This window comes from Neolamprologus brichardi, chromosome 9, assembly GCF_056152115.1.
Source record: "Neolamprologus brichardi isolate AB-2024 chromosome 9, ASM5615211v1, whole genome shotgun sequence".
Taxonomy (NCBI): Eukaryota; Metazoa; Chordata; class Actinopteri; order Cichliformes; family Cichlidae; genus Neolamprologus; species Neolamprologus brichardi.
The window spans coordinates 27,318,810-27,427,830 of NC_142112.1; the positions used below are offsets into that span (position 1 = coordinate 27,318,810).

The 109,021-nt window shown below is 41.3% G+C and overlaps 3 protein-coding genes across 6 annotated transcripts; 2 read left to right on the top strand and 1 right to left on the bottom strand.

The window, feature by feature from the left end:
- The first annotated feature begins 2,792 nt into the window (after nt 1-2,792).
- On the top strand, nt 2,793-4,928 carry eef1a1l3 (eukaryotic translation elongation factor 1 alpha 1, like 3). Its single transcript, XM_006794999.3, has 7 exons — nt 2,793-3,040; nt 3,119-3,298; nt 3,371-3,667; nt 3,748-3,898; nt 4,046-4,302; nt 4,374-4,608; nt 4,694-4,928. The coding sequence occupies exons 1-7, from the start codon at nt 2,897-2,899 to the stop codon at nt 4,798-4,800; spliced, it is 1,371 nt and encodes a 456-aa protein (XP_006795062.1). The 5' UTR covers nt 2,793-2,896; the 3' UTR covers nt 4,801-4,928.
- A 922-nt stretch (nt 4,929-5,850) lies between these two features.
- Nucleotides 5,851-89,286, bottom strand: asap1b (ArfGAP with SH3 domain, ankyrin repeat and PH domain 1b). 4 transcript variants are annotated; one of them, XM_087846226.1, is made up of 29 exons: nt 88,545-89,286; nt 59,764-59,836; nt 53,052-53,197; nt 49,438-49,512; nt 48,939-48,988; nt 48,608-48,737; nt 40,752-40,837; nt 39,414-39,489; nt 38,152-38,238; nt 36,461-36,561; nt 36,270-36,339; nt 30,663-30,750; nt 30,365-30,413; nt 27,497-27,663; nt 24,945-25,078; nt 24,657-24,748; nt 24,395-24,581; nt 22,087-22,172; nt 21,266-21,381; nt 21,111-21,178; nt 18,601-18,708; nt 15,562-15,790; nt 13,048-13,116; nt 12,369-12,530; nt 10,197-10,275; nt 10,031-10,095; nt 9,384-9,943; nt 7,909-8,031; nt 5,851-7,820 (listed from the first exon to the last, which is right to left on the bottom strand). In XM_087846226.1, exons 1-29 carry the CDS (start codon nt 88,668-88,670, stop codon nt 7,746-7,748), a joined length of 3,477 nt encoding a protein of 1,158 aa, XP_087702352.1. In that variant the 5' UTR covers nt 88,671-89,286; the 3' UTR covers nt 5,851-7,745. The 4 variants fall into 4 exon arrangements, with proteins under 4 accessions (XP_087702352.1, XP_087702349.1, XP_087702350.1 ...); XM_087846223.1 differs by lacking the exon at nt 13,048-13,116; XM_087846224.1 differs by lacking the exon at nt 12,369-12,530.
- A 1,882-nt stretch (nt 89,287-91,168) lies between these two features.
- On the top strand, nt 91,169-106,884 carry nfx1 (nuclear transcription factor, X-box binding 1). Its single transcript, XM_006794998.3, has 23 exons — nt 91,169-91,412; nt 92,248-93,093; nt 93,695-93,856; nt 94,302-94,379; nt 94,566-94,671; nt 95,369-95,440; nt 95,536-95,675; nt 95,766-95,865; nt 95,956-96,173; nt 96,634-96,731; nt 96,833-96,863; nt 96,942-97,024; nt 98,475-98,583; nt 98,718-98,837; nt 99,057-99,136; nt 99,225-99,455; nt 99,928-100,001; nt 100,366-100,467; nt 100,757-100,894; nt 101,011-101,077; nt 106,054-106,199; nt 106,311-106,415; nt 106,590-106,884. Exons 1-23 carry the CDS (start codon nt 91,394-91,396, stop codon nt 106,663-106,665), a joined length of 3,201 nt encoding a protein of 1,066 aa, XP_006795061.2. The 5' UTR covers nt 91,169-91,393; the 3' UTR covers nt 106,666-106,884.
- Nucleotides 106,885-109,021: the final 2,137 nt, after the last annotated feature.

A 109,021-nucleotide genomic window follows, 5' to 3' on the forward strand; every position in this document is an offset into this window, starting at 1 on the left:
ACTACTTCAATTCACAAAATATGGTGAAATTATTCATTCATTTGTTTATGCCACTGGCACTGCCTCCATCTCACTCTCCTCTTTTAATGTCCCTCTTCATTACATCCATGAATATTGTCTGTGGTCTTTTCCTCCTGTCTGGCAGGTTCGTCTTCAACATCCTTTCCCCGGTATATAAACCGTTCCTCCTCTGCACGTCTCTCTAACTTTGTCTCCAAGCTCAGCCTGAGCTGTCCCTCTGACAGGGGCGCCTCCAGATTTTGTTTTATAGGGGTGGCCATATGCTGGCCACTAAGAATATTGGGGTGGCACACCAAAAACAGATTTTCCAGTTTTATTATGCTGTTGCCAAATATAGGTTACTTAACAAAATAAAGTTTATATCACTGAAAATGGGTACATATGAAAACCAAATAAGATTTTCAAATCTATAATAATCTGTTTTAAGTAGGAATAAACAAGTTAATGTTTCAACTCATTGTAGGGTGTCTTCTTCTCTCTTATGGTCCCGTTTATTAGTATTATTACCAACACAGGACAGTCCTGAAGATGCTAAGTGAAAATCATCTTCAGTTCTTCCTTCTGCCACTCTCTCCAAACCATACAGCACAGGAAGTCTGCTATCCTTCTCTCCTAAACCACTCTGATAACTCATCTCCATCCACTGAAAATGCAAATCATTAAAAAGGCTATACATACACAGATCAGGCGTAACAGTACGACCACAAAAAAACAGCCCTGACCCATCAAGGCGTGAACTCCACTAGACCCTTTAAGGCAGGGGTGTCGAACTCCAGGCCTTGCGGGCCGGTGTCCTGCAGGTTTTAGATCTCACCCTGGGTCAACACACCTGAATCAAATGATTAGTTCATTAGCAGGCCTCTGGAGAACTTCAAAACATGTTGAGGAGGTGAGTTAGCCATTTAAATGAGCTGTGTTGGATCAAGGACACATCTAAAACCTCCAGGACACCGGCCCTCGAGGCCTGGAGTTCGACACCTGTGCTTTAAGGTGTGCTGTGGTATCTGGTGCCAAGATCTTAGCAACAGATCCTTTACGTCTTGTAACTTGTCTTGTAAGCGTCCCACAAATGCTTGATTGGATTGAGATATGGGGAAAGTCAAAATCTCAAACCATTACTGAACCATTTCTTTGCTTTGTGCATTATCCTGGTGAAAAACCCGACTGGTCTGCAGTAGGTCATCTGTTGGATTGAACCACTTCACTCCCCACATGGATCAGAGAAGGCTCTCTGATCCATGTGGGGAGTGAACCTGTTGTTGGTTCACCACTGTTCCTTCCTTGGACCGCTTTTGATCGATACTGACCACTGCAAACCAGTAACACCCCACAAGAGCTGCAGTACAGCTGCAGTAATTTGGTATATACTATTGGTATAGTTTTTTCCATAATCACAGTAACATATATTATTTTGATTTTTATTCCCTGTCATCATTCACCTGCTGAATTCTTACTGGGTTGTGTTGACATTTAAATGGTCCGTTGACCCACTTTCAGGCATTTTTTTTTCTCATTGTGGAAGGAAAATGGCCTGAAAGTGGGTTGACACGCATTTATGCAAAAATAGATATCTGAAAGGTATTTAGTATGTGAAGTTAAAATGAACAGAAATCGTTAAATTCTGTACCCTCAAACTTTGGACCATAAAATGTTTTTTATGGAAATTGAATCTGGTTGATTGATTATAGATGATGAACTCGGGTCTTGAAAATTAAAACAAAATGCACATATTAACAAAAAATATTTTCTGATTTATAATTAGAGTACCATCTGTAAATTGACTTTCTGCTGATATTTTTGTTTCATATTTGCTCAACCTAGCATGAAAGTTGAATTTTTCGGACTAAGAAATTCTTATTAAAAAGGCTTCCGCGTGCTTTATTTTGTAGTGTTGTGAAATTCATCTATATATCATTTAGAAATTGTCACTAATTATCTTTTATAATTTGACGTTTTTATTAGTGTGTGCTCAAATATAGGACTTTGCTGGAGTGCTGGAACTTCTTTTTCATATTTTAACTAGCCAATACTCAGATAAATCTTAATGTATTTGTCCCAAATTACAGATGCTGATTTATTTGGATGATAATAAAGTCCAGTGAAAAGTTCATGTTTTTATTTCTAGTAGTTTTTAATATATTCACATTCAAACATTGGAGCAGCTTTCACTGAGCAAAAAAACATTAGTTTGATTTGAAATTAAGTGAGCGTCCTGCCAAAATGTTTAATGATTTATAGTTATTAAAACAGCTACAAACATGGCTTATGAATGGTTGGATCAGCATTATCCCTCATTGTGATTAAACTCCATACATTCAAAACATCAGCTGTGCTGAGACTCTCAGTATGATGGATTTGATCCTTTTTGTCATTATATTTTTGACACAGATACTAAACGTGCCCGTTATGTGTTCGGTTCACTCTTCAGCAATCAGTAAGAGTGAGACAGGTGTTGAGAGAGCTCCAGCTCCAGAGAAAGACTCACCTGGCTGTAATTTGAGCTCATCAGAGGATCCATGATGAGGCCCTAAGAGAGAAGTGAGTGTAACGGTCTGTTTCTGCACGCTGATCAAAAGATTGCGCTGAAACATTGGGACTTTAAACAAAAATACAGATTACAGTCACAAAGCAGATCAATATATTCTTTAAACTTCAAGCTTCAAAGCCACTTTGCCTTTAAGCAGCATTTATTTGTCATCAAAGTGTGACTGATCCCAATTAAGCTTGATTAAGCAGCACACCTGTCTTCAGTTATGCATCCTCTGGGGGCTATAAAGGCTCTCCAAAGAGGATGGCCAGATCCATTTGCTAGAAAACAACAGTTTCTGAAGCTCTGCAGCTCTTTTGATTAAGTTTTGCAACGCCGCCTCCAACCATGGGAAAAGAGAAGACTCATGTTAACGTGGTGATTATCGGCCACGTTGACAGTGGGAAATCCACCACCACTGGACACCTGGTCTATAAGTGTGGAGGAATTGATCAAAGGAGGCTGGAGAAATTTGAGAAGGCTGCAAATGAAGTGAGTAAAAACAAAAAAAACAATTTCTGCAAAACTTCCAACTTTTCAAGTGTTAAACTCATTCCGCTTGACTTCCAGATGGGGAAGAGCTCCTTTAAGTTTGCCTGGGTGCTGGACAAGCTGAAAGCTGAGCGGGAGCGAGGAATCACCATCGATATCACGCTGCTGAAGTTCAACACCCAGAAATACATCATGACTGTAATTGATGCTCCGGGCCACCGTGACTTCATCAAGAACATGATAACTGGGACGTCACAGGTAGGAAGTACATGCATGCTTGAATATCTGTTGCTATGAATGCTGCCTTTTTAAAAGCTCATATCATTTCAGGCTGACGTTGCCCTCCTGGTGGTCTCTGCAGCCAAAGGAGAGTATGAGGCCGGCGTGTCTCGGAGTGGTCAGACCAGAGAACATGCCTTGCTGGCTTATACTCTAGGTGTGAAACAAATCATAGTCTGTGTGAACAAGATGGACCTGACCGAGCCACCTTACAGCCAGAGCCGCTTCGAGGAAGTGATGCGAGGGGTGAGCGGCTTCCTCAGGAAGATTGGCTACGACACCACGGCTGTGCCCTTCGTTCCAGTTTCGGGCTGGACTGGGGAGAACATGATCACCGCATCTCAAAGGGTAAAGATGTTTTCAGGCTTTTTTCGCCTTTAAAACCCCAGAAGTTGGCTTGCAATGCTGTAAAAGTGACGTCTGCACAGATGCCGTGGTTTCAAGGCTGGAAGGTGAGACGAAGGGAAGGGAATAAAAATGGGAGGACGCTGCTTGAAGTCCTGGACTCGATTCAACCACCTGTGCGCACAGTCAACAAGCCACTACGATTACCTCTGCAGGATGTCTACAAAATTGGAGGTGATGTCAATCGCTGCTTGATTTCTTGGTCTGAGCTCAATTACAGCTTCATTTATGAAAAATGCAGTAGAGGAAGTACAGTATTGTTTTTAAGAGTAGAAAATATCTGTAAACATGCTGAAATTGAAGTGTTTCTTACTCCTCCAGGAGTTGGGACGGTGCCAGTGGGTAAAATTGAAACTGGTGTCCTGAAGCCTGGCATGATGCTGACGTTCTCCCCTGCCAAGCTCACTGCAGAGGTCAAGTCTATTGAGATGCACCACCAGGGGCTGGAGACGGCTCTGCCCGGCCACAATGTTGGCTTTAACATCAAGAACGTGTCCGTGAAGAACCTGCGGCGTGGGGACGTGGCTGGAAACGCTCAGCAGGATCCTCCTTCAGATGTTAAAAGCTTTGACGCTCAGGTTGGTTCACTGCAGGAAGAAATTGCCTCACTTTTTTGGTTTGTTTCCGCTAAACCTTGCTTTTGTCTTAGGTGATAATCCTGAACCATCCAGGGAAGATCAAAGCGGGCTACTCCCCAGTTCTGGACTGCCACACAGCCCACGTCACCTGCCGTTTCGCTGAGCTGAAGGAGAAGCTCGACCGCCGCACGGGCAAGAAGCTGGAGGACCACCCGCAGATCCTCATGTCTGGAGATGCAGCCACAGTCAAACTGGTCCCCATCAAGCCCATGTGTGTGGAGAGCTTCTTCACATACCCGCCTTTAGGTAAGCACAGATCTCTTCATGCACACAACTCTACGTGTATGAATCCTCCTGGTTGTGCCCTCGTTTGACTGGCTCTTCTTCACAGGTCGCTTTGCGGCGAGAGACCTGAAGCAGACGGTCGCTGTAGGAGTCATCAAGTCAGTGGAAAAGAACCACGGCTCAAAACTTCACAAAGCTCAAGTTTGTAAATAAGTTTTTGGTTTACCAGAGGTCTGGTAATGCTGCTTCATGGGAAGAGTTTTATTTGATGAAATGTATTTGTGTTGTGACACAAAAAGCTTATGTTGTCTTTAAAGTGTATAGTATTCCTGTGTTGATAAACCCAGAAGTAGAGTAGTTTTTTTTTTTTTTGGTTTAAAGTTGAATGTCTCAAAATAAAATGGTGTGGAGAAGAACTGGTTTAAGTGTCTTTACTGTTGAACAGTCAACGGCATCTTAATGTACATCTGAAAGAGCTTCAACTAAACTCTCCTCAGGGATAGTTTTAAATATTGCTTAAATCTGAATGGGGAAGAAGCCTAAGCATCTCATGGTGCACAACATCTCTAGTTTGTAATAAAGTCCTGCTTTTAAATTGTAAAGCACCAAATGCAGAGTTTATTGGTTCTAATGAGTATGGTCTGGATTTTTAAGTTTACAACAGCTGGCATCTGAAATCTAAACTCTATGTTTTGAGTGGCACATGGAGTCACTTTAGTGTCCTGTACTGGTAGTTTGTGCCTTGCTTCGGCAAAAGAATGCTAGTGTGAAACTTGAATGTGCTAAATGGGGGTGTAAAGTTTTCAGTGTTTCTCTCCCTACAACTTGAGCCTCTACTCTAGATTTAAGGCTACTTAAAATGTTTTTGGTTTGGTGTGAATTTTGAACAGAAAACCTCGTAAGTGGTTTAAGCCTGAATCAAATATACACCACTGTATTGCAACTGTGCTTTATGCTGCATGTTGAAATACACTTTGAGAACTCCAATCAGTTCTATGCTAGTAAAACACCAGCTTCTAAGCAACAGCATATTTATGGAAATTTAACATTAGCAGTGAAAGTTTTTAATATAGAAATGATGGTAAGATGGAGTTTACACAAGTTGCAAATTTTTATCTGAGTAACCCCAAAATTAAAATTCCAGAGAAGTCCCAAAAATTTCTCGGGCTTAACATCAACAGCAACTTTAGAAATAAATGCTTGGCTTAAAGCAATAAAAACCTCAAAACTACATGGCGACCAAATAAAAGACCAGGCTCAAGGTTTAAATACAGCACTTTTAATGATACAATGGGTTGATGGGTTTGTTCCTTAACATGGGAAGAACTGCAGGTTGGTGCGGACCAGGTGAAAATACATCGGCTCTCTAAAGTCCACCTCGTCTAAAAAGACATCTCTGGTTCACAGGTAAACCTGGAAATGTACTAAATCCAAGGGGCAACTGCTGGAGCTGAAACGAAGCCAGCAGGGAAACTGCAGTTCCTCTGGTGGCCACTTGAGGCTGGCTCCAGAAGGGAGTAGACTCCCATGTTAAAATAACTTGACAGCATTAAGAAGCATGTTTACAGCCTGGTAGAAAAACACAAACATTTTTGGTCTCAGGGGTAGTTTCTTCCCCCCCTTCATAACTTTTTTAAAAACTCATCCATCTAGGTATATAAGTTAGGGGTGTGACCACATGGATCGAAAGGCATCCCAATTGTTGTCTGCTAGGCCTCGTCCACTTGTGCTGTTGGTGCCTTTCAGAGCATTTTTAATAGATCTCAACTAATATCACAGTTTGCTGTGTGGTAGAGACCATCCAAGAAGCTTCTCCTTCAATTTTGCAGAGTTAAATTCTAGTATTATTATCGTTAGTGTGTTACTCAGCACACCCATACATAATATGAACGCAGTGTGCCATATAAGGTAACTTCTGGCTTTGAAAAGCCAACATGGCACTGACTAAAACAGCGCCGAAGCTTCAAAAATACAGAGTCCCAAACCGGCGGCCATCTCCGTCCGTCTTTTATACTGCCTACGACTGAATCCAGTAACAGAGAATGATATCACATGACTCAAACTAAAAAGAAAAAAAATTCAAGCTCATGAGGTTTTTACAAGACACTGAACTGTGAACACAGGTTGTTGTGAGACTTCTAGCCTGTCAGAAAAATCAAGTTATTGCTAAGATGTCCTCTGGAGTTTCCCGTACTTGTCATTAATAGTGGCTTTTAACAACAGGATACCTTTTGCGCAGTCCTGCTTTATATTAATAGTGGCTCTTCAAACCCTGAGGTGAGCGTCGTCGAACGCAGCACTCCACTCATTTCCAGTCATTGTTACACCATGCACAGAAAAAAGGTCAAAGGACTGTGGAGATGGCGTTGAGTTCACACACAGAGCATACATACAGTGAACAGTGTAACAAGGAGTAAATTAGTGACCTACAGTGAACCACAGGCGTTGATATTCCACCACACAGTAGCAGCAGGTTTCTATACTGTAAAACAACCATAATACGAGTACACACAAAGCAAGCAAGAACAAGGAGTACATTAAATGACTTTTTTTTTTTCTCTTTCTTCCATCTCGGGAAGAGTCAGTGGGAGACTTCCTGCCTCTTCAGTCAATTGTGGTGGTAAACAGGGATGCAAGACACAAACAATGACATGACCTATTTCACATTCCATTTCATATTTGTCCTTTTCCCAGAAATATGAGCAGATAGTTATTTGAGGGCCGGTAAAATCAATACAGATAAAATTCAAACTCTACCACCCTGATGCTTAATCTGACAGGCAGAGAGCAATGGTACATGTTTTGTACAATAAAACATGTATGTACACTCACACACAAATATATATATTTACATACATATATACACAGTAACAGCATAAACATAGACTTTAAGGTAAGTGCTAGGGTTTTGAGAGTGGCTTCGTCACAGCCGTGCTATAGGGTTAAGATAATACTGGTAGAGGAAGAATACACACATTCTTTGTACAGCATGGATGAGGCATCCATGGCTAGATGAGCCTTCGTGGGGTTTCTTCTTGGTGTGTTGTTGGTTTTTTTTTTTCTTTAGGACACTTGTCTTGTGACAAGAGGTGTTATGAGAGCTATTTACAGGACCTCCCAATTTAGGGACAGAGGTGTAGTGCAAGTCTTTCTCGCTGTCAGTCACTCAGGATGTGCACAAAAGACATGGGGAATACTCCTTTTCTTTCCGGATCTCCTTCAATGTGCCCGATCTGGAGGCAAAGGAAAGGAATATTGTATGATTTTGTTTTTTTTCTATTAGTTTAAACTGCGAGATAGATACGCTTAGGCCACACTCACCCACCACTCCTGGTCCTCTTCCCCTGTTACTATAATCACCTCTCCTTCAACAAATGTCAGTTCGTCATCGTTGTCAGCCTGGCAGTCGTAGATCGTCTTCACCCGCCGGGCTTTGTTCTTCCCCTGGACAGAAACAAACAGCAAAACCAGTTCAGTCCGACCACTCTGGCTTTGTGTGATTCATAACGGCACCATTACGCATTTAGAGTTTGCATCTAGGCTTCGACATCATCACTCCCCACAAATATGTTACACCGAAAAAATGGGGAGTGATGATGTAATAAAAAGTCTGTCTCCGAAGTTCGTATCTGGGATGCTATATTTAAATTTACTTTAACTTTAATGGTGTCGGGGACAGCGCCGACCCAAGGTGACCACTCTCCACATATTGGGATGGCGTCTCTGGAATATGACAAGTAGTAGTGAGGCGTGTTAATTAACTAGCCTGCAGGATTTAGTCAATTTATTAATAATAACGGAGATGTATTTAAATTTAGTATAACACAATGTGTCCAGACACATTTAACACAATAAAACAGATATTTTTTAAGAGTAACCATGTTTTTGTTGTAAGACTGAAATGTCCCTGAGCATCTGGTGAGATCTGAACAAACCTTTGAAGACAGGAACAGTTTACAAAAACATGTCGCATAGGTGTCAAGTGGTGGTTCTTTTATATCCGATCGTCATGTACTGGCATAGTGCAATCCAGATGATTTAGTGGAAAATACGCCACAGCTGTACATTTTATCTCATGTTCATGCAAACTCTAATAGTTATCTTTGGATATGTAAATGCAGGCGTTGTAAATTAAGTCCATGCCATATCTGGCACATTGTATCAAACGCCTACACGCCTAACCTCAAATATGCTGTTTATCGAACAAATCTCGCACCAAAAAAGAGGAAGTGACAGAGCAAATGTATATTCTGGGGTTTTACCAACAGATAAAAAGATCTGTAGGAGTGTTTTCACTGAGTTTATTAAATAAAAGCAGCTTCACTCAGAGGCAGAGTCAATGAGAGTCTCCACTGGGAACGAATTCAACCCATTTATACTCTAAAACTACAAATTATCTCAGACACAGAGGACAAAACACCCAGGCTCTTAAGGTAGATTTGTAACTTTTGTACTTTTCAATCTGAAAAAAAGACATAAGGTCCAGTCTGGATTATACGGTGACAAAAACAATGGCAAGTTTACCTGATATACTGTAAAGTGGCAGGCATTTAGGAATGCAGGAGTTTGTAGTGTGTCGATGTTAACATTATTTGCATTGTGTTAACATTGTTTGCATTAAGAAAGTCTATGCTGGAGGGGCTTTTGCAATGATTAACATCTATATACGCGATAGCTGAAATATTATATATGAGGAAATATACAAAGACGTAAAAATGTGCATGTTTACACTGTTATTTCTTTTTTAAAAAGTACTGTATTTGAGGAACCCTTAGAAAGAATATGCGAGTCCATACCGTTGTGATCTTCCTTGGGAGGGGCACAGGTGTCTCTTGGGTCCCTGCAGGGGTCCCGTTGGTGTCTTCAGCAGACTGTTGAGATGGGGTCCCTATATTTGCCTGCTGATTAGGTGACGGCGAGTCTTGAGGCTGTGGGTGCGGTTGAGGTTGTGGTTGAGGATGAGTTTGAGGCGGAGGTGGAGGCTGCATTTGAGGCCTTGGCGTTGGCTCTCCGTGGGGCGGTCTGGGAGCAGACTCGACTGACCCAGGTTTTGGGGGGATGTCTGCAAGATGAGGCTTGGGAGGGAGGTCTTTGAGCTGGGGTTTAGGTGGTAGGTCACCCAGCTGAGGTTTGGGAGGGAGGTCAGAGAGCTGCGGCTTCGGAGGAAGGTCTCCGGGTTTAGGGGGGAGTTCCGACACCTGCGGTTTTGGAGGAAGGTCTCCCGGCTGAGGCCTCTCCACCAGAGGAACCTTCTGCGGGGTTTCAGCTGGCGGCGGAGACTTCTGGAAGACCTCTGGAGGAAGGCTAGGCTTATCCACAGACGGATGGTGTATGGTGTCAATCTTACGCAATGCCACTGGAGAGGTAACCACATAGTGGCTCATTAATACCTTTTTAATTCAACTCCTTGCACTAAAAACATAAAATATCCAAACGTCTGTACCTTTTTGAGGTAGTTTGGGAAGAACCCTTGGACCAAGTGTAGACTTTGTGTTGCTTGAAGTAGAGCTAGAAAAAAAATTCGGTGAAGTGAAATAACTATATTTGAAAAAAACAAAACTATTTCACAAAGAAGAGGCTTCAACATCCACACAGTTTCTGTCTGATACCTTTGCTGTTGAGGAATGCCTTCAAATTTGTTGGAAACAGGAGACATCTTAGTCACCGGAGGAGGGGTGGAGTCGCTTCCTAGAAATTAACATCGATGATGGCAATACGAGATTATTTAACACCATATTGGAGCGCTGGCCAAGAGATTAATTTAATATAAATATGGAAATAAATCAACATGCTGTGATGGTTAAAAACAACAAAAAAAAAAAACAATGAGGGAGGCGTCATCTGGCTGAGCTTTCCATGAGCCCCTTGTTATTTGGAAACAGGGGTTGTTGTGCAACTAAATACCATCCTTTTATTAGTGGTTGGGTTTAGAGTGTGCGTGTGTGAGAGACATGGGAACGTAGCCCCAATAACAGTAAAAATTTCCCTAAAGATATGACCACATGTTAAATGTGATTGTTTTTTAAATCAAATCCACAGTTGTATAAGCATATTTGTCTCAATATGCACTTTAAAGCTATTCTGAATGGTGATTTGAGGATGTATTTCACAAAGTCGTGAATTATATGGCTCATAATGCAACCATATGGAAGTTCTCTGTATATATTTAAACATACAGACTGTAGTTAAAAGAACAGATTTTTGGTACCATTTGTAGTCAATTTGTAGTCCAAATGCTGTTGGCCAATCAGTAACTAGCGATCTTTGGTTGAACATATTTGCTGGAATACAATTTCAGAATCATCGATTAAACTCCACCAAAACCTGTCTTTTGTTAGCTTTTTAAAATTTATCTGCTACTGTAAACAACAGCTCGGCCCGGGTAACATCTGGCTAAACCAGAAAACTGAAAAACTTCCCGCCAGAGGATAAAGACACGATTATACTTTGATGTGGACTCAAACAGCTGGAGACATCGAGTCTAAATAGTCTAAGTCAGCGGTCCCCAACCCCCGGGCCTCGGACCGGTACCGGTCCATGAGTTGTTTGGTACCGGGCCGCGAGACTTGAGGCTCGGGTGTGAAATGTATAGTTTTCAGGGTTTTTATCAGTTTTCAGCGTTATTTTGTTATCGTTTTTATCGTTTACTCGGTTTTCCTGGGTCTTTTCATGTGTGTTATGAATAAATTTTCTTTTTTTCGGTACCGGTACTAGTTTTATTTTGTTGTATTTATCCGCGACACCTTAAAGGCCGGTCCTTGAAAATATTGTCGGGCATAAACCGGTCCGTGGCGCAAAAAAGGTTGGGGACCGCTGGTCTAAGTGGTTGAAGCATCGTTGCTACACTATAATGCTAAGTTTTTGTGGATTAATGCTTTCAGTGACAAAAAATTGGTTCTCCCATCTCCCCCAGCCTGTTGGGGCAGATGGACTCTCTGAGGCTGTTTCTGCTGGAGGTTTCTTCCTGTTAAAAGGGAGTTTTTCCTCCCCACTATCGCCAAGTGTTTGCTTAAAGGGGGTTATCGGATTATGGAGTTATAATGGAATATTATGCTATAATATTTATACTATGAAGAGCCTTGACGTCACTGCTGTTGTGATTTAGTGCTATAAAATAAAACTTACTTGAATTATTTTATTTCTATTATTTTCATGTTTTACTGGTTTTTACTTTCCTTTAAAAAACAAAAACAAAAACAACAAACAAACAAGTATTTTATATTCTATTGGTGTCTTTTAAATTGAAAGCACTATGTTGTTTTTTTTAAAAGTGCTTACTAAATAAAGTTGGATTGGACTGGACATCCAGTAGATATTAACTACAAATTATTCGACAAATGCAGCTCTACACAAATGTATAGGATGTAGAGGGACTGTTTATGACTCTTCAGACTGCATAAGAGACAAAAATGGAAGAAACAGTTTGTGGAACTTAATAAACAAAAGTCAAAATACTAAAAAAAAAATCAGCTAAAATAAAAAAAAAAATCTAAACTTTGTCCACTTATTAGCTTTAAAAACACATTTTAAGGTGGTAATTATGCAATGGAGTCTACCTCCGGTGGGATACATGACCTATGAATCTCTGGGTAAGAGCGTATGAACTCTCTGGAAAAACCTAGAAGTGGACGCAGAGTTAACATTTGGTTTTTCACCCTCTCCTAAGTGAAATTAACTTAAAGAATGAACAAAACTTCTCTGTGATCTTCCATCTTCAGACTGGAACCACACGCCTGAGTGAAACCAGCCCTACTGTTACAGAACGTGTGCTTGCATCTCACCCCCGGTTACGCCCCCTTTACTGTGTGGACTGTGAGAGAGTGGGCTGGGTGGGTCGGACAGGGTGCGTTTGTGTCCAGGAGGGGGGGGCGGCGGTCTCTTCTTGGACAGGGTGGAGCTGCCTCCTGGTGTGAGTGAAGAGGGAGGGCCGGATGGGGGAGGAGCTGGAGGAGCGATACATAAGACACATGAGGTGATGAAGCCCACCGAAAAGATAAACAAATAAAAAAAAAAAAAACAGGTAAAGGAGAGGATTATGAGGAGGAGACAAGTTAATGCAAGTAAAACAATCTTGTTTGAACATATAAATACACACAGGAGTGTCTGGACGGGGACTTTTATTTTTTAAATACGCCTGCCTTTTTCTACTGGGACTCCAAAGCAGTCACTGGTCACCAGTACAGAGAAGAGTAGAGTGAAAGCAGCTAATAGAGAGCTCAGCCAGAGAGGAATCAGCTGTGGTTAGGAGTTTACAGCCCATGGATGGTGGGAAAATATAATTTAAAAAAATCACATAGGCAATAAATAATTAAAAGCTTGCCTATGTGGTGCCGTTATTCACTTAAATAAATGCCACCACCCCGTAAAAGTGAGCTGTAAAAGGAAGAAACAACTGAGGGATAACTGTATGTGGGGCACACAGCCGAGTAAGGAGGGAGAACATAAAACCAGGATATTCACTGATGTATGGTCGAGTGCCAGCCAGTGTGGCGTAGTGCGAATGAGAGCCAAGGAATGCCAAGTGTGGAGCTGAAAGAATAGAGAAACAAAAAAGAGAAAGAAAACAGAGCGAGATGAGGAGTGTGGGAGAGAATCTACAGTATGTCAGTCTTATAAAAGAGCTGCTCCCACACGCTGTAAAATAACAAGATGAAATCTTATCAGTGGCAAGCAAAGCAAAAAAAAGAAGAAGAAAAAAAAGAGGAGAAACGGTGTGAAGCCGGCCCCCGGGGAGCCAACTCTTCAGCACCCACTGAGAGAGAGGGAGAAAGAGAGAGCGCCGCCAATGAAGGGTTAGCGTGATATTCTCAATGCATCTATGACGTTTTCCCTCTTAATCTTATTTTTGCATAAAATGACTTGTTTCCAGTGCCGTTTTGGTTATTTACAGGTAGCTGAACCTGTGATAAATATTAATGCTCATTCTTCAGGGACATTTAGTAGGACAGGAACTAAAAAGATCAATGCACAGTTCACATGAGAAGACGTCTCTGACACAGCCGCTGGTGTTGTCCCTTAAGCAACATAAACACTGGACCGACTGACCAATCATATTGTGACGATCAAGGATAAAAATACTACAACGTGGCTGAAGCGGTAAAGGCGAATTATAGATAAGGTTATGGTGGACTTTCACCCGTGACACTGGGATTTGTGACCAACAGGAAACCAAAAGTAAATGTGGAATTATTAATCTTCTGTTTTTTAGACATAATGGACACAGTTCAGCTGGGTTTAAGCAAAGATTATGGTTTCAAAAACAACATTTCCCCGTGCGCAGGAACTTTTTCTCAGGCGTAACGCTCTGACATTACAAAAGCACGACCGTTCAGTTCTGATTATGATGTTTTGGGGACAACACTGACAGAAATATCAGATCGCAGAGGGGAAGAGGAAGAGAGGAAGATACTTGGTACCTACGAGCATTTGTCATCGCTTTTCCAAAGATAAAAATGTGAGAAAAAAAATGCTAAAATGAATACGAATGGAAAAATTGTGTTTGTATAGCTTAGTACGCTCATCTGTACTCTCAAGCAAAGGGAGCAAACATACCTAATATAAAGCTGCATTAGCTATTAGCTACTAAACCAATAACAAGCACTGCTTGAACTCCCTAAAATATTTAGATCTGTGATATGCTCATAGTTATGTATAACAGCCAAAGACTGTGGCTGCTGTACGGGAGAGAGGCGTTACATCACATCCTCTAACTGAGCTGTGTGGGTGAATGACTTTTGAGTACTTCAAAAAGTCATATTGTGAAAATGAGAGAGAACTCTAGTTTCCATCTCTGCTGTCAGAGATCAGACGTCCAAACATTTTAGGGAATTCATCCTTCACACTGTGTTAACGTGAGCTTTTTTTTTTGAGCCACCGTAGAGATATCTAAAAAAAAATAAAATAATAAAATTAAGGTCTTAGTTCAAGTAGTCTTCCAGATGATGGGGTTTTAAAATTGCCCTTTAAAAACTGATGCTAGAAGATAAAACTCCGTTTTCCTTTAATTTATTTCATTTTAAAGAAACTAATGAGTTCAGGGGCCTGAAAATTTGCATAATTCCTGTTAAGATGTGTTGGCTGGAGAAGCAAGGCCTACTGTAATCTACTTCTGTGTGAAATTTAGTATCCATAGTATTAAAAAGAATTCACAGTTTGATTCAACGTCTCACATTTTTATGTAATAATTTCTCTCCTTTTTACACACTGGGTGCTTGTTGTGCTACTGTGGAAAGCAGGCTTAGCCAAGGGTCACCAGAAACAGGTTAATTTGAGCTGGAAACAAGTGAAATTTCACACCCCTCTGCTTTAGGAAAAATAAGATTTGAATGCTATGCGATGGATTAAATGACTGTTAAGATGGATGCTGGCAGAGTTAAGCTTATGCAGTGTTTTCAGAGAAAGCTAGTACAGGTCCACAGGGGGAGGAGTGTTATTTTTAATTCCAATATTGCAGAGACAGCACGCCCACAGTATACTCTGTGGATACTTTGCCCAGGCTAACGATTAAGTAAGTGCGTATCCTCCTTTGCCACCTTGCCCTCTGCTACAGCCGTGTTTTCCTGAACGTTTACAGTGTAAGCAATCTTAATGACACCCGCTTCCCGCCCTCTGATCTGTGTGCTGACAAATTGCATACCACTGCAGGGTGTGGAAACTGACTGACAGCACAAAGAAGGAACTTTCCATTAAAGTAATTTACAAAGCATTCCCACAAACCTTATCCTGACTGCAAATAATCAAACATTAACAGACATAATAAAGTCATTTCCACAGGCCATCTTTCCTCCACAGTTATCAGCCACAGCAGAGCATGCATACAACCTTTAGACCATTTGCATCACAGGCTGACATTTGCAAAAGGAGATATTAGCAGAATGTGACCTCCTGAATTTATTGGAGCTAGAGCCTGATAAAACTGAATGCGGTCGGAAAACCGATGCAGGCTCAAAGCCGCTCGGAGCAGCTAGGTCTGACCTTTGCCCTGGTTCCTGGGTGGCAGCGGCGGCCCGTCGGCCACCGGGGAGGAGCTGAGGTCGGTGGAGGCGCTGTACATCTGGTTAGTAAAGGCGCTGTAGGAGAGACGCTGCTGCTTGTCCCTCTGGCTGATGAAGCCCGGCAGGGAGAGCTTGTCGTGGGGTGAGAGGCTGGAGGAGTGGCAGAAGCTCTGAGGCCTTGGGGAGCGGTCCTTCTTGATGGGACTGGGCTGCAGAAGGACACATGACAGATGAGACCGAGCTGACATCAGTCACTGTAACCTGAGCATAGACATGATAAAAGATCGATGCAGCTTTCAGCCAATGCAGAAATGCCCCAAACCTGCATTCTTTACCGTGGCCAAGCAGGTGGAGACTCCTCTGTTTACAAGCAGACGTCTAGATTTTTGGTAAAAAGCCCCTCAGCTCATTTGCAAACATTTCCATGATGATTTTATGAGCTCACCTGCTAGTTTCAGGTTATAATTATTAAAATATGTTTTTTGTAAACTGTAAATAATTCTAAGAGTCATAAAGGAGGATTATACAGAATATACTCACTGGCTAACCACTTACCAATCACAAAATTCCTCTGTAATACTACAGAACTGATGCTGCGACAAAAAAATTACACATTTGTGCTTTAAGATGACTAAAATATACATGGCATCAGTAATACTGAACCTCTAGTATTATTCTTGGCAATGTTCAAGGGAGCTTTTACACTTTATTTTGAAATGCTTTTAAGACAGAGATGACAAATAACTATTGCTTTGAGAAGGTTTTTAGTCACTATGAACTACTTCAGTCACTTTTCTATGCAGGCTTGCAAACGGAAGTGTTAAAATAATGCCTCAAGTCTACAACATTTGGTATCCTTTGCAGAGCCTGACAGATGATGTTGCTCAGCCAGAACTATGAGCTGATATCAGCTTATCACCGACGCAAACGTAGCTTTTATGTAGAGCATAGGGCTGTGCGATATGACCAAAATCTCATATCCCGATATAAGAATTGTATCGTCTGATAACGATATAAATCACAAAAATGTAACATTTTCTGTAAATTCTGTGAATCTCGGGCAGTTCGATTTGCGGGAAGTGTTTCCAGCTGCACGTCATGTAGCTGGAGGCGAGTGTTTTAACCCATGTATGAAACTATACATTTTTAGACATAAGTTGTAACGGCCGCCGTTTTCTTTGTGAGTATTTATTACATGGCGTGCTGCGGGGAAAAGCCTGTTCTAACGTTTGAGTCTAAGGTTTATTTTTTTAGCACCTGGCGGCTCTTTTTTAATTCTCATCCGTAAACAATCTGCTCTTTCACATGATTCAGTTTATTTTGAAAAGCCTCAACAGGATCTTGAGCTTTATTGTGAAAGGTTTATGTGTAACATAAACAAGCGGACACGCGATGCTGTTACCGTCGTTGTTGCTAACCACAACGCATAAAAACAGGCGGTAGTGTGGTTATATTAAATATAAGAGAAAGAGAGAACTTGAGAGAACAGTGACCATCAAAACGATGAAAAAATATTGCCGTAAACAGTTTATTTCGCGACACCACGAAACAAACGATAGCGTAAAATGAAACGATAGACATTTTTATATCATCATCCGATATATATCGTTATATCGAACAGCCCTAGTAGAGTAGTTTGATGAGTATGGTTCTGGAGTAGTTTGCAGCTTACATCTAACCTGCTGTTGCTTAAAGCGTAAAAGCCTGTCGAAGAAAGCCCGACATCTGCTTGTTCTGACCTACAAATGACACAGCATTACTACACTCCGTCTCATTTCCTTAAGCTCGTCTTATTTCCCTATTTTTATAGTCTTACAAATCTTCAGTTATCTTTTTTTTTTCTACAACATTAAACCGTTTTCCTGACTCATGCCGCATTACGCCACGGTGCATTTAACCTACTCTAAAGACGCATCTGCATCCACCGTTAACTTCAGCCTCTACATCAGGGTGTCAAACAGATTTATTCTAATAGTGTATTTTCTAAGTAGTTTTTATTGCGTGGAAATTATTAGTTTTAGTTTTGTTTGAATGAGTTTCTGTGCTCAGCACAACAAAAACGCAGAACCTTTTCAAATCTTGTTGACAGTCTCAACCACGTCTATCAAACCTCATCAGGCAAATTATATTACAGTTTTTTAACAAAACTAACAAATAATAAAAATTTTGTTTTCCCGGTTTCACAAAACCATTTCGTTTAGCTTTTATTTTTTCTAAAATTCTGCTTTTTATTTTTATTAAGTTAGCTAAACTGTTTTTTCCACATCTATTTGTAGTTTTTTGTTTAGTTTTAGCTAATTATATTAACCTTGTGTCAAACATAGGGCCTGGGGACCAGAACCGGGTCATTAAAGAGTCTGATCTGAACTGGTGAATGCTTTTTCAAACTACACAAAGATAAATACTAGAAACCATCAAAAACACACAGATTTAGGTGGGTTTTCAACATAAATTAATCAGTGGACAATTTCATATTTTATTCAACAGGAAAAATAGAACATTTTCTTCGAATTAAGAGAAAATTGCAGTTTTTTTATATTAGGAAAGTTTACAGATTAATTTCTTAGGCTGAACGGTACCCAGCCATGCTGATTTACTAGAATGACATATCTGTGTAATGACCTTAGGTTGGCCAAATATTGAAACATTAGTCATCCTTAATTAGTTTGTTTTTTCTTTCAGTTTTTGAAATCCAGAAATGTGGACATTTTCAGAACGTACTTAGACTTCTTAACCCTAAAAAAATGTTTTCTTCATAGATTATCATCAGTCTGGCTCATTTAAGGCCAAATTTATCTGCATGTGACCACGTATGTGCTAAAATGAGCTTCACAGCTGTGCTCTACACATATGAATCTATGGGGAAGTTCTTTTTTTGGTGATGTGGAGGCGACAACAACAACAATAAAGCACAAAGCCAAACAGCCAGTGGGCTGCAGAGGAAATCTGAACAGTCATATCTGACCTTCAGCCTCACTCATAACCAGATTCCTTGTTAAATTCGGCGTCGTGCTCAGACCTTATCGTCGAGGTCGTCGTCGCTCTCGTCCATCTCCTCCAGTCGGAGGCTCCACTCGTACTCCACATGGATGTGCGGGTTGAACTTCCCCTCTGCGGCCTGCACGAGCTGACACACAGAAACAAATCCGTTAACGCAAACCGCAGCTCTACGCAAACAGATCATTACGGCTACGAGACAGAGAAGGTGGATCAAAACTGGCTGCTAATTAAAGCCCCAAAAAAAACTATGAATGGGAAGAAGAAGCAGCGCAATAAGAAATAATGAGGCAGCATAAAGAGACTAATGTCACAGGTTAGACTGAGTCAGAGCCACAGTGAGTGCTAAGCATCAGTCATCATTCTTTTCTAGACAGCAGAAATTATCCAGTTTGTGAACGCAACACAAACAACAACAGCAGTTTTTAAAAAGTGTATTATTATTATTATTATTTCTTTTTCTTCTCAAACAGTAAGATTTTAAAGATTTTAATTTTTTTATTTACTTTTCTCACTGTCTTCCCAACACGTGTACCTTCAATAATCATCCACAGCTTTGCCCACCTAGTCAATAACATCCATTATCCTAACAGTCACTGATTTGGCTTTATTATTTACTTCTCATGTCTCGTTTCCCCTCCGTTCATTACACAGTCGAGAAAAAAAACAAACTGGCACATCGTTAAACTAAAAACAAACCCTGAGACTTGGGAGATTTAACTGCTCTCTGCAGCCACTGATGATGCACAGGACACAAACATGAACATCTGGAGGTTGTATAGAGATGGAGATATTACAGATATACGGTATTAACTCAGGGGGAGAAGGTATGTTAAAAAAGGAGGGGGCAGGAAAAATATTGAAGTGAATTTATTTGTAAAAGGGGTAAATGTGAGGAATAGATATGATGAGGGATTTTGAAAATTGTTTAAATGTAAAATAAGGCACAGAAATATGAAACTGCAACACAACTGCTAAACAAATTTATCAAACTGAGGAAAAAAACGTAGCTAAAGTAACACTTCAACATTATTTTTTTTAGATAATAGTTTCTATTTTTTTAATTTTTATTTATTTTTCAGTCTTTCATTTATTTTTACAAATAACTGGAATAAAAATTATCTTCTTTGTTGAGGCACCAGACCTGAAATAACACAGAAAATCTCTGTTTGCTTGTAAATTCCTGCTACATGATTGGGAGCAACTAAAACTGGCACACAGATATATCTTAGACCCCTGCAGGTTCTCATGATGTCATCATTTTGCCTAGCAACCACCTAGCAACAGGCAAAAATGACCCATTTGTAATGTTTAAGCACCTGCAACACCTCATAAAAGCATCGCATCAGATTAATTTCACAACAAAACATTTTATTTAGAGAAAAAATATAATTTTTCATATCTGCAAACTGTGACATCTACACTATCAATACTCAGCCTATGAAGTGAAGTTCACTGTATTTACAAGTTTAATGTCAAATCAACAGCTGACTATAAATGTGCTGTGAAGGTGTGGAGATGAGAGTTCAAATCAGCTTTTTTCCAGGATGTTACAGACTTGTGAAAATGTGCAAGCACATTTGTAAAGAAAGCTAACGTACGAAATCTCTTTCTACTGCATGGGTGCATATTCAGACAAAGTGTTGCATGCCAGTTTGTCATTATATACTTCATATGGCGGTGGGCAGTGTCTGGATGATAAGTGGTCATGGTCCCTTAATCATACACAGAGGTAAATACACTTTGTTGTGTATGATCACACAGCGAGTCCAATATTTATGTTTATTCATATAAACAACATAACTCCATACTTCTTTTTTTTTTTACTTTTCTCAATGTGATTAAAAATATCAGCTTACCAAATCCACAAATAGACCAAATAACACTGCAGCATGGGCACACACTAGTAAAATACACACATGCTGCACACTATCTGGCTCTAAATTAATGATTTGATGTCAGTACAGAGGATGATTTCACCTTTTATACTGTCTACCTGTCGGGAAAGGTGCGGGTGAAATAGACTGAAGTCCCCTTGGCTTACCACTAATTACATCTGAGGACAAAAGGACTTATGTGTGACACAAAGTGCAATAACTTAGATAGTCTATATGTGCTCGAGCTAATAGCCAATAATCTTAATCACAGATATAATTTAAGCACAAATCTAGTTAATATGTAAAATAAAATGTTGTTATAGGCACATTTTCCTGTAACAATAAAAGATTTGTCCAACTGTGTTTATTTTTCAGAGATTCCAAACAGCATTTAAAGTGTTTTTCTGTCTTCTTTGCTCATATGACTGTTAATAACAAACATATATCAACCATTACTTCCACTCTGCTGCTGCTACCGCCCGCGGCTGGAGAGACCTCTGACTGCCATCTAGTGTTCTCACTAAACTGCCCGGTAACTGATGAACACCCTTTATGTGGCTGTGTGTATGTTTGGGGGGAGGACGGGGGGTTTGTGTAATGTTTCTGGGCCTTTAATGATCTACTAAGATGTCCAGCTGGTCGGTCCTATACTTACTGCCTCCTCACACTGAGTGTTCCTCAGTCGCCTGGCAACATCCAGCGCCGTCTCTCCGTTCTGATTGGCTGAAAGGGCGAGGATGGACAATCAACAGTTAGGAGTCTAATAGGTGATGACATTAACTGGAGGACGAAGCTCGGCGTGTGACTCACTGATGTCGGTGGCAGGCTTGCCCCTCAGGAGTAACTTGAGGCACTCTGGCTTTTCGTACATGCAGCAGTAATGCAGGGCGGTGTTCCCCCACTCCGTCTGCTTATCCAGGTTACCGCTGAGTTAGGAAAAAAACAAAAAAAACAAGACTCGCGCAGTGAGGTCACATGCCTGAGGGTGTTTTCCACAGTCCTGCAGCTTTAGGTTAATATGTTATTGCTCAGGATTTTGAGGTTTAGCATGAAAGAAGAGGATTGGAAACAGCACATTAGACGTCTTGAGAAGAGGTGAGACATTAAATCATTCAAGAAAAACTACAAACTACAGCTAATGGCGCAGTAGCAATCTTTAGATCTCCTGCAATTCCCATGAAGGCAACAAAAAAAATATTAAAAGACAAGGCCTAGACATGGGTTTAATTAATGAGGGGGTCTCAGTTCAGCAGTGGAGACTATGTGCAGTTGGAGCAGTGGTGGGTAAACAATTGAAAGGAGAGGAATAAATTAAGGCAGAGAACAAGTGCTTGACCCATTTCTGTTTGCCTTGTGGGAATCTGAGCTGAGCTGTGCCGCGTGAAGCTTTTCCTCTGCACTGCTTTATTAGACCAGAGCACAGAAAGTGACTCGCAGCAGACAGACGGATCAAATTTAATACAGAGTGTTTACACCAAGCTGTGCTGTTTTATACACAATTTTACTCCAAAGTACTCGCGTGTGTTTTTATGAAAGTTGAACAGCTCTTTGCACACCTCCTGAGCCAAGCTGAATGCACGCAGCTGCATTTTCTAAAAGGTTTAGCAGCTCTTTAAAAAAACAAAATGTACCTGTTCTGCACGAGGAAGTCCACCAAGTGCAGGGAGGTCTGGTCAGCAGTCCGTACAGAGTAATGCAGTGCAGTCTCTCCAGCTTCCTGCAGGGGGCCATCAAACACAGCAAAGACTCAGTGGGGCGATCTTGGGCAGCATCCATTCTGTATTCTCTCTCTGTCTGCGACTCTTTCAGCATTTAAACAAGCTGCAGTAAACAAAATGGCTCCTAAAAATAATACTTCTGCAGGCCTGATGCCGGCTTTTGTCTATTTCTGGGAGTCTCTTGCTTTTATTTCATCTGCCTTGCAGCATCAAAGCTGGATCTAGGTGGTGGTGTTTTAGATTCAGCATTAAAGATGGAGGTAAAGGCGAAACATATGGAGCTAACGCTTACATTTAGTGGATCTGTTGGCATCTGAGAGGGGGTCAGATTTAATCACGCACTGCTGTCACGCTGTCTGTGTTTTGAGTTGGGGGTGGGAAGTCACGGTGCAGCCCCTTCGGATGCACTGACAGCAGCAGATCAGATATCGGTGAGTCAGACTTCACAGCGCGTTCAGCAGCACCACCCCCCACTCTCCGTCACCAGACGATATCCTCTTTTATTCCTCTGCAGCCTTGTGCACTTAATTTTTCATTAGGGAACGACCGTGTTCGGGTTATAAAACCTTGACCCATTTACGTCAGATTAAGTCTTATCACGCATGTTGTTCACGGTACTGTATCCTCACCAGACACTGCTTGTTATTCAACTTTCATTTTTGCCTAAAAACAGCAAAAAGGCAGAGAACAAAAGCGAGAGGGGGAAAAAACCAAAACAAGCCGAACCACAAAATAAAAAACAGACGCATGAACTGAGCCGCTACAGATGTCGCCATCTAAATATATGTGGACTCAAAACACATGATGCCCTGCAATGTGGTGGAGGTTTGCTGGCTATCACCACCTGCTGGAGAAGTTAACCAGGATGACTCAGAATTTTCCAACTGTTACACCCATTTCTAACTGCCAAATAATTCACCAGCTGGCAGGAACGTGTCAGCAGCGGCGGTGTTGCTGGGAAGAAACCTCACATGAGGATGAAACCACTGCAGGAACACGCACAGAGCACTGACCGGGCGGCTTCTGAGCGTCGCAGTCTGCACGTGTTATGATGCAGCCCGGATTCCAGGCATGTTTTTCCATATTTTCTTCTAAGTCCTGTCAGGAGAAGCGACAGCTCTGGCTTCAAGTGTTCATGTTTGAATTCATTTGAGCTCCTCAAGCCATTTAATGGTTTAATTACTGCCCATTTCCATATAGGGTTCATTCATGTGCTTTTTTTCTTGATTATTTGTGATTTCGCTGTATGACCCTCTACTGGCCTTTTAAACTTTTAACCCTGTGGCTGATTTTGGCTTAGAGTTACCTGACAGTGTGATCTGTAGCTGGCTACAGAGAAGCGAGGTGTCGTCAGAGTTGGATATAATGTTTTGCTTTATTGGCATAAATAGTCCCCATCTGTAAAGATGCACTTTTTAAGGCACAATTTTATGATCTTCGGCAAATTGTTTTAGGCGTGCAATTTTATGTGTAGTGCTATTACAAAGCAGATGTGGTGTTTTACTCTCTCATAATCACAAGATTACGCTTCTCCATTTTATTTCCGCATTGCATCACTTTGGGGAGATGTCCTAGGCAGCAAGTTGAAGGGAAATGAAATGAAAATTATTCCATTTTGCCTACAAGAGTGAAAATGGTGCATTTCTTCCATAACATATAGTTAATAAAGCCTGGACTTCATTGTTGATCCATTTTCTGGGCTATGTTCCACTTTTAGAGCCTTTTCTTTAACACTACGTTGTGTACACCAGAGCTACAACAATCCAGACTTGGACCAATCACTGTACATTTTTGCCAATAAAAAGTTTCTCTTCTGCCCTTTAGGACCTATAAAAAGTCCTATAATTTAGGTTTCTGCAAGCTTTGATAGTCTACAGTTCCTAAGCTGTGGACACACAATAAAAGAGAGATTTCCTTCAAGTTAAACAAATAACTAAAAAGTTTCGACAGTGGAAACATCTCTCTTAAAAAACATGAGTTATTATAGAATTTCCCAGAGGAACCTACCCAAGGGATTAATAAAGTTCTATCTATCTATAAGACTAAGAAAACTGTTGGACAAATCTAACACTGTCAGTCTTTAAAAGCACTAATGTTTATTTTTTGATTCACCTCTACTGACATTGATTTCGACACCATAAAAAAAATGTTTGAAACAAAATTATCTTATCGTGTTTTTAACTTTGGATAAATCAGACCTTTAGATGTCTCTTTGACTCACCGGTCCTGCCTCTGGAAGCGGCTCCATAAGCTCCACCCCCTCCGCATAGACCTGAATAAGTGCCAGCAGGTCCCTGGACTGAACTGCCTCAAACAACTCGATCATTTTAGCTGCCGCAGACGTGCACGTCTTCCTCGCGTACTTGTGGTCCACATACTTGGCGTTGATGAACTCCTTCCTCACTGTCCTGTGGACAAAATGTCAAACAAAAAGTTAGAGAGTTGAGTTGAGAGATAAAGATTTGTTTATATATAAAACTTACATGTCACTGGAGGGAGTGGGCTTTGGTGATGGGGAGGGGAGGTTTCCCTCCATGATCTCATTGAAGCTACTGTTCCCTACATTCTTGGCCAGCTGTGGGAGAAAGAAAGGAAACATCAGCAACCAAAGAAAGACACATGATGTATCCCTGCAGCTTTACAGATTAAAATTGGCTCCATCCTGTCTTCACAATACTCTTTCATGATTCCTCATATTTCAGGTGAAAACAGTGACGGGTGTGCCTCGAAAATAAGATCAGTTCCCTCGACAGGCCGTTCGTCTGACTCACCAAGAGTTCTGAGGTTCCTAACTTGTCGAGCTCCATGGACTGGATGCGGGAAATGTGGACTCCCATCTCTCGGTGGATGCCAGAGCACTCGATGCAGGTGAGGATCCCCAGGTTGGTGGACAGCCACTTTGGGTCTACAGACAACAGTGTAATACAAGTTATTACGGCTACAGGAGGCTGATATATAAACAGGTGGTGATTTGACCTCCTACAGTAAGGATGTCAAACTCATTTTACATTGTGGGCCACATATACAGCCCGCTTTGATCTTAAGTTGGCCGAACCAAAGAAACTCGCCTTTCTTCCAGTCTAAATTTTAACTATGTATTTATTTCCTGAGACATTTTAATACAAAAAGAGCAATTTTAACAATAAATCTCAGTTTTTCTAAATGATAAAGAAATGCTGCTTTAAAAACAATGTTTTCACTGTCCACATACTGTAAAAACACCCAAACAAACAGAAACTTTTAGATGACTTTTATTTATTACTTAATTACTTCTGTATAGTATGAATAGCAATGAGGTAGGTCTTCAGCCATCAGTAAAAATTTTGTAAAATGTATGAAAATACAGTTTGATACGGAAGAGGATTAGCGCCACTGGAAAAAAAATCTGAGAAAAAAGTCAGAATTCTGACTTTTTTCTCAGAATTCAGGAAAAGAAGAAAAAAAAAAGACGTGCCCACTTTTTTTCCCCCCAGTGGCCCTAATCTTCTTCTGTAGTTTGAAGTCCAAACTTTATGCGCTCATTCACATTTTCCAGTACCATCTAGTGGTTTGGATTAGAGTCTTTGCCGGAACAATTCTGGGCCCCGGGCCTTATGTTTGATAACCCTATCCGAAAGCATCGAGGGCTCAGCTGATAAACCTCCCCACATGCAGCAAATCTTACATGCAGCATGCAGTTTTATTTCCTTTTTAAGTTGCTGCTGCCCTGCAATCTGCTTTGCAACCCACCTCTGCTATAGATGCCTCTTTTCAAGCTCTTCCTGACTTCTTATATAACTGATGCCTGTTCTGTATTGCGTTATGCTTGCCGCACTAGTCACTGGCCGCAAGCACTGTGACTTTAAAACCACCACAAAAGCATTTATAGTGATGCTTGAGGCGTGCTTGACTCTGATGACACAAAAGAAGAAGTTGAAACAGGAAGCAAAGCGATTGCTTAGGTTTTTCTCTTCCTCCACAGAATGTCTCATCTTTTCTAACTGATGCAACACTCTCTCCCTCTGTTTTCTGGAAATATCTGTGGTCCTGCATTAACACTGAAATGCATGTAAAGCCGGACCATTCGTAAGGGTAACAGCACTAAGCATAAACTGCCAGTTAGGCTTTGCATGTCCACATGTACCATATCCTCAAATCACTGCAACAGAAAACAACCATCTTGTGAATAAACTAGCCCTGATTCAGATGCTAAACCACAGCTTATTTTTCCACTATATTCACTGATTTTATTTATTAATGCACCACCACTGCAAAGCACAAAGGCGCACGCGCACAGAGATGTGGCAGATCCTCGAAACCTCCAGAGACCGAGCGACTTTGCTGACTGATGTTCTGATGCAATCCGGGGGAATTAAGGAAGCTTTAAACTGTGACCTCAGTGATGCTGATGCTGTGAGGCGAGGGGTGCTGCTCTGTCTGAAGCTGACAAGTTAACACCAGAGGAGGCTGGTGGAAACGATAGAGACAGCCCAAAAACTCGGTGAGTCATGCACGCAAACACAGACAGCAGGAAGGCACGTGCACACATTTACACAACACAATTAACAGATGCATTGTGAATTCATGGGACCTCTATAGCTGATTAATGCTATCTTACAGATGAATTTCCAGTCAGAGCATCGAATGAGCAGCAGAGGGAACAACGAGGTGACCTTTGAAAGTCATAAAAAGGTCCTTTAACCACTAAATTAATTTTATGCGTTGAGGAAAGTGAAGCACGGACGTCACCTTCTCGGTCAGATAACAACAGGAATCAGATGCTTAAATCCACATCTGGAACATGTGTTATGCCAAAGCCATGTATATGAACGGATGCAGCAACAAGAGAGCAGACATGACAAATTACCTCCGCTCTCTGAGGACCGCAGGGGTCGACGAAGCGTGTGTGACTTATGTAACATCGTGATGTAATGATGTTGTTTCTCAAAGCCCAGAAATGTTTTTTTTTCTCCCCCAAGAGATAAAGTCCACCGCCCCAGTACTCTGCAAGCTGCTGTGTGTGTTTATACAGACAGAGTGGCGTGTGTGGATGCAAGCCTGTGTGTGCTGAGAGTCAGAGGGTCTGAGTGTCCACGGCACTCCTGAGTGCTGACTCTTTGCTTTCTAATGTGAGGGGGAGTATCGGGATAGAGCTGCGTCCTGAATGCTAACAACACCAGCATGCGCGCACACACACTGCAGTGTAGCTCGCTCAGCAACCATCTAACTGAAGGACACGGAGTTCAAGGCAGTAGTGACATTGTAAAGCTACCGAGACAGGAGAGCGGCTTTAAATAAAACACGGTCCACATTTAAATGCACTCACGCAGCCCCACAAACACACCTGCAGCTCCACAGTCGCAGCAGACTTCATTGCCCGGCATGCGCAGCACGTCTTCTATGATGGCTTTGGTGAGGTCCTCTAATCCGTCCTCCCCTCCGCTGCTCTGCTCGCCACGAAACGCCATGTTTAACGCCTCCTCCTTGCTGTTGGTCAGCACCGAGATCCAACTGCAAGAGGGAACATTGTTAGAGACATTACAAACAATAAAATAAAGTTTTACTTTATTGAGATAAAAACAGCTAGGGGTAAAGTTAAGGATAGCATCATTTTGTGACAAAATGTCAGGAAAGCGCCCATCACAGGTTCTTAAAGCCTTCGGTGACCTTTTATCTTGTCTAAATGCATCAAAATCACAAAAATACACAGAAAAGCAGCAACAGGGAAGCTAAAAGGAGGGATTATGTTGCATTTTTGCTTTACAAAGATGCTATGACACACAAATATTTGCCCATTCTTTGGTTTCTTCGAAAAGGTTAAAGAGGAACCAACGCACCCACGCAGGCCTGTGGCCATTACAGGAGGCGGGCGTACAAACACGACCTCCTGCAATTCACTACGCAAAACACAATCTGCACACACGCAGCCGATCGCAGCCCTTCCTCTGTCACTGCCACTCAATCCCCTCTGAGTGAGAGCAGACAGACAGTGGGCACACAAACCAATGCATTCGATTGTCTGTTTATCTCCATGTGTGGAAAAACAAGATATTTTAATCCACTAATGCGTAGGTGTGCAGATGCCAAGCCAAAAGTGTTTGCGTGTTTGCTTACAATATGCATTATAATATGCTGCCGGCCTAATTGAGGAAGAGCGTGATTAAGTGAAGCGAGCGCCCTATGAAACACTAAATATTTGAAGGGAACTACAAAGAAGACGACGCCATCGCCGACACCACTCCAGTTGGAATTGCGTGACGGAAGGAGCAGAGCAGAGCGAGTGGCATCCCAAAGGAGTACAAGCAACACGAAGTCTTCAAGCAGCACTGAGCGAAGAGGCAAAGCCACAGCGAGGCTGGAAGAAAGTTTCCACCATCAGAGGAAGAACAGCCACAGCATCACAGAGTGGCAGATCGACAGTATTCAGACTCGGGTTTGTTTTCACTCCTCTGTGTTTATGAGTGATTCGGCTCCGGGGGAATCACATCTTATGTCCAACAACGTCATCACAACACTGCATTCAACTGTTTTTGTTTATCTGTAGGCAACTGATCTTATCCCAGCTCCTGTTTGTTGGGCAAGCTATTAAAAAGCCTGTAAACCATGAAAACAAAAATCACCAAAATATAATTTTTTAAAAATGGAGTTTTAATTGAACCCTGTGACAATTTTTTTTAAAAAAAGAATTAAATATTAAACAAATATCTGGCTTTTAAAAAAAATACTTTATTGCTTAAACGTGTATTATATTAACAGGGTTAATAGTTTCATTAAAAATCACATTAGAGCCGATACGTATGTTGACAATCGATTAATCCCAGTTTCTCAGTTCTATTCTTTCATTGTTACTTGTGTTTTATTTTATTATTTTAGTGTTGTGGCCTTTGTTTTAAGTGAAAGTGAGGTCGCTTTGAGCTTCGAGAAGCGAAGGCCTTTAAACACTGGTCGTGTAAAATCTGGGTGAATTTTTCATGCTTTAAAAATATTTTTCTGACTCATTCTTAAGTCAGCCGCTCACAATGACCGCGTACTTTCACTGGATAAATCTGTGATATTTATTCTTTCAGTAGACGCTCGGTCTTTCAGATTTTCACATGTGAATAAACAGATCTGACCAATCAGACCAGCGCATTTGGCAAAGAGGGCACTTGTAGTTCAAAACACATACCAGTACTTTTCTAAACATATTTATCTACTTAAATCAAAATCTGATCCATAATCCATCAAGCAAACAGGAAAACTCATGCATTCATCATCCTGTGACTTATTCTCACAAACTAACAAAGATAGTTTCACTTGAAATTTCTGGAAAATTGAGGCGGCCGGTTTCCACAACACGATGACAAATAAGCGACGTTACATGGTTACTGCAGACACCAAAAAACGACTGTTGCACAGTTTAACGTGCCTGCAGCTGCTTTACTCTGACCAACCAGCCTTAATTTACAAATGTAACTTTCTGTTCGTCCTCCCACATGGTAAAAGCAAAGCCGTGTCTTTGTGACATATTAATTATTCAAATTTCACATGAATGCAGACGGCATACTCTGCACTGCAGAACGTACAGGCTTTTATATAGTTCCCAAAAATTATTAATGCTTGTTTTTTAGCCACAATGACGACTAAATTTGTCCTCATGGAGTCTGACTATACAGACAACTCGCCAATTAACAATATGACTTCTTGTGTCATAAATACGATTCGACTTCAACAGAAACGGCAAAAGTGAACAACGCTAAGACACTTTTTTATATCACAACTCATTATTTTTCATGTGCGGTCACTATAACACGGCTGTAAAACTAAGGATCTTTTAAACAGGTAGCACAACCGTGGTTATTCCTGTGTATGTGTGTCTGCTCGTGCGTGAGGGTATGGGGAAGCAACAGTATGAAGTTACAGCGACCTGAATTACTCCAGACCACCAATCCCACTGCCATCCTCGCTGCCACAGAGTCGCAGCCTCACTGCTCTCTACAAATTGAAAAACACTTCCTGTGTTCAAGAGTGACAATGAAGCGACACACCAGCGACTAACCGGCATCCCATTAATGAAAAACCTTTAGCTGATGGCTAAAGACACCTTTAGCGAGATCACACATAGAAGAATAAATGGGTGTGTAGACTGAGGCGAAGTGGTGTCAGACTGCTTCAAACAGCGATAACAAGCAGAACGAGGATCATGTGTCTGTCGTTAAACTGAAGTACTCACATGACAAACTCCTGCTCATCCTCGGCCTGGAAATGATACGTCCGGTTATCTGCAAACAATAAACGGTGGAGTTAAAAAATGCAAATGTCTACTTTTGCATTTATGATAGCCAGCATGCAGCAAACGATTCAAACGCTTATCTGTGTTCTTAATACACTGTTATACAAAGAAAACTGCATGTGGAGTTTCCACAGGTCCTTTTACAAGAGACAACTCTCATCATACTACAAGTGTTTGTCACCGAGCCATTCAGGCATGCGTTAAAGTGTGTGTGTGTGTGTGTGGGTGTGGAACTTACGAGAAATGAGATCAAAGCATTTCCGGTCCTCAGTACTTGGTTTCACCTGGCAGGTGAGCAGGTTGAGTTTGACTGGCTGCCTGTTGGACTGTAAGAACGAGCACAAAGATCACACACTGGACCACAGTGGAAATATTACACACAAGCACAACACCGTCCTCACATCAGACACATAAATATTTCGGTGCTTTGGGGATTTAAGTTCAGTCAAACATCTCAAAATGAGAAGCAGTCGACACGTGTATGCATGTAAGCTGGTGTTCCTCGGATGAACTGCAGTGACTGTGTGGATCACTTTTCATCGTTCAGTGACATCATCGTCGTATTACCCACAAAAACAGTAATATCTGGTGTCGCTACAGCTCACCTGGATGAGCTGGCGACCTGTCAGCCTCTCCTACCTCATTGAATAATTCACTGCCGTTAATAACTGGATGTCTTCAAATTCCCTTCATCTTAATCCCGGCAAAACTGAGGCTCTAATTTTCAGTCCTTACGATCCCCACCAGGAATTTTGCTATCAATATTATTCACCTGCATTTGAATTTTGAATCTAAGAATCATTACAAAAGTCAAACCTCTACTGCCACCCAATAATTTAGAACTTTTAGCAGTCGCCTTAATTTTCTCCCGTCCGATTCCCTCTTTCTCTTCAGCCAGTCTTTAACTGGTCCAGAACGCAGCAGCTAGGCTAAGCCTCCTGGCAGTAGCGTCTTAAGGTGGCACAAATTGCCTGGAAGTGCAAGTTCAAGAACACCCACCTGCCAGGTCACCACTGAAACGCCTACATCACCAAATTCAGCCTTAATGTATGCATGCTCTCTTAATCACAACGTATTCGTACCGGCATTGTCATGACACCAGTGATTATACATCATAGTCTGTTATTTTGGTCAAAGGTCTATTTGAACACTTGGGTTCACAAGAACTCGTGCAGGATGTTTCATAGATGCATCTATGGTTTCATTCAAACAGTTGGGTGTCCACGCCGCCCACCCGCTCGGCCCCTAAGCCTTCAGTCTGAGTGGTAACTAGCCACAGCTCACATATCACTCCTGTTCTTGCTTCCCTTCGCTGGCATCCAGTGAAACTCAGAATCCATTTAAAAAAGAAAACTATTGAGAACACATGAAACCCTACAGGGCCAAGCTTCAGCAGATGCAGCAGCCCTTAAACTGTTCCACACTTTTTAGGGCTGTAACTCCTAATGTTTGGAACAAACTTCCTCGGCCCATCAGGTCGGCCGAATCTCTGGTTTGTTTTAAACGAAGCTGCTGAAGAGTCATTGCTATAAGTTAGCGTCTCTGGAAGTGTGTATGCGGGAATGAATGCAAGGCCATATGTTTGTGCATCTGTGTCCTGGAACGTGTAGTCTTATCTTTAATATGATGCTGTCGTCAAACTGTGAACCACTTAGTGCCATACAAATAAATGGATTATTCTCTGCATCATACGGTCAAATAAAGGTTAAACTTCATCACCCTTAGCTGTAGTGCTGATTAATTACAACAATCGTGAACACAGCTAAGCATCAGCATTTAACACTGTCATTATGAGCATGTTAGCATTCAGCTAATACAGCAAGCACAGCCTCACAGAGGCCTCAACAAGTGATCAAGGCTCCTCCTCAAGCTGAATTCAAAGTGTGCAAACATTTTCACACACAATCCACCCGATTGTTGACGCTGTACATGCAGAAATATGGCGGGTGAAAGTAAAAGTTTGGTTGAAGGGAAGAAACACTTTTAAAAAATTCATTTCAAGTCTATTTCCTGTCCACGTAGAGTGACCCAGATGTGTTTTTACAGGTGTAACAGTGATAACAGAAATGCACAGAAACCTCCTTTGATGTTTGGCAGTAGAGCCCACCTTGTTTCCAGATCCGATGTTCTGACAAACCATCCTACTTTGGCAAAACGTCCTACCTTAAGTAGTTTATGCACATTTCTGCTGTCACAGAGTAATTCCAGCACAAATTTAAGTAGGTATGATGGTTTGCCACTTAACTTTGCCCATCAGAGTAAGCTTGTAACTCATATTCATAAAGCCAGGATGGTTTGCCACTTCATTTTACCCATTAAAGTATGCTTGTAGGTAACAGTCACAAAGGTAGGATGGTTTGGCACTTAATTTTACCCGCAGAGTATTTTTCTAGCTAATATTTATAAAGGTAGGACGCTTCGCCACTTAATTTCATGTTGTGCGCATGCGCAGAAACAACGGCTAGGATGGTTTGCCAGGTAGGATGGATTCCCAGAACACCGGACATTCACGCATAAACACAACAAAGTAGGAAATAAAATATGAGTAACATATGCACAATTCGTTTTGCTGACTTGGGTTTCCCACAAACTGAGGGGTCTTCACGTTGTTCATTTTGTCAGGAACAAGAAAAATAATTATATAGAAAAGGAGAAAAAATGTTCATGTTTGAGTAGCTGGAGCCACCAGATGGTGGGTATATTTTCATTTTAAAAGGATTTGCATAATTCTCGTAGATAATTGTATCAACTCATGTTTTTATTATTCAACAAAGCTTCTGCGGTCCGAACTACAAGCTGAACTCAAGGTGCCCCCATTAAGACAGTGGACTGAGCTGGCTGGGCTGTGTACTGTAATAATTGGGTCCAGTTGGCACGTACATACTGAGCATTGTCTCCTGCCAGTGCCCGGGCAGAGGGGGGACGAGGGCACGTGCTAATGAAATGCTAACAGGCTGTTATGAGCCTTGGAGTTGGTGTTAGCCTGCTGGCAAGATGCCACATCCAACTAAAGCCACCTAAAGTTCATCTGCACTGAGGCCTGAAGAAAAGGGAAAAACCTGAAGAAAAGGGAAAAACCTGAAGCGGTGGTAAACTGCTCTCGGACAGAGAAAAACGATTACAAGCTCAGTATGATAACCGCTCAGTGGGCTAAATTAGAAACTGAGGTCAAAGATTCAGTTCCTCCATCACAAAATGCAATAAGAGAAAACATTTTCCTCTCACATCACAGGCGACCACTTCCTCAGAGCGTCTTTGCAGCAGCAGCATGAAAGTTCAAAACAACAAAGCTCACGTTCACGTCAGTCGCGATCATCCTGATCCTCCCCGCTGTGTTACAGCTGGAGCAACTGCTGTGTCTGCTGGGAAATAAGCCGCCAGAGTGCCAACTCCACCAAGCTCATCCCACACGCCCGACTCGCTGCCAATCCTCACCGGTTAGATGTAAATAAGGCTAAATTCAAACATTTGCATGTATGCTTAAAGCCGTCAGGGATGATTTATCTGATTTAATCCACAGGCTGTTACTACACAGACATGCTTGCGGATTTGTAAGGCTGTGCTAACACCGGCACGTTCACAAAGACAATATGCTAGTGTTTAGCAGATATGGTGTTGACCATTAGCCATCATCTGCTACTTAGCTCTAAACACAAAGTACAGCTGAGGCTGAAGGGAGCGCCATTAGTTTATTTGTTGAGGTATTTCACTCTGACCGCAGCGATGACTGACCCAGAGTCCCCGGAGTCAAGTTGTTAGCATAACGACAAATAAAACACATCTAAGGTTTCCTGGTGATGTAAACACTTTATGAGAGAATAACATCTGCTCTGTTCGGTATTACAGCTACAAACAACAGAATATATGTATAAACTCTGCTTCTCACCCCCGTGTGTGGTTTGTGGTAAGTGTGTCTTCCTCAAGCTCAATTCTGGAAGTTTGGGGGTTTCTGCAGCATCTAAGCAGTCCTACTTTTAATCTGCATGCACAAACCACACAGTTAACTTGCAAATTGGAACCAGTCCCAATCAGTGGGTTGATATAATCTGCCAGTACAAAGATGCATTTGTGTTATTGGCTATTTTCTTTCTGCTGTGCACAGTTAGGGAAGGTACTGTCTGTCCGGCAAAGAAGCTCTGATTTCCTACCAGCAGACGAGTGTCACAACTAACAGCTTGTCGCCAACTAGTTTGTGAAAACTGGACAATAAAAACAAAAACGTAGGAACCTTATCATGTATACGTTCGACGTTTTATCTCTGCACTACAGCTGTTATAGTATTTGTATTTTGTTTCTATTTTTACTAAAAACCAGTATAGTTTACATGTCAGTGTAAGAGCAATATTGCTTCCTTCTGTGCTATACTGAGGGGGGTCTGAGTCTAAGAATTTCACTGTCAGTAGTGATGTGCCATTGTTACCTCTCTTACAAAAAAATCCCACAAAATCAAAATCTACAGTTCTCAGGGGCTCACCAAAGCACCAAAACAGAAGTCTGGACTGCTGTGAGATACTGATGGTTCGCTGCGCTGTACAGTGGAACAAGAGATTCATATCATGGATGCGCAGCCAACAAATCTGCAGCAAGATTGTGAAGCTGCAACGTCAATATGAACCAAACTCTCTGAGGAATGTTTCCAGCGCCTTGTTGAATCTATGCCATGAAAATTCTGAAGGAAAAAACTGAACTAAACTGAACTGAATACAGGTATGGGGATATTGGTAAAGACATATATCCAGTACCTGCTGTGCTCTATAACAAAAGGCAAGGCTGAAAGAATTTAATTAAAAATAATCAAAGTGCATATATTAAAATGAGCCACAGCTGGTAGCTCTGCAGATTTGATTTGGCAGATTTCTGTGCAGGATGCCCTTCTCGACACCCCAACCTTCCCCCAAAGGATTAATAAAACAACATTACAACAGTTGTCTCGCGCCGACTTGTCAAAGCTGTCTGAATTAATAAATCACATAGAAATGATACTAATTGCTAAATCTATTCTCCTGGATGCATTTAAATAATATTAAAAGTCAAGTTAATGTTGAAGCTCAGTTTATTTGTTGGTTATGTTATCAGGTTGTTTGTTTGTTTTGGAGGGGGGGGGGGGGGGGTCACTTTAATCTGAATTGTATTTATAAGCTGTAAGAGGAATTTCAATCAGAAAGTCTTGCTTTTAATATTGACAAGGTTCAAATGTTTTTGATGACCAAACTGATGTAAGTAAGATTCAAGAAAAAAACCTTTAGGAGCTTTCAGCAAACACTAAAAGCACCAAAAACATAATAAATTCCTGAACAATGCATCGTTTCCTGTTAACAGATGGACTGTCCGAGCGTGATGAGACACCTGCCACTGCTCTGCCACAATTAGCTAAGAGCTACTGATTGCCCTAAGCCCCCCCGACAGTCCAGCTGGTCCCGTGGGAGTTTCGAGGCTCTGTAGGTTACACCTCAGTGGCTGGCGGTTGACAGAATTAACGCAGATATACGAGCCCCGCGTTAGATTCCCGAGGTCCGGAGCGGGAAAGAAAACATCACACTGAAACGTGCCTGCTGCACAAGAGCGGCAGCGGTGGCAGTACCCTCACACTCGCTCTGAGATGAGTCACCGAGGCGCAGCAGACAGCAAGGGGGGGTAAGAGGGTGAGGCAAGGTTGCCATGACAACCCATTTATGTCAATTCCACTGTGCCAGCCTCCAGATTGTGACGAGAGAGAGAGAGAAAAAACCACAACCTCCCCACATGATGTTCTCCTTTTGATCCGCACAGTCAGTGCTGAGGGTCACGGGGGTCATATGAGCAGCTGTGCCTGTGTGTGTGTGTGTGTGTGTGTGTGTGTACTCACTGTGGCATGAGAGATGGTGAGGATGCCCCCCTTCACTGAGCACTGCCTCCTCTGCCACACCTTCCTCAGCCTGTGAGAGGCGAAGGGGCGGGGTCAATCATTAGAGATATTTCCTGCCTGCTTTACATTTTAATGCGTCGTGAACGCACACTACAGCGTTTTTTTAATTATTCGCTGTGTTAGCAGCTTACCCATCACTCTTCTTCAGCAGGTAGCCTTTCTTCTCACTCCCAAACTCCTTGTTTCCCTGCAGCTGGTGCATGCTGTAGCCACCCTGCTTGCTCTGCGAGTCCTGCGCAAACCCACACGATAACACAAAATAAACACTTTGTGTGAACAGAACAGAGAGGCTTAATAAAGACATGCAACACATAGACAACACACACACAAAAAGGATTCTCTGACATCAAAGTGCTTCTGAAAAACAAACCAAGAGTGAAGACTTAAAAATAAAAGGAGGTAAAAGGCATGCTCTGCAACATCTCTACAGGGATAAAGCACTCTACTGTCAAGCTGAAGAACACAGACGCCAGCATGCTCAACATGCACCAACACTTACTCTTCTAGACTTGATTCCAGACAAGCAGAAGGCAGAGAGGAGGGGGAGATAGAGGGGAGAGGCGTGAAAGATCCGGCTCAGGTGCGAGAAAGTGTGCTACCTGCTCGTGTGTTAACCAAACCTACAATCCTCTGTGCTTATTGTCTAAAAGTGGTGCTACAGGCAGAATAAGTGAAATGTGAAAAACTGTATATATTGTTTCATGCAGACAGGCACACCGAGAGTGTGAACGTGTGAACCGAGAGGGTGTGAGCTAACGCACAGCCGAAGCAGCCTGTGCTGATAAGTAAAACGAGCCGGCAGTGCTGGCATACATGCCAACCCTCCTGATTTTTCCGGGAGAATCACAAATTTCAGTGCCCCTCCCGAAAATCTCCCGGAGCCACCATTCTCCCGAATTTCTCCCGAGTTTCCACCCGGACAACAAAATTGAAAAACCATATCACAGAATTCATAGCGCGGCCCAGCCAATTCCAGTTTCCAACAATGGCGGCAGCTACTTAGTTTTAATATTACTCTTATTTCTCTTTCTGGGTCACAAAAAAACTTTTAACATGTTTTCAGGTGAGACTGTAGCTGTGTAAACTTCAAATATCTGAGCCGGCGAGAACATCAAACTCCTGACACATCGTTTTCAAACCCCCGCGGTCTTTCGCTACTCGGGTTAAACGTGATATATAAGTCACTTTGATAACTTAAAAAAGTTATTGTTTGGCTTTTTCAGTGTTTTATTTGTTCGTGACTAAATCGGTTTGGCTGAGATTAAAGTTATTAGATTAGATTAGATTAATTTAACTTTATTAATCCCTCAGGAGGGTTCCTCCGGGGTTTTCACACAGCCTCTGAATTTGGACACCCCCGCTGTTTCCGGCCAGCCAATAATAACGGTGACATTTAACGTATTTTATCTGATAAATGAACACTGTAAAATGTATTTATCACCCCCCCAACAGCCCTTTTCAATGTCTCCCTAATTCTGAGGTCTCAAGGTTGGCAAGTATGAGTGCTGGAAAGTGTGTGAGAGTCGGGCAGCGAGTGGCTCTCCACTGAGCAGCCAGTGAGGCACAACGCTGGTCACCAGCAAAGCCTACCACACACTGGCTACCAGCATGGTACAGCACTGGGCACTCGCTCTGTGCTGCTGGAGACAAGCTCCAAAAGTTGGTGGTGGCCAGAGTGAGAGGACATAAAAAAAAGGAGGTTTCAGAATGACTGGGATGACTGAGTCAGGCCTGTTTTCAGCCCAGTACAGCTGAGTTTGTGCTGGGCTGGCAAGTTGTGGGTTTAAATTTGGCTTTGTGTGGTAGGGTGTGACCTGCTTACCTCCTTCTGGTCCAACTGGAGGGAGGACTTGATCAGATCTCGCAGGGCAGTCAGCTGCTTCTTCTCCTCATCCTGAGTTTGTTTGATCTGCAGATAGTGAAGCAAAGATATAAGAGGAAAGCAAAGAGGGCTAATAATGCACTTTTAGTTTAGTTTCCCTTCTTTATTATTTATGCAATGTTCATTTAACCAGGAAAGTGTGACTCTTGAGATTAAAAATCTCTTTTACAAGAGTGTCCTGGCCAAGAAAGACAGCAGTATAATTAGCTGATAAAAATAAAAAACAAAAAGTATGTATAAACTTTAAAGGCAATAAATGAAACATCAATAAAAGACAGTGTTTTATACCAGAAACAAGGGCAGTAAAATTCAAGCAAAAAATCTACAGCCCAAATGATCCAATCACTTAAATCGCAGAGTTTACTTTTGATTTGTGAAGATACACTTAGGCGCAGTGAATGTACCAAACTATTAACTGCACTGCTCTCACGTCAGCACAATCAAACATCGTACTAAGGAGCTTAAAGACTGAATGATGTCTGCTCCAAACATGGCCCAAGTCAGGAAAATTTCAGGGCTTGAAAACAACAGTTTACAGGTGTTGAGAAAAAAGTTATAGTGAATGGACTGGTTCTGTCATAGCTCCACTTTCTTCTTTACTTAAGCACTCAAAGCACTTTATACTACCTGTCTCGTTCACCCATCCATATATCCATCTTACATTTACACTCCGCTGAACGCATTAGGAGGATCTCGGGGTTCACTGTCTTGCCCGAGGATACTTTGGTTTACAGACTGATGTGGTCAGGGATTGGCAGATTGGTAGACTAGTAGATGACCAGCCTATACCTCCTGAGCCCAACAAGTTATGTGAGGTCTAGTATTTTCCTGAATCATGACAGTGGGTGCAGGATGGCCCAACTTTTCTTGCTTTAAAAAGTGCAAGAGCATGATATTCTGTGAAAACTGCTGCTTCAGGAGAAAGCACAGCAGTGCTGTAAATAAGAAGTGGTGGTCAGCATTTGAGGAAGGATTATCCTCGCCTGTGTCAGAAAGCTACATTTGCTTTATATATATATAGATATGTAATGTGTAATTAAAGTGAAGTGAAAATAACTTGGTTTGCTCATTGTAAAGATACTTCTTAGTTTTGTCCAGGAAAGCAGGTGACAGACTCTTGGGATAGCTCAGAAGTTGTTTTCTATGAGAAATGAAACCCTATAATGAGCAGGAGATGAAACCAGAGCGAAGAGGAGTTTTACATTGTAGAGATCAGCTGCCAGCTTCTCGATGTACTGCTTCAGCTTATCTGCTGTCTTCAAGCCATCTTGGAAGAAACTGGGGGGGGGGAACAGAGATAACACGTGAACTTCACTGGCATTAAAAGTCATCCAGATGCGTGACATGTGATCAAATGTCATGTGTTACAGTGAGCTTGGTTTGGCCTTTACGAAGGTCACAGAAAGAAAGAGAGAGGGATAGGACGATGGAGGCAGTTTAATGTATAGCCGGGCTCGTTCTGGCACAGGAGTGCTGGGCAGATTTGCAGAGGTGCTTAGCACATCCTGAAATCCATTACAGATGTGTCAGCGGTACACACCTCGATGCAGCTCCACGGCCGCAAATCACCACTAATGACCTCCATCTCCATCGCCATCCCTCTCTCTCCGTCTATGCTTTTTTCTTCTCGAAACATACATCTCCCTTCCTCTTTTCATTATTTTCGCTGCCACCTCTTTCCCTCTGCTTGTTTTCTTTCAGCCTCTGCACCGACGAGCCCACATCTCTCCTCCCACTCCAGCGTGCTCTCCGTGTCAAGTACTGTTGACTTTGCAGAGTGTCAGAATGCACAGTTTAAGTGTTTATACTGCAGTTTTAGAAAAGGATTCACCTCCCTTGACTTGACCTCCCCTTGGCACATTTTGCTGCGCTGCATAGTTAGTGATGGATTCATTTTACTTGCCGTTTTTTGGGTAATTTAATAGCTGACACCCATTACGACTACAGTTTCTGACAACCTTTTATTTGCCACTTTTAGTGCAGAATTGAGGGAAACATTAATCTAACACTGCAGTAGTGTTAGATTGTAACTTTCTTAATTTTAGAAGTCGAATTAAAGCTGAAGTGAACACAAAATTGCCTCCTGCACTTTCCTCAGCTTGCCATCCGGCGTCCTTATGCCTCTAATCCATCACCACTGCAGTTTTTTTTCTCCATCAAGGCCCAGGTTGGACAGATTAAAGGGGAAGTGTATTGTTTTCTCCCGGTATTATGACAGGATCTAGAACGCTGAGAGATGATCTGTCATTCTGTCACGGGCCACGGTTCTGGCGTGGAGAGCACCCAATTTATTTACCCGCCAAACCCTGGAGCTGTCAGAACGCATCTTTGTGAGGACCTGTGCATATTTATGAGAGCTATATATGTGTTCCTGTGCACCCTGCAGAGCTGTGATTCATGCAGGAGCAAGAAAATTGACATCAAGAGCTGCACGGCAAGACAGAGAGTGAGGCAGCAACCTACTTCTTTTGAAAGAGTTTCGTTGGTGGGTGTGATGGACATGCCAGGAGAGCGTTACAGGGGATTAAGGTGGTACTTACTTGCACTGTGCGTGGTAATACTTAATTAGATTCTGAAGGAGGTCCACTCCTTTCTTGGTCTTGATCTCGTTTACTTTGATCAGGTACTGCAAGAAGGGGAGAAGCAGAGTTCAGCCATGAGTTAAAATGTAGGGTACGTTTAAAGGATTTCTGGGTTTAATGAGGTATAACATGCCAGCACTGTTACACAGACAGTAAAAGCTTCTGCTTTTGCCTTAGATACTTATAACATGAGCACTTTGCATTATGATAATCTCATCCGAGTGCACATATGTTCATGAGACCTTTGATGTGCGAGCCAAGCCTGCCTCAACACTGTGGGAGCCGAGACCAGACAAACACTGTGAAATTCCCTTGTAGAGCAGGAGAATACCATCCGTCTGCCTTGATCTAAATAAAGTTTCAAAGGGTTGATGGGAAATATTTAACATTAGCATTATTAAAAAAAAAAAAAAAAAAAGGAACAGCCTCTAGAGAAAGTGCTTTGTAGGCTGTGTGCTCAGTCTGGGTGCCTTCAGATGACGCTCCGACCAAACAAATAAAAGAGGATCTTAATCTGAAACTAATCCTTCAGTGTGCCAATCCACAGAGATTTACAAAGAGTCACAGCTAAAGACCACTTTTAGTTCTACGGGAAATTTTACTCTATTACACAATAGCGCTCTGAAGCCTGTGACGCCAACATACAGTTTCAATTTGCTCCTAGTATTGTGTTCGGATGCTTGGGTGCATTAGCACACGCCTGAGCGCGTGTGGATGCGTGCATATGCGTGTGCATGCACGCACGCACGCATGTGCCGCCCCCCAACCCCCGCTTTGTCTGCCTCACACAGCCTGTTGGACGGGAGATTATCCACATTTTGTGCCAGGCTTGTACAGGTTCAGTGTTTCGCAGCGAGCTGCCGAATGTGCGAGTTTGGACTCTTTTGTGTGAATGAGCAGCGACGTTCGCACTGCTGCCGCGTCTGGGCAGAGCAGAGCACAGCCTGCTGAGCCCGGCCTTTCCGCACTCGTCCACCGGCAACGTGGGATGAAAAGGGTGAGAGAGTGACAGCGTCCTGTAATCTGGTGATTGAGTAACGGCGAGAGAGCGAGCGCACGAGCGAGTGTGACAGAAATGAGGTTAAGTGGGATGAACAGATTGTACCACTGACTGCAGCAAACGCCCTGCACACAACAGCAGCACCACTGATATCTCCAGCCTCTGTGGCTGTTGATTAAGAGATTTTTGATCCGAATGATTACTGTAGCTCAACATAGACAACATTTTTTTAAATTACAGAACAGCATCATCTAACTCCCATCAGTAGAATTTAAGTCTAATCTATGTATTATTTTAGCTGCAAATCCGAACTTTTATAACACCGATGCATGTTATAACTCAGAGACACCAGCCATTGTATACATTAGGTAACGTCCCTGAACGCAGCTCATCTCATCTTACAGCAAATCTGCACGACCATGTGAAACGATGATAAAGACATAAACATCCACGGCCCTGCCAGCTCATGCTCATACATTATCTGAAGTGGTTTGACATCTCTGAATATAAATATTAATGAGTCCACAGGCACACCAGCGCCTGGTGGGTCATGGAGTTTTTAAAACTCAGTGTTCAGCCTCTACACTGAGCTATATTTGTCCCGAATACACAGAACCAAGCAGTTATGTTCTCATTATAGTGCGTTAACATGTTCTTTTTTTAAGATAAATATATTCTTGAAACCACAAAGTCATCAAACTGGCGTTTTCAGTGAGGCCGGTTTAAAAAAACAAAAACAAAAAACACAAGTGTTCAAAACCACAAAGATGTTTTTATCCTGAGGACTCCTGTCGGTCTGGGAGGACAAAGCAAATCAGCACGGATGTGCAACGCTCTCAAGAATTTTAAAATCAAATCTGGGGCCGAGGAAGCCAGAGAAAGAGGAAGTAGGAGCTAATGTAATGTAGGAGCTACAACTCGTCTTTGGCATTCAGCATCAGCTGGAGGCGGACTGCTAAATTGGATAATGTGATGGTCTTCTGGAATCATGCGAAGATAAATCTCCCTCAAGTGCCGGTTCAAACATTTCTGCAGCAGCGTATGAAACACAACGTGAAAGGAGGCGCCGTGTTGAGCCTGCAGATGATCATCATAAACAATATGAAGCTTCTCTGTACGCTGAAATGAATGAAAGGCTTCTCCTCTTTCTTACGGTGCTTTAGAGTGATTAGCTGTAAAACCACTTTCCTGTTTGTTGTTTTAAATACTTGATATTTTAAAAGGATAAAAAGGGAAAAAAGGGGGAAAAACATCATTTATATATAAAAACAAACATGCCATCCGAAGGGGGGCGGGATAGGATAGGAGTACATTATATGTATCCAAATACATCCACATGTTTTTACATGCCACCTTACAAGAAAGAAAAAGGATATTTATAATTTCCAGCCATATCTCAATAGCTCAAACGCTTCCTCCTTAATTTTGGGGACATTCTTCCTGTAAACTTAACTTTCTGTATCATATTTTTCTATTTAATTAATTCAGGAGGTTTTAATGTTTTGCCATCCTTCTGCTTCAGTGCCATCCTTCTAATAAATACATCTCATCTTGATTTTGGGAGATTTGACAGTGCGCAACAAATTTAAATGATCAAAACGGGAAAACACAAATATTTTATAAATATGCCAAAAGTTTATTTATAACTAAAAATTATGTTGTTAAATATTCACATTTTTAGACCCAAATTTGAGCCGGACTTCTCTACAAGTCAGTAATTAATCAAGCAACAACGTTCAACCACTAAAACCACTTTTATCTTCAGGAGTAACTCGAATCAATAACCAAAGAATTAAAGGCAGCATTTCATGTGTTTGGCTGACAATCTGAACTGTAGCTGTAATTATTTATCTTACAAGCTGTTTTACTTCTGCAAAATATTCTTGAACACAATTCGAGCACTAATTATTTTCCATTCATTTCCATTTTGGATTTACTTTTTTCACTCGTCCACATCATTAAATATTTTCTAGTTACTAAAATCTGCAAATCTGATGTTTTAAGAATTTGACTTTTTCACATTTTTTACTCATGTTTTTCTTCTTTTACTGTTTCACTTCATTTTTCAGCACTTTTGTAGCAGCATTTGCAGATCAAACTGTCTGCAGCTCTTAACAGTGGCTGCTCAGCAGGAAACGGTTGTGACTAGCTGATAAACATAGTGTGAAGTCAGAAGAGACTAAAAGCAGAACAAAAAGAAATAAGTACATAAAGTGACCTTTGTATTTAAGTGGCCATAAACAACTTCAAATTCACGATAATGAAGCTCTTTAAATACTAAACGTGTGAGTACTACGCTTGGTAAAAACTTAAAGAGTGAGGGAATCTCACATAGACACTTATAGCTAAAGATTAGGAGCTCCATAGTTTCCTCAAAGTCCCAGAATGTATTTATTTTAAAACTTCTGTGCCCAATATAATTTATTATGAATTCAAATGAGTCTCAAACAACTTCAGATGCACAAAGCCGCTGCATAATAATGACAGCTCAGCTAATCAAGGTTTATTTTTACCTTGGCTTGTCTTACAGAAGTTCTGCTGCATGCAAACATCATTTGCTTTGCAAAGGCGTAAATGATTCCCGCTGATAACAATCCCATGTCTTTCTGTAAGAGCAGCACGATTTTAATTGTAAGACATTCAGAGGCGAAAATAAACTTGATTAGCTGAGCTCACTCCATTAAGCCCTAAGTATGTGCATCAGGGACACAAGATTAAAAAAAATACCATCTTAATAAACCTTAAGTGGACCTATAAAAGTTGAGATTCAAATAAAGTTTCTATGATACCAGAAAAAAAATGCAAGTAAGGGTCAAGTGAAAGTGAGCTAAAATGCACACTAGCATCTCCAAACACTGAACAGAGCAGCCAAGCGGATTAGCAGCTGGTATTACAACATTAAAAGCCGTTACTAGGAGAGCTAAAACTATTATGAGATAAGGGCTTTGGTTTTAGAGCCACAAACCTATAACACCGCTAACATAACATATGCTGGCATCCTGACAGAGTTGGTGAGAATACCTGTCAGAAGGTTAGCATATTAGCATCTACAGTAGTGCAAAAAAAGTACACCTTCTTCACTTTTACATAACAGGACATAATGAAACATAATTTGGTACCTTACCAGATTACCAAAATAATAATAAAAAAAACCCTCAGATGATCAACAACATGACAGATTACACTATTTCATTATTTATTCAACAAAAACTCAAACAAAGTCCAGAAGCAGTGAAAAACTAAGTACACCCTGTGACTAAACATCTTGTAGAACCACGTTTAGCAGCAATAACTGGAAGTAATCATTTTCTGTATGGCTTTATCGGTCTCTCACATTGTTTTGAAGGAGTTAATGGCCGACAGCAAGGTGTTCAGGTCTTGTGGATGCAAAATCCCAGTCGACACTTCTCCACCACCGGGTTTAACAGTTGGTATGAGGCATTTGTGCTGATATGCTGTGCATTAGAGATTTGAGAGGTAGGTAATACTTTCAAACAAGCTATACTTGTTATGTCTTTTTCTAAATGTACTCTCATGAACTTTAACTTTTAACATGCTAACTGAGGCCTGTAGAGTCGAGATGTGGCTAATCCTTCTAAGCATGGCAACAGTACAAGAGCTTAAATGGTTTCCACTTGTAAATACTCTTTCTCACTGTACAGTGACGGACTTCAAATTGTTTGGTAATGATTTTAAAACCCTTCTCAGATTGATGGGCAGCAGCAATCTTTGCAGGTATCAGTCCTCCTCTGCAGGGTGTGAACACATCTTAATGCTTCAGACCATCAAACTGCCAAAATCTCACTTTTATGGAGGTGCTCTACTTGCTGATAATCAGCCAATCAAGTGCATTTGAATTGGAAGCTCCTGGCTGCTACTCATCCTTTTAATTCCTGTATATGTAATCAGAGTGTTTTTTTTACACACTACTTCTAGATTTTTTCCTAATTTTTCTAAATTAAAACAGTGGAATATATCAAGTGTTGCTATTCATCTGACGTTTTATTTATCTAATTTTAAAACCTGCCAAGGACCAGATTGTTTTTCATTATGTCCTGATACATAAAACCTAAGAACTGATAGAGGGTGTACTTTCCTTTTCTAATGTGAAGCTGAGCTGTTAGCGATTAGCTCAGAGATTCTTAATATTCTCATGTTGGCTCATGTTTAGCTTTAGAAGTCGTTGGAAAACATCAGCGGTAATCAAGTATGACTTGATCAGCCATTCAGTACGTGCTCTGTAACAGAGTAAGGAGAAGTTGGAAGACAGGTGGAAAATGTGGCCAAGGAAATACTTGAGAACCACAGTGAGAAGGGGGCAGATCAGCATGGCAGGGCACAAAAGAAGTGCAGTGAGTTTTGTAGTGAATAATTCACACAGCCAACAGCAGTGCAGCAGCCATTGGTCCATTATGTAAAAAATCCTACCAGGATAAAACAGTGAACGAGGCGTAGGCGTCACCACCCACCACTAGAGACGTTTTTGGCAGAGCAGAGTGAGCTCTAACAGTTTGTTCTGATTCTCATGGGCGCATAAGGAGCTCGCAATTGTTTTACACTTAATTCTCGCTGTCAGATTTCTTTAAGTTTGCTCCTTGTGCGCTAATATCAAACAGAGTTACAACATGTTTAACAGCAAACACGTTCACGGCACCAGATGAACGTTTGATTGTTTAGTAAGAGCTCAAATATCCAACTTATGTCATCGACTCTTTTTCTTCTTAATCTTATCCTCTGACATGCAATCACTGCAACAACCAGTTCAGCTCCAGTGCTGACAAACAAAGACTGAAAATACACACCTTTCTCTTGCATTACTGTAGCAGAGCTGTATGTTGAAACCCTACACGTGGTGCTGCACATTACAGTTTTGACAAATCACTAATTTAACCAAAAGAAATGACCAATTCATATTTTGCTAAACTACAACATTAATGAGAAGAAACTCGTGGATCCTCACTGTCATGTATTCTTGAGCCACCCCTCATTTCTTTATATATTTACAGGAAAATGGGAAATAGGTGGAGAAATTTTGTGAATATATACATAGACATATAGTATAAAAGGCAAAAAGAGAGTTTGTCATTATTTGGACGACCACCTTTGTTTTTCAACACAGTCTGAACTCTCTTAGGCCGGTCCATGACATAGACTACGTTGCAGGCGAAAGCGCATCAAATCCGACTTTTTTGACCCTATGCGACCCATATCCGATCATGGTATGACAGTGTGAATGGCACAAATCCGATATTTTCAAATCCAACCTTCGTATGTGGTACTGAATCTGATACATATCTGATGTTTTAGAAAGCGACTGCTGTTTGAACGGTCAAGTCGCATTAAATCTGTCTTTTACATCACTGACACAAGACAGACGCCAATTATCAGCGCCGGAGAAGACATCGTGAACGCTTCCTGGCCATCCCGTGTAGATGTTAGTGAAACTGTTGGGAAGACAACGTTGGAGAAACTTGAACATTTTATTTGTATAATCTGCAGATTCTGACAGAAATCTGCAACTATCCTTTGAAGCACCGCTCCTCTCTAAAACAGCAATAAGGATAATTATTAGGCCATATGTAAAGAACAAAATAACCTTATAACTTCAAGCAAAATTGGGAAACGTAAAGTCCGAAGCAGTCAAACAGTACTGTTTGGTCTGGGTCTAAACAGAGCGCGTTGTGTGTGACATCTTGTTTTGCGCATGCGGGCCGCTTTGAGCGTTCACACTAGAGCGCGTTTGCTGTCGCATTTTATTTGTAGTGTGAACGAGCAGACAAAAAAATTGGATTTGATCAAAAAAATTGGAATTGAGCATTAAGACCTGCAGTGTGAACGTAGCCTTAGTGTTACATTGCGTTTGGGAGCATTGTCATGCTAAAAGGTGAAACCATTACCAATCAGACACGTTCCAGCTGGTGTTGGATGAAGGATCAAAATCTGATCGCACTTTTCTGTGTTGATACTTTCATCAAATTTGACAACACCAACACCTCTGACTGAAAAAGAGCCCAAACCATGACAGTTGTACCTGTGTGTGTGTGTGTGTGTGTGTGTGTGTGTGTGTGTGTGTGTGTGTGTGTGTGTGTGTGTGTGTGTGTAGTGGTGGTTTTGTCTTAATATTTCAAGCTAACAGGAAGCAAGAGACATTAGGTGACGGTATCAGTATCAAAAACATATTTATATCTTACTGAATTTCCTGCATTTCATTTCAGTCTTTGCCTGAATCACCTTTTCTTTTTTTGTATGACAAACTTTTGAGCCTCGATATTCTGAAATATATCGGAGTTTTAATAGAAAAGAGTCAAAGAGAAAGGCCATGCAGTGATTATATACTTGAAAATCCTGAAATAAAAATATTTGAGGAAAAAAATGCTTTATGCTACGTCACGAAAGCCAATCAGCTGGGATTCTCCCCCACAGGCTGTGGATTCGCCTGACGCCACTGATGTTCAGAAATAGAGAACAGGCTTACCACCTGTGGTTACATTTTGCTTTTACAGAGTCGGAGGAAAAAAATGAAAGGCATCATGGTCAAGTTTTGAAAATCTGTTTCTGTAACTTGATTTCAGCTCTCTTGGTCGTGCTCCTCTTGCCCCGTTGGCTGCTGGAGCGACTTTTTGTGGGTTTGATGAAAACACACCAACTGTGGACAGCTACCCTGACAGGATGTTGAGGACCAGGGGAAAAATATGAACTGAATTAAATTAAGTGAGTGATCTTTTTTTGTTTTTCTCTAAACTGAATCTTAATCATTGACTCTTAAGCGAGCCTCCTGCAAATATAGAGCTGTTAGACGTAAACAAAGGCCTACCTCGCACATCTGGAGCTGGAAGAGACGCCGTTCCTTCTCCATCTCCTCTGCGATTTCGGCCCCGGTGATCTCGGTGCGGATCATCCCATGCTGCTTGGCGTGCTCTCGCTTCTCCTTCTCTATCTTTGTACTGACAAAAAAACCCCATGCCTAATCATTACAAGGGCTACATTTCTAAATGTGACCTTTATTTGTCTTTCACATTAGGTTTGTGTGCTGTAAATTCTGTGATACTCTTTAAGGGGCCCTGCAGAACTGCTGTAATGTCGATTGCTTGACTCATAATGACAAACAGCGCAGATACAACAGCACACTTAAGTTATCCACTTACAACTTGGCTTCGTAGTCCTTCCACGCTTTGTCAAAGGGCTTCTTTATGTCCTGCAGAAACACAGAAGAACAAGAATCAGCAAACTACAAAGGAGGTCACAGGAGGGACGGAGTTATTTGAAGAGTTGGATCGCTGCTTGAGGCCCAGCAAATGCTTCACTACACTCTCGATTTATGGCCTCAATGCCCAACGAGCACCCACGCCCCTCCTTGTACCTCAAACATCAAGAGTTCATGGCCCAGTTATTCGCCTTAAACAACACAAAAGCAGTGTTTACTTCAGCGAGATTTACAGTGTGATCTTTAGTTTCTTCTCTAAACTCCCCCATCTATCCTCCAAGTCTCTTAATCACAGGCACGCAACTTGAAATTGATAGAGAGATGGGCTGACCGGCCATCTATCCCCCTGCCCCACTGAGATGTACTATTAGGGGCCCTGGAAGAGTCGAGAGAGAGAAAAGGAGGAGGAAGAAGAGAAATAGTTTTATAGTAAATCTTACCCCTTTCACGCCTTTCAGATCACCCTTCAGCAGCGAGTCTAGGGTGAAGATCACATTGTGGCTGAGGCTTTGGAGCTAAAAGAGACAAGAGGAGGAGGAGGGAGAGGATTTATAATGAGGAGAGAAAACATAGTTCGTATATCAAACCATAGCGTCAGAGGCAGACGTTAAAGGGACTGCCAAGTAAAACCACAAAAAGAACCAACAATGAAATTCTATTACAAACAAGTATTGTCTGTGCAGCCAGAGTTCGATATAACTCACTCCGCTGTGCCACAGATCTGTCCAAAAGTATTAAAACACCGGGTTAAATGTTCCTTACTTATGAGCATAGCAAGTCTAACCATAAATACACTGTAGGTTACAATCCTGCTACTAAACCTTCAGCCATCAGAGGACCAAATGTTTATTTACTGCAATCCACAGCTGAAAACAGACCCTGCTAAATTCTTGGGTAACTATAAAACTGCAGCCCCCAGGTACATTTAGGACGACTCATACTATTACACCACAACTCATGCATTGTAATTTTATCCCATTGCCAGGTTATTGCTAGGCAACGTGATGACGTCATAATATAGTTAAGGACTTTCAGGGTCCTAAGATGTACCTGTGTGCCAAGTTGGGCTGTTGAACACGTGATTGAGTAGGGCGAGTTGCAAACAAAGACAAAGTAACACACATATGATAGAAAAATATTGCAACAGACATGTCGGTATTAGCTAATATGATGTCCAACAAGTGCCGACAGCATACTCAACGTTACACACAGGAAGAAACTTGGGGTAAACGCCGCTGAATGGTGTCAGCACATTGTTGACAAGCAGAGCAGTTTCATTGTTTCAAATACTCTCGGCAGAATAGAATCACAGCTGTGCAGATACATTAAAAAATGGGATCAGCATCCGTCGCCCTTAAAAAAACAACGCAGTAATAGTCTGGCTGTACACATCACACAACACCAACAGTAAGGCTTAGACACATTTCAGGCTGCCTGGTGAGTGTTACTGTGTCTACAGGATCTCTCACTTCTGTGTTTCTCGTTCATTGTCTACTGCCTGTGCAACGCATCCAGAGATGGTACATCTGCATAAACTTATTTTATGCAAATGCAATGCATCTGACAGGATCCAATGCCTCTAGAACAGGAATGTGAAACTCATTTTAAGTCGTGCATAGACGGTCCTGGAATTCCAAATTTAGCATATAAAGTTCTCATTTATTAGAACTAGTTTTCATTAATTGACAGTAAATGTTTAGCATTTGAAAAACTGTCAGTGGGCCAGATCAGAGTCAATTCTGGGCCTTATGTTTGGCACTCCTGCTCTAGGACCTCATGACAAACTCTGAATCTATTCGTAGTCAGGCTCTAAAAAATAACCAACATCTGCGTGACTTCTTCATCACCTCAAACGAACTCAGAAACAAGTTTCACTGAAAGTTTGCAAGCAGTCTGTGATGTTGGTTTCAGTATGGAATCCAGAAGTAGAGATCCTGCAAGAGGTGATCGTCTAATCAGTTTTAGCTCAGTGTTTGCACGAGGCTGCAGACGTGAGAGCACCTGTCCAACATCTATCATGACTGTCTAGTGTAATATTTACTCTCAGCAGTAGGAGTTCATAAAGATAACATGAAATTATAGCAGCCCACCACAACACTGCCAGTTTCTCCTGTTGGGAAAGGAGCTCTCCCATCGAATGTCTAGTGCCGGGAAGTCGAGTCATCTCTTGTGTGCCCCACTTTTGGTTTCCACTATTCCAGTTAGCACTGTGTGGTTTAATTGCTAAAGGCTGTGGCAGCAAATCACCAGCTTTGTCTGCTACTGGGTCATGGAGTGTTGAATACAACTTTTACTGAGGGCTAGACTATAATGGGAATTGGCAACCAGCTCCGATTTGTTCAATAAATCAGAATTAGTAACATCAAACATGTCGGTGGAGTTTTTGCACAGCTGATTCACATACAAGCTTTCAACATTATGTTAAAAAAAAAGCTAAACACATAAGTAGGCCCATTTTTTAACTAACAAAGACTGGAGAAAAAAAAATCAGGGATCAATAAGAAAACTGAAACAATGAATCTTGAGTCAGATTAAAGTAATGAGCATGAATCAAAACCAAAGGGGGGAATGCCTTGAGGCGACTTTTGTTGTGATTTGGCGCTATATAAATAAAATTGAACTGAATTGAATGTGAAACTAAAACAATGAGCTGAAAAATGCTAAAACGGTCCGCAGATAAGTAATAAGAAACCATTCCTTCCACTTTACACACAGGCCTTTGATCCCATTAAAATGAAATGAAAAAGCACGGTTTTAAAGCAGTGCATCTTCAGTGCATCTTTGGATTTGAGAGAAAAACAAAACAGCACCAGCCTTGTTTTTTTAACCTTCACTGCACTTTATCAACACATTCCTGCTGCAGCTGACTGAAGCAACGAGCAAATGCCACAGGAAAATGGCGCACATGCAAGTGAGTCCGTCAAAGAACGATGTCTGCAGCAGCTCGGGTTGCCGCAGCTAGGCTCAGCAGCTCTAACCATTAGGATCAGCAAGGTCACTCACAACACCACTAAGCATTTAAGTCCCGGTTGTTGCTGTTAGCCAAGTCCACAGCGCCTCACTGCAGCGTTCGAGGAAGTAAACAATGCTTAATGGGCGCTAATGTGCTTCTTAAGTGCCTGTCTTGCATATGTTATTGTCAGAATCAATCTTTCATTGGCCGGCTGCCGATGTGCTCTAACAGCCATCCTGGAAACTGTCACTGTCTTCTCAGAAGGAAAACAGAGAAGAAGACACAGAAAAGCTGCTTCTATCTGATTGCGAAATCCTTAAATTTCAGCTGATGACACATGTAGGACATCTAGGGCAAGCGCCGCTCATCGATACTCATTTGTAGTACACGCACACACCAGCTGCCCTCAGGGCGCCGTTATTGAAGTCTGAAAAATGCACTCGATGAAATACTCAAAATGAAAAAGTCAAGAGATGTTTGTTTCAATATGCAGGCAGCTCAGACAGGTGAGTGATTTAAGGTGGTTTCCACACGGACACGCATGCACACAAACACGCATGCAGTTGTTCCTGGTGCTGCCAAGTTTATTTATGGAGTCTAATCTCCCCGTGAGCCACACAGGATGAGAGAGAGAGCAAAAGAAAGAGAAAGAGAGAGCGCGTGGTCTGACTCTTCAAACAACAATTATTCACAGAGGATTCAAATAGGACACATTATTCAACAGAAACGTCGGGGAAATCCACAGCAGGCAGATAAGAGCCCGTCTGGTAAGGAAAAAGGTGGATAAAGTCAGCTATACTGTCCAGTCGCCATGATGTTTTGACTGCGTAGGCGAGAGCAGAGATTGATGAACATGTATTATTCAGCTGGGACCTGTACAAACGCATAACTCAGGTGTTAGCTGCTTCATCCAACCTTCCAATCTTCACCTTTAAACTAAAGTAATCCTAATCTATCCCACTGATCCAAGTGAAGACAGCAAACGTAAGCTGTGTATGGAAAGGATTCCTCTTTCTATCCTTGCATACACCAGGCCAGCAGTAAAGGCTCTCCAAGCCATTTATTTTAATGACACTTTGAGTGCTGACACGCTGGACTCACCAGGTTCTTCAAGAGTGCCGACAGTTCCTTGGTGAGGGAAGAGAACTTGACGAAGGCAGTTCCCAGGTCGGGGTTGTCCCGGCTGATGAAGTTGCTGCCAAACTTATCCAGAGCCTGGGCGTAATTTTCTTCATTCTGGACGTGGTCTGTGTAAAGAAGGGGATGAGGCAGTGGTCAGTTTAAATGCTATAAGTTTTTTTTTTGTTTTTTTTTGACACTGTAATTTTTATTGATAGTTTTGTCACAGTTTAAACACAGACATGTATTGCATTACAGGAAAAATAACCATGCAAGCACACAGTCAAAACAAACGGAACTAAAGCGAACAAAAGGTGTGGGTGCCAATTCTAATCAACTACCGTATGCATACCTGCCTTTACTCCGCAGCATACATACTCCAGCTTATATACGTACTTTTATACGGGCAAGCATCAATAGATATACAGAGTTATAGACCTTAGATGTTTTGTTCGTTCATTAATTTTCCTTGGTGCCATATAATCTCCACTTCTCCCACTTAGCAACGAAAATATCTTCCTTTAATCTGAGAATGTAAGTCATTTTTTCCATTGCATAGATTTCTCCAACAATATTTAACCAGTCTTTTGAAGAAGGCGGATCCAGTTTGCACCAGTTTCTTGTTATAGCTTTCTTTGCAGCTATCAACAGGATTTTTGTCAAATACAAGTCGTCGTACATAACATACTCTCTAATATTCCCAAAATATACAGTTTTAAAATTGTGTGGTAATTGATAGCCCAAGATATTGCCTATTACAAGAGTCACGTTCTTCCAAAAATTATGCAGTTTCAGGCACTCCCAAAACACGTGCGTATGGTGTGCTTCCATGTTACCACATCTTCTCCAGCATGGCAAACTGTCTTGAGTCTGTTTACTTTTTGGTGTAATAGAGAATCGAGTAAGATGTTTCCATCCAAATTCTCTCCAGCATCTTGAGTTAGTCGTTGTGTTCTGGGTTTCACACATATCTAACCATTCCTCAGTTGAGATATCAGTTTTTATTTCCTGCTCCCATTTCTTTTTTATGTATTCAGTTGATGTTGCCGTGTTCTCTCTTAGATTTTTATATAGTACAGAAATTTCCTTGAATTGGAGGCCCCTGTATGATTTAATTACGCAATTCAGCATGCCAAATGCTATAACTTTTAATGACATCCTGCGGGGAAAAAACATCAGTGTCCTTCTTCAGGTGCACACACAGCGACCAGGTAGTGAATTATATGTTTTTTGAATCAGTTTTAGGGTTTAAGTTCCTTAAAAGCTCTTTCTGTTTAGACATTTAATATTTAAGAAGTATAAGCTTATTTAAAAAAAAAGAAAAGAAAAAAAAATGAAGTGAAACCTGTTATGTCCTGTTTTGAAACTGTTAAAAAACATCGAGAACAGAAACTTGGGAACAAAGCCAGAAACTTTGCTTCTTGGGGCATTTTTCTCCACATCATATCAGAAAATCTTGAGATCCTTTTACATGTTTCTAAGAAAGAAGAATGAGCTTTAATGACCTCTAAAACCCACTCAGAGGAGAGCGCTCGGCTTGCATTATGAGTTCAGAAAAAGAAAAGAAAAGACAACACCTCTGATATACCGTAGTTATTGCTACAGTCGCTGACCCACTCTGTATCTACATGTGTAAATCCTTACTTTCGCACCACTCTAGCTGCAATCGAAAAGAGGTGTCGCACACACCATGTACCACACATTGGCTGTCCGGTATAGGAAGATGGGCCTAAGTGGATGGCAAAGGACTCCGAGTGAAATCATCAACCCAGATTCCCAGTCTCCGTCCCAGAGATTTGGGCCAACTCACACACTTGATCTCAAGTCGCAGCTCTTCACTCGACGAACAGTTCAGAATTTAATTGACGAGACATAAAAAAATAATAATAAATATATAAATATAAAATAATAATACTTTACTGATGATAATAATAATAATATTATCTTCCAAATAGCAAGAGCGGGGAAGCAGAAACTGTAGATGCTTGAGTGGCCTCTTCCTTCAAAACTCACACACTTGCCCTGTCATTTCATTGAGGACCATTTAATAACACCTGGAGGCCCTTCACCCACACCCTTCACATCCCAGTGGCCAAATCCTTCAGTGGGCAGTACTGTGACATTTTTTTAAAGCGGACCCGTTATGCCTTTACTTATTTTCTGTCCGTTTCTGATACATGCTCCGGCCCACTCATCACCACAGTGGACTGCATGTGGCCCATGATGTAAAATGAGTTTGACATCTCTGCTTTAGACTAAACAAAACGCTTGATTAGTGATTACATCGAGTCTTTTCTCATTTAACGACCAATTGCAAATTGCAACCAAATAGTTCCCAGAAGTTGAGACTGCATCACCCACAATCTTTGATTTGACTTGGACTGACTACAGTCACTCTCAGACAACTGCAAACTTTCACCAGTCTATGCATCATCTAATATAAAAGCGCAGACAGATTCTCAACACGTTGCAATAAATATGACTCTGTCTGCACCGATGATCATCTGCAACTCATCTCTTACTCTGCAACTGGTTCCCAGCCGATTGTATTATGGTTATAAGTCTATTCAAAAGAAAGGTCGCAACAAACGCCTATGGGGTTTTGCTGTTAAATAGCCACCTGATGCAACTACGTGACTATTTATGGAGCAATCTCTGAATTAATGCTTCAGATCTGTGAGGTTCTGGCTGGACTCCAAATGTAATTAGTAAATGTGAATTTACCAAAATGTCACCGATTGCATGAAACTGCCAACTTGATCACATTAAACAGCAAACCGATAGCAGACTGACTCGGTCTTATTGCTGTCTTGGCACACCAAATTCACTATGTTGACGGCAGCTGACTACGAGGTGCCGCAGACCCGATCCCTGTCTTTGAATGAACTGTTTCAAAGGCAGTGACATCACAGGTTCAGTGAACATAATGCAATAATTTGTGGTCATGCGATCAGTCTCAAATGTTTGAGATCATATGACTGGAGCATAGAGGAAGAGGAGCAGAATAAACTGAGGGCCTGCACCAGAATAAGATAAATAAGCATTATTTTGATCTGAAAGTTCTGCAAAGCTACTCTAATAGAGACCAAAGGAAGAATATGCAGCCTCTTGCAAACCCGGTCTCTAACATGGACTAACAAAGCCAATCAAAGGACCATAAAGTTCACTTTATAGAATCAAGTTCAGCTGCTTTCAGCTTTGCACATATTTATTTCTGATGATCTGGATGTGAGTTGGAGAGGTTTGTAAATTTATGACCAAGAATGTTCTAAAGCTAAAATTTTACAGCTCAAGTTAAAGAAAGTGAGAAACAAAAAGGCTGTGGATAGAGAAAGTATTTCAGTCCAGCATCTTTTTTTTGTTCTCAAAGGCAACACAGACACACACCTGAAACAAACAGAAGTGTAAATCTTTCCTAGGGATGTTTCCAATAAGACAAATGTGGCAGAAATACTCAGCAGATCCTGCAGTGGAAAGTTCCTTCAGCAGAGCAGCAGCACGAGCAATAAAACAAGACACATGACCTTCACTCCTGAGAAACTTTGTTTTATACATTTTGACAATAGCAAGTCATCTTTATATACAGTTACTGTCAATGGAACAAGACACGTTGTTCTCAGGGTCTGCGAAACTCCCCGAGAGCCGTCAGTCAAAGAGCAGCATCCATCTGTCGCTGTCGTTAAGCTGGAGAGGAGGTGGAGGGGGACGTGTTTAGACTGTTGCCAAATCTAGAGAGGAGACCTGGCAGGGAGGTCAGGTGAGACTAGAAACACGCAGAGCTTAGTCCCCACAGCAGCCAATTTGGACGCGCGTCACAGTGGAAACTCAAAGTTCAAACAGTCCCGAAGTTACTATTGAGGACGTTTTGTATTTTCTGTATTTTCTACAGATTTTCTGGGTATTTAAGGGGTTTAGGAGCCCAGCAGGAAATTAGTGGGTTACAGTGGAGAGGTAGCATGAGAGGTCTTTAGATTCACCAAGCTTAAAAGTTCAAGTTCTTAATATCCTTCCACTTTCATTGTTACATTAATGAATCAGTTAAAAAAAAAAAATCAATCCCTAGTTCTGTAACTAGTACTTCGTAATTTCTTTATCTTTACATTTGCATACTCTGCAAATCTTTCCCTGGATTCAAACTGCACAACGATGTAACACAGGATGTTTATTGCTCACTGTGCAGCTGCATTAAAGAATAAGTTGAATTCAACCTGGCACACTTCCCATTTCTGTGGCTGGCTGCTGTGACTTTATGAGACATGAAAACTTTGCTCCATCTCCATCGTCTGTTGAGTTTCAGGCCAAGGAGGAGTCACACAAAAGGGTCAAATTGGAAGGAGTGTAAGCTCTCTGTTGTTTTCCATACAAATGTGATTTCTACATGAATGAAATTGAAGATTTAAGTACACAGAAACAAGCCACCTGGAAGACGGCCATTATGCAGACTACACTTGGCGTCTCCGTCTGAGGCGACGTGACCTCATCGTGCCTCGTATAAAACCTGAGCACCTGCTGCTGCTCGCTGTTGGAGTTGTAGAGGAAAACAGCTCACAGAAAAATTGAAACGACCTCGAGGATTTAAATAAAATCCTAGCAAATCCAAAGATAAGACAGAACACAAAATATTATATGTATCTTCATTAATTTTGGTAATTTTATAATAAGCACTGTTGCTTCTGATTGGTAAAGAGCGTCTTTGGAGGTGTTTTGATGCACGCTCAAAAATCCAGGTTCGTTTGGTCGTTGCATTTTCAGAGGGAGAAATATTTCATCACTCATCTAGCTGACTGCAGGTTCCTCTAACCTCATACTGTTGCTTAATGACCAGAAGTAGCTGTCTAACAATGGGCTACAAACTCAGACTTTTATGACCAAGACTGAAGAAGTTACTTGGATGACATGACAAAAAGTTTCTACCACTGAAAACACTGAATCCAGATGAGCTACATCAACTTTCTGGGATGTGTCTTTAAAGCCAGCATCATTTAAAAAAAAATCAAATTTCTCCATTAATACATTAATATATTGTTGCTGTAGCTTCATAGTGTGCACCCATCTTCATGCCTGAACCTCCATATGCGTGTATGCACCCATTTCACATTCTTATGGCAAAATATTAAGAAATGAGGCGTGGCTCAAGACTTTTGCACAGTTCTGTATAAACAATTTTCATATCAATTTAATCCAGGCCAAGCAAGACTGAAACACAAAGTCAAAATAAGATAAATAGCAAAAAAATAAAACAACCTTAACATTTTTAAACGGGTTAGATTAAAAATATAAACAACGAAAACATTTATAAGGACAAAGGTAAATCGCATTTATTTAAAATAAGATCGGGACAAAGTGAGATGGAGTTTCTCGCTCAGGCTTAGGGGCCCTGACAGTAGACGTTTGGTCATCTTTTGGTTTTGTTTTGGGTTTTTTTTTTTAATATGAGGCAAGCAGTCAGCAGGCTCCTGTATGAGGATCCTCTGGCGGCCCAGTGGCTGCTGTGAGGGCGGCAGTTACAATATGAGTTTGAGTTTGTAAACTCAAATTCCTCATATCACAGTAGCAGGACTGTTAGATCTGTAAGATCTATGACACATATTCTAAAATGCTCTAATACAAGTTTTCGATCATCGTTTTTCAATCATTTTTATGCAAAAAAAGAAAGAAAAAAAGGGGTAGGTTAGGATTAGTCTCAAGGCTTCTGCTGTAAATCTTGCTACTCCGACTTTGTTGCCAGGGTTCAATGCCAAACATGACAACACAGTGATAAGATGTAGGAAATCCCAGCCTGTGATGTTTAAAACATACATTTCTAAAAAAAACAACTTTCCATTATTCTCACTACACCAGTGATTCAGCTGCTGCAAAAATGATGAAAAGCTTTTGGAGAAGTTGACTTAGGTTAAAGAAAAATCTCAGTATGTGTGGCCTCGGGGTAAACTGATCAAACAGTTGCCACCACAGCACTGCTGGCACACTACTGGGACTGATATCACAATTTTTAAATATATTTTAACTGAGCAAACCATCAGAGGGACGTCCATGTCTCTGTTTTGCAATCACTTTAACCCTTTAAAGCCCCAATTATGAAATAATTGGCATCTCTGTGCATTATCTGATAGTATACATCAGCTTTCTCATGGGAAAATAGATAAATAAATCGTACCAATGATGCAGAGGTCTCAAAAACTCAAGTGTATCACATATGAAACACTAACAGAATTAAGGCCTTTATCTTACTTTAACTCGGAGTAAACTAAAAACTTGCGTAACAGCTGGCTTCAAGTTAATCCAGCTGTTTCTCCAGAAGAGCCACAATGAGACAAAGGTAAACAGACTCTTTTCTGAGGAGAAAAAATAAACTTTTTTTGTGCATCACAAACTGTCATTTTACAGGGAGGAGGCTCTCGCAAGCGTTCAGTGGAAAATTACTGAGGATCCATGTCACAGCAACACACTAAACAAACTCAGGTGTTGGTTTCTGGGACGGCCCGATACATGCAACAAACACCATCTGTCCAACACAAGGCTGCATTCCAGACACGCACAAACCAAAAAAAGCAGCAAGCCTCATTCTTATTAAAGATATTTAACAAATCCTGGGCTCTGGGGGTTTGACTTTCAGGAAAGGGCTACAAGCCTGTATCCAAACATTAGTCAAAGCACAGCAAAGCCTGACAGATTTAGAAACAGACTCTCTCACCTTGACCTGAACTGTAGATGGCCTTCACTGACTTCTTCACCTTCTGCAGGGAGGTTCGGTCCTGGTCCAGCGCCTGAGGAAGAGATGATGCTTTTTAACACCTTTGAACTGTGAACATTCATATCAGAAAACAGCAAAGACACTTTGCAACCTTTAAATATTTGTTTTAATGGTAGACCAAACCTGAAGAGGTTACGGCATAAGAACAACAAATATTTGCTCAATAATAGAGCTGAAGTGCTCATTCATAATGAACGAGGCATCAATCATCATTTCAAGCAGAACTTTTGTGCAATTACCGGTTGTTTATTATTACAAATTATTCACACGAAAATGAGGCTGACCTGCCGTTACTGAACGCTATACATCTCACTTTCTTGCAGTTTCACAGATTAATGTTTAGCGCTTTGCAAACAAAGCACCAGGGATTTAAAATAATGACCAGTATTAATAATAAAAACGCATGCATCTTCCACCAGTGGTTACATGTACAGAAGTACTACAAAAGCCATTCAATGCAAAATCCACAAGCGTGACCCCCTGAACCGATTTACCGTCACCCCCCCCTAAAAAATATGGCTTCACACAAGGAAAATTCATCATCATAAACATCATCCACATGCAAGAAAATCTCACCACGTATTGCTCAGCTCATTCCCTGCCAGAGAAAACAACAACTACATCTGAAGTCACATCACATTCAAACACACCCCATAACTCACATTTCCCCGTCAGAAATCCCAGCACTGACTGACATAATCCTGTGCACCGCTTAAAGATAAAGACTAAAGTCAATTACATCAGTGAATAAGTGAAATGTTAGATTTTGACGCCCTCTTAGCTCAGAATTTAATTATAAACGTTTAAATTTTTATTGCTTTTTTCCCATCCTATCTTGTTAAATCTTTTCTCAGTTGGTTAAAAAAAACAAAACAAAAAAACAAAACACCCACGAACATCTGGGTTTTGCCTTCAGTGGGAAAGGGTAAAATCAGCATTTATTCACTCACAGGTCAACTGACTCTGCAAAGCTTGGCAACCCAGCCTTCATAATGTGTGGTCACTGTTGTTTGAAGCAGGCGGGGATACAGAAATTCCAGCTTTTCCAAATTCTTATACCAGTACCGTTAGAGATGGCACAATACGACTTTTTTATGTCCGATACCAATACCAATATCATAAATTTGGATATCTGCCGATACCGATATGAATCCGATATAGTGTGTTTTTAATAAATAAGACTGTTTTTTTAATATCTTGCTGCATTTTGTATAAGTTCAAACTCAAGTTAAAAAAAACAAACACTAAAGCTATTCTGTTATACCTGTATGCAAAAAATATATTGCACCCAAAATATGTCATAGTTCAGCAACACTGATCAATCTAATGAACTTAAACCTGCTCCATCCTCCCTATTCTGGTATTTTAAAGAGTAAGCAACCTAACTAATAGGGTTGCAAACTCCCAGCAAAAAAAAAAAGAAAAATAGGGAACCACCCTCCACCTCATGATGCTTAATCGATGTAATCAACTTTAATTTGATGCAGTGTGGGGAAAAATGCACAGAAATAAATTATTTTTCAAGAATAATTAAATAGATTCAACATCTTTCTTCAACAGAACTGCAGACTGCACAGATCGTACCTTCCCAAAGGAAAAAGTAGTATAGCTTACTAGGGTATATCAGACTTAATAGTTACTATATACAGTAATGGACTTCTATACATTTTACATCAGATTAAAACTTTGGGTGTAAGATTCAGATAATTATTTATTAAAAGCTAGACATTTTAAAGGAGAATAAGAAAGAAAAGTATGTCTTTGTGCCCCCTTTTCCCTGTTAATGCCCTATCGGCCCCCCTGGCTACACTTTGCTAGATCCGCCCCTGCACAGTTACCAGCCGTCAGCTGTAGAAAAAGATCCTGGTGTAGAAAGTAATATTAAATAAATTCTAACAACAGATTATCAAGCTTAAACGTGCTGCTGTTGTTCAGCTGCTGGTTTCCTCTTTCTGGTGTGAAGTGGGTGATAAACAAACAAGAGAGACGGACTTGCGACAGAAAAGCCGATCACTTCCTCAGAGATGAAATGCCGGTTTTGTAGCTAGGCTCCAAATGCTCAACCAGACCGCTGACAGGTCTCACACGCCACAGCCGCTCTATCGCGTGAGGCATACTGCTGCGACGTGCTACGGTTATGAGCTGAGTTATGCCATGTCCAAGTTTTGTGAGGTGCTTTTTTTGATATTTAATGGATTGGATTACATTTTTTATTTCTCTCCGATATCCGATCCAGTAATTTGGGTCAGTATTGGACCGATACCGATACGCAATATCGGATCGGTCCATCTCTAGTACCAATCAGATTGTTGCTACTTTGGCTGCTCTGTTATTCACACTGGGTCGCCACAGCAGGTAGCAGGTGTTTGATTTGGCTGATTTTTTTAATGCTAGATCCCCTTCCTGATGTAACCCTGAAGAGGTCTGTGTCTTCTCCCAGGATCAAACCAGGAATCTCTCTCCTTTCAGTGTGTTAACCATTACAATGTCCAATACCCACGGGAAGTCATTTCTTTACATTCAGGACAACTTGAACACAACTTAAAGATTGATTTTTCAAGTCTTGTCCAGATGCGCAGTGATCGCCTCACAGTTTTATGTTTTATTTTAGGAGAGCGTACTGTTTAAATCAGGCCTCATGTTACACAAGCCTAGAGACTGGCCAGCTACTGCCTGGTAACCATTGGTCGCTAGGAAAAAATATCCCCCCAATCAGTTAGGTTTTGTTTACTGGAGGGTACAGGCTGAGGCTAAGTTTAAAAATAATAATAATAATAATAATAATCACCTAGTGCAGCTTTTATTTTGAAGGTAAACAGTTTTTCTCCAGTTTCTTTTGCACTTGGCACTTCATCATGTTTGCAGACAAGTCTGCATTGTTCATGCGAACTGAGGGAGACCACTTTCAATCTGCTAGGAACCAAAGCAATCACAAGTTTTTTACTGCCTTTGCTAACAATGCGCCAACTAGTCAGGGAATACAGGTTTTACCCTAGCAACCAGTGGTTTCTAAGGGGTTGCCAGCCAATCTCTAGGCCTGAGGTCTTACATGTAAAACAATGCACTCATAGTCTCTCTTTCAGAGTGACCATTACAGCGTATTAATTTAACACTGGTATCAGATTGGTAGTCAGTATCCAAAAAAGTTGGTGCTGTTTACCAACTTTCTTCCCCTTCATGACATTATGACACACCAGAAAAACAATCATAAATCTGCTGTTTGCCTTTATTACATAACTTCAGAATGGCAATGCTGCAGCATGAAGTAGATCAATATAATAACTAAATGCATGAGGAAAACAGCTACGTAAGACCATTTCCAACCTGCCACACCTACTCAAAATGATCTAACCAAGAATAAAAAAGGGAGTGAATGAACAACGATGACCTCACACCCAATAAAAACAGTGAATTCTCATTAAAGTTTTTTTTTTTTTTAATTCGACAGCATATCTCATGCTGGACAACGTGTTTAATCGAGTGATAATTCCCTGGAATATTCTAACATAGCACCTTCTCTGTAATTGTTGTTTACCTGTCGTATTTCCCGGGTGACTAATTAGAAGATAGCTTAATAAAAATGAAAGGTAGATGTTTACTTTTAATACAAGAGATTAGTGCTGCACACGTGGAAAGAGCAGGCACAACAATGCTGAGGTTAAGCATTTATCCCTCTAGTGAGCTAAACAAACTGGATGTGTTGCAAAAACAGCAGCATGAAAATCACCTGTGACACCCTGAAAACCATCTGCCTGTGTGACATCTATTATCGGCTCATTTGCTGCAGGAGAAGCAGAGATAACTGGAAAACATGCTACGTTCAGGAAAAGTGGACACGCGAGGAACACAAATGCACGTCTGTGCTACCTGCCTCTGCTGAATGATTTAAATTGTAAGCCTGCATTGATCGCTTTTAGAATAATGCATTCTGACCGCACGAGCATTTCCCATCCACCCATTTTAACCGTGGGGAATAAACCATAAATCTGCCATGTTTTCTCAAAATAGACAATAAAACCCAAGCAAAAAGCTCTATTGCATCAAGGTCACTCAGTTAAAAGCAGAAGCACGCGCACATACACGTATAAATACACACACACCAGTTGGCTAATTAAATTTCACAACATAATTAAGCTGTCCTTGGCCTCCCTTGGACAGTTTTACATGGCTTTTCCCCAATTATGGCAGCAGTAGCTTGTTGCCGCAGGGCCCTTTTTGCCAGGGCTGAGCCCTTTGAACCCTCTGCACACGGAAACACTCTCTGCAGCCACATACCTCCCCACACAGCCTCATTACTTAGCCCCGTGTCTGTTTGGCTAAACAGCGGCCCAAACAGGCCAGTACAAAATTTAATAAACCTCTAATCTCTCCAATAATGCCTTCGTATATGATATTATCCTGATAATTACTATGATAAAAGTCTTCAAAGAGTATGAAGACATACTTCAATGATGACACAAACATTAGGTTACATATCTTGTAACCCCTGTTCTCTGATAACAACATGTGTGCTGAGTGACTGCCTAGCCTCAAAAAGCACAGTCTTATTCAAGTTATTCATTCATTCATTCATTCATGTCTTATTCAAGTTACAGCTGAGTGATTGCAGAACTGCAGATTGTATCATATTATCATGCAAATCTGTGTGCATGCATGTGTGCAGCTTCATGGTTAAATCTCCCAGAGACCGTAGCAGGAACTACCACAAAAGTGGTTTTGAGGACTTTGTCAAGTGTTTATATATCTACCTATAGAGCGTATTATCAGAGAAAATTATAAAATGTTTGCTGTGAGGGTACTCGCTGCATAAGCTACTTTCACTCGTGCTCATTTCATTTCTTTCTTCACACCATCAAACACCACCTGTCACCTATTTGTTCTGGTTAAACAACTGAGAGCTTCATCTAAGAAGGTGTTTAGTATATAGGCACAGAGATTTCTGACATTTTATTTTGCAGGAACATACAAGTATAATGGCTTTCGGGACAGTTTTATTAACAGAAAGAAGTAAGCAGTTGATAAACCTGATCGCTGGTCATGGATAAGCGGATAATTTATTACAGAAGTCATTACAAGTGTCTCACAGTCATAACCTCCTCCCCTACTTAGCATTTTTAAATTGTGTCAATAAGTACTCATGGATCCAGCCTTTGATGTTTTAGTTTATCGTGTTCTGTTCACCAAAGTAAACAGAAGAAATACAGCAATCATGCCATACAGTAAAACTCCAGGAATGGGCTCCTGCATGTATCCGAGAGTCATGCAGGCTAACTGCAAAGAGTTCTCCATGAAACTGCCCTAAGAGGTACTTTCAGCTGCTGGCTTTTGACTCAAACATGTCTCTGCAGTGACCGACACACAACCAGTTAACACCTCTGCACACCATCCTTTACATGTTACTCTGCTGTTAGTCCTTGGCAACCATCCGAGTTGATCAAAGTTATAACACAGAGCTGCAGTGAAACGGTTTCTCATGCTATTTCTTTATCTTTGATGCTGTTTTACACTGTTACGCCCATCCCTGTTCCGGCGCACTTTTCAACAAATCAGCAGCTCCGCCGCGTTTGCATTGGTCACATAGGCTCTGTGTAAGCAAATAGACATAAACACTGTAACCAAAGAATGAGTATTAGCTTAAGAATCCGTAAGAGTCAGGCTCATCTCCTCTCCTGCTCTCCAACAGCTGATCTTTCACATGTTGGGTGAATGTGCTAACCACTCCATTTTCTGTTCACTGAGTCTACAGATAGCAGCAAAGCAGTTTAGCATAGCAGAAAAACTCAAAAGACCAGGATATAACCATTTACCTCTCTTCAGATAAGAGAGGTATCAAATATTTTAATCAAACCACAGATAAGAACAAGTGAAGTTTCATTAACCGGAAATGCTATAAGTTTGCAACATCAACCTTTCTTAGAGAATCACTTTGTGTCTTTTTCTCCTCTTTAACAGCCAAAACTTTACATTCACCACATTCAGCTTTCATTATTGTGCATTTACCATTTTTCTGCTGACATCTCCTCCCTTGATTTGTATAAAAGTTTACCTCTATTTCAATAAAATGTAAACAGAATCTAGTCTATTCCACTATGAAAACATATGAATCTGAATTCGAGTTATCAAACAGATCTTTCAAAATTAGAGCAGAACTATTGCTTTGTGTCTTATACATGCTGTAAAGGGGAATTATTCATTTTTTTCTAACTGTGCCGACTCCATGTAAGCGATTAGACAACACATTAGATCCCCGTAACAGCTGACACATTCGCTAACAAGCCGCGTTTCCTCTCAAATCGCCTCTCTGCAACATGCCAAACCCCACCCTCATCGCTCGGATTCGGTCAGTAGATCTGTGATTACTCAGAGGCTATGGTGCAGTGTGCACTGATTAGGATGAAGACACTAAACAGAGGCTGATAAGGCGGATGACCTATGTGGTGCTCATGTTGAGAGCAGCTGGCACCACCACCTAAAGGGTCACCCATAATCTATTCTGTGTGTTTTCTTAATTAAATATTCAGTTAAACATGAGGAAGAAAAAAAAACAAAACACGACGGTTCTTCAGCCATTTTTCTTTTTTCTATAAGTCTTTTGTTTCCGCATGTATTGATCCATACATCAGCAAGTCAAATAAATCATACCTAGTATCCATTTTATGCTGCGTGCTTCACATTGGCTGCCACATTAGTGCAAAATGTGACTGATAAGTGGTTTGTTAGACCCATTTCTCCCATCTTTTATTGCAAAGACAAAAAAAACAAAGCAAAAAGAAAATGCACAGAAATCAATGAACTAGTGCTTTCTTGGCACACAGCCTTTGCAAGCCCATGGAACCAGGCAAACTCTCCAAACTCTGCTCTCCAAGAGGCCAACTACTATTCAATATAGTCAAAGGATTGTTTTTATCTGCCAGCAAGCGCTCATCTCTCCACCCATACACAAAGTGATGCATGTTGATGAAGTGTTTAATGAGAAAATGAAGCACAGAAAAGAGATTATCCATCCTGGAGATTCCAGCAGGAGTGCCAGGACGTTTTTATGGGACATTTGTGAGATATGGAGTCAAATAAGTCAAGAGTTTACTTAAGAGAGATGAAGAAGGGAGATAACACTTGAAAGGAGATTTTTTTTAACCAGCAGCAACACAGAGTTTAAAAGTTCATAAAATGCCCAATTAAGAAATCAGGAGCTGAAAAAAAATTTAGACACTTCAGTGACAATTTAAGTCTTTTACGTTTCAACCCTGGCCATTAAACTCAAACTCCTGCAGCATCTCTATGAAAGAGTCACGTACTTGCTTTATGTATAAAAAGGAAGAATGAGCCAATTTCACTTGCAAAAAATTGTGCAATCGTTTTCTTTCTGAGGACAGAAAAAAAACAAAGATATTTAATTTGATATCAATCATCAGGATCATGACTCAGTAACCAATCGATTTACTATTTAGTTGATACACTGTAAAAATGTTCATACTTGAGAGCTGAAGGTTTGTAACCTTTAGGCATTTTTCCTTAAGCAAAAAAACGACCCAACCATAAGTTAGTGGAGATAAAGTTAGTTAGTTACAGATAAATTCCCCAACTGTAAATATAAAAGATAAATGGGGTAAGTGATGTCATGAATCGTTTAGCCACTTTTAATAGTTATAACTCTAGACAGCTATATCAATCATATGTGAGTAAAAGACGACCTAGACTACCTTCAGTAACCTTCTTTAAGGCTAGGGCTAGGCTATATCATAGCGTTCACGGTAATACCGGTGTAATTTTGGGCAACGATAGGAAAATGAAATATCGCGATAGAATATGGGTAAAATGCGCATGCGCACTGCCTATGTTTACATACGCACATGGCGGCGACGCAGAATGAGAAGAGCGAAAGCGGATCGTTAAATGAAACGGATGAACCAGAACTGGTTTGTTAAAATGCTGCAACTTCAGTGGTGTGGAACTGGTTTAGCTTTCGTCCGTCAGATACACAACAAAGCACTATTTTTGGTAGAGCATGATAGCGGGCCGTCGTTATTACCGTGTTGTTTGGAAAATACGGCACACTTAAAATCAATCCTTTGATTTTTCTGAAAATCGACAGTGCCCCTTATAATCCCGTGTGCCTTATGTGTGAATTCTGGTTGTGTTTACTGACCTCGAAACGATTTTATGTACACGGCGCTCGAAAATCTGTCAAATGTTTTAGTACGACTTTGCTAAGCTACGAAGCCACACCGCTTGATGGATTGTCGGAGCATTACGGGTCCGACAGTACGTATCACTCCGCGAGGTGATACGTACTGTGCTTCAACATAATATTACGGTATTGTGTGTGTATAACCTCTTTTTAAGTTGTGTGGATATTACACATGGTTATGCTGAGGATATGTCGATCAGTTTCCACTGGAAGTGCCTTTTGGTTAAACTGTCAGCAAGGAATTTGCACTGTTACATTTTTATGTAACTTTAATGCACATACAAAAAACAGCTGCTTGTTTAAGTGAAAATACATTGATAGGGTTTTTTGCACTAATAAAGTTGTGGAGTTGTAAAGTATTTTGTCTAGTGTCAATTATATGGTCAGTTATATCGTTATCGCAAATTTTCAAATGTATATTGTGATAAATATTTTTGGTCATATCGCCCTGCCCTATCCTCCTGACTACCAGGAAAATAAATGCTGTCCCCCAATATTTGTAAGGTAATTAGAAGACTGAAATAATTTTTTGGGAAAAAAAAGTTTACATTTTTTAGATATCACATGTCCACTGTAGAGGACATTGGAAGGCCAAACATGTAAAAATGAACTTTGATGGCAAATATTTGCTTCAACTCTTCACCAAGGAGAAGTTTGAACTCAAGGAACTGCAGTGGTTTCTTCCCCCAAAACTGCAAGTCATTGCTATACTGAAGCCACGAGTTGGTGATTGCCAGATCAAAAAGTAGAAAACTGCTAATACTGTCAATTTCTGAGTGCGAGAGACCATCCTGTAGAAACTCAACATTCGGCAACAAGGTCCACGTCACCAATATTGGTAGTGTACTCAGCAATTGCCAGTGGACTTGGCACATGGACAAACCTTTTGTTTTTCTTAGACCATCTTGTGCGCCTGTCCTGAGGTTGATTGCCATAGGCAGAGGATGCCATGACAACTGTCCAACCACTTAATGACAGCAAGTTCAGGTCTGAGTACCATCTCTGATGCTCCTCCTTCTTTCTTCTTCAAGGGCTTATTCCCTATGATCTTCTTCATCAGACAACTCAAGATCTGGGTTTCCCTCATCAAACTGCAATAAATTTCTTTCTGCTTCTAAAAAGGACTCCTTTTCTGGTCATTTAAAAAAACAGAACAAAATGGAGGAAATGACTACAAATGTCCACTACGGAGGACATTTTTTAAACACTTCAATACTATACTAAAATGAAGTTAGAATTAAGCATACTATGTTTTAATGTGTTATTAAGAGACTTATTTAAAATATGTTAACAACATTTATAGCTAAAAATTGCTCAAGAAGTTTTATGCACTTACTTTTCTTCTTCCCATAAAATGTGCTTGCAGTGATGGCCGCCATGTTCCTTAATGAAAAAACTAAAGTTCCCAAAGCTCCACCCCTTCACATTTGGTATCATTGGAAAGCCCTAAATGTCCTCTGTAGATACCAAAAGGAGGCAATTCTGTAGTATGCAGTGCATGGGAGATATTCAGGTTTAGAAATGTGCTCTACAGAGGACAAATTTGCATTGCTGGTAGTCAGGAGGCTATTGAAGACATTACTTCTTCAACCAAAAATGTTGACGCCTCACACTAAAAAACAAGAAGGTACGAGCACAAATCCTCCTATACTGATATATACAAGATGTGATGACGATGTCCTGCAGTTTGGTCATTCTTTGAAACCCACACATATAGATGCTTGAAATGAACTCCTTGATCACACAATTATTTATAGACACACTTTTAAATTCTTTTACTGACACAAAAGGAATCATTTTAGTACATAAAATTAATTAACAAGTGAAAGTGAAACCAAAACTACTCAAAAACAAAAGCAAAACTAAGTCGGAAACACAGTGCCTCCCAAAGGGGCAAGAAACCTACCGGTCACTCGACAATATCCACCACACCTTGAATAATTTCTGTCACATATATGCTGTTACAGTGGTGTAGGTTCATATTAAACATGGCCAGAGACCTTGTATATGCAATTCATCTCCTTTTAGCCTGCTTTACACCTACTTTCTGGCAGTTTCTTGGCTCTATTATATCATACAGCTTAGACACACAGCTGCGGTCGTGAATGCAGACGACCCACCCACCTGCTGCCCAAACCTTTTGTTTGCAAGGGGGCAGCCAGTGAGAAGAACACCGAGTTGAAAGGAGCAGGAAGTCCAAAAAAAGGGCTGCCTTCCATTTTGAACTGTGAATCACGCAAAGTTACTCAAGCAGAGTTCAAGAATAAAAGTAGACAGCTGGAACTAATAGGTCCCCTTTAAAGTGGACCATTATCCTGCAGCATCCATTATTGTGCAAGTGCATCAAGGCTCCAACAACAAAGAAAACTGTGTGCACATCTCTGCAAGGAGAGCGGCATCTGACAAAATGACAGTGTCTGACATACCAACATATAATTTAAGCAAACAGAAATTTTATAACCCAGTGAAAGGCAAAACACAAACTGTGAGGGCATTTTCAATTACTTTTTCCTTTACTGAAAGTATGATATCTAAAATTTTCAAAAGTCATATGAAGCTTCTTGGTAATTGCAGCCTTTAAATATTACATTAGCAATATAAGGGTGGGGGGTGGAGAGTGACCACCCAAGTGACCAAAAAGGTTAATGGGACCGACTTCCTGGCTCCCAAACACCACATAAAACACACACAGTCATGCCCAGGAGGTCAAAGCTTTGAGGGGGAACTGGTGGCTCAAGTGACTGGGCATGACTGACTGGAGGCTGTCTCAGCTTCACGCTTCCTGCCCGAGGCCTTATCCACTCTCAGCAGCCCTGCCGCTTCCCCTGCAGCCGTCCTTTGACAGGAAGCAGGAAGCGACCAGGCTTGTCAGTGTCCTGTCCTGTGTCCGTCTAATGACACCAACTGCTCTCTGCTGACAGCCGAGGAACAGAAAAAATACCCAACAACACAAAAAAGGCGCTTTCTGGCTGTTCTTCTTCATCCACTTTTTTTCCCCCTTTTTGAACCGTGCTCCTCTCCTCTGCCATGTTTGGTATCACACTGGCAGCAGGATAGCTATGCAGTTACCATAGAGATAGAGATGTGATGTGGCCGTCTCAAGCAGCAGCTCTATATTCTCCACTGTGGAGATTGAGGGACGCTGCTCTGACTAACCTGTTTGTCAGCAGCTGTCTGAGCCTCAGTGTTGCCACTGTGACACATTTCACTCTCTTCCCAGCAAAGAGTGAACACTAAACCTCTCAGAGCTGCTAAAATGTAAATTATTTCCTAGAAGAAGAAAACAGGAAAAGGGCACAATTATCAAAGGACTTCCTCAGAGTTCAGACATCTGCAGTGGCATTTTTTTTATAACATTATCCACATCAGCTCTGAGTTTTATTTCTGCTTCCTTCCACAGAAATGCTCTTTCATTTCCCTTCTGGACCCAACTGCACACCAATCACTACAAAAACTCACACAAAAAATGAGCACCTGTTCATTATAATGTATATCAGAGCAACGAATCTCGCCTTGCTTGTTTAGTCATAAAGACAAAGTCATATAAAAGATAAGTCTGTTTGTCTGTCAAGTAATTTTGTCTGCCTGCTGGTTGAGTCTATGTGGCATGACTCAAAAAGCAGGAAGGGCGGGGAGCCGTTTTCATTGGCAGGAAACAAATGCACATCCCTTTCTCTGGCCTGCAGCCGGAGAGCCCATCAGTGCTCCAAGAGGAATGGGAAAAATGAGAGGATGCAACATTTCCAAAAGCAGCTGAGGTCAGATGGCCTATTTCTCACACAAAGGAAGAAAGAGAATGATCAACTGCCAGTGGTTTTGGTTTTGGTTACGAGGTGTATCGGGACGACCGCATGACTGATTGGGTGTATCTGACACAGCAACTGGATGAAGTTAGATCTCTTCTACAGAGAACATTTTCTCAATGGATTCTATCAAATATGCTAATAAAAAAAACCTATGGAACCACATCTGATCAATGGAACAAAATCATTTTATTCAAATCAGCCAAATTAGAGAGAAAATCTATACATCCCTAAATAAGAAGCAGCTGCAGTGCAGTCAGTGCCAAAGCTTGGCCTGCACACACACACGGACCCACAGCTTTTAAAACACACAAGCTGATGCATTGCAAGCTACGTTCTGTTTTAACAATATTTCATATATCAGCTTCACTTCAAAATTAAAAGGATCGCAATGTTTTTTCCCTGTTGGAAAGTGAAGCCAATGCACAAAAGGTGCCGTAAACCTGCATTCCTGCTAACGGCCTGCAGGGTCGACTCCTCGAGCTGCAAAAAGAAGTCAAGTAGTGCAGAGGTCTAAGAGAAAAATCAACCTTCATATTCCTTCATCGAAGGCCTCAGCTTGCTTTCGCAGATTAGGTTTATGATCTCAGTTGGTAGTTTTAAATTTTAGTCACTGCAATGTGGTTGCCTGTCTCTCTGTTAGCACTGGAATAGACTGGGAACTTATCCCAGATGAACCCCACCTCTTGATGGATGGATGGATATGATGCTGATCTCATAGGGTGGGCCTCCTGTGTGACTCACAAGTAGCTACCCTATGAACGTGTCCATGTGTTTCTCAGTCAGAGCTTCCCCAGGCTTCTCATAGCCTATCAATTGAGACTTGAATTAAATTCTGAGTCAAAAAATATTTATTCAAGAATCACAAACAGCGACCAGACGGCTCGCCACGGCCACTTCGCTCCTCCTCAATTTTTAAAGTTGTTTTGCATAACAAGCACATTGACCAAAGAATGATTCCAAAGACAGGATCAGCTGTTCTTGAAATGTAATTTTAAAGACAGGGTGTTTAAAAATTAAAGTATTAAAAGTTTCAAAACACTAACATGGAGACGCTCAAAGTCCTCATCTTGGGACTTCGTGTCGTGCTACTACAGCTACGTTCATCCATATGGATGGATGGGTGTAGCCATCTGTTGCTTGAAGTGAAGTTGTGAAGCATCAAGCTGACATGACTGAAAAACTTTGGGACACTGCACACACGTGGTAATGACCTGTCAATCACAAAGTAGGCCCACCCTAATCTGTACCCTAGTTTACCTCCTTTTGTTGAGACCTTAAACTCATCACCATGAGCTGTAAAGGCTCTCACTCTCTCTCCCTGGCATTATTAAGATCTCCCCAGTACCCTTAATGATGAGTTTTGACACCTCAGCATCTGTCAATAAAGGTGCGGCTTGAGGACAATTTGACAACAGCTTCTGGGGTTTTCCAAGGGTAGCTGCGTATTCAGAGACCACCCTCACTAACGTCTGATGCACACCCAGTCACTGTGTTTTGTGAGCAGGAGTGAAATATGAGACACACTGCTCAGTTCACAAAAGATCTCCAAAATAGGCTTTGAAGAAGTAAACAGTTAATGCACTTCCACACTGCCTTTCTGGTGGCTACACCCATATTTTAAACACGGTGAAAGCCTGTAACACTGAGCCTTCTCCGTCTTCCTTTCGATTAGATGTTCCGGCAACAAAGCTCATCGATGCGATGCCTTTCAGCCGCCAACTCTCAAATTCCCATTTGCAGCAACGTCCCATTAGCAGGCGAACGACCCGCAAGGAAGCCAAAACCACAGTGAAATCTCAACAGTCGCTGCTGTCGGCTGCAACACTACATGAGAATAATGTTCCCTTTAAAAAATAAAACAGACTGTGTTGAATTGGAAATATTAGGGAAAGGAAACAATAATTGCTTTAGGGAAATCTGTGGTTATATAAACATGAGCTGTATGCTGTTTATGGGCAACAGCATTCAAAACTATCAGTGTGTCAGTTTTTTTAATGGCTTACAAGCTTGTATCTCTTACACAAATCTCCACCTGCTAATGATTCTGGTCACTAACATAAATAATAAGGCCCTGATATTACTCCATGACGTATTGCTGTTCGCTCTCGCTCAACACTCAGAGAAAGGAGCTGTTCAGCCGTGTGCTTTTCTGCAGATTTGCGAGGGCCACACGGAGGATTAAGCCAACTTCCTGACTTGCAAGGACTCTTTGCTGCAGATCTCCAGAGGCTCACGCACGCATGCTTGCGGCCGGTGAAAACTCAAGCGGTGCACGCTGCAGTATCACATTCACACATCATTTGGCGGCTTCCCTCCGCTCTGCTTGCTCTCACGCAGCCCACTGCTTGTTTCTCGAGCGATGTTTTCACAATCACACCTACGCACTGCTGCAATCGACTGCACTTACCTAACATCAGACGAGCAGCATACTTTTATTTGTTTATTGTGCTTCTCAGTCAGGAAGTCATTATTCATGTGAAGCAGCTGTTAGATTACTATAGCGGGAGAAACTCAAAGCTGATGATTAAAAAATGGCAGCTAGCATCCTTTTTGTGTAGGATTTGATAAAAGAAAGAAAACAAACAGCAACAGAGCAGAAAGGTTGTTTGCTTCAGGGCAAAACTGAACCTTAACCGTGGCAAAAGCAAGGCTGCAGCAAACTCTTCCAGCTGATGAAATGCCAAATAAAAACAAACAACACTGAAATCAACAACTATTTTCACCACATACCCATCTGTAGTTCATTTCCTTGGCTAAATTACCGTTAATTTAATCTATACGTGTCCGGGGTGATACCTTCTGTTCGACCAATAGCTCCAAGACAAACGAGCTGCATCAAGGAAAGAGTTGACATTTTTTGCTTAAAAATAACAACAACTAATCAAACAATTGTTTTTAGCGCTAACGGCAAACAAGTGTCACAACAAGGCGTTGTGTCTGCAAAGAAAGGTTTGCAGAATCCTGCAAAGAGCTTCAAGTCTGCTGCACTGCAGTATTCAATTCAATTTTATTTAAAATCACAAAAACCATCTGTCTCCAGGCGCTTTACACTCTAAGGTAAAGACCCAACAATAATACAGAGAAAACAGAAACCCCAGCAATCAGATGACCCCCTATGAGTAAGCGCTTCGGTGACAGTGGAGGTCGTCAGTCCTTTCACAAACACACAGAGATAGGCCAACAGACAAACTCACATCCACACAAACGGCCAATTTAGAATCACTAATTACAGACAACTTTGAGAAAACTGAGACAATGATCATCTTCATCAATCAACATGTAACGTCTGACTGAAGAGTAAGATCGACTGAAGATCACTGCATGAAATCGAGATTTGTATTTGTCACGAAAGACTTCTTTGACCTTGCAAATATTTTAGTCAAGCGACAAAATACCCTCAAAGACAAGAAAGAGTCCTAGATGGCATAACACCTATCCTCAGGTACGGAAACAAAGCATGGACGATAAACAAGAAAACTGCGGACAGCGTCAATGCAGCAGAGATGCGGTTCATCAGGAGGGTGATTCATCAATGAAAAGACAGGCTAATTAAGAAGTTTTAAAAGAGCAAACACCAAAAGATCTCTATGCAAGAATAAGAGAGAGAGATGAGGAAGATTCATTAGACGTGATGAGGAGGGGATGATGGGAATATGATGTCACATCTGGAAAAATCGAAGGGGAGAGAAGCAAAGGCAGAAGGAGAGAAACCATCATTGATGGAATGAGAGAGTGGAGGAAGAAAACACCCATTGAGCTGCTACACTGTGTGAGAGATAGCCTGTCTTGGACGATCATGGCTGCCAACACCATTTGGCACTTAAGGAGGTGAATTAACCCAACAAGCATGACATCGGACTTTGGGAAGAAACCAGAGCTGTTGGAGGCAACTCCACTGTGAACCAAAGTCCAAACCCTGAAACATCTTCCTCCGAGAAAAACAAAGTTTCATCATTTTGTTTGTCATTAAATAATAAAGAACAAAAACAGACAACTGAAAAAAGGCTGATTGATCACATTATCTTGTTAAGACCATCTCCTTTAGGCCATGGATGCCATCACTCTCACATTAATACGAGCCTTTGTTTTTACTTCCCGTTTATAAACGCCCACAAACCTCAGAGTGAGTTGACTCCACCTGAACTAACCAACGTGAGATGATGATAATAATGATAACAAACCACCGAGGAACAACGCAGAGGCTGTTTTTAGCACTCTGACTTCAGCAACTAACAATCTCTAGTTCCTCTGCAGATTATAATCTCCGTCTCTTTAATAACTCTTTGTCTGAACTGTTTTAAAAGGGGGGATTCATGGCTCGTAGTCATGCTTTGGTATTAAAGTCAAGATCTGGCTTCCTCGACTGTTTTTCTTGGTTTTTTTTGACACTAAACTAAAATAATTTTTGTTTGAGGACTGTTTCACAGACAAAACAGGATACTCTAGTTAATAAATATTTACTATAAAGAATGGGGATGACTGCTTGCAAGCTTAAACTACTGACAGCTGAGATTCTTAAGGTTTTAGCAACAGTAACAAACACATTTTAAATGCATTATCAAGGAGATAAAATCCAGCGTTTTATCTTAAAATTAAATACTCAGGATGTTGATCACTTATAACATTTATCACTCTCAGAGTAGGCAAGAGTCCAAGGCCCATCTCTTTCATAACAGATCGACAGTGCGTGGGTCAAAAAAGAAAAATCTAAAATAAACTACTCTAATCTTTGACTTATCATTGATCAGCTGATGAACCTGCCAGCTCTGCTTCCTACCAACCAGCCACCCCTGTTGTAAATCTTCAGGGCATGCAGCCAAAGAGGGTGATGAAAAACACACTGTATTACAAGTAACATTTTTCCTGCCTCTGAATTCCTGCACAGGTTCTGCAGAGCGCTTCACGGCATTCCTTAATGTTTTTCCTGCAGTTGAGTCTCGAATTTCACACTTTGTGGGACTCCAACGGGTGACATGTGAGCTACTCCAAAACCCACAGGTGTATCCACTCCCACGGGCCATTTGGATGCAAAGACATTTGAGCAACTTGATGCACAGATGGACAAAAATAAGCCCCACTACCATGATGTCCAACAAAAAGCCTCAACTCCCATCAATGCTCATTTCCACCTCGATTTCCCCTCACAGGCTCGAGCTCTGACAGCTGCTGTCATGGTTTTGAAAAGGAAGTGATGTAAGACTTTCCTATAACATTAAAAGACATCAGGGAAAGAGGTAAACAGCTCATCTTAAAAGGACCATCAGCGCCTTTTCCTGCAGGCTTGAATGACCTCAGCAGGGACTCGGCTGTTCTGGGAATGGTAGCATTCAAATTCGACATTGAAAGTGTGTATCAATTGCTTAGCTGCAATATACAGACACACACACACTCACACACAAAGGAGAGAGAGTCCAGGGCCAAACACCATGAAAGCTCGCAGACAGAGATGCACTGTTTATCCCTGAGGCCACAACAAGACAGCCAGCCGTCACAGGACAACACCGTCTCCTGGTTCTGCAGGCCAGTCTTAGAGGACAACAGTGTTACCACTGAGCTGATGTAATCACTGAAGGAGAAGAAAACCGAAGAGCGAGGAGGAGGAGGAAGAGGGGGAGGACGTTAAGAGGATCTGTGTGAGCTTTGTTACTGTTAAAACACAAGTACAAACCAAAATCAGAGAAAAGAAGGCGAAGGGTCACTACGGAGTACCAGTGTAGCTTATAACTACATGATGGTGTCAGACTGTATTTTTCCCCCTGTGGCTTCAATAAATCAATAAAAGACTAGTTGTATTAATCTAAACCAAAGAGGGTGACCGCACACCACTGAGGCACAGCAGGGCTTTGTGACGAATGCTCAGACTGTCTATTAGGAATGCTCCAGTTAAGAAAGCCGTTAATGTTTAGTTGCTTTTGCTTTTATTCATCTCTCTTTTCACTGAGACATTCTTTAAACATTTAGCAAAAACAGGTTGATGTAACACAACAGATTAAGATGTGCCAGACACTGTGATATAAGCCGATACCAATGTGCATCCAATGTACTGATGCCTTTCATATGACAGTGTAATTTAATGTGCTTATGGAAGCTGTCAGACTCAAATACAAGAGATAAACACAACTGCTGCAGACCAGTGTCACCAATAACCAAAGAACAACAAAGTGCAAGTTAAATGCACCTAAAACAAACCAGATTTGTTTAACAGATCTATGGCACCAACTGCCTCCGTCCTGATTATGATAACTCTGTTCCACCGTGAATACGTCATTTATTATATATCACTGAGGGCTGTGGCAAGTAATATATCCAGTATGATTTGCTAAGTTAGCACTGAATACAAAAATTAGCTGAGAGTCTAGTCTGGGGTCTATGTGATGTCACTAAGGGCAGCTATCCCCTAATATGGTCGTCCCAAGCACACAGCTTTGGCACAGAAGCCCCACCCACTTCCTCTTTAAACCTTCATTTTATGAGGGTCAGCCAATCAGAAGAAAGTTGACTTAAAGGAATGGAAGTTTCACTCTCTTGCTTCACATGTTGGTTGAATCAAGTGGCTCCACCAAGGTCTGAAAGTAGCAATGTGTTACAGTAAATAAACAAAGTACATTACTTTAAAATACTTAATTAAGAATAAGAATTAACATAGTTAACGTTATTGGAAACAACCACTGCTGAAGCCTAAATTGGGATAATTCCTGAGATTATTCCTGTGTATTTGTCCTGTCTCACAACAGATGGCTGCCCCTCACTGAGCCTAGTTTTTTCCTGCTAAAAGGGAGTTTTTCCTTCCCACTGTTGCCAAATACTCAAAGTTGATCATCTGATTGTTGGGGTTTTTCTGTTTCACTCTAGGATCTTTACCTTACAATATAAAGAGATTCGAGGCAACTTTTGTTGTGATTTGTTGTGATAGAAATAACGTAGAATTTGATAATCATGTAAATCATCATTTCCTGCACTTGTATTGCAGCTAGCTAGCTCCCTTCATCGCATGCCATTCCTCATCTGAGATTAAAATGGCTGTCGATGGAGGGGAACTTTAACACCATCCATCCGTGTGAGGAAGGCTGCAGATGTGAACACTGACCCACTCTTCTTTGTCTGAATCAGGGAGAAAAGCGGGGGGGATCAGAGTGCCAGAGGAGAGTCTGGTCCACAGCTTATCCGCTGCCAGCTAATAGCCCTTGATGATATACGCGGTGCAGCTGCGGCAGGAAGGTAGGCCAACAGCTGTGGCCCACAGACCGATTATCAGATTTCAGCTACAGACGCAAACAAGCCAGCAAACAGGCAACACAACACAGTCTCACCTCCCGCTGTGACAGAGGCAGAACAAATTAAAAAATGGCTTCAAGGTTTACAGAGGGAGATTTAAAGGCACATCCCCCGTCTTTAAATGCTCTTTTTTTTTTTTATTCACATCACCATTCTGTGAATTCCTGGAGCCTAAAACACTACACATCTTCAAAAAATACAAACAGCAGTTCTACAAATGCTAACACTGTAACTCTAGGGTTTGCATGTTCTCCCCATGTCTGTGTGGGTTCTCTCCATGTACTGCAGCTTCCTCTCACATGCAAAAGACATGGATGAGTGCAAACTGCTCATAAGTGTACATGTGAGGGAGATGGGCTATCTTAGCCCTGCCACAGACTAGTGGTCTGTCCATAATGCTCTAAGACAGCTGGGACTCTTGATTGGATAGGTGGTTAAGAAAAGGGATGGTTATAATAGGTCATCAGATTGTGCAGACCTAAGCAGTGGCTCTATAGTGTAGTGCAAGCTCTTTGGGGTTACATCAGGAAGGGCATCCAATTTAAAACTCAAATTAAATGGTAGATGGACGCCCTTCCCTGAGTCTGGTTCTGTCGAGGGGGGGTCATCTGATTGTTACGATTTTCTCTGTTTTCGCTGTATTATTGTTTGATCTCTACATTACAATGTAAAGCACCTTGACACAACTGTTGTTGTGATTTTGCGGTTTATAAATAACATTGAATAGAACTGAAATATAAGTGAATCCATGTGAGTTCAAATATTGCAGCTTTGGAAAAATATGCACTTTATCACTGAAGCCCATCAGCTGGGACTCCCTGCTTGAGGCCAGCTGGAACTGAATGATCCAACCTCACTTTTAGATGGAGAGGGGGAAAAAGTGAGCGAAATCGTAGGACTTCTTGCTAAGCTCTGGTAACACATCACTGTAACTTGATTCCAGCTCTCAAGACCGGCAGAGCCGGATAATCATGGGTTCCCAATGCAACTGCATGCATTCACTCGACGTGAATGCACCATTAGGGTTACCGTTAAGTACCAAGCTGTACTTTTTAGGGTACAAACAGAATTACTTTTGTGCTACCGAGTACTAATTCACTATGGTCTATGGTGAATTTTAGGACCACCTCACATCACTACTGCGACATGTTGAAGAATGACAAACATGTAGGGCAATGGTGGCGGCGAGCCAAAAGCAAGCTCAGATGTGGTTACACTTTTCAAAACTCGACGCAGACAACACTCTCTGCAACGTTTGAAGTGCAGACTACAAAACTGGCCAAGGCAACACATCTAATCTGAGAGAAACAAACGTCTGTAAGCAAAACTCACAGAAAGGAGCAAACGTTAGAACATCCACCATTAACCGATAAGAAGATGAACACAAGGATGATGATGATGAAGAAAGTTTTAGTGAGGCATTTTCTTCAGGTATTAAATCTGATGAGTATTCATTTGACGGACAAACTGTTGTCACAGAAATGGGTGTTTAAACTTTGGATTTTTACCCTGACTGCACTCGAGTTTTTTAATCAGCTTGATATTTACAGTAAACAAACATGTAATGTGAGCTAGTGCCTCTAAAACCTTGGTATGCAACCGTAACCACTAATAGACTAACACTACAGCTCACTATTTGTTGTCATTAAAGTTTCAATTCAGAAGTAAAGACTTTGCAAGAAAAAAAATAGAATTTATTATTTCAAAATGAGTAAAGTATTAAATAAAGGTACTGTTGGGTGCTGATTTTCAGGTATTGGTAGAAATGTTAAAGGTACCCAATCCTAATTAGAAAACCTCTTGGTTGGAATAAAGCTCTCATCAAGTTCAGTTTTACCCAAATAAAATCTACATTTAGCTCATAATCTGACACTGCTGCATTTGGTCCTGGTCTCATCTGTTAGCAAACAAAAATAGCAAAAATAAGCTTAAACAGGGACCCATTTATTCTGTCGTATATACTCCACCTTCATCTGCTTCACACCATCAGGAGGACTGGAGGGTGTTATAGCTGTCATAGAGCAAGAGCCAGTGTACACCCTGGACTGGTCGTCCAATCTGTCACAGGGCTAACACAGATAGAGACAACCATTCATGCTCACATTCACACCTACAGTCAATTAAGGTTCCCAAATTAATCAATTACTCCTGGATGTCTTTGACGATTCATGTAATTTTTCTACTTTCACAGAAAAAGCTTATATTAGCTAGTCAATTATTACAAAACACTTGGTACAAACACGGCAGCCTTATAAGATACAGGCAGCTCGCAAGCATCTAGTGCTACCCCTCTAAAGGCGCCCAGAAATTGACCAATCAGAAGAAAGTAAACTTTAGGGAGGAGTCCTTAATATTTTTTATTTTTTTAAAAAATCATACAAGTGCTCGTTAAATGAACTTAACTCTGCGACCTCTTGTGCTAGAAACAAAATTAAAGCAGTTTCGGAAAGAAGAGAAGACGAGCTTTACAGAAATATTGGGTAACACAAAGCATTCACAAGATTTTACCATTTGCACATCATATTACCTCAACCTCCTCAACCATTTTGGGCTAGAGAGAAAATTCAACTGGCATATAGAGTTAGGGGCCAGCATACGATACAAAGCCACATTGGTGGAGTTTCAGAGTAAATCTAGAATAGAAAGCTAGAATAGAAAGCTCTAGAATAAATCCAGAGCTTACAGTTTTAAGAGCTGTAATATGACTGTATATATATATATATATATATATATATATATATATATATATATATATATATATATATATATATATAACTGTAACTCTGCAATATTTCTACACAAAAACCTACAGATCCTTTCTAAACACTTTTATATTACACTCTCATCTCTGGGAAATGCAGCTGAGGAATACCAGGGCTTTTACTGCAAACTGAGAATCCTGGAAGCATCCACTTTTAAATAGCGCGGTTTAACTGGAACGAGATGTCATGTGAGAAACGGTGCCAAGAGATGAAAAATGCTGCCATTCTCTCAGACCGTGTGATTCATTGGGTTTGGTGACACAAGGGACAAATGATGAATAAAAAGCCATAACTTCAGTAATAACTGAATGTGACACTGCTGTGCTCACTGGCTGCAAATGTTGCCGAAAGCAGCCTTAAAACTCCGTTTTGTTATGTAAAGCCAAGTAGTAAAAACTTGTCTCCTCCTTTTGAAATATTGAACGCTTAGTAAAAAAGTAAAAGAAGCTGAAGCACACTGAGACAAATAAAAGTATCGTTCAGATAAACTGCTGATCAAAGTCTACTGGGTTGTTTCTGAATGTGGGTGGAAGCTTTCTAAAGCTAAATGACCAAATATATGAGAATAAATCTTTTATTTGTGGTGTTGCTGGGGCAGCTGATCCCCTGCTGCTGGACTGGATGTCACATGTGACGGGCTCAAGCCTCACATGACGGCGTCTCACCCGGGCTGTATCCTCGGGTGATGTTAGCGTTTCAGACAGACAGCTTGAGGATTTTAATCGTTAAACGCTGCATGTTTTACTTCCTGCTCTGCTCTGACGTCAATGACAACGTGATGATTATGTGATTCATTAAAAAACAAACAAACAAACACAGATGAGTTCTTTAAAATATGTTCTTTAAACATCCACAGATGTTTTATTGGGACCAAGTACACTTTTGTTGTTTACTTAGTGACTTTTACTATGTCAATGTGTGAATCGAGGAGGGGTTGAGATGTTCATACTGTATCAGCAGAGGCCCAGGTTAACAGTGCCACCGCTGGTACTGTTGACCAGCGGGGTGCCGGTGGAAACTGTGGGACTGTGACTAGTAAGGTTCCTGCAGCTTAAGTCAGATTTTATACTTAAGATTTTAATAATGCCGCATCAAATTTATTACCAACACAAAAATCAAACAGCATTAATTAGTTACACTTGGAGACACCAGCTGTTTGTTTCTTGTGGTTGTGAGAATCTCAACAAACATTTTTTATTTAGTAATTTATTAGAGTAGCTCAATAATTTTGAAAACAATCCTTATTTTTCCGCATACAAGGCCTTTTTTAAGCAGCCTTCTAGTTTATCCACCATCAAAACCAGCTGTTTTAGCTCATCTACCATTAAGGTCGCCAACGCCTTAAAACTGCTTTCTTCTGCTGCTACAATTATGGATATCCACTTTCTATGACATCATACAGAGCCAAGAATAGAAAAACTGTGTGAAACAGTGTTAAGATAGTCACTCATATTACCTGTACCTATGTTGACTTTGCCATTTGAAACTTTAGCCATATTTAATATAAGAATTTAGCACTGTAGATAGTGTTTGTGTATAGTATATATTACCATGGTATATATATGACTTACAAATTAACAAAGAAAGGCATATCAAGTCTAGTTAGATTAGAATCTGCGTTAATCCAATGAACTGGTGAAAGTAGGTTGTCTTATAGGAACATGTAGGCAGTTTCAGCCTGTAACATCGAGGCTCTAATTTGCCTCGATTCCCATCACGGCATCGTGCATAGTTTGAAACACTTCCTGCACAAAACACACCGAGTCTCATGCACTTTTGCATGGTTCCAGTTTCAGGTCAGTTTGCAAGATCCTCACTTTTTCAGATATCACACCTGCCCTGAGCATCCCGTTTCTCTCTTTTTTTTAACTGTATATTAAAAATATAAACATCAGTGTCAGAAAAACTAAGGTTTTATTTTTAGGCCAATGAATTCACTGCCTTTTGAGACCATTCAAGGACCTGCACAAACTTGATTTATGTCTGGGTAAGTGAATGTAGGAGCTACTGAACAGAAATAGTGACAACTAGGCCTCCTACACTGCGCCAAAAAAAATGAAAATAAAAAATGAATACACTCAGTCTGACTGCGCCTGCCTAGTAACGCATAAATAATTTAAAAACAGTTTTCAGCTTCAGTTGTCCTTCTCTTTCCTTTTCCCTGGTGTTTTGCAACCTTTTATGACCTCTCACCATCACCCATCATGGATATTCATTGCACACATGTAGCTGAGGATAAAATATATCTGTTGCATCAATAGGTAAAAGAAAAATATATAAATACTCCACAGGGAATCTCTGAGAGATCCGAAAACTGAGTCAAGTGTCATATAAAATGTCTTTCTGTAAATAGAGAATGGAGCTGTAAAAGAATGGCAGGAATGTTAAGTCTGTTTCTAGCAAAAAGAAAACAATATATGACTCGCACACTGATGAGTGACGACTCCAGGCAATGATTTTCATTCCAATATACATACGCAGTGGTTTGGAATAAAACTCCCCATTCATTTATTTCTTTCTTCTTTCAAACGTTGGATAGCATCAGAACCTGTGTCTTCGAGGTTAAAATGCTGCGCCTGAAAAGGCTGTTATATAAAAAGTAAAAAGTATAAAAGGCCCCTGCCCATTAGGTCAAGCCCAGCCATGCTTGAATAGAGGGACTGTGAAAAGTCAACATTTTTCTGGTCAAGCCCATGTGATGTGGTGTGAGAGGCATGCTCAAAGGAATGCCTATGCAGTGAGGGTTTCCCTTGTATCGCTGCTGCGGCTCTCTGTGGTTTTAGGAGAGCAAACCAGTGACGCAAAGTGCCATCTGTGGGGTAGAGACAATACAAGGCCCCTCAAGGGAATAACAAGTGCCCGCTGCTAATATTAACTTACATCAGAGAGGGTATGACAAAGCAGGAGCAGTAAGCTGCCGCATTTTTATATAAGCAAATGTCAGGTTTGCTGCTCTCTGCTGCTGAACAATCTGTGCTGTGGTATTTTTAGGGAGTCGAGTTATTTGGTTTGTTCTTTCATTTTTTTGCTGTGTATGGAGAAAACTTTTAGACACACCCATCCGCACATTATCACAAGGTTTACACTGATTGTTGAGCCGCACTGATGAACACTTTCATTGCTAGTTATTTTCCCTGTTAAGGTGTGTGATTTTTAGTAATCTTACAATTCACAGTGTGAGACTCGACTCTTACTAAACTAAACTGAGCCAAAAAAAAAGACTGCATCGTGATACCTACTGACTGAGGGGATGGATTTTGGAGCTCTATTCTTTGTCTCCATGGTACATTCCCATTGGCTGAGTCACGATAAAAGCCGGGGGAAACCTGTTACAACAAACATTTTATTTTCTGTGCTTCACTTTTATGTATTCTGCTTGGGTTTGTTTTAGTTTTACCCCATCTGGTGCCAGTAGATAGCTGCCCTTCACTGAAACTGGTTCTCCCAAAGGTCTCTTCCTTTTAAAAGTGAGTTCTTCCTCCTCACAGTTACCACAGTTACTCTCGCTAGTAGAGGATTCTGATTGCTGGGGTTTTCTCTTTTATATTGTAGGGTCTATGCCTTGAAATATAAAGCATCTTGAGGCAACGCCTGTTGTGAATTGGTGCTATATAAATAACTGGACTGGCAATCTAAGGTTGCACGAGTGTTACAAAGGCCCAACTCTGAACCCGATTTACACAGAATGAGCGTTGACATTGTTTTTTTGTTTGTTTTTTAAATCATGGACATCCTAAAAAAATAAAATAAAATAATAATCACAATCATAAGAAAATTAATAAATACAAATAAGCTTTGCTTTGGAAAAGAAACAACAACAAAAAACACTCAAGAACTATTTGCTGAGCTGTACTGAAAGTGTGATGCATATCACAAACAGAAACCTTTTTGAAAAGGTCCAAATTTTAATTTGAAGGTGAACAATCTCCACTTTCAGACCATGGGTGACCAAAAATATCACAAGGAGGTTTTTGTTGCAGCACCAGCATCAAAATCAGCCAGGGAACATTTTTCCCTTCTGACTGGTTGTGGTTCTCGGCTTGTGGTTCTCGGCTTGTGTCTGGGCCTGCGCAACTGAGGCTTGACATAGGTTACCTGATCCACAAATTTATGAGCCAACTGTACAAATCTTTGGATTTCAGATTCACCTAGAAACCACTCGGCAACCAGTTGGGGAACAGTTTCCATACCAACCAGTGGTTGCTAACCTGTCTCTGCGTAAATCACGTAAACATTTGAGGACATCCTTCAAAAAAAAAAAAAAAAAAAAAGGAATCTCAATATTTGTGGGGGTTTCTCACTGCTGGTCAGACAAAACAGGATACTGGAAAACATCACAGTGGCCATTTTTCACAATTTCCTGATGTTTTTCTAGCCAAATGATTTGCCCCGACAATATTTCAAGTTAATAGGCAGTTGCAGCTGATAAGAAATTGAAATGAGTGATCAAACTTAAACAGCCAAAAAAACCCCTCATCCCCACACTGTTCGACTGCCAAATGCTTTCTGGGAAACACTGCTCAAACAACAAAAACAACACAGCAATAACTGCTTTGCACCAACAATGACCGCAAAATAAAAGCCAGACACATCAGCCTGTTTCCGGTCTGCCACCCACACACCGAATGCACACAATGCCCCCCCATCCTCTGTGTCTCAAGCAGCTGAGACAGCGAGCCAGGAAGGTTATTTTTAAAACTTTATCTCAACATCTGACTTCCCATTGTTTTCCACATTTCTGCACTGATCCAAATGTAAACAGTAAACATCTACGAGTGATCTGCTGCGGCCACAGGGAGAGAAAATTTCTGCGGTGGAGGTCCATGAGTCATGAATACTTGTGTGTCACTACGCACTGATCAATTATTGACATGTGGTGTTGAATTAAGATGATATGATGCTGCGGCAACCCCCCCCCTCCCCCCCCCCTTCTTCTTTGCACCTCCAGATGACTCAATGGAAGCACACAGAGAGTGACAACTCTCCTGCGGGGTCAACTCACCCCCTCAGGTTACAGTATTAAATATTCATACCGTACCTTTGCATAATTCACCATGTCAACATACCAAGGAAATGACTTGAAGAAAAAGAGGGCTGAATGCTTTGAATTGAGAACAAAAGCTCCAGAGCATTTTAAACAAACTCCTCTTCAGGCACAGTGAAGCTGAAGGCGGTTTTCTGTGCATGATGCAAGTGAGTCCTTGCAAGACTCTGCAGGGATCAAACAGGGTTGCTAATTCAATAAAACAGACATGAATCTAGAAGTATTCAGGGCTTTAAGCTGGCTGTCTGCTCCCTGTGTCTGCCACAGCCTGATGGGTGTATCCCAATCTGAGTGACCCGCCAGGCTTGTTTTCTCTGCCAGGAATGTTTCAGGCGCATCTCGCCATTGTTTAAAACACTGAAAAGCATGTCGCTCGCTCTTTGGTGCCAGTTTAACGGTTCTTCCTCTGTCATGTGATCTCGATGCAAAAGAAAAAAAAAATTCCAGAGCGGCTACTGAAGCCCAGCGCACATGGCGGCCCTCTCTAACAGATGTTTTTCGTTTGTGCTGCTGCAGTCTCTCAGTTCAGAGGCACAGAGCCAGAGAGGTGATTCATGATGCGAGCCTTTTTCTTGTTACAGTCAGCAGACTGAGAGACGGCTCCAGGTTGAGAATAAACACGAGCCCGGCTCTGTTTTGGTAGATTTCCTATTGTTACGATATGATAAAGCTGTAGAAGAAGACATGACAGATGGCACAGATTGTGTGCTTTTATATGTGATTTTGTATATTGGAGCAAGGGGACTGGGCCTGTGCTTTCTCCTCCACACTAACCAGCCGGCTCATTTTCATCCTAAATGGAAAGCTGGTATCACACTGAACGCTCCTGCAAGCCTGGAGTCATTCACGTCTGCAGCTAAATGTGCTTCAAAGCGGGAAATGAGGTCACATTTTAGCATTAATGGACGGCGGTGAAGGTGTGCGCGCCCCTGGTTTGATGCTCCATTTAATCATGGCAGGAAGAAGGGAGGCAAACACTTCACAGCTCACCTGCCTGACATGATTACACCTCTTCCTGCATGATCAGAGGTGACACAGCATCACAGCGTGTGACTTTGGGTGTGTTTCCCCTGCAAACGTTTTCTGCTTTTTTTTGGAGATACAAATCAGTGTGCTGGGCCTGTGTGACAGCAAGGAATGAGGAATAACACAGAATCCAGATCTGAATACTAGGAAAAGGGTTTTCTCTGCTACAGCCTGGCAGCATACTCTAAAGCCTTGAGTTATGTAATAGTGAACACAGTGAGCTGCAGGCCTGAATGCACATCTTTCTATTCCAGCAAAGCCATCCACCCCGTCTATTCTTACTCTTCATATCAGGCGAGATAACACACTATTTTGCATCAGGTCTTAGGCTGAAATAGGTGCACTTTAGGGGCAACAGGTGCAATTATTTCCCCCTTTCCTTTGCGCATATTAATGCATCTGGAGGTCTGAGGGGATTTTCAAAGCTTTCAAACATTACCAGCGGAATTTAAGGTGGATTGCATGCAGCCTTGGCTCTATAAAAAATGCATCCCCGTTCAGAGATGGTGCATTTCGCCTCATTAGTATCATTCTTTATTAAATAACAACAATAATAATATTACAGTCTGTGTGGCTGTAATTATCCATCCATCCTCAACAGGCTCACACCGTGGCCTTACCTCCTCCAGCACATTCACTGTATTCCTGCAGCTTTGCATTCGGGTGGTGAAGCTGGATGTTGTCGGGGAATTGTAATCCTCTGTTGTCTCCGAGAGAAACTCGGACACCGATATTTGATCCGGCATCCTTTAACTGTGAGGGGGTAAATGCCCACAGGAGGGTTGGCGATGAATGCTCAGAAAGACAAAACCATGTAAGATTTAAAAATAGATAGAAAGCACGATGGGGGGGACTGTACGGCCGATGGAAAGGCTAAGCCGATTTTTCCCCCTGCAAAACTGCGTTGAACTATCGAGATGATTAAGACGTGTCTTCTTCTCCTGTGACTTCTCAAATGACTTCGCTGTTCCCAAGGGCCCACGGCAGGAGGGAATTTACCAAATATCTGCAGGCTGGGTCCCCCTCTCGGTGTGTATTTTCCGCGAGAAGATGTCTAAAAGCGACACATTTATAAATAGTGTCACTCTGCGTCTAACTAAACCACGGAGGGAAAAGCGGCGTAAAGAATAGCGGATGCCCTCATTATGCTCTACAGATGTGCAAAAAGCCGCTTGTCGTCAAAACCGCGCGACGTTACCAGGCTCGGTTTAAATTTTATCATAGTCCACGGTCTGCCGAGTTCGTCTGGTACTTTGGTCCCGTTTTCTTCTGTCGTAGTTTAAGGTTTTTTAAAAGCTAAACGCTGCCGCAGACACATTCACTGCCACTCTCTCCTGCGCTCGGAGCTGCTCAGAAGCGATGTCAAGCTTGCGCTGAGACAAAGCGCGACTTCCTGGCAGTAATTTCAATATAAAACACCAGCTAACGCTTTTACATTACGTAAATGCATTTTTAATGAATGGAAAAGACTATATATAAAAGGCGGTAAGCTTAAAACGTCTAAATATGTGTTTAAGAGAAAGATATGCACAAAAATAACATTTATCATCCATTTCTGTTCAGATTGTTGTCAGTAGAGCTGACGATAGCTTGATTTTTCTATCGTGAATTTTCAGTGTACTAATATAAAACATATCATAGCGGCTAGTAAGCATTTATAAGGGGAAAATGTGTTCGTGTCACATGATTTTTATACTTTTATTTTGAAATTAAATTCCACAATATCCGTTTTTATGTTCATAAACTGAATGTTTTACAAATATCTCTCCCGCCCACCTCGCCTGGTTGACTAGGACGGGGGGCTGCTGTACGCATGCGTGATCTGGACTTAGTAACTGCAGAATGGTCCGTCGGTGTAGCTGTGGGCCTGAAAGGGAAAAGAACACACGAGTAATTTTTATTTTATGGGATGTTTTTATTCTTGGGTAATATTTTGAAAGACTAGAAACCCATCTAAGCACTGTGGGTTCACTTAGTTGCCATCAAAGGTGGAAAAATCGCCAGTTGACTTGATGTCCTTTGGGTTTCCAGTACAGTATTTTCCAGTTTAATTTTAGGATTTGCTCAGTAGCAGCTTTTTAAGTTCACTTACGATTTAGTACCAGCAAATATGCCATTGCATTATTTCCCTAATGCTAGTATTGCTCTGTGGTCCTTGTTCTCGGTTTTTCTTGTAGTTTAGCTTGTTAACTGTCACCTGGGGAAAATGACTAGTGTTACAATTGTTTTTTCAGGGAAATGTGTGTCAGTTTGAAGGTCACCTGTTTGAATATAAAGGTAGGATTAATGTAATAGAGCCTGGTGGACATTTTGCTATTATTTTTATCTGCATAATGTTTGAGGCAATGACACTGATTCCCAGATATCCCAGGATGACTAAATAGGCCCACTAGGTACAGGTCCACGGGGCCATGATCGGGGGGTTCTGGTCCAGAGGACTGCACTGGTTACAAAACACATCTGCAAATTAGTCCTCTATCACTTCTCAGGTCATAATGAAAAGGGCAAAGTATAGTCTATTAACTCCATCTAGTTTTTAGTTACTAATATTGACTTTCACTTCCTTTTTAAAACTGCATAAATCTACTCCATGAAAGTACCTCTGTATGCAGCACAGGGCATATTAAAGCATAAGCAGAAGTACAGATTACATTGATATTGTTTTTTCCCCAAAGTTTCAATCGGGAAAGCCCTCCTTAGTCTCTGGTATACAAACCCAAACACGAAGCGCCACCTTGTGGGCATGATTTTGAGTTGATATATATATATATATATACATATATAATTTAAAATGAAAGCAAATTTTTATAGTCAGAGATCAAAAGGAAAGAACACATAGTGTTCATATGTGCATAATGGGAATAATCCATATATTGACTCGAACATTTATATACAATAACTTCCATTTGCAGCCACAAAGGTGAGTATACTTAGCTTTTGCCCCACTGTTTCTTCATTTTGGCTTTTTGTGTAACTGTGATGTATTGTGTGTAGTATGTCATGTCTTGCTGTTCATCTGAGGTTATACTAAAAAGTGTTATTTTCATATTATGAAATGTGTAAAGCCTTAGAAATGAAAGACTTCATTTCTTATGTATTTTTATCACGACTGTCTTATTTTTTTACTTTGGCGTAATCCCTCCGTTTATTTCTTGGTGTGTGCTCCATGCAGTAGTAATATCAACTTTGAAAACGTTTTATTTTGGTTTTATTTTTTTAAGCGCTGACCGGAAGTTCCGTTTGTGACGTCTGCGGTAAACGTTAGCTAACTAGCTAGCTCATAATAATAAGGTGCGAGGCAGGCAAGGGAAGATTACTGTCGCTTTTAAGGGGTTTCGGATCATTTTTAAGAACCAGAAGACAGGAAACAGGGTGGATACGGTCGAGGAGGGCGTGGACACGCGTGTCATTTCTCTTAAAGCTGCCCTTTACGTGCTGCGGAACAAGCAACAAGCAGTGCTCAGACTGAATGGCCGAGGGCTTCTCAGGTAACTAATGTGCAGTTTTAATAACAGTGACTCACAGGAACCTGAAGCAGCCTAAACCGACTCTTAAATCACTCTGAAGTACTGACTTTAGCAGCTTCGCTAACAGTTACACACTCTCTTGCTAGTTGTGTTAGCTGGACAACCTTAAGCAGCCTAAACATAAACTTTTAGCTTACGCAGTTTTCTGTTCACTTGCTCTGGGTTGCTAATGTTAGCTTAGCATCTCTGAGTGATCGTGCAGTTCGTGGATGAGGTAACGACACGTGACAGCCGGGGAACTTTGAAAGGCAACAGCACGCCAGATGATGGTACATGTTGCTATCCATAAAATCGAGAGCTGTCATGCTAATTTCAGACTCCATAGTTTCATTACTTGTACATACTGACTTTAAGGTTTTAAATTGCACATAAGAACAGATCGTCCCCATATAGTTAAGGCATAGAGTCTGGGTTTACTCTACTCAACAGAACTCTTGCTTTTGGCCATTTGACATACCGAAATGTATTTTAGGGTTTCGTAAACAAAACGGTATTGCAAATCACAAAAAGTGGTCATGATAATTTTACACCGGCGGGTGCAAACATTTTCCCATATGCAGGAAAAAAAATCTGTCTATAACATTATTTGCTCATGGATAAATGTTATTGCACTCTTTATTTGTCCCATGCAATTTAAAATGTCATCTCATAAGTAAATAGATCACAACGATCACCGAAATTCTTGCAAAATGACAATAAATGATGTTGTCCTGCTTAGTTTAAAGTTTTAAGTGTTTTTTGCTCCTCTAAATCTATTTGATGTTGCTCATAACTTGGTTCTGTTTTCTTGTCGCAGACCCACCTGACCTCAATCCAGATCAGACGCAACATCAAACGTCACATCAGCATAAACCCAGAAGAGGCCGACCCAGACACAGCAATGACAGACACCTCAGTAACAACAGTAATGAGACCTGTCATCAGTATGGACCCTTTAATCAGGGCACTAATCCCCCTTTTAGCCATAGATCAAATTATGAAGATCATCATCGTCCTCCTTACCAAGGAGGAGATGAAGGCAGAAGGCGAGGCAGAGGAAGAGGGTGGAGAGAAGGGAACAGAGGAGGTTCTGTGCCATGGCGGCAAAGACCTGGAGGTGATCCATACGGTGGCAGCAACAGATACATGAGTGGCGTCCATGCTTTTGCACATCCCATGGGTGGTGCTGATGGACCCAACTGGCGGCGAGGAAGTGCAAACAGGGATACGGAACAAACTAATGAGGACCAGGATGCCCAGGCTAAAAAACCAAGGAAGTTTAGTCAGGAGCAGCGAAAGGGAGAACATAATGGCAGTTGGAAGGAGAACAACACCACAGCGGAGGATCAGAGGAAGAGAGAAGACTCAGAGTCCCAACATGACAATAATCAGAGGAAACACACTGACCCAAAGCGACGGCAAGGACCAATCAAACCACCCAAACAACCATCACAAGAGGAGCCAGGCTCAGAGAAGGGAGCCAGTGGCCAAGATGACTCTGATCAGGGGCGAGCATCTCAGGATTCTGCAGGCAAAGGTGGAAGAGGCTCAGGAGGGAATGCTCCCCTTCAGGCCAGAGGTGGGAGAAGAGCAAACTATCAAAACTACAAACCTGGTCAGAGGAGCTGGAACAAGATGCCAAAGAGCAAAGAGACGCAGACAGGTTTGACTCTTACTTTTGTAAATTGTTGTCTGGCGATCAAATTCTCCAACTTATTTTACATTTCTATCAACGTTTTACATTTTTATATTGTTACAGTTTTGTCAGACACAAAATGTTTAATCAGAATTTATTGATTTTTTTTTTTTTTTTTTTTAGGAAACCTGGTTTCCTAACAAACTAACATAAGTTAGTTCAAATTTCCCCGTATTTTGCTGTTAAGTATTTCATATTCACTATATTTGCAGAAAACGTTCCTTTTTGGTGGATTTTTTTGTCCCTTTTTAGTAGCTCTAGTTCAGTTCGTTTTGATATTGGGCCTGAAACCAATGTTTAATGTTATGTTTTATTGATTATTTTGTCTGTAAAAAGGGCAGAAAATAATTAAAAATGCAAATCAAGCTCAAAAAAAGCCCAAGCCCATGTTTTATAGTGCTTACTTAGTGTAAAAATCTTAGGATGTTTGGTTGGAAGCAACCTGAATTATTGATGAGTCTGTCAGTGAACTAAAGGACATACGAGCAGAAAGTTTTGGATAAAGCTCTGTGGGTGGAAACGAAGTATTTGTTGCCATCTTCTGAACCTCTCATCTCTTCCTCCGCAGGGTGTCTGATTGAACAGCTGTCGGAGGAGAAATACGAGTGCATGGTGTGCTGTGACGTGATCCGGGTCATGGCGCCGGTGTGGAGCTGTCAGAGCTGCTTCCACGTCTTCCACCTCAACTGCATCAAGAAATGGGCTCGATCGCCAGCCTCACAGGCAGACGGTGCGGCGTGTGAACACAGTGTTTACTCTGTGTGTGAGCCTTTTAGTGTAGTCTGTGTACTCAGCATAACGAGCTCCTAACAGTGGCTGGTACTTGGTGTTCAGGGATGGTCACTGTGACGGTAACTTGTGCAGTGAAATTCCTGCTGCTTCTGCAGTGCATTGTGTTACATTGAAAACGGAGGGGCCAAGTGGATTTCTGTTATTGTTCCCATTATGAATCTGCGCTATACAACACAACATGTCACCTTCTGTCCTTCATCATAGGAAAAAAATATGGAAAAAATGTTTTAAGCTACATTTAAGGCTAAGTGATTTTTACTTTAGTGCCACAGATGACTGTACTGGGAAAGCACATCCTTCCCAGAGGGTGAACCTTTCATTCAGCATTATGCAGAAAGGAAAAATGGATGCATGTATGTTAAAGTTCAGCTTTTTTGTAACAGATTCAGCTGAAGGTTGGCGCTGTCCAGCCTGCCAGAACGTTTCAATGAAACACCCGACCTCCTACACCTGCTTCTGTGGTGAGTATTTGTTTAATTCAAGCATAGATATACACCACTGCTGAGAGATGGTGATGAACTTGCTCTCAGGTTAGACGATTTAATGAAATTGTTCTCATATCCCACTGACTCCTTCCCAAAGCTTCGTTACGTTAAGTTTGCCACAGAGAGTGATGGGAAGAGTTGTTCCGTTTGTTTCATTGGCAGGTAAAGTGACAAACCCTGAGTGGCAGCGTACTGAGATTCCCCACAGCTGCGGTGACATGTGTGGGAAGAAGAGAAGTGGAGTGGACTGCAACCACCCCTGCAATATGTGAGTCTTAAAAACACAAGAAAGCTGCTTCTAGCTTCAAATTACGTTATTACAAGACGGTAGGGCTTCAGAAGTTCATCGATAACTTTTAAGAATGTATTTCTTTGTGAGGTTTGCTGTGAAACTGTTTTTATTTGATGCAATTTTTAGGTCTACTTGATGGTACACTGTGGGAACATAAGCGGTTATATTTTAAGAGACAGATTGCATGTATGGGAGATATTTTATTTAAAGTTCACCCCAAACACTCCCTTTGTGGTCATATCTCTAAAAATACTCTTACTCGCCCCACAGACTCGTGAAGCCTTTGAAAGACTGTAGTTTCTGACCGAGCTTGTTATTTCATTGCCAATAAATGTATTTTATCTGCATTTGGGGTTGGGGTCCTTGGTAGCAGATGTAAAATAAAATGGAATTCAATTGCAGACAGATTTTATAGATGACTTCAGTGGCTTCATAAACTAGTAACTCTCACTTTGCAGCCATGTTGTTAATGCTTGTGGACATTTATTTTATATATATCTAAATTAATGGGGACTGAGCCATATTTTAAATATGATTCATTACTTGGACTTATTAATGTATTACAAGGCTTGTAAGAATCCTGTCTTACCAGGTTTGGTTAGAGTAACTCGCACACCTGCTGTTCACATTTATACTTCAAACCCGTACGTTAATATGTTCTTTGTCTCCTCAGCTTATGCCACCCTGGACCTTGTCCTCAGTGTCCTGCCTTTGCAACGAAATCCTGCATCTGCGGGAAGACGAGGTACTCGACCTCTGATCACATGTGAATCTGTCTTTTTATCCTTTTGGATTTTACTTTAAATATTTCTTAATTCTAATTAAATTATGTCTCTCAAGTCAACCAGTGCGCTGCGGTCAGGCCACTGTGCTCCAATGTGACAAAGTGTGTGGTGCTGTACTCAACTGTGCTGAACACACCTGTGTGCAGGTGTGCCACAGCGGGACCTGTCAGCCATGCCAGCTGCAAGTTCAGCAGGGTGAGTCTCACTTTGGTGCAGATAAATAGCTGAATTTGGCTTATGGAACATTTTAAATGTAATGAACTCTTTTGCTGTTTTTATGGGCAGTTTGCTTTTGTGGCGTGACCGCACGGGAAGCCCCGTGTGGCACAGATAAAGCAGGATTTGATGGTTCGGGACATTTCTCCTGTGGAAAAATATGTGGGAAGTAAGTCCAACTCTTCAGTGCTAATTCTGCCCATCTAAAGCTTTTATTTTGCTCCTATCACAGCCGTGTGTATTTAACTGCTCTTTTCAGGATGCTAAACTGTGAAGCCCACCGGTGTCAGCAGGCGTGCCATCGCGGCCCGTGCAGGCCGTGCCCGCGCTCACCAAGCCTGGTGAATACGTGTCCCTGCAGTCAGACGCCGCTGACAAAACTCCTGGAGCTGGGCTACTCTGAGCGACGGAGCTGCTCCGATCCCATCCCCTCCTGCGGGAAGACCTGCAACAAACCCCTGGCCTGCGGCTCAAGTGGTGAGAAGAAGTGCTGTTCTGTCATGTCAAAATACTCATAGCATCAGTTAGAATTAGGAAATGATTCGAGCCTCATAAAGATTGCAAAAACAGGATCTGAAAATGTGTGACAATATGTGCTGTGGCAGGAGAAAACAGGTTCTTTTCTGTCATCTGTTTTAAAGTAATATTGATAAAATGGCGATGAAGCTTTTAAAATCCAGAAGAAAGCCAGAGGAAGTTCAATGAGGAAACGACAAACATCCTGTCACTAAAGCTGAATGAATTCCTTGATCTTTCCCCTGTAAAACATCTTGTTTTTTCTTTTTATTCTCAATCTTCAACTGGCTTTTGTTTTTAAAAGAAAGCAACTGCTTTCTTCTCTGTGGCCTGTTGTGGTTGTGCAAACAGGATGTACATCATGTTAGGCCTGTTTTGTTCTTGCAGCCTGACGTGAGATAATGAACTTGTGTTATTTCAGACATCATCCATCTGTGCGAGAAGCTGTGCCACGAGGGCAGCTGTGGGCCCTGCTCTCTGACCTCAACTATCAGGTGCAGATGTGGCTCCAAGACTAAGGTTTGCAGAAATATCAGCAGCTGTGTTTTTTCTCAGTCCCATATTTTTATTTTTTTTTTGAAGATACTGAAGATTTGAAAGATTTCTCCTTTACTTTCCAGGAGGTCCCATGTGAGAAAATCCAAAAAGAAGGTGAGGTTTTAATAAATATGAGTATAGCCCACCCTGAGCTGCCGTTCTGTGTTTAAATCCTGACTTTTGTCTCTCCAGAGGAGCTCGTCTTCACTTGCGAGAAGCGCTGCAACAAGAAGCGCTCCTGTGGCCGACACAAGTGTGGGGAGCTTTGTTGTGTGGTGAGTGTTCATTGAATCTGGGTCAGTGTTTTTGACTTTATGCTCTCTGTTCTCACACACATATACATTTTTTTTTTCTCTTTCCCTGACTGGTTCTGACCCCAACATTTTTGTCTCCCCCGAACCAACTAGCCATTGTTATTGTCCAGAAGAAAGTGTGTGTTACACATAATAGCTGTTATCTCAATGAAATGCAACCATGTGACACACATGGCTGGTTTAAGTGAGATGGTCAGTGAATTCCCCATCTCGTCCTAAGTCAGTGCCGCACCCATTCAGCTCTCCTTACATCACTAACAGAGGTGTGTATGTGACACAGAATCATTGTAAACCAGCAGGATTATGTGACAGGTGCAGCAGGGGTGTTACGGATATGTTAGTCTGACTTTGTGCCATCTGTAGAAACAAGGTTTGTCTCAGCGGTGGGCAAACCATACCACCAGAAGTGTTCTTTTTAAATGGCTCTAGACCCAAAGAGACCTGCATGGAGCATATTTTGCTTTAAAGTGAGTACTTACTTAACCAACCTATTTGTAATGTTTGGTCTGTTCAACTTAATGGTTTTACCTGCTATAACAACCAGCCCGACCCAACTTTGGAATAAAGAGTATGTCTTCTCTTATCTTCTATATTGTTATTGCTGTGTTGCCTTAATTAAGTATAAATTAGCCAATCAACATTATTAGTAATTGTAATGTTTTTTTGTTTTGTTTTGTTTTTTTACCACATGTGAACAGCGGTGTAGCCCCACTTATATCTTAAGTGGCCTGGACCAGTGAAACCTCCTTTTTGTCAGTGTAAAGAACTTTAATGACAAATTTAATCCCTGAGATATTTTTAATATCAGAAAAAGAAGCCCAATTTCAAAACTGCAAATGGTGCCAAGCCTTTAATCTTAGGCAGGCAGATTCTGACTCCTGGGTCCTAATCTTTGACACTCGTGCCCTAGGGAGTCATTAAATGCATATTACATTCACACGGACTGCAATCGTCAGCTGATAGCAGCCAGTCTGTATTTGATTTATGCATAATTTAGCTTTTTGTTAACAATTCTTAATTAGATTGAGGGTCTGGCAAAGGGAAAGCCGGCAGGACACGTCTAAAAACATCTCGACACACTCGCTGCCTTCATACAGTCACGGCAAGCACTACAGGAATGACTTGCAGTGTAATTGTCCAACAACATCCAGCTGACAGACGAGCAGTGAGGAGAAACAGCCAGAACAAACAGTAATAAAGGAAATGGGTGGACATTAGTAACAAGGAAAGAATAGTGAGGATATGTTACTGGGTTGGGATATGACTGAATTTGAAAGCTGACTTGCTTTGTAGCTCTTAATGACTTTGCATCATGCGGAGGTTTAAATTTCAGCTTGCAGCAGCCTTCTGATAAGAGTGTTTTTTGAAGCGTGTGAGGTGATGTTAATGTTTTTTGTCCGTGTGTTTTCAGAGCGTGGAGCACAAGTGCTCCATGATCTGCGGCTACAAGCTCAACTGTGGCCTCCACCGCTGCCAGGAGCCTTGTCACCGTGGAAACTGTGAACCCTGCTGGCAGTCCAGTGAGTATCAAGTTCATGAGCCAAGTCTCTGAAGTACCACACATTTATTCTGTGTCACTAATTTGAAGCTTTAGCTGTATTTTGCTTGGCGTTAAGATGCCACGAGTGTGTCACGAGTCCCACTGGGTTTTTAGGTTTTGATGAGCTGACGTGTCACTGCGGGTCCACTGTGCTGTATCCACCCATCCCCTGTGGAACGAAGCCACCCGAGTGCAAAAACGTGTGCACGAGAAGACACGAGTGTGACCACCCAGGTTGGATTTAGCTTTACCTCCTTACATCAGAGTTATTGTAGTTTGTGTACTTCCCAGTTAGATTTGAAAATGTTCAGTTTTCTTTAGTTTCAGTGACTCAGTCTCAGTAAACAAGGCCATCAAAGACTCATTCGTATGTTTTAGATAGTTTTAGTTTAGATAACCTCGGTTCACACAGCAGCTGTATCGAATAACTGTTAATATGCTCCTCTGATTTAGTGTTTCATAACTGCCACAGTGAGGAGAAATGTCCTCCCTGCACTTACCTCACGCAGAAATGGTGCATGGGAAAGCACGAGGTAATGTTCCCTAAGCCCACTGATGGCACGACTTGTTTCCTGTTTTTGTTCTTGCAACTGAAGCGACACCCTTTGCTCTGACTCACAGCAACGCAGCAACATCCCGTGTCATCTCCAAGACATTTCTTGTGGCCTGACGTGTAATAAAACGCTGCCCTGTGAGACGCACCGCTGCAAACGCATCTGTCACCGGGGAGAGTGCCTGCCAGAAGGCGGCTGCCAGCAGCCCTGCACGCTGCCTCGTCCAGATTGCGGCCACCCGTGCGCTGCTCCCTGTCATAAAGGCAGCAGCTGCCCACGCACCACCTGCACTGCCAAGGTACAGAGCAGTGCCACTGAGAACAGCTGGACTTCCAGTGGCTCAAAAACAGGTTACAGAGTTTGTACAGATGTTCTCTTTCACATCAGGGCTTGGGGGTTTCAGCACATTTTCCCACCATCAAAAGTTCCTCCTCTCTTTAATAACTTATTTCCCTCATGCAAATGTTTAGTGAATAAATTCAGTGTCACATCTGCTCAATAGTCCAGCTGTGAACCCGCTGTTTTTGCTGAGGACATGTGGCGCGGTGCTGTGTAACTGTCATAAATGGTTAACTTGGAACAAATAATAACACATCAGTGGCAGGCTTCAGACTCCAGAGGGAGGCCATTCACAGCTGCACGCATTCTTCGTGTGAACTGACCTGACCTTTTTTAATTTGTGTATTTGTGCTCTTACAGAAACACTTCTTCTCCAGGGTGGAGTGCATGTGTCGGCAGTCGTGAAATCTAATCCTTTGTGTCGTTCACAGGTTGCGGTACAGTGTGAGTGCGGTCGTAGAAAGGAAACCGTGGCCTGTGCAGAAGCAGCCAATTCATACCAGAGGTCAGCTCTCAGTGTGTTCAGCTTTTTTGTGTGTTTTATTCTAGACCTCGTTTGGCATTTCTCTTTTTGGTGACATATATATTCTGTTATAGCTGTGGAAAAAAAAACCTCAGTCTTCAGGCTCCTGTAAAAGCTCAGATTCAAGGAGTTCAGTGTTTTTGAGGAGCAGCCAATCAGAAGAAAGCTGGCTTAAAGTGTTTCAGACAGTGGATGAGCTGAAGGGCACCACCATGGCCCAGTTTAATAATAAGTAAAGATTATATTAGACTGTGAATCATGCAAAGCTACTAATGTAGCATCTAGGAATAAAATTAGAATTTGAAATGAGCAACATTTATCTGATATTTTTGGTTTTGTTTTGCAGGTATGCTGCCATTGCCATGGCCAGTAAGCTTTCGGACATGCAGCTCGGTGACTCCATGGATATCGGCCCACTGATCTCTAAGAAAGAGCTGAAACAGACGAGGTAGAGTGGTGCAGGGAATTAATAATTTAAAGCTCGACCCAGAGGTGTCAAACTCAAGATGTGAAACATTTGCTGAACAGGATGTTCAAGCTTAATTATTTCAAGATTATTTGAACAACAGGCGAGTGCTTATGTGTGATGGCCAAGATGCAGCTCTTGTTTGAAAGTAATTATGTAAATAATTTCCTGGAGAGGGCCAGATTTCGTTCTTTAATCCATTCAGAGGATTACTTTGAACTGCAGCTGAGGTGTGAAAAGCACTCATCCTAGAAATGTGATGCTTTCTCAGGCTCGAGTGCGATCAAGAGTGCGCCACTTTGGAGAGGAACAGGCGCTTGGCGGAGGCGTTGCAGATCGACTCGTCTTCTGACCCCTTCAACATTCGCTCCACCTCTGCGTACAGCGACAGCCTCAAAGAGGACGCCAGGTCTGATATCTGCTTTGCTCAATGGTGACGGTTATGTGACGCCATGTTTGGGTTAATCTTCAAACTCAGAGGGATCGCTGCACTGAAACTGCAACTCTGCTCTGCTTGCGTTTCAGAAAAGACCTGAAGTTTGTCACAGAGGTGGAAGAGGAGATCAAGAATCTTGTAGAGCTTGCTAATAAGGTACGATCTCTATTTGAGTCTCCTTTTCCTGTTTAGGGCTGAGGTGTTATTTAAGAGCTCTAATGTGATGTAATGCTCCATCTGGTGGAGAATCTGGGAGACTACTGTAGTCCCAAGTTTTTTAGTGGTGAAGCGTTTTACTGAGTCACTCGCATTAGTCAGTATATTTGCATTCAAGTCAGTGCAGCATTTGTACATAATTACCCCACAAAACATTTTGTTTTAAACTGAACTTGAACCGTAATTTTTTAAATTTTTGAAACTTTAATGATCATTAATATAACATGTATATCATGTTCTTTCTAGTTAATTAATGTAATTTTCTCAGTTTAGCCACGATTTCTTTATATTTTTGTTGTTTACTGCTAAGAGATATAATTAGTAAAACAGCTGGGCTTTAATGTGAGAAATACCTTATTTATCCCAAACTTTGGTAAAAAAGCTGTTAGAGCAGCCAAAACATTAAACACAGCCTCTAGCTTAAGTAAAGTGGAGTATAAGAATAAAATAAAATGGCATGATGTAACAAAATACCTCAATAATGTACAAACTACAGAGAAGAGATGAGATAAATTTAAGAAAAGGGAAAAGATAATATGTAATTAAAAAATATAAGTTTTAATTTGATATGGTAAAATGTATAAAATAGAGTAAAACACTGTATAATGCATATAGAGCACTTAATAAGTAAACCTTTAATGAAGGTTAAACATAAAAACATAATAATAATAATAAAATAAATCAATAAATGGATTAAGTACAAAAAGTCTAAAAATAATATATGATGATTTAAAATAAACATGTAAATAAAATGCAAGAAAAGGTCAAAATTAGGATAAATCTCAATAAAATTCAGTGACATGCTATATAAAAAGTTTCATAAAATACAGTAGGGAGCTTAGTATTAAAAAATTAAAAGAAAATGAAGGTTTAAAAAGTAAAACTATTAAAATACAATAATGTGTTATGTTTAAAGTGACTCTGTTGAGCACACGAGCTCAGTATTGTTGCTTGCCATTTGAAGCGGAAAGTCTGGATTTTTATGGAATTGCTCCTCAAGTCTGATTTCCAACTCAGGAAGTTGGAGAACCCCCACCAACCCCGACTTCACAATCCAAGATGGCAGCAGTGTGTAAATATCAGTAAAAGTGTAAAACCTAGGAGGCAGTAGTAGCTAATCTGTACTATCACAGTGTTTGTGTATTTGTGACTTGCTAAATAAGCTGAGCACTGAGCGCGCTCCGTCCAGAGCTGCAGCCGGTGTTTAAACGGCTTTATCACGAGTGATGGATGAATGGCTCTGGTTTGTTGAGGAGCAAAACAAAAAAGTTTTCTTATATTTATTACAAATGATTGATTATTACTTTTACAGCTTATTTAGCTTCATTATTTTGTGGCCCAGTTGTTGTATTTTCAGCTCTTTTGTCACAGTTTCGAAGCTCAAATAAGCGAGTAGGTGACTTCTCAGGCAGGTGGAAATGTCTCCACGTATTTATTTATTTCTTCCAGTCCTCTGTGATTCACTGAGGCTCTCTGAGAGGCCGACATTACTGCTTTGATTTCTTTTCCAAATGTAAGGACTTGTTTATTACTTAGCTGAGCCTCTTTTTGGAACGACGGGTCATGAATGAAACCTTTTTCTGCCCGGGAGTCAGCTTAGTGAAATGTTTTATCGTATTTTCTCAAGGCATGCTGTGCTGACTTCACTGATTTCATTTTTTTGGGCTCTTTCTTCCCTAAAAAAAAACGAGTTATTAAATCTACTTCTCTGCTTAAATTTCTTAAAATCCCCTCCAACAGCCCTCTGGCAAAGAAAGCGATTCAGTTTTGTACCAGCTGTTGTTCTCTTTTACTCTGAAACGTCAGGTCAAATGTGCCTACTGACCCGTCTATAGAAAATAGGCCACGCGTGCACTACTAGCTCAAAAGTACATGGACGCTTCAACTCGTATGTATAGACATTAATCTGCTGCTGTAACAGCCTCCACTCTTCTCCCTAAACCTTTCACATGATTTTTTGGGACCTGCCTGCAGGGATTTGCTCCCATTCAGCCACAGAAACATCAGATAGGGCGGCACAGATGTTGACAGACATGAACTGGATCACGGGCCAGTTCACCCCAAAGGTTTTGGATCTAAGCCCCCCACCAAATTTAAAACAAAACAAACACATTTCTTTATGGACGTGACTTTTGGGCGCAGGTGAAACAATCACGTTGAACCAGGAAAAGGGTCAGCTCACAAAACTTTATTTGTACTCACGTTTGTAGTTTGGAGCAAAGTTATTATAGTAAAGTTATATTAAAACAAAATAAAAAGTTTGTCCTCAAATCAGCAAATAAAATAAAAAGAGAAACAATAACAATGAGATAATACTTGAAAAAGTGATTAAAAGAAAGCAAAACAAGTATTTGTATTTTGTGTTTATTTATTTATAAAAAAACAGACATTAAAAGTTAGCATTGTTTTTAAGATGAATTATATCAACACAAATATAAAAAACAAAAATAAAATAGAAAACTGCATGTACAATAAAATGGAAACATTGAAGGATGATGATGACAGTAATAAGACCCATTCCAATGATCAGATGTGTTTTTATTCCCGGTGGCAAAGTGTTTCAAATTTGTGGACCTTTAATTTTAAAAGAGGAACGACCCAAATGTTGTTTTACATTTGGTAACATACAATCTCATTAAATGCTCCCCTTGTGGTTGCAGCTTTACCTGCTAGAGTGACTGAATTGGGGCCATTTAAAAGCCAACAAAACATGAAAAATCCAAGCGCAGGATGTTTCGCAGCTGGACAGATGTGTTAATGATGTGTTACCCTGTTAGCGAAGGTGCTCCACTGCCTGTCCAGTAAGCGTTGCAGAGAGTAGTCGGGTTATCGATGATAGATGACGGTTTGTTCAGCGACATCCTCGCCACCACGGCTTCAACAGCTTGCAGCCAATCACAGAGCCAGCCTTCCCGATCAGCTTATTCAGTCTGCTCGTGTCATCAGCAGACCACAGCAAAGTACGCTGAGCTCCCCACAATCGTTATGAAATGGAGCTTGTTAATCCTCTTCTTGTGTACAGCCTGTGCAGGAAATGTCCTTAACTAAACACAACCAGCCCGAGGAGACTGTGGTGCATGTGAACATCATGTTTATTGAGACTAGTGTGTCTGTGACTGTGAGTCAGCTGCCTTCACGGTGTCTGGACTCTTATACATGAAGCACTTGCATTTTGTTCCTGAAACACAGACTCCCTGCTTATTTATTCTCAATTTTGTACATGTAGTACACTGAAACATGCAGGCATCTCTCTGTTCATAAATGCATACTTTCATAGCAGCGTTTGGTATGCACTACAGATGAAAATATTGGGGGGAATTTTCCACAGTCGTTAAAACACAGATTGAGCCGACCTGCTGAGCCTGAGAGAGCCTGCTCCAAAAGCACCGTCCCCCCTGGATTTCAAAGAAGAGTGTGGAGCATTTAAAAGACCCCGATCACATGATCAGACCAGGCTATTATAGACTGTTATTATAAGGTCACAGCGGGTCCATTATGTAGCTAGTCGTGTAGGGCTTTATATGCAATTAATAAAATCTCATGATTAGAGAGGCCGACTGTTGTGGTAAGGTCTCAGCAGGTCATCAGCTGGCACTGAGGTTAGAACAGGCAGGAAATGGAGGGTGGAGAAAAGCGGTGGAGGTGGTGGAAACGCACTTGAGACGGGTAGGTCTGGGCTTGTTCCCAAAGAGCCAGGTCTGTTCAGAAAGGTCCAATGCAACAGAGCCATGAAAAGTCCAAGCTGGTGTGGAGGTGGAGAAGGTGAGCAGTGGTGGAGCTCTGATAGCAAGGAGCATGGACGAGATGGGAGGCGACCCTCCAGCGCAGGGTCACCTGGGCACACTTCCTGTCCAACTTGGCTCTGGACAAGTTTCTATCTTCTCTGCAGCTGCCCAAAGGCTCTGAGAGACCGCCGCTATCTGTGGCATTACAACCAGGTGCTGAAGGCGTTGGCTAAGAGTTTTAGCGTCAGCCATCAGCACCAGCAAACACCATCATGATTTAAAGGAGACTATATCCTTTGTGAAACCTGCTGTTTTCCTGTTTCTTTATTCTTTGCCGCTTAACTACTCACACTCGCTCTCTGTTTTCTCGGCACTCTTCACATAAAGCCGTCTTCAGCAGACAGTTCCGCTTCTTCACCTGTTTTCAACACATGATTTCCACTACACGGCATTTTCCCAGGAAATATGACTTTTTCTAGTCTCACAATAAATGTTTGATTTTTGCAGTGTTTCCTAAATGAATGAAAGAAGCTTAGAAATGTGAGATTTTAAAAATTCAAATGCTGCTCAGAAATAATACCAAATAATACCAAGGTTCTTAGCAGGAGATATATTTCTTTACTTAACAGGGATAGCGCCTGTTAATGGACATCAGAAACTATAAGATGTGAACGGGCCAGACTGAAGCAAAACTGCTCCCAGCCCAGGTCAGATCAGACTTTACAGTGAACAAATATGAACAGGAACACAACAAAAACATCACACAGAAGTGAGTTATAAGTGGTCACAGACCTGCTCTTTACTGCTATTGGTAATAATGACGGTGAGGGGTCAGTATAAGGACTAACATACACAGACATACCACTAAAAATAAACCCCAAAACTAAATTAAGCACCAGATTAGACTTTTCTTTGTTTGCCTCGTTTCTGTCTTGTGACACTTAAAACAAAGCAGTGTTATTTAAGGCCTGAAGAAGAGATAAGAAACCAAAACAACAATCAAAGAAAGTCTGGTAAAATAAAAAAAATCTGTATTTGTGATTCTTCCCTGTCATCTTGTGACTGCAGACTTGAGCTGCGACCTTTTAGAGGTGCCCGACATCACCACGAATGCGGCTTTGTAGCTGAAATGCAACTAAACATGCGAAAAGCGAGCATGACCGTAGCCTTATGAAGCATCCATTTCTGCAGGGAAAGCAGTCGAAGAGGAGCCACTGTTTCCCGCCGATGAACCGAGAGCATCGGAAGATCATCCACGAGCTGGCCGAGGTCTACGGCGTGGAGAGCGTGAGCTACGATAACGAGCCCAAACGCAACGTGGTCATCACAGCTCACAAGTGAGAGCGCAACTAAATATATGAGCATCGTTATCATAGATGAGAAATACGCTAATCGTGAAGTCGAGGATGTGCCTGTGTATCTTGTTTTGTTTTGTTTTTCTCGCTCAGGGGGAAGTCGGCCTGCCCGAACTCAACCCTGACTTCACTGATAGAGCGAGAGACAGCTGCACGGGCTCCTCCTCCCATCGCTCATATCAAACAGCACAGCAGCAAGTAAGTATTAATCTGTGGTTAGAGAGACGCTTCTATACGACTCCAAAAATGTCCTTAAACAACACTCGGAGACAGACTGACTGTCTTACTTTCATGCTGCTGTTTGTTAGTGTCTTTCTCTGCCTGCTTGTGATTCTTCTTTTTGTGTTTTCTCATCAATTAATCTCCTGCCAGGTCTGCCGGTGGAAGCACCTGGTCGAAGATGGTTAAAGAAGAGCCCGCGATCGATTATTTTGACGTCCAGGACTGAAAGTAAAAACAAATCTTCTGCCAAAAAGTCCAAAACTTGTTTCATTTGCATTCATCTGAGACCAATAATCATAATTTCTCTGGCTTCTTGTTGATAAAAAAATAAATGTGTTTGGAAATATTTCAAAGCTGCAATGGTCTCTGGGGAACTCTCGCTCTTGTTATATGTGGGAGGATGAATTGAGCCCTTGAATTTTGACATTAAAGTCCATGAAGACTTTCCCTGTTTGAAAAGCTCCTGCGTGTTTTCTTTGCCTCCCTGGTATGCGTTTTAATAAAAAGCGAATTCTTCCCTATTTAATGGGTGCAGATGTTGATATGAAATTTAATACAGCGGCTCCAGAATATCTCCGATGTCCACATTAGGTGCTCTATCGCTTACTCAGGGTTAAGTCTGTATGGCAGGGATGTGTTGTTCTTTCTGCAAGGCTTCAGGAGGGTGGGTGGGTGAGAGTCAGTGGGCTGCATTGCATGAAGAAAGCTTTGCTCCAAACACAACTATAACCCAGATGTGGCGCTGCACTTTGTGAAAACTCTTCCTGGGTAAAACGTGAAGGCACTCTGAGGTCGAGCTGATGCAGCAGGATGTGTGTCGTAGATGAGATGAGAGCGTAGATCCTGTTCTCCAGCTAATGGACTGTTTCACCCACTCCTGCGGCCTGTGAGGTTAGGATGCTGAGTCAAGCAGACTCCAGCACTGAGTGGGCACTACAGGATGGACAGCTACTCGCACACTCTGTGTTTGCCGACTTAAAGGTTCTCATTGATTAAGGCCTCTCCTCTCTATAGGTACATGCTAACGGATTTCAGGATACTAGCCAGCTTTCTGTACAGATGTTCTCATTTTATTTTATCACCTTTATTTAAGCAGGAAGTCCCACTGAGGTCAAATCTCTTCCACAGTGGAGACCTGGCAGCTGCATAAATAAACACAACATGATGGATAACATGACAACTCACATTTTCTCCATAACTATATTTGTTTAAATTCAATATCTTTTTTATTGTAAGGGCTTTTTAAGATTTTTTTTTGCATCAATGACATTTGGAGAATACACATTTAGGTGTTTATTTCTACACATGTTGTCAAATTGGTGCATAAACAATGACTTTTAACACATTTAGAAATGAAGGAAGCTCACGAGATGAAAAAATGTTCCTTTAATGTTAGTAAGCAAGTGGGAGAAGATTTGTTGCTGTTGTTTATAATTTATACTCCAGTTTTTTGTAAATGTATGCTTATCCAACAAAATCTTTAAATCAAAATCTCAGATTATTAACTGAAAGTTGTTTTTGTCCCTTTTTTGTCAGTTTCAAGTTATCTTCTCAGCGTTTTAAATTTGTCTCAGACCAACCCCGAGTTAGCGTTATTAAGTTTTGAGAAAATGACCTGAAATTTTGAGTTGCAGATGTCAAAATAAATAACCCCAGTGCGTAATATTAATGTACAATGGTATATTTACTGATGAGAGATTTTTAATGAAGTGGTCAGAGCAAGACTGTCCTGGGTTTGAATCCACCGCCTGGCTCTGTGCAGTCCAGCTTCTTCCCACAGTCCAGAAACATCCATGTTTCATTAACTGGACCTAACTGGTTCAAAATTGGCCAATGGGTGATAACGGGTAATTTATGTGTTAATTTTACTACTCTGAGTCAAATTAGTACTCATTCACTGACAAAATTCAACATTTAGATATTTGAACAAGTGGAGCCTGGTTTCATGATGCTGCTGTTTACATTTTTCACTTGTCCACTTCAGCAGCACCTGCATACACCAAACTATTCAATTATTTTTTCAAGTTTCAAGGTTATTCATTTATATAGCACTTTTAAAAACAACAGTTGTTGACCAAAGTGATTCCTTTCAATCCTGAAGGTTTCTTTTTTTCTTTTTTTGTCCCCATCCTGAGTTCCAGAATAGAAACACAGCAGGAATAGACTTTTTCTGGCAGTTGTCTGTATTTCGTGATTCATGAAGTGATAAAAAGATATTCCTAATATGTCAGCAAATACCCATTTTCCACATAAGTGCCAGTGTTCAATCTAGAACTGGTTCCATGCATCCTTAGCCTTAAAAGGACCATTACCAGTGCCCGAAACCTGGCACCAGCAGACTGCTGGGCCACATAGTTAAAACCACTGACACCAGTAGCAATGGGAGAGGCTGCGGATGATTTTCTTTACCCTGCTCCATAATAACCAGGACTCAGGCAGAACTGCTGCTAAAAATAAAACTAGATTATTTATGCTGGCTTTATCCACTTTATGCAAACGAGTGCATATTTACACAGACAGTCCCCAATCCGCAGACTCTCCTCTTAATTCTGATTTTTGCACGCCTTTCTAGTTTTGTTTAA

What these genes read in the sequence shown, in the direction of transcription:
- nfx1 (XM_006794998.3), top strand. An exon ending in TGCATCTGCGGGAAGACGAG is followed by an intron (nt 95,441 to 95,535) that starts GTACTCGACCTC and finishes ATGTCTCTCAAG; the next exon opens with TCAACCAGTGCGCTGCGGTC. An exon ending in CCAGCTGCAAGTTCAGCAGG is followed by an intron (nt 95,676 to 95,765) that starts GTGAGTCTCACT and finishes TTTTATGGGCAG; the next exon opens with TTTGCTTTTGTGGCGTGACC.
- asap1b (XM_087846226.1), bottom strand. Translation starts at nt 88,670, where the DNA reads ATGCCGGATCAAATATCGGTGTCCGAGTTTCTCTCGGAGACAACAGAG. An exon ending in CAAGCCTGCCACCGACATCA is followed by an intron (nt 21,179 to 21,265) that starts GTGAGTCACACG and finishes TCGCCCTTTCAG; the next exon opens with CCAATCAGAACGGAGAGACG. An exon ending in GGCATTCCTCAACAGCAAAG is followed by an intron (nt 10,096 to 10,196) that starts GTATCAGACAGA and finishes TTTTTTTTCTAG; the next exon opens with CTCTACTTCAAGCAACACAA.
- eef1a1l3 (XM_006794999.3), top strand. Translation starts at nt 2,897, where the DNA reads ATGGGAAAAGAGAAGACTCATGTTAACGTGGTGATTATCGGCCACGTT. An exon ending in TGATCACCGCATCTCAAAGG is followed by an intron (nt 3,668 to 3,747) that starts GTAAAGATGTTT and finishes ACGTCTGCACAG; the next exon opens with ATGCCGTGGTTTCAAGGCTG. An exon ending in TTAAAAGCTTTGACGCTCAG is followed by an intron (nt 4,303 to 4,373) that starts GTTGGTTCACTG and finishes CTTTTGTCTTAG; the next exon opens with GTGATAATCCTGAACCATCC.